At 35.3% G+C, this 144,179-nt stretch overlaps 2 protein-coding genes and 1 pseudogene across 5 annotated transcripts in view; all 3 read left to right on the forward strand.

The window, feature by feature from the left end:
• The first annotated feature begins 1,319 nt into the window (after nt 1-1,319).
• On the forward strand, nt 1,320-72,298 carry ATF2 (activating transcription factor 2). 3 transcript variants are annotated; one of them, XM_016134696.2, is made up of 14 exons: nt 1,321-1,482; nt 11,084-11,184; nt 17,992-18,066; nt 19,376-19,445; nt 30,221-30,317; nt 33,310-33,428; nt 33,860-33,988; nt 36,057-36,235; nt 36,852-36,966; nt 38,841-38,927; nt 52,150-52,299; nt 55,992-56,198; nt 65,195-65,300; nt 69,772-72,298. In XM_016134696.2, exons 3-14 carry the CDS (start codon nt 18,035-18,037, stop codon nt 69,996-69,998), a joined length of 1,518 nt encoding a protein of 505 aa, XP_015990182.1. In that variant the 5' UTR covers nt 1,321-1,482; nt 11,084-11,184; nt 17,992-18,034; the 3' UTR covers nt 69,999-72,298. The 3 variants fall into 3 exon arrangements, with proteins under 3 accessions (XP_036093185.1, XP_015990182.1, XP_036093186.1); XM_036237293.1 differs by lacking the exon at nt 69,772-72,298 and adding an exon at nt 68,036-69,765; XM_036237292.1 differs by lacking the exon at nt 30,221-30,317 and having other exon boundaries at nt 1,320-1,482.
• On the forward strand, nt 45,641-45,759 carry LOC118614791 (annotated as a pseudogene).
• A 39,829-nt stretch (nt 72,299-112,127) lies between the features above and the next one.
• The window catches only part of CHN1 (chimerin 1), a 146,942-nt gene continuing 114,890 nt past the window's right edge, over nt 112,128-144,179 (forward strand). Inside the window, exon 1 of one of the 2 annotated variants that reach the window (XM_016134705.2) lies at nt 112,128-112,620. In XM_016134705.2, coding sequence (XP_015990191.2) covers nt 112,602-112,620 — 19 coding nt within the window. In that variant the 5' untranslated portion in view covers nt 112,128-112,601. The remainder of the gene's footprint in view (nt 112,621-144,179) is intronic. The other variant, XM_016134714.2, reaches the window with a different exon arrangement.

The raw sequence follows: 144,179 nt of genomic DNA on the forward strand, positions 1-144,179 counted from the left end.
ATGTAAGTTGTACAGAGAATCATAGAGCAACATTTAAGAATATTTTCAGCACTGTATTTGTGTTTTTAGATTATCTGTGTCAAGAGCAGAGAAATATGGTCTCTTTTGTCTTTCACGTTAAATTATTCAAATGAGCTCCCCCTCTTTCCCTTTTTTTAAACAGCTACTTTCAAAGCTTTGGCACTGCAGCGACCTATTAGGCAGTGGGACAGAATTGTGGAAAGAATGCCATCTCTATGCCATATTCTAATTCGGTGTCCTTTGGTCTTCTCTAAAATACGGAGTTGTTGCTTTAAAGTTTGAAATTATCTTCACTAAAACTAATATATTTTATCTATAACTACTAAGTAAGGAAAATTGATAGACTAGGATACACCATTATAGACTTTCTCTTCTAAACAAGTTCTTGAATTATGGTGATACAGTAGAAGGTAGAGTATTTCCTCTTGGTAAGTTACTTAAAACATAATTATAATGCTAATATACATTGTACTACGTGCCTAGGAGTCGAAAGAATCCGTTCCAGTTATAGCTTAGTAAAATTCGAACCAGCGCCATTCCGAGGAAAGACTTTTTCTTTTCTTTCTAAAACTGACTTATCTGGCTTTCCGGCTTTAAGCGCGTAGGGTGCTTGGGGGTTGTTTCTGGCAAACTCCGCCTCTTCCAAACCTCAGTTTAATCAAAGCTCTCTGTCTCAGGCTTTAAGGTCAGCCGGAAGGTGGGTTTAGGGGTGCACCTCCCTACGTTTTACCTTCTTTCTATCTGGGGCCGGGAAGTGACAGCAACGGAAACACCGGGTTCTCAGGACTGGGCTCGGGGGGACTCATTCGCTCTCACTCCAGCCATCCACAGCTTTTCCAGAGTTCACCTTTTCCTCCCAGCAAACGGTCAAACCCTTCCCGCGACCTCAACACACACACACACACACACACACACACACACACACACACACACACACACACACACACACACACACCGGCTCCACGGCCCCACACCCAGCCCGCCTCCAGCTCGCTGCCAATCACAGTCTTCCGCAGGTCCAGGCCCACCCGGACACCGCTCTCTGGGCTCTCTGGTCCCGCCCCCTCCAGAACTGCTTCCCGCCCTTCGGGCTCTTTGTCCAATCAGCATCTCATGAGTGTTCTTCGGTTCCCACCCCTTCCATCCCTGCCTTCCTGAAGTCCTGCCTCCTCTTGAGGCCTGACGGAATCACCTGACCCAGAGGCGCTCGGTCTGAAAGAAGGGAAGAAGGGGCGTATGCGTCAGGGGAGGGGCACGAGAAGAAAGTGGAGGGGGGGAATGCCGGGAGTGGGGCGGGGAGAAGGGTTGTCAATCCGATCTCGCGAGAGAGGACGGAAGCCTGTGGGAACCCGTGGCCTTTAAAGTGCCGTTCAGCCCTTTCCTCCAGGGGTAGTTTGTAAACACCGCTGAGTTCAGGCCTCCCTGGCGACCGAAAGAAGCATGAATTAGTGGCCTGGAAAGGTGAGTAGTGATGGGGAGAGGACCACAGGACCAGAGACTAGGGATACGGAGAAAGAAGGCACTAACATGGCGACGTTGCTCACCATAGTCCCCACCCCCCGCTTCCCATCACCTCGGGCGCTCCTGCCTCGATTCCTAGCCCTCGAGGCGACTGTGGCTGTGCTACCCCCTCAGGGGCCGCGCAGCGTCAGCTTAATGAGCCCTACCGGCCGGGCTGGACCGTTAGGTAACTGGTGTTCGTTGTTCTGGCCCCTCCCCGCTCGCACGCTTTCCTAACGAAGAGGAAAAATGGAATAACGGCTCCTCTTAGACCCCTCCCCCCGATTTATCTTCTTCTCTGGTCAGTTCAGAGGTCTCTGGCCCCACGTCGCATCCGCTCGGGGCTCAAGGAGACGCCTTCAGTTCTTGGATTGAGCAGGAAGAGGGTTGTTTCTGGTCTCCCCACCCAGAACTCAGTGGTTGGGGTCTGTGTGATGTGATGGCGGGGAGGAGGATAGGGAGGCGCGGCTGAAAATAGGGTCAGGGTCTCTGGCTGCGGCGAAGCATGATAGAATAAATGGTATGGAGATCCTGTCCTTTCTGCCCCCGCAACCCCCTACTTTTTCCCGCTGGGGCGCGGCTGAGGTGTGGGTACAGATTGACTCTTGTATTTTCCCCTGTATTTTACCTTCCTGGATATACTGCAGAGCTTCTGTTGGGGAAATAACCTGTGCTTTTCATTGATGCCCTAGGGACCAGAGCCGAGTATGTGCGTGTGTGTTCGTTGATTCTGTGTTCTCATTGAATTGACGCTGGAGGGAGGAGAGGGTGGAGGAGCTGGGACTATTTTTGTGCCCTTAGGTAGTGTAAAATTGTCTTTGCTTAATGAAGAGTCTTAAAACTGGTGAGGCCACGAGCACAACTGCAGTTAACATGGTGTTCAAGTAAAGGGATTTCTCCTGATGAACCTTAGGCCTATTGATTAATCCCTAAATTATGATGCGAATGCTACAATTTCTTAAGAATTTTAAATTGTGGGACCAGTAACAATACATAAGTTTATATATTTGAAATCAGAACAAAAACTGTTACTCTGAGAACACTTTTTGTCCTATTTGAAGAAATTCATAACCACTAGCATTGTCAGTAATAATCTCTCATGTATCCTTGGTCTATTGTATCAAAGCTATGAAGGTAAGAAGCTTGTTAAAAAGTCAGCCCTACACAGTTAAGTGCCCTGAAAGACACAGATAGTAGCAGTTCTATTTCCTAATTGAATTTTTTACTCTGACTTGAATCCACTGTAAATACTATTTTCAAAATTACAGGAACATTAATGTAAAGTATGTTTAAAAAAATAGACACTCTTCTAAAGGTCAAGAAACAGAATTAAGGAAGTTCATGGATCTTTAAAGCCATCAATAATTGAGTAACAATTAAGAATCCTAGAGTTTGTAAAGTATAAGAATCTTCCATATTTGAGAAGATACTACTGCCTTTAAGTTTTTAATTATTTAAAATACAGTATTGTGGTAATTTAGAATTTTAGCTGGTTATATTTTAATTGTTGGTAAGGAAGTAGCTTTCAGGGACTTTTGTATGTGTGTTTTTAAGGTTCATAACGCCTTCTGTAGATCTGATTGCATTTCCTAGAAATTCTTTTTTAAATACTTATTAGAATGTTTATTTCATATTCGGGACACTGTATTATAACCTCTTATTATATTCCAGAAATTCCTGTGTTTACTTTTTTACTTAGAGTATGTACTTCATATTTTTAAACTAAGGTAACAGTAGAAATGATTATCATCACAGCTCTTTAACAAATAATTTTCAGGGATGCTTTTTATTGGTATTCAAGATTTGGAAGTTATATGAATATCAAAAAATTATATGCCGTGCATCAGACATCTGCTACCCATAGCTAGCATTACCTCTCAAAAAATTATCTACATTTTTTCTACCTAAATTTTTATATTTTGGAACTGTTGAGTTTTAATGATTTAGATGTTCTCTGCGGGTATATAAATTTGATAGTTCATGTTTGATCAAGTTTATGGATCTTATTATCTGTGTCAGTCTAGGCAAATGAAACCTCTCGTTTAAAACCCAGTGAATAACAATAATTGTATATGTATCTGATCCTTATAGAAACCAATACTAAATAGTACTTGTGATACTATTCTCTGTAATTAAAATATACTGCAAAAAAACCCCAAAAATTGCATTGTTATAATCAGTAGTTAGTTTAACTTAGTATTTCTGTTTTTATATTATACTTAAACCTATAAAAACACAGCTAAAATGCCACGTTCTCAATGTAGTTTTTAACAGCGAGATCATAATATTTACCTATTTCTACCTGAGGGAAAAATCCCATAAAATATTTTATTTTTGTTCTGTTTCTTAAGCTCAAGGTTTAAAAGTTAGAATAAGGTATAGTTTCATAGAGATTTAAGCAAGTTTGTGGATCTTTAAAGCCAACAATAACTGGAGTTATTTTACATATACCGTATAAATATTTATCACAAAATTATGTAATTATAGATACATATATATTATTGTATACTATTTTCATTCTTTTAACAACCTTGACACTGGTATATTCATTTACATTTTTAAGTACATGTAGTGTTGCCTTTTTTTCTTCGTATTTTGGCTGTGGTAGTAAAGTAATTAAAAAATTTTTTTTTGCAATAAGAAATGATGTAAATAAACAATGCTTTCGGGGGGGGGGGCTTATTCACCCAGGTGTGTATTCTGTATCTTAAAGATAGTGGCTTTCAACCATTTTTTCTGTCTTAACACCTGAGGAATAGAATATCCTAGCAGTAGTGGTAGCTTGTTACCACAGGGATTCTCAAGATTAGAAGGGGAAGACAGGGTGGGAATGATTATAATTAGCAAAAGCCATTTGGCAAAGTATCAAGTGTATTTTGGTTATTTTGGTAGTATATAATTACCTTCATCTATAATTAAATGTATAAATATGTTACCTAAATGTTCTTTAGTTTGCCTAATTGATCCTCAGCCTTCGTTATTTCAGTTTTATAGCCTCGTTTTTCTAATTCTTCTGTTGGGGCAAGTGTGTTTTATTTATTGAACACTTGTTAAAATAGTGTTAATAGAAATCAACTCCAATTTTGCCGTACTAACAAATAATTGTTTTCATTATTTCTGTTGCCTTCTAATTTATACATATACATTATAGTTTTTACAGAATTATAATGAATTATATCATAGAGTTATCTTTTATTTATTTTACCTTTATATCGTTAGCATTTTTGTAGTACCTTTCTAGTATTTAATGGCTACATGATATTTACCAAATGAGTATTAAAATTTCCTCAGTGCCCAACAGGAAAATAATTGTCTTCAGTTTCTGCCTATTTTAACACTGAATTTAGCATCTCTGTGCATATGTCTTTTTTCTTATTATGAATTGTTTTCATAGTATACTAATCTCATATGATATCACTAGGTCAAAGGATATAAATGTTTCTACAGTTGCCAAATTTTTGCTTCCCCAAACAGTTGAGCAAGTTTACACCATCATTAGAATATGAATGCATTAATTTTGTCAAAATTTCACCATCTCTAGAATTGCACTTGTTAATAATGTAGAATTGCTTAATTAGGAATTATTAATGAAAATAAATTGCCTCTTTAGCAGTTTATTTAGTTTTGTTTAGCTGAAGCATATACTGTATATTTCATATTTTCTGTCATTTTATTGACTTTGTTTCTCTTAAAGATTCTGAGTCTAATAACAATAATTCTTAAATTTTATGCAGTTTTACATAGTTTACATGTTGGATGTCTTATGCTAGCTTGTTTTAATATAAGAGCTACTACCTGAACTATAGATTTATGAGTATTAAAATTCATACTATTTCCATATAGGTAACACTTGATATAAAGAATGTGCATATTGTAGCCAAAATGACTGAGTTATCGTTTGCTTGGTGTTGTTTTCTGGCATATAGTAATTATATAATCAGTGTTTTAAAATAGGAGTCAGGTCGTTATGGGTCTACCACTTAGTGTCTGTGTCACCTTGAGCAAATAATATAACTTCTCTGTGCCTCAGTTTCCTTATCTTTAATAATAATTAAGTCCTAGTTTGTGATAATTCAAATATGTATCTGCATTGCTTAAAACAGTGTCAGGAACTTAACGAATACTGAGTATATGATGTGGTAATTATTATTGTTAAATTTCATTCAGAAGTAATGATCTCTCATAGCCCTTCCAGGTATATGTGTGGTGTGGCTTGAAGGTAGTACATCAACCATCTGCTTGGTAGCTTTGGCAATATAATAACTTATAATTTGTGGCAGAACTTACCTTAGAATTTTCATAAATCTATGTGAGAAAATATCTCGTTTTTTGTTTCATATACCCCTCTTCTCCCCGAGTCGGACTTTGTCTATATAAAGATAATGCAATATAGCATATCCATATTTCGAGATGATAGAATTGTAATATGAATTCCATTAAATCCAATTATTTTCTTCTATTCCACCAATCCCACATATAAACATTTCAGTGAGAACTTTCATTTTTTCCTCTCCATAGAGATGATGGGTAAATTAAAACACCACATTTATATTGTTTGTTCTCTTCAATTCTTTACTAATTATTCAGCTAATATAACTACAACATTGGTTCTTAGCCAGTCTCAAGAGTCACTGGTGTCTTTTATCATTTGTAAGGAAAGTTTTTAATGATTGTTGAAATATAAGTGTTGCAATGAGAGTTTTTCCCACAATAATATCTCTTTCTACTTAAATTTTGACACAGAGAGAGAGAGACAGATGAGAGAGACAGACAGACAGACGAGCTTACCAGTGTTGAATTACTATACTACTTGGAGAGCTCTGAGTCTCTATTTTCTTTTTACTTTTTCAAAAGATAAATTTTTAGTAAGAAAAAAAGCAGTGATAGATGACTATGTTTTATACATCCACCTTGAGCAAAAATAATGTTGTGGACGTTATTTCATATAACATACAATTACCAAATCTAAAATTACATTACTAGTAAAAACTTGCATTAGCATTGTTTATATTTATAAACACTAACCTGCAGTTTCTTTGTATTTATATATTTCTAATGTTCTGTTGTAATTTTAAACTATAAAGCAAGTTCCTTTATATACCTAAGGATTAGAGATCTGGGAATAATTAAGGCTCACTTAAAAAAAGAAGTTTAACTTAAAAATTAGACTGCTGATATTCTCATTAAATCATATTTTGAGATATCGGTCTGATACTACTGTTCACATACTAATAGTGTACTTTCATGAATACAATATTGAGTAAAGTCTGTGATGCTCTTAGGTGTCTCATCAACTTTGAGGAATTTCATCAAAACTTTAGTATACTTGTGGAAGTTATGATATGTGTGAAGAGCATCTGTCATGTCTGCTTCAGTAGGAAAATATTAATTGTTTTCCGCATTAAATTTGGACTTATTTTTTTCGTATATCTGAGAAGTTTGATTTCCTTACCTTGATGAACTAAACATTATGTACTAAATAACTTTATGGGATAACATCAAATTTATGGGGTAACAATTAATGTAAAAGTCTTCTAAGAGTTAACACATGTAGTTTTCAGTTTCTGGCTTTAAAATAAGAAGATGGTAAGATTAGGATTAATTAAGCACATTTAATTAAAAATACAGTAAAACTTCTAATAAACTTAATAGATACTGTATGAATACTATGCACTATAACATGTATTTTACATACATTATTTTTATTTATTCTTTTTTGACAACCCTGAAACTGGTATATTGTTTCTTACTGGAGAGGATTGTATTGAAAGCATACCATTTAAAATTTTCGTAATATAAAAACTTAGATACTTTAACCTTGAAAAGAGAATGAAGTAGAATTAACTGATAGCTATAGGTTTTCAAACTCTTAGGTTTAAATTTGTTGTTATGTCCATTTTGCTGTTCCTAGGTGAGTCCTAGGATCAATTCTTGCATTTTGTGGTGCTTGACCGGGATATAAGAAAGAAATTATTGCACAAAGAAACCTGGCTATAAAGTGCTGCTGCCCTTGAAGCTTTGGGACACAGCTTGTCTTCTGGGTACCTTAACATTGTTGCTCACTCTATTAATTATCTAACTCTGCCACAAATTACCACATACTTTACATCTTAAAACGCAGATTTGTTTCACAGTTTTTTTAGGTCAGAAGTCCAGATGGCATAGCTGCATCCTCTGCTTAGGGTCTTGCAAAGCCAACATCAGTATGTAGGCAGAGCTGCATTTCTTTTTTGGAGTCTTTGGGGAAGAATCCACTTCTAGTTCATTGGAATTGTGGCTGAATGGAGTTGTAGGACTGAGGTCCCTCTTTTCTTGCTGATTGCCAGCCAGAGCTGGCCTTTGCTCCTAGAAGCTGAAATGCTTTCCGTGCTGCCCTCCTCCAGTAATGAATGGCAGGCCACGTCTCTCCCATGCTTCTAATCTCTGTGATGCCGCTGCCGAATCTGACTTCAGAGGGAGAAAGTTCTCTGCCCCTGTAATTAGTCTGGGCCCCCTGGATAACCCAGGATAATCTTCCTATTTTAGGATCCGTAATCTTTTTACATCTGTAAAGTCCGTTTTGCCATGTAACATAACCTGTTTATAGGTTTCAGGATACAGTATGGATATCTTTTGGGGACCATTCTGCCTACCATACTCATACACCCCTGAAACGAAATTTGATAAACCATGTACCCTTACACATTTCTAAGTTGATTCATAAAATTTTCATCATAAGTTTAAATAGTTGAAGAAAAGTATAATTTCTGGAGTTTGTAGATATTGACACCACTCTTTTATAAGTACCTAATTTTGATGGTGATTTGATGCTGTCATTGGTCTTAAAAGACAAACTTGAATTAATTCATCTTTAACAGTTAGAAAGTATCATTGTCCTTTTTCTTATTTTTGTTTAATTTCTACTTTAACATAATTTTATCTGAATCCAATGTATTTTAATGTTTTTAAGTATTTTGTTGATCACCTTATCTCTGTGACAAGTATGAATTAAACTTTTCCAAGTTTCTTACTATTTTCTCTTTGTTTTGTTCTCATGGAACTCTATCTTGATAGTGCATTTTTGGACAATATTTTGAGAATGAAAGAGGCAGCCATTAAATGAAAGCTTTTATTTTTTTCTGTTATTACACTGTACAATATATTTGAATTCAGAACATTCCTAATCACAGAGCAAAAAACACATCATTCTTAAAGCCATGCTTTAACAGAAATCCGAGACAGGGGAAGACGCAAGTCTGAGGTTTGATGGTACCATCATTAATGGAGGCTTTAAAACACTCCTTTAAATAATCGTCTTGTTCCACTGAGGTTTTTACAACCTGGGGCAATGCATTGTAATAAGATTTGGTCTGAGAGAGAGATAGGTTTCTTTTGAAATGTGGAAGAATAAGGACTTAAGGAACGTAGGTAGGCAGATCTTTTTTAGGAAGGCAAAGACAGGGAAGTTGAAGATACGGAAATTGATTTTTTAAAAACTTGACCTGCTCACACATTGTTTGGAAAGTCTTAGTTACCTTCAGTAATACATACACCTGTTTGAACACAGCAGCCTTGGAACACTCTCCCTGGTGCCTTTTACCTAGCATCTGTCCTCCCACGAGGCCAGAAGCCAACTTCTTTCTACTACCCAGGATTCCCCTTGAGTATATTAGACTTCTGACTCCATGTCCAAGGGAATTAATTCCTTTCTCACACCAATGTCTAACTTTTGGGCCCCATTTCCTAGCAAAATATCTACTTCTTTCCAGAATACTTGCCATTAGCAATGTTTACTCCCTTCAACAGAGAACTTACTCTTTACCCACAAGTTAATTATATCCAAATATAAGAAATACAAAAACAGCTAGAGTAGAGGCACTTGTTCTTAGAATTTCTGCTTCATTTACCATTCCCATTTTACATATGTATGGCTGAATATTCTGTTTGGTTCCCTTTCCCTTTAAGGAACAGTCTGTATATATAACAGTTTTGTTGCCAGTTTTGAAATGGGACGCTTTCTAGCTTCTGGTATTCACATCAAAAATTTAAACATATTAAGTGCTGTTTCAGCCAATCTTATTCAAGGTAAAGTACAACCCTTCTTTCCAACAGTCCGTGTAATAGGGAAACCTCCAAATTTCATACATGACCTTAATGGGAGCTCAGTCCTCAGATAATCATAGAGGAAACTCTTCTTTCCCTTTTACATCTCACTTCTGGGTCCACTGTCTTTTCCAAATGCATTTAGTAACTAAGCTCTTTCTTCCAAGTTCTTTCCCACTTTCACCGTGGGCACTTCCATTACTTACATAATAGTTCCATGTAATTATTTCTTTGTTTTGTAGACTGCTTAGATGAAGTTATCCTCCCAAACTACAACCACTTAGGTTGTTTCTTTTCTCTTGTATTGTTACTCTGGTCTTCAGATTGGACCCTTCTTCTATCACCTACAGATTGGCCTTGAATATTTAGAGTAGACCTTATGAACATAGATCTTGCTCCTTGGCCACTTGGCAGGACTTTCTGCTTCTCAGATCTCCCTTCAGTAAGCCTGCTAAGAGCTGCTAGGGCAGCTCTACCAGGTATCTAATGTAAGATGTTACATTTTAGAATGAGGTGAATATAATGACAGAAACAACTAATTGTCCACCAATATGTATTCTTCCCTTTTTCCTTTTTGTATTTGCTCTTAATTTGTAGCAAAATAAAGAATATATTTATATATATGGCAAAATAAAGAATATATCTCCCAACTTTTTCCTGCTAGCTATAGCCATGTGATTTAAGTTCTGGTCAATGGAATGTCAGAAGTTTCCTGTGGGATTTCTGAAAAGTTTCCCTAAAGGGAGGCTGTTTAAGTCATCTTCCCATTCTCCTTCCTGCTCTCTAATCAGCAGATGTAGTAGCTAGATCTGGAGCAGTTGTTTTAAACCATGAAGGTGATGCCACATGTAAAGGATGGCAAAACAATAAAATAGAAAGCCTGGGGTCCTAATGATTGTGGTTCTGGATGGCCTGTGTTTATATGAGAGAAATAAACATCTGATTTAAGCCATTGTTATTTTGAGTTTGCCGTCACTCATAGCTAAACCTAATCCTGATTCAGATATTAAACAAAAAAAGTCTAAATAAGCATATAAACTGGGTTCCATGGATGTTATGGTGCAGTACTGACACAAGAATTATTTGAGAATTTTGATGCTCAGATTCAGCGCTGCTATTTTATCTATCATTTATGACTACCTCTTTCTTCTATCATAGTAAAAAGTTTTATTTTTCTCCTTTCATCTAGATTCCATTGCTGTACTTTCATCCTTGAAACTGTTAAATCTCTGATAGGTGGCAGTGTGCCAGAAGTTATGGGAGGCCATAGGATAAACATCTTCCTGAAGCATTGAAGACTTAGGAGGGAGCCTTAATTTTTTAACAAAAAATAATAGAATGGAAGACAAAATTCACATATTTTTTAAAATATGAAATAAACATTTTTAAAAGGCTGTGGTGGAGTTGAACTGTATGAAGCTATTTCTTTAGATCTCACAGAGTAATGAGCTCACTCTTTTCTGCCTCTCTTCTGCAACAGGGATACTTAGAAGGAAGCCTGAGAAGCACAGCTTACTTGATTAGAGCTGAGGGATTCCTGGCAGCAGAGTGAATAAAGCTCATGGCCCACCAGCTAGAAAGGTAAGAGATTTTAAGCTTTTAATGCAAAAGTGGTCTTTTTAATTTTGCGATCATCTCTCAAATATTTCTGAATTCAACAGGTATTTTCCAGACAGTAGTCCTCAAATTGCTAGTGTTCTACCATACTGATAATGTTTAGTGGAAAAAAAAAAAAAATTCTGAGGTTCAGCAAATTTGAAAATGTCCTTTTGGAGCTACTGTACAGAGCAGCATATAATAGTACACTGAGGACTTGCACTGAAGTGTTTAATTTTGTTTAAACCCATAGAATCTTGAACTTATCTGACTAGAGAGCCTTCCATATAGCAAAGGGTTTCAAGATGAAAGTCCTGGTTCTCCTAGAATTTTATAAGGATAGTAACAGGAGTTAATTTGTGAGGTATTTTCCATATTTCCACAATATTTTGGATGAAAAGTATTACCCACTGTAAGGCTGTGCAAGCTAACTAAAATCTCAAATTTATTTGGATTAAATGATACCAACTAAATTTACTACCATGATTATTTCATGCTGATCAGAAATATTAATAAGCTACATAGTGCTTCATACATACCTTTAAAATATCTGTGTGGCAGCCACCATGTGCTGATGTTAAAAGTTATAAAGTACAGTGGTTTCTGTTCTCAAGCCATTTAAAGCTTGGGGATGTAGCTTCTAAAAATGGAGGGAAAATACTGATTTAATAAATGTGGCCTGTCATACCAAATGTTTCAAAACAGGATGGTGTGGTGATAGACTGTCAGGTAGATCAAGATACACAAGCAGATTGGCCTGTGCTGTTGTACCTGAATCTGGAGGTTTAGATCAAAAGAGAAACTATGTAAATGTGCAGTTACTCTAATCTTAACAAAAATTTGGAAAATAATTTAAATGTACATATATATTTGAAAAAGTGAACATTTTTAAGCAGGTATAAAAGGAAGAAAGGAGGCAACACTTGATAATTTTTTTCTTACACATTGCTGCTTGTTTAACTTATATGTTCAAGTCTACTGATTTGGTTAGAAGTATTTTCCATAAAATGTAAATTCCATGAGGATAGGAGCTCTGTGTTGTTGTATTCTGAGAAGTCTAGCACAATTCCTACCCTCTTGAACATAATAAATATCTATTGACTGAATGACTAAATGAGAGATCTGAATTTTAGGGTAGAGGGATAGGTAATGGAAGGATATCAGAGGTGAGTAGTGTCGACTAAGAAAAGGATGGATGAGTGGGAAGTGAGGGTATTCCAGGCTGAGAGAGAGAGCTGAGTAAAACCTGCACTAGAGGCAAGAGATCAGAAGGTAGCATAAGACAGAAGGTAGCATAAGGGAGGCAAGCAAGAGTCTTTCCATTCAAGGGTCTGGAAACAAAAATATGAGGCCTTATCCTAAGAGCATTTTTTTCATAAACTGTTCCTTTCCTCTCATTTCAATTGGTACTACTTGTGTTCAGACCACTATTCTCTTTTCTAAATTCAGTAGTAGCTTGTACTGGTTTTCTTATGCAAGATGTCTCCCTCTCTCATTCATCCTCCTCACTGCCATTAGTGATCTTACCAACATGCCCCTTTGATTATTAGTTCACCTACTTAAATTCTTTCCATTTTTTATGGCAGGGTTAGGGAAACTTTTTATTTAAAGGGCCAGACAGTACATATTTTAGACTTTATGAAGGCCACACTGCCCCCAACCAATTAAAAATATGAAAAATGTTCTTAGCTCAATATTTTGGCACAGGGCCATCATTTATAACCTCAGAGTGGGAGTAAGGATGGAATCAAAACTCCTTGCCAGGGTGTAATAGGCACTTCAAGATCTCTCTGGCCTTTCTTCTCTTCCTTCAGCCTTCTATCCCACGCTTCAGCCATCAGAGGTTCTTAGAGCTCCATAATTGTACTATGCTTTCTTGTGCTTTTACATGCTGTCTCCTCTGCCTAAAACATTGTGCCTAACTGGCTGATGCCTCTTTCATTGAGAAGACTAAGTTCAGGCATTACTTCCTTCAGTAGCCCTCCCATTCTCTCTCTCTAGGGTTGACTGGGTACTTGTCTTAGTTAGAAAATAGAAAAACAGTTAAATTAAGGTTTAAAAACAAAAAACAGGAGCCTCATACCCATGATACAGAAGACTCTCACATGACCCAGTCATAGACAGCTTAGTCAGGTATCACAGAAACTACGTTCCTTCATCTTGGCTTCATGGTTTCTCATCTCTGTTTTTCTGTGCATATCCTTTGCCTACTCCACTCTGGCTTTCATTAATTTCTTATGACAGAACATGACAGAAAATACCCATCAGTCCTGGTACAATTTTTGAATATCTGGTGCCCACCTCTGTTTTTTTTTTTCCCCCCCTTTTTGCAAATTTCCTGAAGAGGAAATCTGATTGGCTTAACTTGGCCAGGTGTCTCCACTGGTTCACCTGAGCCAGGTGTGTCAGGGTCTTCGATGTATAGGGTTGCCTTTTACTGGCAGTGTGGCTCTCTAAGGGGGTGTACAGGTACTGAGGAGAGATGACCGCTCCAGTGTACTCCTTACTCCCCTGTGTTCCCATAGTGTCTGTGTATGTCTTTTTATGTATATCACTGAATTAATAGTTTTATTTTCACTTGTCTTTTTTAATAAGCTGATTTTGAGGGCAGGGACCATATCTCTTATTTTAAAGTGGTATTGGATACAAATTAGGCAGTCAAATGTTTTTCAAATAAATTTCATTAAAAATCATTTGTATTATATATATTTAGGAATGCTGTCCCTTGTATTGAGCATTTGGTATTACCCTTATTTTAGAAATCTGCTTTGAAACATGTTTTAAACGTAAGAGGTTATAACATTTATAGTTCTGTAATCAACTAACTAGATCAAATTCACTTTTTAGAACCTAGAAATTACTGAAGTTAGTCACAAGAAATTTATTCTTTCCTATTTTTTAAGATCTTTTTACCCACACTATTTTCTATGAAGTGAATTAGTTTCCTTCTTACCTGTTTTTAATAGAAATATAAGAAAAACACATATTTTTACTAACCAAATCATTCGAATGATAGAATTCAAAAGGGCCCGGGAATATTGATACCACAGTAACAGATCTAACCCACATTGCCTTAAGTCTTTATTCAGATATGGAAATTGTTCTAGTGTAGTATGATTTTGTTTGCTTTTAACCTCGCAGTACCTAGCATAGTTTTTCTACTCTTCAACATCTCTTAACATGAAAGTTATAAATCAGAAACAAACAGAGAATTGTTAGAGAATCTCTATATTTTATAATATTTTTCTCATATAACTACTATTACAAACTATATACTAATTATGTTATATAGTGAATTATTATAGTGCATATTATTTACATAGAACTTAAACTCCTATAAGATTTTTTTAATTTAAAATTTAAAAATTTTAAAAATTTTAAAAATTGTTTTTTTAGTTCAGAATCTTTTAAGTTGTCAGCAGGATGTCCCATTATCCCCAAATATTTTGTTTTCTCCAGTAAGATATTCTCCTACAAAACCACAATATAACCACAAAAATCAAGAAATTAACATTAATATATTATTACCATCTAATTTTCATATCACATTTATGTTTTGCCAGTTATTCCAATAATTTCTTTATAGCAAGAGGATTCAGTCTAGAATCTTACATTGGTGTTAATTGTTATGTCTCACTGGTCTTCAGTCTGAAACAGTTCTTCAGCCTTTCCATGATGACTTGAACATTTTGGGGAATTACAAGCCAATTAGTTTGAACAGTTTACCTCAGTTTGGGGTTGTGTAATATTTCTTGATAATTAAGTTTAGTATGTGCTCAGTATGGCTGTCATAGAAATGATGGTATGTCCTCGTTGCACCCTTTAGGGGTCATACGATATTGATTTCCCTTGCTTCTAGTGTTGTTAACTTGGATCATTGGAGTAAGGTGATGTTTGCCAGGCTTTTGTACTATAAATTACTCCTTTGCCTTTAGTAATTAAAATGTATTTTATAGGGAGATACATTGAAAGGATGTAAATATCCTATCTTATCAAAGTTTCAGTTTATTCTTTTTATATCAGTATGAATTAATGAAATCTTATTTTATTCACGATATGACCCACTACTATCATATATTTTGATTCTCAAATTGTCCTAGATTTGGCCACTTTCTGGCCAAATCTTTACTTTCTGAGACAAGATATGCAAGGCCCTTCTGTACTTTCCCTGCCCCAGCCCTGGAATTATCCAAATTTTCAAGGAGCTCAAGTTCCTTTTGGTGGAGATTGGTATTTAGACATCAAGATCTGGGTGCTAAGTGGGCTTCTAGCTATTGGCGATATCAGTGTTCCAAAGCCCTCTCAGTGGACACAGCTAGAGAAACATATATATATGTGTACACATTATCTATATTTCTGTATCTTTATATCTATACTGAAAGTCATGAGTTCACACCAGTATTTCCAAATCTCATCTAATACAAAGGTTTGTTCTGTATAATTAATTACCTTCACTCATAATGCGAATTCGCTTTCACCCACCACATCCTTTATATTTACTTGTTCATTTAATTCCTCTGTGTGTATATAATGAATTACATGTTTTTACTAGATCCTTTTCTCCTCATCAAGCAGATGTCCTTTTGCTTAGGCCCTGATATCCTTTGCTAGACTAGTGCCAACCCTATTCCTTACTTTGGGGATAACTCCTCAACCTGCTTGGACACTGACATCCCACATCAGGCTGTGTACCCCCTCCACATATTTTCGTCACCCAACTCAGACTCCCCTCCAGCACAAACCCCTTCCCCTCCCCGTAGACACCTTTATCACCCTGTCCAGGCTCTGACACTCTGCACTGGGCTGCCTTCTATGAAGATATCCTTATATTTTTTTTGTTCTGAGGGGTTGGCTTTCATATTAATTTTAAGTTGTAACTGGTCCTTGCCAGTTAATTTCTTCATTTGCTTCTATTCATCTTTTCTTAAAGTGTTCTATACTATTTTCTAATTGGCATTTTTATTATGTATGATTTTAATAGGTCAGTGGAATAACTGACCCAAAAGAGTCTGTCTATACTATTTTTTTAAGGGTGGTTTATATAAACTTTCTGGTTGGTAGGTATAGAATAGCAAGGTATAGTAGTTGGTATGCTTAGTAGAGCAAGGCATACCAGTTGGTAGGCACAATATAACAGTAGAAGGATTCTTGTCCCATTATTTACCTTGAGTAAGTCATTTCACCCTTTGGAACCTGTAGGTTGAGTAGTTAGGACCAGATCAGGAACACAGTGAGGTACATGATCAGAAATCCATATCATAAGAAAGAGCCAATGATCTATACTGAAGAGAGAGAATATTGGACTAACATTTTCTAAGAATCCGCAAAGAAAGCATTTCTGTATGAAAAAGTTCAGCCTCATTAGGGTGTCAAGATATGCAACTTTAAAATTAGATATTTTTCTCTAATCTGACAAAAATGTTAAAAAAAATCTGGTGGTGTGGGTGTTGAGAAATGAGGTCTTTCTATATACCACTTGTAAAGCGAAGTCAATACTATATATTTGAGGGCAGAACAATATAAATTAAAAGCCTTAAAAATATGTCTTCAGTTTGACTGCAGTCCTCTTCTTCTCCTAGACTGGAAGTTTCTCAAGTGCAGGGACTTTTTTCAACTTTGTATTTTGGCATTTATTTGGTGTTTTAATGTTTCTGGAATTTAAGTTTAAATATTGCTTTGGTTTTTAAAAGCAATATAAACTGCATTTTGTTATTAGTTTTAGAAGGTTTTTGTTAGGTAAGGTGAACTAAACTTATTTTACTTGTTCATGTCTAATGGCTGTCTATTCATTCCTTAATATTTAATGAGTAAATGATATGAACAAGGCACTGTTTTAGGTAGTTAACCTGAAGATAAGTTCCTTGCCCTCACTGAGCCCACATTCTACTGGTAATGACAGAAGGATAACCTATATAGGTTATTCTAGTATTCTTTTCCCTCTTCTCACAGACAGTATTGTAAAGTTGGATGTAAATGAAGAAATGGAATCCTACCAGATACAAGTTTTGCCTAAGGCCAGGGAAAACCTTTCTTCTTCCCATCTCCCATACCAGATAACTCTTGACTCCAGGATTCAGAACTGTGGCTAATTACACATTTCTCTACACGAATTATCTACTTTTTCTGACATTCTTGACACCATAATTTTATAAGCAAAATTATGAAAAATAAGATTTTTTTTCTCTGTACCATTGGCTTATTTGAATAAGTGTAGTTACTCTCATCGCCACCAGATAGGATTTCAATGATTATAAGATGAAATAGTATTAGCAGAATTTTGAAAATGGACTGCTGACCTGTATAGTTTTAGTATATTGTACTTGTCCTTAAGATAATAGCTAATAAGTAAGTTATAAAGTTATGCTTATATAGACTAACTACATTATGGAACAAATAGGTTTTTATGAATTAGACTAAGAACCTGACCGCCACCAACTACATTTTAAAAACTTTAAAAGCCTTCTGAATAGGTATTTTGAAATACTAGATCTCATCTTTTTCAGGCTTTTCACTCTTTCACTGGTTGCTCTTCAACCATAGCCATAAAGGCTGAATTAAATGTTTCTTCCTCCTTTACCCTCTTTGTGGTGGAATTGGATATATTAATATATACCTTTGTTTAAGGCATTTACATCAGTGTTCATAATTCAGAAACAGTACTCTATTATAAAAGATTCTTAATGACTGGATTTCTGGATAACAGTAATATTATTGAGTGTTTTTACTTTCTACAGTGTTTCAAGAAATGTTTCAAAACTATTATTACCAGTGGGAAACCACTTTGTTTTTCAGTATCCTTGCCATGAAAAAAAGGACGTGATAAGTTACTCAACTTATGAAATTCAAGTTACGTGTGAATTCTGCCAGGTATGTATGCAATATTTGGTATTTTTAGCCATTTTAAATATTTTAGATTATAAAAATTTTCAAAGGTTGTTTCTAAATAAATATTTTAGTGTTTTTCTTAAAAAAATACATATCTAGTTGTAGTTAGCTGATACTCCTATTGTTTTTAAATTATCAAACAGAGCATCAAAATATACTTAACTGTCACAGACATAATAATACTAGTCCCATGAGATATTCTGTGAAAAGAGGTTCAAATAGCAATGGATGTGGCAAAATGCCATATTCTCCGTGCTCCTCTAATCATTGTACTTGAACATGTTAATGATTCTGAAAAGTCCTACCAAAAAAATTACTGCAGCATTTCCCAAATTTTTTGGCCACATACCTTTTTTCTGTAATAGTTATTGTTATCCTATTGAAAATGCTTTGGGAAACTGCTGTGAAAGGTAATAAGCTAGTGTTGAAAAGGAGCAATGTTATAGAATTTTTAGTTGAGTCAAATACAGTTATTATATATGAAAGTTCTAGAAAGAAAGCAAAAACAAAATAAAAACCAAGTTTATAGAAGAAATAATTAGGAACTTAAAATCTAAATTGAAAAGTAGGAATATAATCGTGACTCAGAAAAGTCTTTTTGTAGTTGTTTTGTTCAAATCAGGATCCAAAAAGGTCACCATATTGCATTTGTTATTATGTTTATTAAGCCTCTTTTGACCTAAAACCGGTTCCTCCCTACCTCCTCTCTTCTTTTGTTCCCCATGGTATTTATTTGTTGTGAAGAGATCAGGTCTTTAGTCCTACAGAAGTTAGCTAATTGCAACTTGGTATCGTTTTACATGATTTTACGTGTTTGTCACCTGTATTAGAGTCAAGTTTGACTTTTTCCCCCAAGAATACTTCATGTTCTTTCCATTGCATCACTACAGGAGGCGCATAATGTCTTTATGTCCTAATTTAAGACTGACCTGTGAGTTCAGGTGCTGTTAGCCTGATCCAACCTAAAGCCATTATTTCATTGGAGATTAAAGTGGTGATTTTCTCACTGCAGTGTTTTATTCTTTCTGCAATTATACTGTTGAACAGAACAAATTTAGCCTGATAGACTAGAGTTCCTAACTTTTTTTCTGTAGTATAAAATCTGCATGTTACATATATTTGTATACTCAAGATGGAAGAGAGGGTTAAAATGTCAGTAAACGTGTTCTATGTCATATCCAAATAAAGAGTTAATAAACTTAATGAAAATAAAATATAACATTTTAAATTACTCTTTATTTGAAAATCTGTACTGTAAAACATTTAGCCATCTTTTAATGTTTTATTATAGGCAATACAAGGACCTGTGGAATATGAGTGATGACAAACCCTTTCTATGCACTGCCCCTGGATGTGGCCAGGTAATATATAAATTACTTTAAATCATTTTGTATATTCACTTTTATTAAAACACTGATGACAGTATACGTTATCATTAAAAGGATTCTCTTACAATGTTTTGTACAGTTGTGGAGTTAAATGAAAATAACCCAGAAAAATTTTAGAAAGAAATTTTTCTTTTTCCTCAATAGCATTATCTGAGTTTTTAAAAATTCAGTCTAATATAAGGTGAAAAAAATGAAGTCATATAATGGAAAAGTAGAAAACCTGGACAGAATCCAGGGTTTAAAAGTAGTTTCATTTGACCATTATTGGTTGAAAATCATTGTGAGCTGTCAAAATGGAAATCAGATGTACATTGTCTTATATGAAAATTATTTTACTTGTGAAACTTATGAAATTAACTAAAATGTTTACTAATGTATTAATGTTAAGTCTAACATCTTTAATACAGAGCATGTGTGGAAGCATTTTCAGAAAATAATACCTCAGTTTGTTTCAGAAAATAATATTTTAGTGTTTTTTTAACAGACTATTCTTTTATTAATCTGTTGCTATTATAATTAATCTACTCCTAAAATAACTAGACACTAGGAATGGAAGAATAAATTTAATGTGTACTGAAATTATACTTAAATATACAAACTATAAATGGTGAGCATTAAAGTGTCTTATTGGTTCTTATTTGTTTTGTTTAGTTCATACTTTTTAAATTTTTTTAGTTCATATTTTAAATTGAGAAATATTTGATATACAGTAAACCTCACATACTTATAGTGTATAATTTGATGCATTTTAACATATATATACCCATAAAATCAACATAATTAATATAGTGAACAAATTCATCATCCCAAAAGTGTCCTCATGCTCATGTTGTCCCTTCCACTCCTCCTACTCCTGTCAACCACTGATCTGCCTCTGTCACTATATTTGCATTTTCTAGAGTTTTATATAAATGCAGTCATACAGTAGGTACTTTTGTCTGGCGTCTTTCATTTTACATAAGTGATGTATAATTTCTCCATATTACATGATCAATAGTTTCTTTTCATTGAGGAGTAGTGTTTTGTGATTCTGCAGTTTTTCCAAATATTTGTAGACATTTGCCTTATTTCTAGTTTTTACGTATTACAAATAAAGCTCGTGTGAATATTCGTGTACAAGTCTTTGGACACATTCTTTTCTCTTGGGTAAATATGTAGGTATGTAATGGTGAGATCATACGATACATATATATTTACTTTTTAGGAAATTGACAAAGTGCTTTCCAGAATGGATGTAACACTGTACATTCCCACCAACAATGTTATAGATCTTATTCCACATCCTTGCCAAATTTGGTGTTGTCAGTCTAATTTTAGCCATTTTCATTGTGTGTATACTGATATATCTTGTGATTTTAATTTGTATTTCTTTGATGACTAAAAGATGGGCACTGTTTTGTGTGCATATTGGCTGCTTGTATACCACATTTTTTGTGAAATATCTTTCGAAATCTTTTGCCTGTCTTTTTTTCTTTCTGGTCATTTTAATGAGGACCCCTGGCTATTCATTCCTTGAAATACAATTGACTTGCTCTCCTCTTATTTTTATAATAGACACTTCAACCTAGACCACGTTTATTTGGCTAATAAGAAATGTCAGGAAGAACTGGAACTTTTCTGAGTGCCCCTATTAAAACTGAAAACATGACACCCTGTCTTTTACATGAGCTGTAATCATTTACATTGGTCTTATTTTGCCTGTTTTTAAAAATTGGGTTGTCTTTTAATTATTGAATTGTACGAGTTCTTTATATATCCTGAATACCAGTCCATTGTCAGATAGTTTCTTCAAGTCTAGTTAGCATCTTAGTTTTCTTAATATCTTTTGGTGAACAGATGCTTCCAATTTTAATGAAGTCTAATGTGTTAATTTTTTCTCTTCTGTGTTTGTTGCTTTTTGTGACTTGTTTAAGAAACCTTTGCCTACCCTAAGTCACAGATATTCTCCTCTGTTTTTCTCTGAAAGCTTGGTTTTTTATTTAGATTTTTTCCATCTTGAATTAATTTTTGTATTTAGTGTGAGGTAGGAGTTGAAACTTAATTTTTTCCCATATGGTTTTTCAGATATTCTAGCATCATTTGCTGAAAAGATTTTTTTTTTCATTAAATTGCTTCAGCTTCTTTATTGACAATCAAATGATAATATAAATGTGGGTCTATTTCTGAGCTTTCTATACTGCTCTTTTCATCAATCTATCAACTTTTATACCAGTACCATACTGTCTTGATTACTCTAGCTTGTCAGTAAGCTTTCCAGTAAGGTAGGGTAAGTTCTCCAAATTAGTTTTCCTTTTTCAAGGGTGTTTTGGATACTCTGAATTATAGTCATTCTGGTGAGGGTATAGTGGTATCTCATTATGATTTTAATTTAACATTTAATTTTAATCTAATGATGTTGAGCAGGGTAAAGATAGGAGTTACTGGGGTTGTTGCTCTTTTAGATAGATTGATCAGGGAATGCCTCCCTGATAAGATGACATTTAAATAATGACATGATAGTGTAAGAGCAAATCCTACACATACTTGGGGTAAGAGGTTTCCAGACAGAAGGAACAACAAATATAAAGGCCGTGAGGAGTGAATGGGTTTGTTGTGTTTAAGAACAGAAAAGATGATTGTCGTGGCTAAAACATATAGCGGTCAGCAAGGAGAAGGGTAAAAATGAGGTCAGAAAGATAGGGAGAAAAAAGAGTCACTATCCTGTTGGGCTTTGTACAGCGTGATAAGGTATTTGAGTTTTATTCATAGAGCAGTGAAAAGCCATTACTGAGCTAAGAGTGGAAGCAGGTAGAGTATAGACTGGCAGCAGTCAAATGAGAAATGACAGCAGCTTTGACTAGGTGGTAACAATGGACATAGACATATACTGATTTGACATTTTGGAGATATATTTGATGTCTATTATTTTTATAAATTCAGGAAAGCTAAAAATAACAGTTCCCAGAATCCCTTGCAAGTAGAATTCTGGATATGATTTTAGGTTCCACCCACCAGATTTTTTCATTTTGGTAAATCACATTTACTCCTTGGATTAAGACTGAGTTAAGTGGAGAGAGGGGTGGCATTACTCAAGATATCTATTTTGCTGTAGTAGATTGAGCAAACACAACATGATTCTGTAATCCCTGGATTGCAGTGAATGCAGTATGTTTCTAGAGGCAGCGTTTAGACAATGACCAGTTTTGCTATGTTGTTCTAGGAATTGTTCTTAGAACTTCAGTCTCAAACAAGCCCCTAATTCCTTCTCCTTGTCTTTTCTTAAAGTAGTAAGAATTGTTTGTTATTTTGTAATTGACTTATCACTAATGTTATTTTTCAATAAAAAGCATTACATTTAAATTTAAATTCAGCAAGACAAAAAGAAACCTATTGCTGAATATAAGAATATATGTTGTGTATTGTAAGATTATTTCTTAAAAGGCCTCTCTAATAAAAAGGAATACATTGAGAGAATTGTTTTTTAGACTCCTTATTATGAAAGGAGTTAACATTCATGCCTCTTACCTCTCCTAATGCCTGATAATTATCCTTTTTTACATTTTCAAAATTTATAATACATTTTGATAATCTATAATTCCCATATTTGCTTAGTTTTACTTCTGTATTTAAATAGTATAGAGAAGAAGGGAGAGAACTAAGTTTTAAGACACTCCAGTGTATAGAAGTCAGAAATGGGGAGGGTGGTGGATGGAACAGGAGACTAAGAAGCAAAGACAATGAAGAAAATTATGTCCTGGAAGTCAGAAAAAGTGTTTCAAAGTAGGGGAAACAATGGAGTCATAGAGTTGATAGGATATGGTGAGAATTCAGTAATTACTATCAGAGGTTATTAGATACCTTAATAAGAGTAGTTTCAGTGAAGTGGCAATAACAATGTGGTCAGAATGAAGAAAAGGGAGAACCAGAAGTGGAGACATTATAAGAAAGCTAAGAAAGCTCTTTTTTGGAGTTTAGCTTAAAGGGAAGAGTAAAATAAAGCTGGAGGAAGATTAAAGATGGAGATTTTTTGTTTGTTTTGCATTTTAAGGGGTAATATCACAGCATATTTTACATCTCAGAGAGAGGGATTGTTGCAAGGTTGGGGTCCGTAAGTAAATAAGAGAGGATGGCATCCAGTGCTCAGGTAGCGGGACTGGCCTTAAATAGCACCACAGGCAATCCATAGTCACTGAGTGAAAAGCAGGGAAGAGGTGTGGAAGGTTTGACTATGGAAAAGAAAGCATACAGATATATTTCCTTTGATATTGTCACCATAAAAAAACTATGTTTCTGTTTATTCCATTGTGCAAAAGAAATTACCTTTAGAGGCTATATCATGTGTTGTTTTAAATAATCTTAGGGGTGACACATTTTTAGCCACTTGTATTAGGATACAGGTTAAGACAGAAACTCAATCTAACAATAACTTTAACAGTTCCGGCCGGCCGGCGGCCGCCTGAAGGACCGGAAGGCCAGTCTGCAGGGCACGGAAGGGCAGGCGGGCCGGAAGGAGAAAGGGAGTGGAGGTGCGGGGGCGGGTGAGGGGAGAGCGGGAGAGGAGAGATAGAGATGAGAGGATAGGAGAGGCGAGGAGGGGAGGGGAGGGAATGTATTTCGGGGGGAGGGGCCGGACCTTTCGGGGCGGCTGTTTATGTGATGGGGAGGGGGAATGAAAGCCAGGACGGACGGACTGGGGCGGAAGAAGTAAGGACTTAAAGAGAAAGAAAGGAGGTGAAGAGGATGGAAGGGAGAGAGAGGCGAGAGAGAGAGAGAGAGAGAAAAAGATAGCGGGAGGAAGAAAGAAAGGGAGGAGGAAAGAAAGGAAGGAATGCAAAAGAGCTGAAAGCCGTTCTAGAATCAATCCTAGAACCCCTTCTTTAACCTCCCCTTCTCCCTTCTTCCACTCCCTCCCCTCCCCTTCCCCTCCTTCTCCCCCTCCCTCTCCCATTCCTCTTCCCTCCTCCTCCTACTCCGCTCCCTTCCCCTCCCCTCCACTTCCCACAACCCAGAAGTAAGAGTTCTGAGCAGGCTGGCTCTCTGCTATCTTAAACATGCGACTTCCATTTCTAGGTCCAAGATGGCTGTTCTAGCTACTCTCATCAAGCCTACATTCCACAATAGGGAGAGAAAAGGAAAAGCAGAGCACACACACATATCCACCATTTTAGGCGCATTAACTAGAAGTAATGCAAAAAATTTTAACTTATTCTTTTTGGCCACCTAATTATAAAGAAGCTAGAAAATATAGTGTTTATGTTCTGGGCCACAAAGTACTTAACTAAAATTCGGAAGTTGTGTTCTTGAAGGAGAGAAAGTAATAGATATTGAGGGACAGCTAGCAGTCCTTGTCATAGTTTTCAGAGATGATGTTGCATTGGGGGGACATAGCAAAATGTCATTTGAAGCCTGAATCTTGTTAAACTGGGTATAGTAAATCCTCCATGTTGTTGATCAGTTTTTTGACTTTAGGCCAAATGACATGTAATGAAACCAGTTGTACCGTAGGCAAATGTATAAAAACAAGAGTTGAGTTCCTATAGCATTTCATCAATATTATAATGAGACACACAAAACACAATATTCAAGGACCTGCTGTAATACATTTAAAGTTTAGAACAAAGTTACCAAAGTCTGGGAATAGTAATCAATAATGTATCAGTGTTATTTTCTTAGTTTTGATAAATGTACTCTGCAGTAAGGTAAGATGAGGACATTCGGGGGAACTGAAAATGGGGAATGAATATACAGGAACTCTAGTACTATCTTTTCAACTTTTCTGTAAATTTAAGTTTTTCAAAATATAAAGTTTATTCAAAACCATCACTAAAACTCTGCCCCAGAAACACACACACACACACACACACACACACACACACACACGCTGCCTAAGTTTGAACCCAAGCCTACTCTTGCATTACATATGTAGTGAATCATCCTTAAAAAGAATGTTCAGACTTTAAGGTATATTCGAATACAGGTTTTTGCATGTTATCTTTTCAATTAACATAAAAAAGTTTTTATTTCCCTTTAATTACAGAAGTACCGTAGAAAATATTGACAGATTTAAAAAGACAAAATACGATCCAGAAAACTTCTGTTAACATTTAATGCATTTCATAAATTCTCCCCTTTTATTTTTAAAACAAAATTAGGACCATATTGCACACATAAGTTTTGTTTTCTGTTTGTATGCAGATGACATTATATGTATCATGAGCATTTTGTGTGTTAATTAAAAACATTAGCTTAAGTTGCTTTGTAGTATTGCCAGAGCCTATCCCATAATTTATTTACCTATTCCTCTGTATGGGCTTTCATAATTTTATAATTTATAATTTTTAAATAAAATTTAATTTTATTTACAGTTATATATGTTATATAAGAATATATTATATAAAGTAACATACTATTTTATAATTATATAATTTTATAATTCTAGTGTTATAAGCAGCATTGTGATGAATATCCTTCTACATAACCCTTTATAGGCATCTCTAATTCCTTAAAATACGTTTTTAGAAGTAGAATTACTTGGTCAAAATATATACACATATAGGAGGTTTTTTCATACATTTTGTCATATTATCTTTAAAAGCTAAACCAATTTTTCATTCTAATAGTTTAAGCACTATTTTCATCATGAACACTCCAATTTGGGGTATGATTACTATTTATTTATTTTTACTTATATTTGTTCTCTAAGAGACTTAAAATAATCTCTGTGTTATAAAAATATAACTGTAAATGCTCAAAATAGTACCCTGGCTATTGTCAGCATCACATTTGTTAAATATTGCTGTAAGAGAAATGGTATAGTCTCTATTTAGATTAAAATAGTATTTCCTAGGAAATCAAAAGTTCAAATAAGAATTGATTTTAGAAGCACCAGTTCAGTGGTGATAGTGCAAATTATTTTTTGTCACAACTAAATGATGACATTATTCCAATTTGAATTTTAGCTTTAATACACTTAATAGACTTAGTCAAATTTAAATTTTTCAATATATTTTTAAAATTTAAACTATATTTTGTTGATAATATCATTTCAGAGAGAGAGAGAGACCTGCGGAAATCAATACAAAGAATTTTAACTGTTGACTCTTGATATTAAATCTTTTTTATATGCCTCCATCACTATTAGGTATTTCACAGAGTTATATTAATTTCATTTGTTTTAAAGAGGTGTTCCATTGACTTCAGTTAAAGAGACAAAGTGAGATAATTTAGTGAAAGATTCATTTAACATTGGAATTCTTCTGTTTTATTGATAATACCTTTGCTTTTGGTGATACTCATTGAAAATTGTTTTTTTTTTTTTGGTAGAATGTAAACATTATAAACTGTTTTATGAAGGAGATAAAGATTCATTTTAGTCTAAAGTTTCAGTGGAGGGGTATGTGTGTGTTTGTGTGTGTGTGTGTGAGAGAGAGAGAGAGAGAGAGAGTGAGAGTTAATAGGTAACTAACTACCTGATGTTGAATAGAATCCTTCAACTAATGTCCTGATGGCTTTATAATTTAGTCCTATCTATCTGTTAAATAGGAATAGTAATTTACATTGTATATGTAAATGCATGTATTAAATGCAAGTGACTGATTTCTTAGGAAGTTAATTCTGGTGAGTGTTCAAGCCTTGGAAACATGGATTTCTCAGATAGCAAAGCTTATATCAGTTTATTATAGAAGCATCTGGTTCACGTCCCTCCCATCTCTCAGGCTACCCTTTTTTAACCTTTTAAGAAAGATAGTTATCCTGTCCTACCTTTCTGGACTGCCTTTCCCGTTGTTTACTCAGCTGTGTGCTCAAAGTCTTGTTCATATCTGTACTCATCTACAACATTTTGCTTTTGTACTCTCAATTGCTTGGAAGAAAGAAATTACATGCATTCAATATGTTATTACTAGCAGTATCATTATAATTTTTGTACAAAACTTATTTTTAGAACAAATTTTTAAATTTGACCGGGAAAGCAATTCAGATATATTCTGCAAAAATTTTATCTTAGCATGTAGTAGTAGCTCCTTTATAAGTATTTGAAAAAAGACTGTGTTTCATTCATGTATGTGCGTGTATGTATTTATGTATGTGTCTTGGTGACTGCCTTTTGACAAGATTGCCCTTTGACACTGTCTTCAGGTTTCTTGTTAGAGGTAAATAATTTTTCTTACATGACAGCCAAGGTTAAACTCACCTGTATCAAGTGCCAATTTCAGTCTATTTTTTTCGTGTGTGTAAATAATATTGTAAGATATAAAGTCCTTTGCAAATAGCATTTAGGTAAATTTGATCTGTAGATCCTACATGAGACTTTGTAAATTCATATTTCTTGTGTTTCCTCTTTTAATATTAATATAACTGTAAATGTTTTTTTAGGATCCTTATAGTGGCTCCTTTTCATTTACAACCAGTCTTGGTTCCATTTCCTCATGTTTGATACAAAACAATGTTATATATGCTATATGTAGTTGCACTTGGATATTTGTGGTCAGACTAGTCCAAGCAGAGATACTGGTAGAATAAAATTTCTAGGAGATAACTTTACAATTTCTTATCTGTTAATTATGCTGACTTTGCCATTTTAAAATCTAGGACTTTTACCAGAATGCATTCATTTAGAATTAATGATTGTCTTCTATGAAGAATCCACATTATTAGGTTATTTGGAACATAAAGTGAATTTTGCTTTGGAATGTAAGACATATACATTTAAAACTATAATGCTAAGTAAAAAAAAACAATGAGATAATGCCAGTAAACTCTACAGATATGTTCATCCTCTAAGAGCTTTGTTTTCCAACAGTCTTTCAAAGGATGATGTATTCCTCCAAAATTGGGGAGGGAGGCGGGGATTCTTACAATGATAAAGCAATAGGAAAATAGCACCTGAATGAGGGAAGAGGTGGATTATGATCCCAGTGCCTAAAGTTGGTGCTCAGTAAATGTTTGACAAGTGAATAAGTCAAGGGGTAGAGGTCTTATTGCGTTTGAACATTCATCTTCAAGAAGGTTCTGAAGAGGGGTTATATAATAATGATTTCCTGTTGCTGTGTACAGTAACCTAAAGACTTGGTTGTAAACCATACTTATTTTGATAGCAAAATATAGCCAAATTAAATGAAAGCTGATTCACTTTACTGAACAACCTGTAATTTTCATGGGTCTGTTTTTTCTTTAGCCCGAACTTGAAGATTCAACTTTTTTATTGTAAGGAACTTATTCTTTCAATGAACATTTATTGACTATTTACTATATGCTAATTTTGGGGGAGCTCAAACAGTAGGAGCTCAGATTACTTAAAAGGACAGACATACGAAAATATCAATATAATGTTGAAAGGTGCTATAATCAAGGTATTGTGCAGAGCATAGTGGAGCATAAATGAGGCATTAATTTCTACAGATTGAGGATCTGGTGGGCTGGGCTAAGGATGATAAAGGTGACATACTTTTAGAATAAAAAGTATAATGAAAAGACATGTTTTATTCTTTTACATTGTTTTAATGTTACCCTAAAGCTACTATTATTAGATACATGAAGGATAGTGATTGGATAGGGGGAGGAGGGACCATAAGAGAAGGAATTTGTTTTGATGGTTTAGGGGAACCAAGTTCAAATATTAAAATTGTAACATCCCCATTTGTAAGGACATAATCTAGAGATTGACTTTATTTATTTATTTTCCCCACTTTAATCCGCCCTCCACTTCCACCTCCTGACCCATGGATGTTGCCATTTCCCCTTAAGAACTGGATCTCATCCCACATGGTTGTGGCGTGCACCTGGGGCCTGGCGCACCCGGGGCCTGGCACACCCAGAGGGGCTGACGCACCTGGGGTATGGTCCGTAGCTCCGATGCAAACCCAGGACCTTCTGCATGCAAAGTAGATGTGCTAACCACTACACTATGGAGCCATCCCTAGAAATTGACTTTAGATCTCTTAATTTGGCATTTTATTATAAAATGAAATAAAAAATAACTGCCACCTATTTTCAATAGTAAGAACATCTTCGTAAAGCTTGATATATATCCAGACATAGGAGATATTTAAATAGTGCATTATTATGCTGTAATCATAAACGTTACCTTTGGCATACAGGACTTATGCAAGTTAAGTGTAGCTATAAAAATAATTTGGCTTCATTTTTAATATAAGAACTGTGATGAAACAAAGTGATGAAAATATCACTTTAATTATTTTAAGTTAAAAATTTAATTGTATTTTAAAATGAACTCTTATTTTTTGCTTGCTGTTTCTTCCCTAAATTATGACAGAAGCATTCTTTTTATATGGTAACATAAAGAACCTGATTTACTTCTTAATTCATCCAGGAGTAATATTTTTATTAAAAAATTCTCATTTTAAAAGTGGTAAGTAACCTGAAGTCTATGTAAATACAGTACTTCCTTCAAAAGTCATTACACCATGGAACATATATTTCTATGGCAAAAAATTAATAGTGGTCTGTTTTTAATGTCCAAAGGGAATTTATATAAAATTTCTTTGCCTCAGGTTTTGTTTTTATGTGCTCTCAAATGAGCTATTTGACCTAGTAATATATTAGTATTGCTTATTCTTGAGTAATGGGTTTCTCTATGATTATTTGAAGTCTATTATGTTTATCTATACTAACAGTAGATTCTTTTATAGTTAACAAACTGCTATTTCATTGTTAATGGTGGTTTTACATGTTGTGGAAATGAATTTCCTTATTTTACTTATTTGATCCAATTGAAAATCTTAACTATATTTTAAAACTTTTTGCCACAGCGTTTTACCAACGAGGATCATTTGGCTGTCCATAAACATAAACATGAGATGACACTGAAATTTGGTCCAGCACGTAATGACAGTGTCATTGTGGCTGGTTAGTATATGCTTTTATTAATAGCTTATATACATATTTCACCTGGAATGTGCACAATTTTTGTGTATTCTCTGTAAATAATATAGTCTGGTGATATTCCAATGATTTCATTTACATTAAATGTTGGCAACATGTATTTTACCCATTACATCTCCATGTTTCCTTCTGACCATTCATTTCACTTTTTTGTATGGTTTTCAAGTGTAGTTTTGATGTCAATTTTGTAGAAGTTAATTAGAACTCTGGGAACATTCATATTATCTCCAAAGTTTAAATTTAACTGATAATTGAGCTAATGTGATGTTTAGTCATTGTTTCTTTTAGCTGTTTATACCTGGTCTACAATGCTGTGCGAAGATAGAAAATAATCAGGCTCCTCCTGTTGGAGGAGCACAAAACAAACTTGTTCATTAGGATTTTGTTTATACATCTTTTTTGGACTAAACATCTGTGTTAGTAAAATACACTCAGTACTCTCCTGAATTCATTGTTTTTTGGTATGATCCTATGAACATACAGTATTACCTAAGCAGATGATTATCCTTCACAATATGTGAAAAGAGAAACCCAATTCATGCATCGATTTATTGTTCTCTACGCTATATTAGTTGCCCCTTTTTTGGTATTTAAGTATATATTAACACACATCTATGTTTATGTATGCACACATATTTTGTATTTCACTGCATTTTATATATTCTAAAAATATTATAAAGTATATAAAATTAATATATTTACATTTATGTAAATTTCAGGCCTTTTTGTGTCATTACCGCAGATTCACAGATCATAAATATTAACCCTAAAATCTTTTCTCATGTAAAGCTTAGGATATTTTATTTGTAAGTCTATAATACTGCATATTCTTAATACTTTTAAATTATTACCCAGACATAGAGATCAAATTGTTGTATGCAGTCTTTGGAGAGTTAATGAGGCAAATATGAGGTGGTTGTACCTGTACTTTCAGCATCAAAATTTTTGTAATGAAAAAATTGGAGGTAACAAAAATTTATAAGTTGATAATTTGTCAAAAACCATTTATTTATGAAAATGTAAGGGAATGTTCAACATATCTTCAGTTCCATAAGTAAAAGTGAGCAGAAGAGAGTAAGGTGTGCATTTCTTTAGAATATTATATGTCAGATATTAAGAGCAAGAGCCAAAAAAAAAAAAAAAAAAAGCAACATCACAATAGCCTAGAAGGGTCACTTCATGCCTAAGACCCTTCTCTGAAACAGATTGCTTTAGAGCAGTGTCTCTCTCTATAACTTTTTAACTCAAAAATGTTTTGAGATTGCTTTCTAGAAATTACTTTCCTATTTACATTTAATACAATAGAAGAATAGAACACATTCAAACATAGCACTTGACCATTTTTTACTAAGATGTTGAGATGAGTAGTTTAGCATTACTGTAAAAAGATAATGCATGATGTGTGTGATATATATTTGATGATCAATGCCATAAGCCATCTGCATGTTTAAACGAATGTGCCTGTGTTGACGTTTTTCAAGCCTGATCATTCCGGTAATCACTGATAAAAGTTATTTATGCATATACGTTTTATTTTTTTAAGACTTTAACACAAATTAGAAACCCTCTGTTGAGCTTAGATAAATAAACCCTTTAAGTGTGAACAGAAGATTCAAGTTTATATTCACCTTACTAATTTAGTCATGATGGACCTAAGCTGATACATGCACGCTGGGCCCTTACCATAATATGATTTTGGAAGTTTTTTCAGGAATAGGGAGTATATAAGTTTCAGACTAAACCAATAGGTAAAATGATAACACAATAGAGCTCCTTCAGTAATTCTGGTAAACTAATAGGCCTCCATTATGTCTAATGGGTGTGACAATAGCGTTAACTATATATGTAGTAAATCTTTGTACCTTAATATCATATAGGTTTGGAGGCAAAGATAAAACAGTAGGTAATACCTACTTTGGGGACACAATAGTTAACAAATACATGAATTTTAAATTCTCAAAAGATTTTATGAGTATTTTATGTTAAACTAGGAGTCTTCCTTATACTTTTATTTAGCTTAGATCCATGATCTAACCTGTAAAATTGATGCTTTAAAATGTATAAAACATAAATAGAATTTGAATGTACTACCAGCTCTGATCAATATGAATGAGTAGCCTTGAAATTATTAAGACTTAACAGGCAAAATAATTCATAATTATTTTTTTCAACATGGACCTTAACTGTCACTTGTTCTATAACCAACACATGTACACACATGTATTTAGTACATGTGTTAATGCACATTACATGAGTACATATTTAAGTATAATTAAAATATTTCAAGTTTTGAGAATGTAGAGCTGACTATTCCTCTGCTTCTTAGAAATTAAGCTAGAACATTCCATAGATATGAAACTTGTACAGGCTTGAAAAATGCATTAAAATAGAAAATTAGCTTCATAGATGGTAAAAAGAAGGGTTTTGTTCTTTATTTTTGTTTTAGAGTTCTTGTTTTAACCTTCTTTTCTTCCTTATAGTATTTTGATCTACTACTAAAGATTCTGTTTTATCTTAAGCTTGCTTTCGTATAGATTATGAAAACTAGTGGAAGGGCTAAGTTAGAATGAATATATACATGCTCTTCTCCTCAAATTGCATGTATGTTTAATGTAATTTTTTATAATATAAATATTTTAAAATTTTTGTGTCAAATAATGATAATAGTTGATCTCTGCATAGAAGACTCTTATGTCACTCTACTCAGATAGATGGTGTGAACTAAGGAAAAAGAAGGACTTCTTTCATACTTTTATGGTTCATAAACTTGGAGGAAATATCTTGAACTGCAAAAGAACTTAACCAAATTTTGTTTGCTTTAAAGGAAGAGGTCTTTCCAAAGAGAGAATTAACAGCTGACTGAACCAGTCCTGCTAATTTGTTAATTTACTAGCTATATTTTAGGGTCTTATATGATATTTAAATCTATGTGATTGCTTTTCGACATTTATTTCAGATCAGACCCCAACACCAACAAGATTCTTGAAAAACTGTGAAGAAGTGGGTTTGTTCAATGAGTTGGCAAGTCCATTTGAGAATGAATTCAAGAAAGCCTCAGAAGACGACATTAAAAAAGTATGTCGTTGAGTAAAAAAGGGGAAGGGATTAAGCAGTACATATAGTAGTTACAAAATAGTCATGAGGAGGATATAAACATAACAGGGAATATAGTCAATAATATTGTAATAATTATGTATGGTTTCAGATGGGTACTAGATTTATCAGGTTGATCACTTTGTAAGGTTTATAAATGTCTAATCACTATGTTGTACACCTGAAACTAATATAATATTGTATGCCAACTATAATTGAAAAATTAAAAATTATTATAAAAAATTTTCTGATAGACTACATAGAAAAAAAGTATGTTGTTAACCATGAAATTAAAAAAGAGTACTACTGAGGACAATAATTAAAGTTTACAGTTCCTGTTTTCTTATTTTAGGTATAATGATTGGCTATTTTTTAACTCCTAACATTTTCTTTAATGTTTGCATTTATCTTAGATGCCTCTAGATTTATCTCCTCTTGCAACACCCATTGTAAGAAGCAAAATTGAGGAGCCATCTGTTGTAGAAACAACTCACCAAGATAGTCCTTTACCTCACCCAGAATCTACTACCAGTGATGAAAAGGTTAGAAATTTGTATTTATGGTAGAAACACAGACTCAGTTGAAAAAAATCACCCCGTTTTAATATTTGATCTACATAAAATGTTAAGATAATAAGTTATACATAATTCAGTGTCAGGTTGTAATAGTCTTATATGTAAAAGCCTGTGAATACTCATAGATCTTTCAGGGAAAGAATATTTAATTTTTATAGGTAATTAGCTTTTTATTACACACTGAAAAATTATAGGGGCAAACAGCAGTCATTTTAGGTAAAACTTATTTTCGAAAAGGTATATAAATTTATAAATTTTTCTGGGTTTTATTTTTCACTACTTTTATATAGTTACAGCTTATTTAAGAATCTTTACAACTAAAAATTGTTCGAACAAAAGTCATTTAGGCTTTTAAAGAGATAAGGGCATAGTTACTCATTCTTAGCAATGGATCTACTATAACTACATAACAACTACGGAGATGATACTGCCTGAGTACAGGTCTTTGTAGGTGTAGATAGTTTCTGCATCTTGAACATCCTGTTAACTTGGGACCACCTGGACTGTCATCTTAAACTTAGTATGTCTTAATCAGAACCCTTGATTCTTTCCACGTATTTCCCTATTCTCAGTAAATTTTCTCCCCATCCATCTAGTTGCTCAAGTCAAGAATTCTTAATTCCTTCTTTTCTTTCACACCGAAACCAATAAGAAATCTTATCTTACTTGCTTCCTGAATATGTTTTCAATTCATCATCTTTTGCCTTTAGTGTCACTACTTTAGTCCCAGTTATCATAATACATTATGTCACTTTCCTGCTTAAAATTCTTCACTGGTTACCATTGCATTGAAGGTAATTCACACTCCTTCCATAAGTCCTCACTGATCTGGGCTTATTTACTCGTCCATCCCCTCTGGTGTGTGCATCATACATTCCAAACTTTTTCCTGCCTCAAAGACATTATTCTTGGTGTTGTGTCCTTCTCCCTAGAATATTCTCCTTATCCTTTCATTATCAGTTTAAATGCCATTTTTTCTAAGAAGCTTATGTTACTTCACTATGCCGTCTAAAGTAGCCAACTCTAACCTTCCTTTGGTTAGTCTTTCATGATTTATTATGTTGTACTCTCACTCGAACACATTTCAATCTGAAATTTTCTTGTTTGTTTTACTTGTTTATGGTCTCTCTTTTCCCACTAGTCCTTGAGGGCATGTTATAATTCTCAAACTTGTTGAATTGATGAAGTTCTAGTAATACTAGATTATCTTTCTTCCTGTGTTGCTTAGTAAGATTTTGATACTAAGTGGCAGCATAAAGGCCAATTCAAAGTTCACATAGACCCAAGTAGTTACTACCTTTATACTAACTAGTGAAGGAGTTATGGGTATCCTTAATCTGTTTTCTGATCTGTAAAACTGGGGGAAAGGCTACCTGTAAGGGGCTAACTTGCAAACTCTGTGTTTTTTCTTTAGTTTGGAAAGATGTCACTTTAATAATTATTTACAATTATATAATTATTTTATATTCAAGATATCAATATTGGCTTTTTGATACTGAGAAATTATTGGTAATGAAGGTGTTTTGTACTGCTTTAAAATTTGTGTTGCTTTTATATAGCTTTAACATTTTTTAAAACATTTCTATTATTGAATTTGTATCAACCATAACACAGTCTTCCTGGATCTCTTTCCTTTTTTTGTAGTGATGGAGTAGGACTGCGCAATCCCTTCTGAATTTTAAGTTCTATGATTCCATGAGAATGAATTGCATTTTTAATTTATTTTTACTAAAATTCTCATGGAATCATAGCTACATTGCTCAGCTTAACTTATTTCTGGATTAATAGGAAAATAAGTTGTACTGAAAATAACACTCAGGTGTTTTAAAATTAAATTATGAACATTGTATTTCGAAACCTTACAGGTGCTTTAAATTTTTCTTTTAATTAACTTTCGATATTATTTGACTTTGTGGGATTATTATATAGTGTCCCGTGGATGCTTTTTGAAGAGTGTTATACTGCTTTTTAAGGTATGTGAATTGGCTTGCATTTTTATCTATTGACTTGCATATTTTCTCTGTCATTTAATAAGGAAGTACCATTGGCACAAACTGCACAGCCCACATCAGCTATTGTTCGTCCAGCATCATTACAGGTTCCCAATGTGCTGCTTACAAGTTCTGACTCAAGTGTGATTATTCAGCAGGCAGTACCTTCACCAACCTCAAGTACTGTAATCACCCAGGCACCATCCTCCAACAGGTCAATTGTGTAAGTGATTTAGGCCAATCATTGAACTATTTATGAATTGTTAAGTTTTTGTTGCCATGATTTTTCCTAAGATGTTTATTCATATTGTGACCTTAGTTGTGTGTGTGTGTCATATTCTGCATGCTTTGGTTTTTGGAAAAAGTACTTGAGTAGTCTTTTTTAAATATAAATATTACCTAATTAGAAAATAAATATCTACAGCTGAATTTTAAAAACAAATCAACACAGAATGTGAATTTAAGGTGGTCTCTTATTTTCATGCTATTTCACACAAAACACATAAAATTATTCCATCACCACATGACATACCTTTTAGACAGGTAGTTCTCAAGACGTTTCTGATATGAATTTTTCTCGTTTAACATAGTGAAGATTGTCCTAAGTAAATCCATAATGTTTTCCATTTTTTTTCCTGAATTTCCCCCCCACACACACTGCTGCATACATTATGCATTTAATTAGTTAAGATTTAATTTAAAATAATTAAATAATTAAATTTTGTACTTTGCTTTGGTTAGAAAATTTATTTTTAAATGGTATGGTAATAGGAGTAAAAATAGTTGTGTATTTTAAGAGATAATTGATAGAGATTTCAATTTCCCTTCATTTTTCTTAGTCCTGTACCAGGCCCATTTCCTCTTCTGTTACATCTTCCCAATGGACAAACCATGCCTGTTGCTATTCCTGCATCAATTACAAGTTCTAATGTGCATGTTCCAGCTGCAGTCCCAGTAAGTTTGACATTTAGACTATTTGAATATCTTCTTTATAGTAGAACTGATCTTTGTAATCCAAAAATACACTTCATGAAACTGAATTCAAACAGAATACTAGTGGCAAGTAGTATTTACTCATTGATCTTTATAGTGATAACATAGCATTCAAGGCAGTCATAATTGGATAGAAAACATTTTCCATCCTTCAAAATTCATAATTGTTTTTCTTGTATTTTTAATATTAGGAACTTTATTCCTATTCATCCTATTTCAATTTGACTAGATTTATAGAATTCAAATATTAACACAGATTTCTATTCTTTAGGAAGATATTTATATTCGAACATTTGTCATGTAACTCCTTGGTATTTTTAATTATTGTAGAAATTGTTTACAAAAACACTCTGTGAACTTTTATGGTCAGGTTGGGTTTAGAGAATATTTTTGCAAGCCCAAGCATATGAAAATCTAAATAGTCGAAACAATAGTTAATCCCCCACTTTCTTAATAAGATCCAAAAGAATGGCTTTTTGAGGAGTATGTTAATTATATAAATTTTGAAAGATGTACACAATAGTTAAATATATACTTACAATGTTTAGTAATTTAATGAATTAAAGAATGTTATGTTACATTCTTTGGAATGATATAAGTTAGAAATAATGCTTTTTTTCTATTCTCACATTTTATAAAAGTGTTATTCAAGCTATTCAAATGTGTCTTCAACATTAAAGTTTTTATCATTAGAACCACTTTTTAAGACATCTAGCACAACTTTCTAAAACATATTATTTTCATTTTGGCCTAACTAAATTCATTATAACACTTTTTGAATTTATTATTCTCTTCCTGGAAATCTTACCCCAACCCTTAATACTCATTTATATAATAAAAAGATAGTTTCTTCTTTTACCTCGTAGATAGTTCTGATCGGCACAATGTAATCATTTATCATATAGCTTTTGAAAATTATTTTTAAAAACATGCTTATAGTAACATCCAACACTTTTGGTGAGCTCATACCCCAGGAATATTGCTAAAATTTGTTAAATATTTACTTTTTTATTAACTAATTCTTCCAAGTGACCTACGTATCCAGCATTAGCATTGATTGAAATAATTTCAAGATTATGTGATCTTCAAACAGAACTTTGCTGTTCAAAATGCATTATTTGAGAGAATTAATAAGGACTCAAATATAAGGTGACTACTTTCTCTTTTCTGAGAATATTTTTGAGGGGGAAACATTCTTGCCCTTTGTTTGAGATTATATGGTTATCCTATTAAATGTAACTGTGTTTAAAGAAATCGAAATGAAAAAGACATACACTTTAGTTATACAATAACTAATTACTCAGTGTTGATACTAGGTTTTTTAAAAAAGCAAGAAACCAAATGGAAAAATCTGTTTCAGATTAATAGAGAAATTATTAGAAGTAATCGGGTTCTTTGTCATACAGTATATTAATATATCAAAATATTTATATGTTTTAGAAAAGCAGAATTTATTGTTGAAATTATTTTTTATGCCCAGTTAGTTGCAAGTTTTGACATTCTTTCACATTTGAAATGGAAGTGTGATGGGGGCTAAAATTTTTTAAAAATGGAATTACGATAGATCAGTGAGAAGTTTTGCATCTATTACTGATAATTGTGAGCTTCTTTAAGAAGAAACCATTAAAAAAGAAATTATGAAAATTGAATAGGGAAGCAGATGTCTCAGAGAAATTGTCAACTTTTAGAGAATAAATCAAGATATAAGATCAATAAACGTTTACAGTAGAGATAGTTTTCTAAGTCTCAAATTATTATAGTAGTTTGTGCAAAAAAATACAAACCTCATTTTGAATTTATTTGCTAGTAATTAGTTTTTGCTATCTTTCGCATAGCTCGTTCGACCAGTCACCATGGTGCCTAGTGTTCCAGGAATTCCAGGTCCTTCCTCTCCTCAGCCAGTACAGTCGGAAGCAAAAATGGTAAATTAGGTTTTATGTGTTCTGTACATTTCTTAAGTCTGTTTTGAATTAGTCCCAGTTCAGAGGCACAATTTAGATCATATTTTATAAAATTATGGACTATGTTACACTATTAGAAGAACCAGAAAATTTGGAAAAGGAAAGCTTCCATTAGCATGGTGACTAGTTAGTGGTACTTTAAAATAAATGGATGGACTGGGAGTAAATTTCTAGTTCTTGTAATTGGTTTGTCTGGCTTTTGGCTGTGGCTCTTTAAACAAACTCCTCCTGGTGGAGACCAGGAATATTACAGCTGAAACTAGATTTATATCATTTGATGGCAATGCTGCTATAAGTGTTTTTCTTTTTGCTGGTTTTTTTTTTTTTTTTTACGTTGAAATATTTTTTGTCTTTATTGAAATATAATAGACAGTTACTTGTATTTACATTATACAATTCAGTGAGGTTTTTTTTTCCCACTGAACAGTTGACATACAATAAAATACCAGTTTCAGTTGTATAGCATAGTGATCAGAGAGATCCATATAACTCGCAAAGTGATCACCCCACTATATCTAGTACCCTTCTTCCCCCTTACATATTTATTATTACTACATTATTAACCATCTTCCCCATGCTACACCCTACATATCCATGTCTATTCTGCAACTATCCATTTGTACCTCTTAATCCTTTTGTCCTTTTTCACCATCCCCCCATGCCACTCCCATCTAGTAGCCCTCAAAATATTCTCTGTATTTGTGAGTTTATTTCCACTTTCGTTGTTGTTTATTTTGCTTTTTAGATTCCACATGTACATGAAATCACGCGACATTTGTCTTTCTCTATCCGACTCATTTCATTCAGCACAATACCCTCTAGGTCCATCAAGGCAATATGTTTTAACATCCCTTCCTTTTAGTCTGTGTGTGTCTTTTAATCTCTTGTAGGCAGCATATGTAGGGGTCCTGTTTTTTTTTTTTATTCGTTCAGCTACTCAATCTTTTGATTGGAGCACTTAATTCTTTTCCATTTGAGATGTTTGTTGATAGGAATGTAGTTATTTCCATTCTTTATTCCTATTTTTGATACATGTTTTTTCTTCTTTAAAAAGTCCTTCCAACATTTCTGTAACACTAGCCTTGGCGATGATAAATTCCTTTAGCTTATTTTTGTCAGGGAAGCTCTTTATATGTCCTTTCACAGATAAACAGCTTTGCTGGATAAAGTATCCTTGATTGTAGATCCTGGGTCTTTATCACGTCGAATATTTTTTGCCAGGCCCTTCTGTCTTGCATAGTTTCTTTTGAGAAATCAGCTGCCAGTCTTATGGGTGTTGCCTTGTAGGTAACTGCTTTTCTCTTAAAATATTTTGTATTTTAATTGTGATATGTCTTGGTGTGGGCCTCTTTGGGTTCCTCGTTTTTGGGATTCTCTGAGCTTCCTGGGGTTTTATGTCTATCGCCTTCACCAAGGTTAGGGAAGTTTTCCATCATTATTTCCTCAAATATATATTCAACTTCTTGTTCTCTCTCTTCAGGAATCCCTAGGGTACGGATATTTTTACCTTTAATAGTGTCCCGTAGGCTCCTTAAATTATTATTATAGTCTTGGCTTCTTTTTTCTTGCCTTCTGATTGAGTTTATTAGTCTCCCAGTCTTATTAGTGTGGATTTGTGAAGTAGGTGTCCAGTGGCACACCTGAGAGGGGTATAGCCACAGGCCAAATTTAGCCCAGGCCTCTACCCCTCCAGGAGCACCTGTTAAGATTCAGCAAGCAATCCACAGATGCTGTGCTTATAGTTGCTTCAAAAGACCACACCAGAAACTAAAGCCAGCTGCCACTCCTGTTAGTCTAGGTGCTGCTCAGCAAGGAGCACCTGACTCACCAAGGATACACCTGGATGTGGCTTGGGCGGGGCTGTGAGTTGGAGGAGGTGAGCTTTCAGGGAATCTTCTGGGCGGAGCGACCTTCGTTATCCAGTTTGATGACTGGCAGCACTATGTCTGCACACTGGAAGCGGAGAGGGCTCAACAGAGGAACAATGGATACCATGGTACTTCTGTTTAGAGCGAGTCTCACCTCAGCCCTTACTCCAACAACTTAGTGTCTCCCTGTAAGTCCCTGATGCCCCCTGCATGCAGCCAAACCAGCACTGGTTATCAGAGCAAGCAGATCTGTCACCTTGAAAGTCCGAAGGCCACTTTAAAAGGCGTCTGCTGCTGCTGCTGCTGCTGCTGCTGCTGCTGCTGCTGCTGCTGTTGCGCAGCCTCCGTCTCACTCAGCTGCTCAGGACCTAGCAGGCTAGTGTCCTCACCCTGTCCTACCTTGTGCTGTTGCAGGGTGCTTTCTTAGATTTCTCCCAAGTTGTATGGCTTGTTCATCTAGATCCCAGGTGATTTTTCCTTGCTGTTTGCTCCTTGTTTCCATCACAACTTTGGTTGCCAGAGGGATAAACAGAGCCTCTATCATCTGCACCATTTTCTTTCTGCCACACTATAAGTGGTTTTAAACAGGAATATAAATTTGTAAAACAGTATAGACAAGAATTCTGAAGTAGTATACTAGTTAGTAAACTATGCACCTAATGTATAAAGGAAAGCCATATTTCCGAGTTGTGTTTTAGACACTGAGAAACTGGTGGTGTTTAAGTGATGAACTATAGATTTTCAGGAGACATGTATTTTAATTTTTAATCCTAACCCTGCCATTCACTACCCTTAACCAAGCCACTTTAACTTTTCTGAGATTCAGTTTCCTCATCTGTAAAAGAAAGAGATTAAACTTAGGTTTCTGGGGTTTCTCTTAGTCCCAAATTCTATAAATTTGCTAATTTTCTTGACAGAAAATCTGAAGCTGCTTTTTTCTTTTTTAATTCTCTCTACTCCTTACGTGTCTTAAATTTCATCTAGAGTCTTTAAAATGACAGTAAACTCTATATCATATATACATGAATCCCCTAAGAGGCCTTGTAATAATTAATTCCATGCTGAAGGATTACAGAGCCACAATTTTGAATCATGGCTTTGGAGAGCACTGCTTACCCTTCTTACTTGATTTTTGAACCTTTGAAGCAAAGGGTAGTAGAGCCTGAAAAAGCCTTGAATGTGTATTAATTCATGATGCTCTTTCAGATGGAGTCCCCAAGAATATTTTTTGGGATCGTTCTTCAGTAGTTTTGTGTGCTCAAGGATATCACTGAACTAACTCATATGTTATTTTATTAGCCACCCAGTTCCGTGACCCTAGGCTTCAGGACCATGGTGCACTAACTCCCTTGGAGAAGTTCTCTGTGGTTTGTGGGGTGAGGGTGAGGACAGCTGTTTATGCTGAGCTTGTTCACAGAGGGTGTGGATTTCTATCACAACTTTGGAAAGAGACCTTACAGTGTCCATATGCCAAAAGGGAATAGAATATCCAGATCAAATGCCAGCTAAGGTTCCTTGCATGATGCCATTGCCCCCATGGAATTCCAGAATGGGAATGGAGGGTCTTTTTCCTCCTTCACAATGAACTTGTTGGGCTGGTTTTCCAAAAGCTATACAATACGATGCATCGTCTTTTTTTAGTGTAATTCTCCCTTCTATAATCTAACATGCTTCAGGGCAAATTCTTCTTAACAGCGATTATAATGAATGTGTCCGTAGGAAATCCACAGATAAATAGTTATGAGTCACCTATTATTTGCTTCAATTCTATGCTGTGCACTGTGCTAACAATATAAATTTGTACATGTAAAAACCCATTATATATTGCTTTAAAATTTTTATTGCTATTCTCCATTAGTGCAAATAATCTGAAATTGGCGTGTGGTAACTTTTAACAATAACTTACACACCATCTGAATGAACAATAGTCGATTGAGGAGTTCAATAATTAGCTGTTTATTAATTGTAGTGGAAGAACCTGAAAACCTGAAAGGGAAATTTTTCACATTAACAGCATGTATAGGTAAAAGCTTTGGAAATACTAAGATAAATCTTATTCACTTGATAGCCAAAGAACTTCACTGGGAATGTTTTTTGCATTTATTTACTTTAAACATACCCTACTAATGAAAATCCAGTTAGAACTGAGTATAGTAGAAATAGGAGTTAAAAAGATCATATTGTTGAATGCTGTATCTAAAAATATTACATATTCACTGGATTTCTTTTCTTACAAATTAATTCAAAAGGAACAAATGAGATTTAAAGAAATATTCTTGGCTTTCAAGAATAGGCCATATTTGTAGAAACTATTAAATTTAGCACTTCCATAAATAACTTTTTTCAAGTCACCAGGAAATTAATAAGAATAAAGTAGTTTGTATGCTTGTATATTTAAAAATGTCAAAGCTCTAACTTCCACAACTTTATATATGGCAAATAGTCATTGGTTGAGTGTCCCAAAAATAGCATGGAGAGCCACAGATTGCCCTACTTAAATTTAATAATACAAATAAATTTCTTATTAGAATTTTGCTTATGTGAAATAGCTATATTTAGATGATTGCCTGTTTTAATTGGGATAGTAAATAAAATTGTCCTGTTTTTGATTAAATAAAAAGACTTGGAAATTAGTCTATTTTTTTTTTACTTTTTATTATGGAAAATTTCAAACATATACAAAGTAAACAATATAATGAACCCCCCATGTGCCCACCACCCAACTTCAATTATTAGCAATAAAACTGCCATTCTTATTTTATCTACACTTCAGACTACTCCCTACTCTCACTCAATTATTTTTAATAGGCCCTTTTAAATGTAAAATTTACATACCTTTGAAATGAACTGATTTTCACTGTACGGTTTTGGTAAGTGCATTCATGTAACCCATACCCCTCTTATGGTATAGAACATTAACATCTACCCAGAAAGTCTTTATTTTCCTTCTCAATCATTTCACTTCTCCAACTGTTCTGACATTTGTCACTAGCAGTTCTTCAACTTCATGTAAATGGAATCAGTATATACTCTTATGTGCAGCTACGATATGTCTGTGAGATTTATCCATGTCGTTTCATGTATTATAGTTTGCTTCTTTTTATTGCTGAGTAGATTCCATTGTGTGAATAGAATATAACATAATTTCTTTATCCATTCTGTTGATGAACACTTGAATGTTTTTTGTGTTTAGCTATTGTGAATCAAGTTACTATGCACATTTTTATATACCCTTTTTTTTTTTTTTTTGCAGACATATATTTTTATTTGGTCTATCTACAAAAGAGTAGAATTGCTGAGTCAGAGGGTTGCTGTACATTTAACTTTATAAGAAACTGACAGAGCTTTTTCCAAAGGTTTACATTCCCACAAGCAGTGCATGGAAATTCCAGTTCTTTCCACATTTTTGTCATCATTTGGTTTTATCGTTTTCCTTGTAGACATTTTAAGAGTATATAGCAGTATCTCGTTTTAATTTACATTTCTAATTTAACCAGATTATTTTTGTAATATCTTTTTTTCCATTTTTAAATTGGGTTATTCGCCTTTTATTATTGTTATGTGAGTTCTTTCTGTATATACTAGATTCAAATTTTTTGTTTTATATATATTGCAAATATTTTCTCTCAGTCTATAGCTTACCTTTGTTTTTCTTAATAGTATATTTGTACTATCATTGATTGCAACTGTTATCTTTAATATATCCTTTCTCCTACTTAATTGGGTTTGATTTGCTTTTTTTTTAGCTTCTTAAAAGTAGAAGCTTATATTGTCAATTTAAATCTTTCTGCCTTTCTAATATAGGCATTTAAAACTATATATTTCTGTGCACACATTTTGATATGCTGTATTTTTTATTCATTTTCTAATTTCTCTCTTGATTTCTTTGGGCTGTGGGTTATTTAAAAATGTGTTGTATAATTTCCAAATATTTTATCTTTTATTGATTTCTATTTTAATTACACTGGTTTGGTAGCATACCACCTTCGATATATTTGATCGTCCTGTGTTTCCATTTTCTCATATAGCTATTTTTGAAAAAAGTACATGTTGCCACCCTATTTAAGTAACATAAGCTTGTAACAATATTAATTGCCTGGAATGTTAAGGGAGTTCTGATTATTGGGGAGTTTTTGTTGTACAGAAACTATTTTATTTCACAATTCACTATTGGTTTTATATTTTTATAAAATATTATTAGTCTGTTTTCCCTTAGTAAGTTACATAGAATGAATCCTATTTAGTATCTGTTTGATTTAAGAATTTTCAGTGTTTGCATGTCATTATCATCAAAATCATACATATATTAGTAGAAGTACAAAATTAATCTACCAGCCTCAGGGCAAACCAGAAATAGTTTGGTTTTTGTAGTTTAATTCATGTTTATATATCTTGCCTCAGTCTCAGTTAACAATTATTTCTATTGTTATTTATTTAACAAACATTTCTTGGGTAAGAAGAAATTCAGCACATATGATCTTACATTTTGAGATTTTTTTTTTTTTTTTTTTTTTGCAAATGTCTCCAGTGATCATCAAAAGAATGAAAAAAGTCTTATCTTTCAGAAGGCCATTATTGAGTTTTTCTAACATATATTGACAAGATTATATCAGCAAAGTGTTTTGTTTTGTTTTTTTTTCCTATTTTTTGATGCCCTCGATATGGTGACTTGTGCACAAAACCATTATTCAGAGACTACTTTTTAAAACTAATATTAGATTTATTAAAGTTACAAACTCAAAACTTAGTTCTTCCCTAAATTCCCAAGGCCAATTTATAAATCTACTTAAATAATTATCACTTTTAGTCTACGGCCACGCCACCCTGAACAAGCCCAATCCTGTCTGCTCTCAGAAGCTAAGCAGGGTCGGGCCTGGTTAGTACTTGGATGGGAGACCACTTAGGAAGACCAGGTGCTGTAGGTGTAAAAATATAAAAAATAAGGTAATGTAAGATGATAAGGTCCTTGCATTCTGTGAGGTCAACCAAGGGTTGCCTTGCCTAAAAATAAAAGAAAAAAATTAAAAAATAAAAAAAAGATAAATTTGAATTAAAATGTCATTGTCATTGAGTTACTTTTTTAAGCTTCAAGGGGCTAAAAACAACTTACCAAATGAAGGAATAATCCTTAATTTGTATCATTCCAACTGATGAAAGTTGAGACTTGGGTTCATCCCAGTATACAGAGGTTTCTTAGTGACCAGATAAGTGAGCACAGATCTTTACTCTTTTTCATTAGTAATAGAACTCCAAATCCATCTTTCCAGGTGAGTGGTTTCCAGCCAAATCTAAATTCACTTTACATGTTAAATAATTTTACTGTTTACCAGTGTGCAGCCCCCCAATAAAATATAATTTATTTTTCACTGCTTCAGTTGGATTTTTCTTTGTTGTTGTTTTCAACTCTCCAAAAATATTGAAAACATTCTTTCTGTTTAGTTCTGCATCTCTCTTAAGGATTTTTTTTGACCTTTGTGGTCACAATCTAAATAGTGTAGTAGTGACGATTCCGCTGAAATTACCTAGGGTTAAAAAATAATGTAAGAGAAATAGCAGCATTGGAACACATAAAATGAGTATTATCACATTATAGCTCAGGATACAAAATTTATTTGTATCCTAAGATAGCCACAGATGCTTTTGTAGTCTCCTGATCTTCAGATGCCCCGTATTACAGGAAGATACATATACATTGTGTTTTGGTCTACTCGAAGTATTGAAAAATAAGGTCCTCTTTTATGCTAAAGAAATTTCTTCAGAGCAGCAGCAGCTTTTTAATTTTAAGAACTTTTAAGTCTTTGGAAAAATAATGTGGTAAAAAAAAAAAATTAGTTGGGGGTCCACAGACACACATTATCTAAGTACTTTTAATATTACACAAAAATTCTATTTTCTGCACAATTGTACTGGATCTCACCAAATAAAATAGGTTTAGCTGTTTTGTCATTAAGCACATAAATCATAGATATTTGCTGTCTACGTTAGTCTTCTAAGAAAACGATTTTCTTATGTAACATTTGTAATCAAAAAGTAAATCTAAATGTTAATTATCTGGGTGTTTTGTTTAAGAAGATTTAGTAAAGTATTTAAGTAGCATTCTCCAGAATCATTCCTTTAAGACTTGTGTGACAAACTGAGAAATATCTTTGCACACAGTGGGTAGCCGGTAGGTTTTCTGCAGGGGGTTTCTACTGAGAGCTGACAGAGGGCATCTTGGCAAATGTTCAGAAACCTACATTAACTTAGTTGGGCCCTGCATGGAACCTCATGTTCAGCAGAAATTCTTCTGACCTGCCTCTGCATGCCAAGCTAATCAGCAAACACCTAATGAGCCCACTCCAAAGAAACAGACTCTCAACCTACTTCATTTTCATATGTTCTCTGGGGGTGGGGAGACAAAACTTCATGAGGACTGATGATGCTGCAAAGACCACAATAATGATAATTAACTTGCTGAATTTAGAAGATTATGCTGTTAATTAGTTGCAAAATAAAGATAAGTAATAGAGCAGCAGATGGTAGGATAACACCCAGGAGAAGGAGGGTTATTACTCTGATGAGCTGTTGTGGCATATATGAAATATGGATCTGGCTTTTTCATAAATTGTTTCTAGAGAACATTATGTTTTTTTTCTTTAAACTATGATGGAGTACTTTGTTCTTACTAAGTTCTGACAGATGTGATAAAATTTGTTTTCAAGGGTGCAACATATAACAAAATTTGAATAGCAAATTATTTTTAGCAGATTAGCTCTTAAAATGAATGTCAAATTGATCAGCATAACAAACTATTCACCCTTTAATTAATTCAGCTTCTCTAAGAAAAAAAAGTTTTCAATATAAAAAATAGCTGAATTTTACATTGCTAAAAATTTTAAACATTAAGGCACTAGTCTTCTTAGAAATAAACATATTTTAGTTTGCTTTTAAGCAGTGTATATACTGTTAGTTCAAAACTAAAATTATGCCTACATTTTATTGTACATGCTGGAGAATATAGATGTTTTAAATCTTAATTTTGTTGAGTACTCAGAGCTTTTTTTCCTTACATTAAATTTCTCTATTGAGAAATAGATCTTAGTAATAGACTGATCAGTGTCTGATATTCTTATTAATTACTTACAATATTTAATAGACAAAAGTTCTAATTTGGCAAAACTTTTTTTTTTTTAATATGTTTAGTGAGCTAGGAGTCAGTAAACAGAATTTTTTGTCCTAGCTGTGCCTCTGACTCACTCTATGATTTTGGAAGTAACTTCACTCTTTGGGCCTCAGTTTCTTTATATGTAAGATGGTGATTGGACTAATTGATTTCCAGTATCTCTATAATATAAATACCTGTACTTCTCTCTATTTTCATTAATTGTTTGAACCAAAATATTTGTCCTCTAAAATATCTCTAGCAAATATATACAGGTAGATATTGTAGACATCCTTATATTAATTATAAAATTTAAATGAATCATTTAGTGACAACTTTTTCACTTAACCTATTCTAATTTTTTTAGCATACATGTGTATTTATTGCCTTTTTTTTTTTAATCTGCATTTCAGAGCAGTGTTAATTAACCCTTGAAAATCTTTTTCTTAAATTTTGTACCCAGTGGCACACTTTCCAAGTCAGACCCATTGTAATCAATGTAACAGCATGGAGCAAACATTAGAGCTTCCTCACTGGATGAGTACTGTATACCCTAGGGCAGTCAAGAGAGGATAATGAATGAATACTGATGCTGCTTTTAAGTGCTCCTATAAAGTAGTAACTTGCCCTATTAAAGATTATTCAAGAGAGTGATGTTTATGTACTTCAGACTCCCCTATGTGCAGTTACTGTATTTCATTAATTCTGAGAGTTAAGCTCTTCACTATAAAACTTTAAATGCTCTTCAGTTCTGTGCTGTTTTCTACCTAAGGACTTAAAAATGTTTTACCAACACATAATTTACCAAACTTTACATCTCAACCGCTACTTATATTTATGCACATTTTATATCCAGAAATGAAAGGCCTAACCTAACACTAGAAACTAGATACTGTTCATTGTATTTTGATGTCTAACAATGTTTTTAAAAGATATAATTATGCAGAGTGACCACCTCCCCAGATTCTCCTCTTTGGTTTTGTTTATATGAACCTACACTTTCAAACTCCTATCTTTCTACTTTTAATTGTTCTCTGACCATTTAGCTTAAGTATTCCTACCTAATCATAGCCAACTATTGCATTGGTCACTTATATAATTTCATTTTTAATTCATCCACTTCCACACTATCCTATCAGTTCCGAATGTCCCAATTTCCTGTGTCTTAGCCACTAATGTGATTATTTCCGCTTGTTTGAAAAAAAGAAGAAAAATAAAGAGGAAACAAGGAATCTTATTTCACCTGGATTCTGAAAGATACAATGTATGATGTGGCCTCGAGAATATATTTTACATAATAAAACGTCTTGAGACTAATTCAGTGCTTAAGATAACCCCTAAGTACTTTTTTCTAAATACATTTCTAAAATACACAACTCTCTTGATTGACTCTTTGACATCCCCACCCCCACACTTACGCTAAGAAAATAGAGGCCTCAGTAGCAATTTTTGAAGACATAAGGAAGGTGACATTTGAGAAATCTTTTTACGAGTCAGGTGGTTTTGTATGTTCTATTGAATCCTTACCTTAACCCTACAAGAAAGTTGTTATTACCAGTTTTATAGATAAGGAAACTGTGACTCAAAGATTAAATGATTTGTCCAGAATCACAGACAGTTTGAGGCTGAGTTAAATTCTGAACATAAAGTGTCTTCTCAGCTGTATACAGTATGTACACAAATATATATACAGTATATATTATGTATACTAAACAGCGAAGATACTAGGACTTTACATATTATGGTGCTGTTTGCAATTCATAAAGAAATACTCTGTCAGAAAAGAAGGAAACAACATACCGAACCTTGGGATGGTGTGCCTTTAGCAGTTGCAATATCAGACTTGGCATTCCCGATCCTTTGTGGCTGGCTTCTGAATCATTAAGCCATCTAGCTTCAGATAATATCTTTTGATCATTCCTTGTGTTTTTGAACTAGCTTGATGGCTGTTTGACCTTGGACAAATGTCTTCTGGTTTCCTAACCTGTACAATAGGAATATTGTCATATTAGAAACTCATTGCTAGCACAACAACACTAATGGATCTTAAGTACATTATGCTGAAGGAAAGAAGCTGTATTGAAATGGCTATACACTGTATAATTCTTTTTGTATGGTATTCTGGAAAAGGAAAAACTTTAGGCTTCAGGAAACAGATGAGTGGTTTCCAGGGGCTGGGTGTCTGAGGAGATAGTGACAGGAAAGGAGCATGAGGGAAATTTGGGGGATAATAGAAATGTACTTCATCCTGATTAACGGTTCCATGATTGTGCTTGTTAAAACTCAGAGAACTGTACACTAAAAAGGATTCGTTTTACTGCATGTAATTTATACATCAGTAAAACATTTTTTAAACTACTGACTTTGTTTTTAAAATCATATCCAGAATTTATAATAATTAACAGTAAGGAGAAAGTAGCCATTAACAATTGTCCAAGTGTAAATATTGCCTGAGTGGGAATCTCGGTGATCTTTTCATATATATTCAGTTTTTAAGGGATCTAGATCACTTATAGAAGGTATTAAGATATACATACGTTAAAATAAAGAAACTACGGAGTTTTGAGTAGTTGTAAAATTTTCTAAATTGTTCTTAGTGTGAATGAAAGCAATTATACTAGAATCATTTGGAAGCCTTTTTCAAAACCTCTTCTCTCTTATACCCCTTTCTGCTATATCTAGGGAAGGGAGAGAGAAAATATTGCCAAGAATCTGTTTTTAACATGAAACATCTTGACAGTTATTTACTTCTAGAAAGTTTGGGATGCACTGTATAAACTGCAACACAATTCTCATGCTAATATTTGTAGCCTCCCTCCCCACAAATCTGTGTCTGAGTGTGGATCTTAGGAAAATGTAATGGACTTATTTCTGCATCAGATTTTGTGAGAACAGTTCATTTTGGACTATACTTCAGTTATTAAGAGCAGTATCAGTAGTAATAGTTCAGTTCTCTCAGGTCCCTGTGGTCTCTTTCATTGCTAAGATTCAATGATATGATTATCTTGTGCTAATTATTTTAGATTTACAGATCATAACAATAAGACTACCCCAAAAATCACATGTGCTATTTTCACCAAAGAAACCTATTTCTGTTTATTAGAAAATATTTACCACGTAGCAAATCAGTGTACCAATTGCTAAAAGGGATGCAAAGAAATATAAGGCAATGTCTGCTCTTGAAAAGCTTAAGGAGATAATATTTTCACGTAAGACATGTTTTTGCTGATAGAATAATAAACTTTATTCAAATTGTGTCCTTAAAAAGAGGTAGCTATATACATCTAGGGCCTCATTCTAGTACTAAATTTGTCATACTCTGACAGTGGGTCAGGTACAATCCAGTTGACTGGCAAAATTGAAACAAAGTGGAAGGCATCTTGGAACTAGATCTGCCTACTGAAGAAAGAGAAGCCATAAGAGAAGCAAAACTGCTATAGGTTCTCAGAGGAGGTTGAGTTTGACTGTATAGTAGCCTAAAAATCACAAGCAGAAATCAGATAGGCCCAAACCTGAAAAAGAAGAGATTTAGGTCTAAGATTCTAAGAGCCTGAGAATATTGGGATATAGCAGCAGTCCCCAACCTTTTTGGCTCCAGGAACTTGTACTATGAGACTCTAATGCCTGATGATCTGATGTGGAGCTGAGGCAATGATGCTAGCACTGGGTAGAAGCTACAAATACAGATGAAGCTTTGCTTAGTAGCCTGCTGCTCACCACCTGCTGGTGGCCCAGTTCCTAACAGGCCACTGACGGATACCAGTCGATGGCTCAGAGGTTGGGAACCCCTAGGATATAGGATCCAGGAATGAGATGGGGAAAAAAATAGATTAAAGTCTACATAATTAACTTATGTTGCTTATTTGAGTTGAACAAACTATTTTTGGTCAATAGTGTTTTTGTCACTTTTCTCGATTAGGAACAGCAAAGTATAGAATCGTCTACTAATACTAGAAAGACTCAGGGAAGATTTCCAAAGTCCTTTTGTTTATCGTATTGATATTTATAGTCTCAAGAACTCAGTGAATTATGATAAATAAAAACTTAATTTTAAAGCTGAATGAATTTATGGATTCCTTAACAAATATCTTTTTTGGTTAGCCAAAGAATGTATTAGGAGTTGGATTTGGGTGGAAAGCAGAGAACATTTTTTTAATTGCCGTTTGCATTTTAGAGATTAAAAGCTGCTTTGACTCAGCAACATCCTCCTGTTACCAATGGCGATACTGTCAAAGGTCATAGTAGTGGATTGGTTAGGACTCAATCAGAGGAATCTCGACCACAGTCATTACAACAGCCAGCTACATCCACTACAGAAACTCCGGTATGTGTGTTGTTTTTATCATTCAACCTTCTTATCCTTAAAAAAACAAATACAGTGTAACTTAAATGACTATTTACTCTGAAAAAAATTATTTCTGGTCATATTATGAAAGTATATCAGATGACTTAGGAAAAGGTAGTTTAATCTAAAAGTATTGATGTTAAATAAAGTCAGTCCAGTCTGACAGTCCATCGAGCAATTATCACTAAATAAAATACCCTGTATGGTAATTTGGTCTGACAAGGCACAATATCCATCACTACTTTGTCAAAAGAAACATTTTTTTGTTGATTGTATTCAAGTAGTGTACATATGTATGATATTACTAACATAATCAAAATGATTCTTTAATTAAAAGGTACGAAACATCACCAAAAGAAAAAATATGCTTTATGGTAGCCGTTTGTATTAGGGGCCTTTTCACTTATCTCTAGTTTGTGACTGCTTATTAGATGATTGATATTTCTATATGTTTGCAGTATGTTTCTGTTAAATGTTTCAGAACTCTAGATCTTTTATCTTCTATATTTAAAGAATGTTAGCATTGGCATTAAAAAGCAAAACTTTCTATTTAAAGAAACACAGAAAACAACAAGTTTTAAAATGCCTCCTAAGCATAGGTATTTAGGTAATTATATTTTATATTTACAAAACTTAAAGTGGAATATAGTTCTTATCCACTAAACAACCTTAAGTGTCCAAGAGAGGACACTTAAGTGAGTGAGTGTGTTTTATGTCATAATTCAGGGGTTAGCAAACTACCTCATGGGCCAAATAAAGCCCAGGACTGTTTTGTATGGTCTGCAAGCTAAATATGATTTTTACAGTTTTAAAAGTTTATTTAAAAGAAGTAAATACAGTTATTTCCTTTTACTAACTATAGCTTCCCTGGATCTAATTTTTTATTTATATCTTTTTATTTTATTGTATTAAATGAAGTAGAATGAATGAATCAATAAAAGGAGGGAGAGAAGGAGATCATGTTTCTAATTAGCCTCACATCCTTGTTAGATGTAAAAATATACAAATGTAACTCTGTAACAAAACACTTTCTGCTTATAATACTCGTGATTAGATTTTGCTATAATAACCAAAGTTAAAAAAAAAAGAAAACAATTTAAAAAAGTCAATCCCAGTGTTAGCATTGGCATTAAAAAGTAAAACTTTCTTTTAGGGGTGTCTCCATAGTGTAGTGGTTAGTACATCTGCTTTACACATAGAAGGTCCTGGATTTGCACCCCAGGTGGAGCCATGGACCATACCCTGGGTGCTCCAGGTCCCAGGTGTACACTGCAAGTGTGTTGGAGGAGATGCCCTGCCTTTAGAGATCCAGTTCTTAACGGGAAACAGCAACATCCATAGGTCAGGGGTGGAAGTAGGGGATGGGGGGAGAATCAAAGAGGGATGAAAAAAAAAAAAACTTTCTTTTAAAGAAACACAGGTAAGTTTTTTTATAAAAACTTTTTAGAAAAACAACTATTCTCTCCTATTCAGCCAAATGAGTAAATGAAAAAAGAAAAACTGCTATTATCAATAAGTTAAGATGAAGAAAAGAATACTTCAAGGTTGCCATTCTTGAAGCCAGCCATAGAAATATTTTTCTAAAAGATTGAATTGCAATTATGTACATAAAATAGACAGTCTAACACTTTATCCTTATTACAATTAAAATAGAGTATAAATAGCAATACTCATAATTTTCAGTGTTACTTATTTAGAAAAGGTATTAAATCATAACTTTGTATTTTTTTGGGGGTTCGTAGAATGAGAACTAGTTTGGTGATTTTCCTGCAGAACTTATCTGGAGCTTATATGTAAGATTTTTGCTTATTATATAGATTAGGAGAACATAGAAATTTTATTTGTTCACATCATTTTAAAATGTAATTTTATAGATAAAATATTGTTTCCAGGCTTCTTCTTTGGATCATGCGCCTGTGGCCACAAAGTGCTGTTTCCTTTGCACATTTCTTGTCTCTCATATTCACATGTTCTATGGAACGATTTTGGGATTTGTGAGAGGCTTGGAGATATTGTTCTGTAGTCCTAGATGCTAGATAATATATGAAGATTGCTGTCTCTGGCCGATTTGAGATAACCAGGCTGATCAGTTGAGGGGTGGGGGACGAATTAAAATGAAATCTGAACTCATGGGATTCTACCCACTAGTAAAATGAGGATTAATAATTAGATGGACCTGACCCCTAGAAAAAGATAACCTTAAATTTTAAAAACTCAAGCAAAGCCGAATAGTAATGCACCACGTAACAATGTTTTGGTCATCAATGGACTGCATATACAACGATGGTTTTGTAAGATTGTACTGTCTAGTTACAAGCAAATCTGTGATGAAAAACAGTAACAAACTAAGATTTCTGACAAGAGTGACACCTCCTGAAGAGCCTCAGGCAGGTTGTTTGGGAAGTATTCTAGAAGAAGACATTGTTATCATAGGAGATGACAGCTTCATGTCTGTAATTGCCCTTGAAGACCTTCCAGTGGGATGAGATGGCAGCGATAGTGATAATCTTGACCCTATGCTAATGTATGTGTTTGTGTCTTAGTTTTTAACAAAGTTTTTAAAATAAAAATTTTAATTTTTAAATAGAAAAATGTTTATAAAATAAGGATATAAAGAAAAAATATTCTCGTACAGCTTTACAATGTGTTTTCAGTTTTAAGCTAAGTGTTTTTACAAGAGTCAAAAAGTTTTAAAAGTTTAAAGTTTATAAAGTAAAAAACTTACACTTATAAAGTTTACAGTAATAAACAGTAATGTCCTAGGCCTTCACATTTACTTACCAGTCACTCACTGACTCACCCAGATCAACTTCCAGTCCTGCAAGCTCCACTCATAGGTAAGTGCCCTATACAGGTGTACAATTTTTTATCTTTTATCCTGTATTTTTAGTGTACCTTTTCTGTGCTTAGCAATGTTTAGATACACACATACTTACCATTGTGTTATAGTTGCCTACAGTATTTAGTACAATAACAAACTATATAGGCGTATAGCTTAGGAATAATAGGCTATACCATACAACCTTGGTGTATAGTAGGCTCTACTGTCTAGATTTGTGTAAGTACATACTATGATGTTGCCACAGTGATGAAATCACCTAACAATGCATTTCTCAGAATGTATCCCCATCATTAAGTGGCAGCTGAATATATATCAAGATATGTACTTATTTCACTTGTGAATTTTACAGAAATTAATTTTTAAAGAAAATTTACAGATTGATTTAATGCTATTTTTTATTTCAAAAATAACATAGAAAACAGTTTCCCGTAGTGAATTTAAAGAAGTTACTAAATTTTGTACTTTAGTACCTTATCATATAGTACAATTTAATTTTCAGAGGCTTGAATGATACCATAATATATTGAACAATACCATAATGTACTTTTGTTTAAGGATACATTTGGAAAAATATAAGATCTATACATGATCATTTGTGTAGTATTTCAGTTTCTTCATATTATTTCTATATTAATGAAAATATTATAGAAACTTTTAAAAATATTTAATAGCGACAGTGAGAATCTTGTTTTAGCAATGCCCCAAAATACTGATCTATATAATGAAACTTAAGAAATAAAGTTAGCTCTCCCCTTCTGTTCCTCTTTACTACCTGTTAATTCACTCACTAGATACAAATAGAAAACACTTCCATTTATGTTTATTATAGGCTTCTCCAGCTCACACGACTCCACAGACCCAAAATACAAGTGGGCGTCGAAGAAGAGCAGCTAATGAAGATCCTGATGAAAAAAGGAGGAAGTTTCTAGAGAGAAATAGAGCAGCAGCTTCAAGATGCCGACAAAAAAGGAAAGTCTGGGTTCAGTCTTTAGAGAAGAAAGCAGAAGACTTGAGCTCATTAAATGGGCAACTGCAGGTATGGTTCATATATGTACATTTTATTTATTTTTAATAATCGTGAAAATATCTCTTCCTTGTTTTTTGCTAGTTAGTCATCTAGACATTTTAGGACACAATATTGGATGGGTTTAGAACCTGTAGTAAAGCATAGTTTTATAAACCTATTTGAATCCTGAGATGAAGTAATATAAAACTTTCAGTACTCATACAACGAAGAATTTTAAATTTAAGTGTTTAATCGTGAAGTACAAAAGTACTTAAACTATCTGGCATAAACTTTATCAAGTTGTTATATAAAGTCAGACACTCTTAAAATTAAAAATAACACTGGTATATCATTGGTTTATGTCATAGCTATAAAATTGCTTCAGTATCAGTCTTGTTTTTAAGTTCTTTTGTTCTTTGAATTATAAATTTTGTTTATTTAAAGTGAATAGTGCCAGATTGATAGCTTTGGAAATTGAGAGACTAATTATTCACAGAGCAGGTACAATATGACCAGTGGCAGTAGAAATCATTTCATACTGCCTACCAATAGGCCTCAGAAAAGTTTCTTAGGAACCTCATAGGGTATAAAGATGTTAAGGCTCCTTCCCATTCAGTCTTTGATAAGATTACCAATGATAGTATGAGGGCAGCACCAAGTCTGTTTCCTTCCTTCTATTTTTCTTTCTTTCTTTTGTTTTAAAAAAAGTTTTAATGTTTCTAGTAAAATCTTCTAAACTACCAATTGATAACCGTCAATGAGAAAATTGATATTAATGAATTGTAGTTGTTATTGGTCAGTCTTCTGAGTTAATTCATTCCCAGTTAAAAACAGATTTTTCTATATCACCATAATTTTTGATGAGACCTACTCTCTTCTCAAATCTGTCTTTAAAGAAGTCACCAATATAAATATCTGTTTAAATGCTTGGGAAAAGGTTTTTACCATCAAGAATAGCATTTAACCTAATATAAATTTTGTAACAAATTTTTCATACATGAGACAAACATCTTTTAAAATTACGTTGTGCTTTGAATATTGATATGTTAGCTTTCAAATAAATTGTCTTGCAAAACATTTTAACCATTCAGAAAAAATTTAAACATGATTTACCATATCACAAAGACTTCAAATATATACTTATATATTAGGGTAGGGTAAGAAATTATGATATCATCTGGTAAATGAGGTCTTAATTCAAGAACTATTTTCATAGTTTTTTAGAAATAAACTTGTAAATTTTTTGCTCAAATTGAAACAGACTGTAGGTACCATTTTATTTATACACTATAAAAATGACTTTTCTATCAAGTTTCTTTGTTAAAATATTAACTTCTTAAAAACTATTTTGACAATTTCTTATAACTATTTTTTAATCATTACATGTTCAAATAGTATTTATATCATATTAACGGAGTGATTTAGATGAACCTATTATTTTCTTTCTGTTCTTAACAAAAGCATTCTACTAAATGACTTGGCTATTTTATAGTTTTATGACATTAAACATACCATGCTTTGTTAGTCTCAGTTTCCTTACACATTGAATACATGCTAGTCTACTTCTCTGGGTTGTTGCATAAATCAGTTGAATTAGAATGAATGCAAGTATTTTTAAGTGCATAAATTTTTAATTGTAATAAGGTAAGTTTATCAGTGTTTCTTTTTAATTTGACTTATTATGCTTTTTTAAGAAGTAAAAAATGTCTGCAAACTAAACTGGTATGTAAATATATAGTCTCATTTACAGGATCTCATGTCTTCTCTACCATAAAAACTATGATAAAAATGTCATCATAAAATGTGTTACATTTTTATATTTCCTAAGTGAAGTAGAAATTTCTTGTGTGGGGGAATAAAGGCAAGATTTACCATCAAGGTGAAAGTTAGCTACCACATCATTTTCAAAGCATGAAACTTTAAAATAAAAGTCAAATTCAGAAAATTACTAAATTAACTAAAGTCATATTCAGCTGTAGAGCTTAATACCTCAAGTTACAAACAGAACAAGTAAATCAGTATTTTTAATCATTAAAAACTAAGTGATAATGGCATAATAGATAGATAAGAAAGGGTTCTCACTTTTAAAGGGGATACCAAAATATGAAGATAGGTGAAATGATGTGTTCTCAGGGTTTTCTTTAAAATACTTCTGCAAAAAAGGATAAGTCCATCTGTAATTATTAGCCTGGCAAATGTCTATAATAGATTGTTGTAGGCAAAAAGAAAAGTTACTGGAAACAGCCCAAATGTTCATCAGTGGATGAACAAATAAGTAGTAATATATATACAGTGGAATATTAGCCATAAAAAAGGATTTAAACTACATGCTACAATGTGGATGAACCTCCAAACATGCTTAAGTGGAAGAAGGTAGACACAAAGTCATATTATTATATGATTCCATTTATACAAAATATTTAGAACAGATAAATCCGTAGAGACAAAATGCAAATTGGTCATCGCTAGGCCCTGGGGGGAGAAGGAATGAGAGCGCAACTGATTAATGGATGAGGGATTTCATTTTGGAGTGACAGAAGTGTACTAAAACTGATTTGTTCACTTTTAAATGGTTAATTCTGTATTATGGGACTTTCACTTCAAGAACTGTATTACTCAATAAAAAGTTGTTAGTTGCATACCAAAATGTATACCATGAATGTTTTTCATTAATAAAAGGTTTATAGTTGAGTTAGATGGATAAACATGTATAGATATGGAAATCGATACAGAAACGAAACCCTAAATATAAGTAAAATTTTAGGAACGACACATACTAAGATGTAACAATGGTAAAAGAGAGGGTGTTGAGAAGCATGGATGGTTTGGAAAGAAAAAGTAACTTTAGTTATGACTTTCTCTATTATTTCAAGTGGTGGATATGTGATTTTTATTTTTAATTTTTATTTTAACTTTTGTTCTTTGTTAGATAAAAAGGTTTTAAATAGTTAAGTGACAGGTTATAGTTTTCAGAGTGTGAAGAGTTAACATGCTTTTAGTAGATTCAGGGGAAAATTTTTTTCAGTCTGCCAATAGCAAAACTACTAGCTGTGAAGAACAGAATGACTTGTATAGAAAATTGAATGTAAAAGAAATAATTAAACTCTAATGTGAAAACATTCATCAGTTCTACATTTTTAAAATAATCCTTCACGTGACATATAGGCTTAACTGATCAGTATAGTGGGCAGTAATGACCCATGATTACTTATATATAATAAAACATTTAATGAATGTGGAGGTATAACTTATCTATATTAGATTTAAAGGAAATATTGCTTATTTAACCTTATTGCCCTACTCCCTGAATTTAATTATATTTTAGCTTTCCGAAATCATTGCTATAAAAGCAATTTCATTAAATCGTATTAGAGACATTTATGGTAATCTAGATCAAGAATTGGATACTATTGGTTATAAAGTATTAAATTTTTAAGGTGATACACATGACTTTGTTGTCTTTTACTTGAAATGGTTTTTAACAGCTCTTTATGGCTTCAGCTTTCAATTATATTCATTTTGATGGGTTTCAGCCTTCTCTTTACTAACTTCTCTTTACTAGCTCCTTAACAATTACTCTGTGTATAAAACTTGGAGATTTTTTTTGTAGATTTTGTCTTTAATACTTAGGTATTGCAAAGTGTATGTGGAGTAGAAACTCAGTAGAAGCATTCTTTGATAGCTGGATGTGTTTGGAACTTGCACTTATCAATTAATGATATGGAAAAGGTTTTATTTGTTGGTTCATTGACTTAAAGGGAATAGGATCAAATCTTTAGCATTTATCACTTCAAATAAAAAGGAATAACAACAGTTTAAGATGTTGTACAGTGCCTGTTGTAACCCATTTCCCCTTTGCCCTGTCAACACTCGCTGATGGTGCGATGGTGCTTGCAGCAGCAACATTTACCCAGAGATAACTTGTGGACTGCAGTCCTGACCTTACTCCCAAAATTTCCCACGAAATATCTTGCATCACTCTAGTATATGGGTAGTCTTTGGAAACAAGCGAAATCATTCTATTTATAGCATTCTGTTTTTAGTAGTGATATTTCCATTTACAAAATATAGTAATTCTCAGTCGCCGAAAATGTCAAATCCTAGAAAAGGTGGCATTCCTACATATGATGTTAACATTGTTTTAGAACAGCCAGAGATTCATTTGATAAATCCAATTTCTGTTACAGTAGGATTAGAGACAAATTCTGTTCAGAAGTAACTCCAAGAACAGTTATATTTACATTGAAAACCAGTCAGATTTGCTTCAGGTTCAAAGAGCATTTTTCTGTAAAATTAAATTAACTGTGACAGCAAGCTACACTTTTTTTTTTTTCTAAACATGAAATGTGTTAATTCCTGGAAAATTATCTTGTGATATAACCATCTTTCTTTTTTTATCCCTGAGTTTTTAACTCTGTTGTAGAGGGGGCAAAAGGGTAAGAGTGATGCCACCTCAATCTCTTGCATTTTATTAAGAGTTTGAGACCTAGCACTCCTTTTTACTAGCCTTTACTAAAAATCTTTCTGCGGCTTTAATTTCCTATCTGTTGAAGTCATAGAATACTATTATGAAGATCAAATGAGAGAGGATATTAAAAAGTGTATTATAACTATACTACACAAATACCATTTATTTATTATTCTGTCATTAACTATTTGTTATGTGCAGAGCATTTTATTAGACACAGGGGATATAATAGTGTAAAAGACATTGTCCTTGCACTTACAGAATTTGTGGCCTAGCAGAGGAGACAGACATGAAAGAAGTAAAGTATGAGAAAAGGAGAAGAGTCATTACCATTCCTAAATTTATGGCCAGATATCAATGAAAAGTTTTGATTGATTAATCAGTTGGCTGCCTTGTCATGATTTTATCAGTCTGATCTGCTACAGGTAAACTGTAAAAATATTATTTGTTCATTAGTATGTAATTAATTTTTGAGTAGCTACAAATACAGTGGAGCAATAGTAAAACAATGCCAAGATAATTTACATTTTATTTTAGGCTGGAATATTTTTTCAGCATCTGCTTTATCTTACCAAATATGTTTTACTTTGATATTTAAAAATCAATAATTGCTCATATTTGAATGGGACTTTGATGTTTTCAAAATGTTTTCATGTCCCTTATTTCACTTTGTCTTCAAAATGATCCAGCATATACTTAACATATTCTGTAAATATACTAACAAATAGATATAATACTACAAAATGGGCTCTGCAGACTGAATCCAATTAAAATTCAGTCTAAAATAATCCACAGAGTAGTTAGTATAGGTGTAAATATTCCTTATTTTCATTTAATATCAGTGTCTCTTTATGGCCTAATTTTTATCCCCTTACGAGTCCTTTGGCTTAGGCAAACTGATTTTATATTTTTATATAAATACAAATAAGTACAAATTTATCCGTTACTGCTTTCAGATAAGGTTTCTGTAGAATCTTCAATTTTCTCATTATGTGTATGTAGGCTTTTCTCTGATTCTGCCTGTCTTCTGATTTTTCTTCATAGAAAAATTGTAGAATTAAAGTCATGATTAATATACCCATTTTATCTAAATGTTGTTAATATTGTCATGCCTTTCCTCTATACTAATGGAAGTGAGCCTACAATTCATGAATGTTTGGGTTAATTTGTCAAATTTTACTACATTTGTCATACATGACTTAAAAACTTCTAGGTTTAAGCCTCTTCTGCATAATTCAGTTATAAGACCTTTACCGGCGTAATCCTCCTGTTTTCAACCTCTGCTCGAACTTGATCTTGACCACTAGCCTGTGTTTACACTTAGGGCTTTGTAGCTCAACTAAATCTACTTCCTTCAAAAATTGGCCCACTCTTATTCCTAGTCAGCACTCCAACTTTGCAGTATTTCTCTCAGTCCCAATTCCTTGCTAATAATATGTTCCATATGCTGCTTTCAGTCTAGGGCTGATAGCAGCTTTCAAAGGTATCAGATATTAGGATATAATAATAATGTAGACTGTTAATTTAACCTTTTAGTCAAAAGCCAGTTGAGATTCAAGATCATTAGGAAAACCTTTTATCATTGTAAAATATTTTAGATCAGGATGTTGTAAAAGATTGGACAGAATTTGTATTGAGCATACCTTGAATTTGTTTTTTTTTTTCTTACCAATTCTGTAATTTAAAAGGTATAGGGGAAAAATTCAATTATTTGAATTTTGGGTAAAGATCAGCGGCATAGTTGTGTATTGCAGGGGTACCCAACCTCCCCACCCTCATGGCCTCACAGCAGGAGATGAGCTCAGGAAAGCAAGCAAAGCTTCATTTGGCAAAGCTTCATCTGTATTTGCAGCCGCTGGCTCCCCAGTGTTAGCATCACAGCCTCAGCTCCACTTCAGATCATCAGGCATTAGATTCTCCTAGGAGCACCAGTCACTAGTGCCAAAAAGGTTGGGGACCACTGGTATATTGTATCTTTTAGGTAGATATAAATTATATTAAAATGTTCAAAAAATGTTAGTTTCTTCCTCCTTTACCTGGTCTTTTCAATTGTTTGCTCCAATCATGTACCTTCATCTCTTCAGTCCTTATGTTCATTACCTATTGTTAACTAGTGACATCATCACATTTTTTTCATTTGTTAATGGACCAGGTAGTAGTCTAATTAGATGTACAGCCATAATACCACCAACTGTTAAGTTTGAAATATAGAACTTGATGGTCCATTTATCAGTTTCAAACCTGCCTATTTACAGAGAGATTTTTAATCTATATTATCAATTCTTGTGTATCAATTTAATCAATTCGTGACTGCTCTCTGAAATTTTATCTAATACAGCATTTTGTTTCATAATATGGTTTATTATGAATGTCTATATAGAGTATTTAGGAGAAAAGACATTTTTTATTTTTAAGATGTTGGTGCTGTAAAATGTGCCGATTTTCATTTCATGACTGAGAAAATTAACAGTATAGCTGTGTTGGTGAGGTTATTGGCATAAATAATGAAATTAGGACCTCTGGATGTTTTTACATTAAGCTATTTCACTTCACTGTCTTTGATATTTTTAGCCCCTGGACATAGAATTACCATGGTCCTCTCTAAATATAACTGTGTACTCAGTCTGTGCCAGGCTGTGTGCTATATAAGCTCTGGGGAAACTAAGAGCAAGATAATCCCTTCCCTTGAGAAAATCCCCATCTACCAGAGGTGGCAAACAAGTAAACCTTCAAATTGCAATCCATTGTGCTAAGTACTGGGTAAATACACACATGTACATGAATAAGTGAGTGTGGGAGCACAGAAATTAGATGCCTAACTTCTTTTCCTATGCAAATTTTACTGTACTGAGTTGATTCTTAAATATGAGTGAAATAATTAGAAAGGCAAAAAGAAAGATTTTCTAGGTAGAGATAACAGTTACATATTTAGCCATATGAAATTTCTGTTTTTATAGGTAAAAATGTTTAAATATTATTTCATAGGTTCAAACTAATGTGAAGGGTGGTCACAGGTACCAGATTATAAAACAATGTGTACACTCGACTACTATAAGTACATATCTAGGCCTAATTTTATATTACGGAATTGAGATAAACTTAAAGATGTGACTCTCAAAGTCAAGAATATGCAGCAGACATTGTTTTGGATGTTATATGTTGGATTGTTCTTTACATGGTTTCTCATCAGGACTGCTGTTAATAAAGAACTGTAATTGGTGGCATTGACATTAATCGCTACAATATTTTGTAGAGATGAGTTTTCTAAATAAGTTTATTTTTAAAGCAAAACTTTAAAGTATTTCCTTTTGTACTTCGATCACTGTAAAACCATTGTCTCAAATACAATATTCTAAACATAACTTAACCTTTCTATTAATGGTTCAGAGTTATTATGAGCATCAATTTTTGTTCTGTGCTCTAATACAGTGTTGCCGTTCATTATATTGGGGTGTAAGGAACTATTTGACCCAACAGACTTGCCTTGAGATTGCCTTACTTTTATTCTTTTGATTTTTATGTTTATCATTAATCAAGCCTAATGAGTCTATTCTGCTAAATTATTTTACATTCAGCTTTCTGGTTAAGAAAGTAGGAATGGAAAATGAAGTTCCTGAGCTTTTACATACACCTATTTGCTCTATTTCTTCATTTAATTTTGGGTTCATGGATCACATCTGAATGGTTAAAATTTAATGTAAGTCCAAATAAGTGGTTTGTAAATTAAGATTTTTCTGTTACCAATTAATTAAATTGATATTATTTCTAACTCTTGAGTACTGGTAATTATCACGAATTTGTGTTTTTAATATTTGGTGTGACCCAAAGAAATCACCTGGCCTCTCTTCATTTGAAATGTTTACAGGTATTCTTCCTGGTTAATGCATACAAAACAGAATCTGAAGTGCTCTTTCTGTAATAAGAAATAGGACAAATCACCATTGATTTTTCATTTAGATGTGTACAAATTGCCTAGGTCAAAGACAACTAAGTCATTTACACATTACATCTACTAAATTGGTTTTATGTCCAGCACAGTGCCTTAAAAGCATTTTAGGTATCCATGATTCTTTGGTTATTTTGTTTCCCACATGGAGCTTTTCTTAGTTTCTAGAAAACTAGAAACTTGCTTAATTGAATTTTCAGGATAAGTTTTTCATTTTTAAGTGAATAGAGTGAGTGAAAAGTTATTCTGACTCCCTCGATGTTTCTAATTTTTTCACATAATCAAAAGAGCATATAATACATACAAAATAAAAATACCTTGAACAGGTAACCTGTAGTATGTAAGCAGTCACAAGGCAGATGGAAAGGTAAAAACTTTGACATATGCTATCTCGTCGCGGTGTTATCCTCTGTAAATTTTTATAAAAGTTGCATTTTTGTACAAATGCTAAAATATAAAAATTGATATGTATTGATGAAAAATATTTAAGCAGTTATTCCTTGATATTCTGTTAAAGATGTTCTGTTTTCATATCTTGATTTTCACTTGTTTTAAGCAGTAAGAAATGTTTAATCTGATGCTGGTAAGGTACATAAGTTGTTTCTTCTTCAGAGTGAAGTCACCCTGCTGAGAAATGAAGTGGCACAGCTGAAACAGCTTCTTCTGGCTCATAAAGATTGCCCTGTAACCGCCATGCAGAAGAAATCTGGCTATCACAGTGAGTAATGTTCCATTACCTATAGCCTTAGGCTACATCAGTGAAATACTGCCAGAGTGAACCAAGCTACCATTAAAAAAATGGAGACTGCATTGCTAATATTTAATATTAATTATCAGAACTTCTACAAGGTTATTATGGAATTGGAATATACCTCTTAGAATCTAGAATTTTTGAATTTTCCTGTTTCTAGCTTTTTTTAGGGATTTCTATAGATCAAAATGAGTTAGTTAATAATTTAAAATGTACTGTATTGCTGATTATTTTGTTTTATTTTCCCAGTGTAACACTGTCTTAGATTGACTGAAACACTACTTTTCCAGCCTCTATTCAGTTAATGATGTATATTTTTTAAATCCACTCTGTTCACTTAATAATATATGTTTATAGTATCAGACGCTATCATTCTTTCTTAGTTATCAACATTGTGCCGTGTTTTCGTTAGGAATCTTTATATTGAGTCTTCTAGTTAATCATAAAAAGGCTAAAATAGAACACTATTGTCTGTTTGTAAGTTTCCTCTTAAATGTTTTCCCCCAAAACAAGAGTCTTCTATTTTCAGCATTTTAAAGGTTAATTGTGCTTTTTCCTTCTTGTAATGTCCTTCTTTTTGATAAGATGCACTATGTTGGAACCAGCTGTTACTCTTGAATAAATGGCCAATTTTGTCCATTGTACACAAATTTGTAACAAATAACAGAGCTAGGAATGCATTAAGCAACATTCATAATATATAACCCATAGCTTTCATTTTTATGATTTAGTGGTATTTCAGGATATTTGTAAATGTGAAGATTGTTTCAACCATATGTATCCACTTTATTTTAATTTGCCAGTGTCAGTAATTCAAAAGAAAGAAACATTTTGTATTGGATGCAAACAGTTCCTCAGGTGCTCACGATAAAACTTAATGGCCACCATCTTTACTTGTAGTCATTGTAAGCAGTTTCATCAGAATGGGCAATATTTTTTAATTTAAAAGATTCAGTAGATTTAGCAGCTCTCTATTGCCATATATATTTAGAACATTGATTTTTGTCAGTTTTGAGCAAATAAATCTGTCCTTTGATATCTAGTCATTCCGACAGGATGGTGAAACACATTGTGGAGTAAATTGGAACCATATAGAAATATGTTTGGGGTTTGTATTAACAATGATTGCTGCAGGGATGAGGCCATTATGTCTCCCATCTGACTTAACAACATAATTTCCTATAGAAGCTACTGAGTTTAGCATTATGCATACATGATTTTAACAAGAGAGCTGTCTTGAATTTGGATAGCTCAAATTGGATATCTCTGATTCTATAAAATTAGAAAATTAACTCTTAAATTGCATTCAATTCAAAATTATCTGCAATTTTTAAATCTTAAATAATTTATTGTATAATCCTAAAAGTTTTATCTATTATTATCTAGGCAGTATATGTTCAGCCAATGCAGGCTAATTTTTAATTTTAAGCATGATTTATAAAGGTATTTTTAAGTATATAGATGTATGGGTTTATGTATTATAATCTAAAATAAACTGACGGAAAATCTTGACTAATAAGTTTTTGGTGAACATATATCATACTTGATTGTGAGAATGCAAGACATTTTGAATAAGACATTTTTGGTATTCAAAACTACTCTTGCCTTTGTTCCTGTCTAGTCATCTAGATAATTGAATTAACTGAAGTATAGTTCTAGCCTAAAATTCTCTTCAGCTCTTGGGAGATAATTGGATTCTGTAGAAATTTTAAAGTAATTTCTATCTTCAAATTTGAAGTCTTTGGAAAAAAAATCTGACTTCCGTTGTTTAATAGTCAAGATAAATGTAGAAATTGACTAAGGGAATATTTAAATCTTATAGAAAATAGGGGGAAATTACAAATACCTAACCCTTTTCATCATGTTGCATACAATTGCCAGTGGTAGTGAGCTATAGTACTAGTTAACTCTTTCCTCTTTCAAAACATTTGTGAAAGAAAACTAAGGTTTAGTAGAAATTAAGGACTATTACAAAGTCTTACAATAAAGGTGACAGTATAAAAACACACTGTGTCATAGAGTCTCAGTTTTAACATTCAAAGTCCTGCATCCTAGGAAACCCCTTCGTCATAGGAAAACCATGACAATTGGCACTTTAACAGTTATATATTATAAAACATGAATGAAAATATGAATACATTCTAAATCTTTGGGTTCCATGAAGAATAAAGCACAAGAGTGATCTTATTGCCATTGATTCATATTCTGTAGATCTCTGGACATAAGTAAAATTGTGTTATAGTTATTTAGTTTCTATAATCATAAGTGAGAAGGAAAGCTTCTTGGGTCCTAAATGTAGTTGAGAGCTTATATTTTCAGTACTGAACATATTCAGTGTGAATATATTCAGAGAGAGTGCATTGCCAAGCAGCTGGTTTCTGTTAATTTACATAGGGCTGAAAATGGACCTTGGAGTGCCTTAAGGTCTCTTGTATTTTCTAGTGCTTGTGATTATACTAGAATCTTACTCACCTCACCCTCTAAAGTGGACATAGGTGCAGATATCACATTATAAAGGTATTTTATGTATAAAATTTGTATTTATAGAATTTATGAGTACCTGATTTTTGGTACAACCTAAAGGTTCGCTTTACCTAATTTTAAAAGACTGGAGATAATCACTTGTCCCTTAGAATTTACTATTTAATTTTGAATCATTGCCTCCACTATGTATTTACATTTCCTTATTCCGCTCATCACAGATCAGCCTCTTTATTTTTGAAAGCTGGTATATTCATGGAACTTAACATTGAGAGAAAGGTCAGTTTGTGTTCCCCTTAAGAAGAGTGGTAAACAGAGAAGGCTTTTTAGTATTCTCTTCAGTTCAACTGTCATTGCTAGTGTTTTCTTTGAACATGTAACTATTGTGTTGTCTATTTAACTGAATTTAAATATTTATAACACTGCTTTATATAATTTTAGAAGAATTACTGATTTTTTTTTTTTTTTTCATATCTGGAGGTCAAAATTTTATCCAGGAGTGTGGTTTTGCATTCATAGCAGATTATAGAGAAGATGGGATTCTATCTCACTATCGTAAAACCTTTTTAAAAATGGATGAATTTGGGGCAACTGTGTTAAAATTCTATAAGAATGACTGTATTTCAGAAAACCCTCAAAATAAGGAATATTATTTGAATAAAAGTTGTCGTTGCTAGGTTCCTCCTCCTCCATCTTCTGCATTATAAATCATAGGATGAGTCCTGCTTCATAGGGTCCATAGTCTTTTAACAATCGTCTTTCAAAATGGGGGCTTAGCCATTGGTAAGAGGCGGCATGCATTCTCAGATTTGATAGAATGCTTGCTTCTTGTCACTTCTAAACACTAAATAAAAATTATTTTAATGCCAAGTGAAAAAAAGCAAAGTGCAAACGAATGTATCCAGTATGATACTGTTTTCAGAATCTTCAATAATAAAACTAAACTATTGTTTAGAGATACATACCTATTTGGCAAAATGTCAAAGAAAAACCAAGGGGGAGTAGTTAACAAAATATGATGGCGATTACTTGTGGTAAGGAGACAAGCTTCCAGGACGCATCAGGGTTATTGGCAGTGTTCTCTTTCTTAAGTTGGGAGTTGGGTTCACAGGTGTTCATGTTATCACATCTCATAACTTACATGCACTGTAATTGTGTGTATGTGTTCTGCATATCAAATTTTTCACTAAATTAAATTATTGGATTTTATTCCATTAAAATGAGAAAGATATAGGAGATTCATTCAAGCCTAAAAATTGGTAGATTTATTTTCATAAATATTTAGAATGCCCTTTTCTAAATATCTTTTCAATTGCAGTATTAGAGTTTTATGTAGATTTTTATTTGAGTCTCAATTCATGCAACTATAACAGCTGGTATTGCTTATTCTCATGTGTATGCATCATTACAGTCAGGTTTTGTAATCATCCATTGCTGCAATAAATGGAAAGTCAGCCAGAATAAATACAGTTTTGGAGACTGTAGAAGGAATAATTTAAAGATATAATTTATATGTAAGAATTCATTTTGCTTATGCATGTGGTTATACATTTTTTTGATCTTTTAATAAGAATGGGATGTTAGGCAAACAGAATGGATTTGTTAAATGTGTTGTTTGATAAGTGTTTGATTATAGCTACAGGAGGCTATCTCCCAAATTCATACCCTGTTTTTTTTCTTACTGCTATTTAGCAAATACTTTTTAGCTCTTTTCTCCGAGGCGCTGGGCACCCAGATGTTTCCATGTGCATGGTTGTGCCTTTGACCTATTGCAAGTAAAATTGCCTACTTCATGACTTATGGCCACCTTTCAGTTACTCAGTGTCCCTCACACCAATGTATCTAAATAACTGATTTTGTAAAATACTTTCTAACATTTCATTCTGTATATTGACTCAACCTATTGAAACATTCTTACAGAAATTTTAAGAAACTAATTTTTCTTTTTTCCACTCAGCTGCTGATAAAGATGATAGTTCAGAAGATCTGTCAGTGCCGAGTAGTCCACATACTGAAGCTATACAGCATAGTTCTGTCAGCACATCCAATGGAGTCAGTTCAACCTCCAAGGCAGAAGCTGTAGCCACTTCAGTCCTCACCCAGATGGCAGACCAGAGTACAGAGCCTGCACTTTCACAGATTGTTATGGCTCCTTCCTCGCAATCACAGCCCTCAGGAAGTTGATTAGAAACCTGCAGTGCAGCCGTTTTAGATACTCATTAGTGACTTCAAAGGGAAATCAAGGAAAGACCAGTTTTCATTTATGCGAAATCTGTGGTTGTACATTTTTTTTTTACTTGAAATTAAATTTGGCTCTAAAGTTGGTGTAGCACCAGTTGATGATCAGACTGAACAGCAGTTTTTAGTCTCTGGAAAAAGACATTTTGCTTTTTTATAAATATTAGATTTATTAATTTTTCTGTGCTCAATGTGTAAATTGTATTATAATTCATCATGGTTTATTTCACCTTTAATTTGGTGGTGTTTTAATAAATGGGGGTGTTACTGAACCTCTCTTCCCACTTCCATTTCTTTTGACCACCTCTTAACCCTCAACTGTGATGGTAATATTGTTCATATCATTTATACCAAAGTTCGGCTTAAGTCCCTATTGACTTTGTAATGTTAAAGTCATAAAGCACTAGCAAGAGAAAGATAGAAATTTGCTTTTACTCTTTTTGCCTTTTATTTTGCACATTACACAAAAGAAAGAACATTAGCGAATACTGTTTAAGTGAGTGAAAAAATGGTAAAAGACATACAGCGCGTTTATGCACACTCTTAATCTGAAACTAAATCAAGATCGTTAATAGTGCATTTTCCTTTTTAAAGATTTTAAGTAAACATGAATTTTGGAATCCTTTTTTTCAAAAATGACTATTTTTCAAGTCTTAAATTCAGTATTTTAAATCTTATGTTTTGAGGCTAATATGAAATTATATAATGTATACAGGGTTATCAGGTATCTAATAATTTTTTGAAATTAAGTTTTTTTTTCTTTTTGCAGATTTCAGGTTATAAACTGAGAAGTTTATGCATAATCAAGTATGGTATGGTTGCCAGAAAAGCCTAAAAATTACTACTTAGAAAATTTAAGACTGTCTACCCCCATTGTCTTGTACTTGCAAGCTAACTTGTACTTATTCTTGTGAAAGCACTGTCATCTTTTAGTAGCAAATTTTGATAACGTTTCTCGTGGGAAAAAAATCAGTATCTATCTTTAGAACAATGTAATTATAATGTGAGAAGCAAGAGTGAGTGTATGTTTGTGTGTGTGTATGTGTGTGTGTGTGTCTTTCAATAGTTTATGCCAGCAATCTTTGCTTGAATGTTTAACGATGCCTTTCAGTGTGATGCTGGCCAATAGATGATTGCAATTTAAAACGTCATTACTGTGCAAGCTTGGATAACTAACATTCCATGATGTAGTTTGTTTCTGATGAGATGATTGTAGGTACACTTTTCTCATTATCCAATCATCTGTGGGATACTGAGTTTTCTAATGTGCCATTATCTATTTTTATTCTGCAGTTATGTTCAAAATACAGTACACTATTTTAAAATAGACTAAATTGTTAAAAATTAAAAAGTAGTAGATGTGTGTAAGAAAACTTTGTAAAATAGTTATGAGTCCTACCCAGTAGCAACTTCTGGCATTCAAGCAGGATTCCATTATGTAAATATCTGTAATGCATTTATAATAAGTTGTGTAGTTTGTTCTGCATCCATACTACACTATTTGCTAAAGTCTCAGTGCCATCTTCTAATGAGACTGACATTTAAAAACCTGTATGGAATATCCTTCATAATTCAAGGAAATATCCCACCTGCCTAAGTTCCAAACTGGGAAACATTCAAATTATACAAATGACATTTCAGGACTTAAGTTATGAAGATAATAGGAATTTTATTGTTTGGCTTATTAAAAATGAGAGCACTTTTAGTTGGTAATACTTCTAAAAAATTTTTTAACTGATTTTATAATTTTAAAGTAATCAATTTATAATCATGATTTTCTCATAATTATGCTAAGGAGTTGATCTCAAAGGCACAAAATATGAATTCTGCAAGAAAGCTATTTTTTATTGTAGTTTGGATGGGCCAGGAAAAGCCTCAATTTTTCTCTGAAGTCCTTCAGTGCATTTTCCTTTCATTTTATTATTTATGCAAGTTAAAGTTCTTTGATAACAGGAATTCTTGCAACTGTAAAATAAAACTACATAGATGTAAGAAGTCATGTAAACGGTTAATCAGCTTACCAACGTTAGCAAAACTTTCATTGTAAATCAGTCTGTACTCAGCAAATAAAAGTCATTATTAGTTGTATAAACACAAATTTCATTTTAACTTTCAAAATGTCACACTACTTCTGTACCTAGCATTTTGAGTCCTTCTATTTGCAATGTTACACAAACTGTACTATTTTCTTTTATGTGCAGTTTGCATGAGTAAACCATCAGAGAATAAATTCTATCTTTAAATTATGTTCATAATTTGCTTATTCTTATCATCACTCGATAATGATATTTTTTTTCCTTCAGGGCACTAATTATCTGAGAAGAACCTGATATTCTTTCTATTTCTGTGATAAAATTTATTCCTTCTCAAAGACTTTTTAACTCCAAGTTGCTCAGGCCTTATTCCTTTTCTCTGCATTCACTTTAAGCCCCATTTATGTACAGTGAATCTTTAATTTATGTCCCTAGCCTGAAACATTCCTTCAGCTTCAGCCACACACAGATCCACTAGCCTTTGGTGTCCCTTAGTACCTGCCTAACAAGACATCTTAAATGTAACATGTCCAACACTGAACTCTTAATCTTCCTCTGCCACCCTACCCTCAAAGGTAACTTCTCACAATCGTTCATGAGTCAACTGATGACAACTTCATTCTTCCAGTTGTTTAAGCCAGAACAACCTTATTGTCATTCTTGATTTCTTCTCTTTTCTCACAGCCCACAACCAACCCATCAGGAAATGCCCTTTGTTTTACCTTCAGAATAAGCCAGACTTCACCATATTTCAGCATTTACACTGCTATCGCCCTGATCTTTGCCCACTTCATTTCTCACCCAGATTACTGTGCCTCATAACTGTCCCCTGGCTTCCACCCCATTTACTACAGCCATCCTTAATACAGCAGATAGAGTAATGGTTTTTAAACATAAGTCAGGTTCAGCCTTCCTCTGCTCCAAATCCTGGAGTGGCTGCCCATTACACTCAGAGCTGGAGTCCTTATAATGGCCTACAAGGCCTAGATGATGTTTTCCCCACCTCTATCCCCTTAACACCTCCGACCTCATCTCCTACCATGATTTTATGCAGTGAATGTCTTGAGTGCTATTAGGTGTCAGTCACTGTTCTAGGCACTTGGAATACACCACTTACCAGAACATAAAAATTCCTGCATTTGTGGAGCTTACATTCTACAGGGCAGGGGATGGGGTGTGTGTTGGGAAACACACTTAACAATAAAGTACATTGCGTATTATGTTAGAAGTGGTTAAGTGCTACAGGAAGAAAAAGATAACAGTTTTGCTGGAGAGCATGTAGAGCAACCTTTCAATCTTATCTCAGGATGAATCAATCTGAAGAGATACAAAGAAACACGTGGCTGTCTTTTAAGGTACACATTCTAACAAATGTGCTTAACCTAGATTATGTGATATTAGATAAAAGATTTCATGAAGGCAAGCTGATGTATTTCTGTAACAGAGTTTGACAATTGATAGATTAAAAGATCAAACACATGTTTCCTTTGATTTATTTGAGAGGACAGGGAAGATAATCTCTTGTCTCTGGTGTGTACTTACTGTTTTATGCAGTTTTGCTAATTCCGCATCTCTGAGACTATATTGATGCTTGACACTAAGAATTTATTGGTGAGAATGTAATTATACAAGAAACCTATCTACTCGTAGGCCTTCATCTTATGTAAATATACACATGCACAGACACACAAACACCTGGAGAGTACTATTAATCAAAGCAATTAGTTCTAAAAGAAATGTAGAAGATTTTTAACAACATTTGATTATCATCTTGACCACAGGATAATAGTTATTTTTGAAGCAATCTAAGTTACATTTTATTTTGTCTGAAGTAGTTGTGAAAAATAATTTCTTTAAACTTTTAATAAATACGAATAATTTTTTTCTGTAATTCTCCCACATCGTTAAAAAGTACAGGTCTTTCCAGACTATAACTATAGATTGAGACTTGGGTGTTCCTGGAGGCAAATATTAAGATCCTATAGTGCTAACATCCAATGTGAAAAAAAACTCTCAATTACATAGAATAAAGACTTTTTTGAATAAATTGCCTTACCATTTAAGTAAATGGTAAGTTGCCAGTTATTATATTTCCATCGAAAATTTCCAGAATTAAAGGATTTATTCTAAAAATAAAAGCCATATGACATTGGAACTTAAAACAAAAGAGGAAATGTGTATAATTGTATTCTATTACAGTAGTTCAAAGCACCAAATCAAATATTGTAAAGTTATCAAATATGTCACAACACTCAAACTAGAAGGGTTCTATTATTACTCAGGAGTGGGCCAATGAGTTGCTTCTTTTTTCCTCAAACATACATGCAAATTTTTCCAATGGCTTTCCAAGAAGAGGATGTACACCCTTATCATGGTCACAATGCCTTCCTTCCCCTGCCTCTTTTATTTTGCATTAGATTTTTATATTTAAAGCCTCATTCTTTGAGCTAGAATTTTTTTTTAACATAACAGTTGCCATGGTTTTATTATGCGGTACTTCAATTATTTGGGAAAGTATTTCTGATTCAGAATCTTATTTTTAACTCAGTTATGTCAAATAAGGATTCTGAATCAGAAATACTATAAATAAAAACTGTGAATTTTCAGATTCAAGAAACAGTTTACATAAAACTAAGCCTCTACCTAGATACATCACATTAATGCTTTTAGAACACCAAATACAAAGAATGTTAAGAGCAGAGAAAAGATACTGTCCCACAAAGAAATGACAAAAAAATGACAACTGACTTTTAACTATCTCCAAAGTGCTGAGGAAATGTAATGTCGATAATTGTTAATGCTGGATTCTTTTCTCAGTGTTTTTGAAAATTTCCATAATAAAGTTTTCCAAAAAAATTTTAAACTCTGATGGAAAAATGATAGCCAACCCAAAATGCTATTTAAGAATGATAAGAGTGAGGATGAACACAAGAGACTTAAAAACTGACATGTCAGAATGTGTGGGTTGCTGCTAAATCAGTACATAGGTTTTCATAAATAAGGTAGAAAATGAGCTAACCGTATAACTCAAGTTATGAAAACAACAACCAAGAAAGTGCAACAATAAATAGAACAAAGGATAAAATAAAGGAAAATAAAAGTGGAAATTAATATTTTTGAAAAACAACACTCAAAGTTGATTTTGAGGAAGAGAGAATGGATAGAGGTGCATGAAAGAGGGAAGGAGGGATTTAAAAAAAAAAAAAACCCGCGGGAGAAATTATTTAAAGATTAAAAGGAAAGTATATAGTCAGTGTGCTTTTCTATGTATAATGTTATACTTCAATAAAGTTAAAATTATAACAAACACAAATAAACAGGAAAAGGATTAAATTCAGCAGAGCCATAAAACAACAATAGCAATAACTTCAGAACTTTATAAAGAATTTTTTAAGAAGATAACATCTAAAATTCACAAATATGTGGAGAAAACAACCTGGCTTTATACCTCAAGGAACTAGAAAAAGAACAAATGAAGCCTAAAGGTAGTAGAAGGAAGGAAATAAAGATCAGAGTGTAAGTAAATGAAATAGAGACCAAAAAGACAATAGAAAAGATCAGTGAAACTCATAGCTGATTCTTTGAAAACATAAAATTGACAAAATTTTGTCTAGACTCACCAAGTTAAAAAGAGAGGTTGCAAAACCAGAAATGAAAGAGGAGACATTACCACAGAAATGCAGAGTCATAGAGGCTGCTATGAACAATTGCACAGCAACAAATTTGGTAACCTAGAAGGAATTGATAAATACCAAGAATATACAACTTGCTAAGACTGAATCATGAAGAAATAAAAAATACGAAGAGACCAATTACTAATAAGGAGATTGAACCAGTAATCAAAACAGTCGCAACAAACAAAAATGTAGGACCAGGTGCTTCACTAGTGAATTCTACCAAATATTTAAAATACCAATCCTTCTTAAACTTTTTTTAAAAATAGAAGAAGATGGAACATTTTCAAACTAATTTTATGAGGATAGCATTTCTCTGATACCAAAACAAGACAAGGACAGTACTGGAGAAGATTACAGTCCAATATTCCTAATGAGCACAGATGCAGACTTCTTCAAATTAACATACCAAATTCAACAATACATTAAAAGAATCAAATCACAAGTGGAATTTATTCGAAGGATGCAAGGATCATTCAACATCTACACATCAATGTAATACACTACATTAACAAAATGAAGGATGAAATTCATATGATCATCTCAGTAGATACAGAAAAAGCATTTAACAAAATTCAACATCCACTTATAAAATCTCTCAACAGAGTATAGAGGGAACGTACCTCATTAAGGGCCACAGCTAAATCAAGAACAAGACAAGGATACCCACTTTTGCCACTGTTATTGAACATAGGGATATTAGACAAGAAAAAGAAAATTTATCCAAATCAGAATGGAAGAAGTAAAACTCACTATTTGAAGATGACATGGTACTGTATATGGAAAACCCTCAAGATTCCACCCCCACTCCCACCCTCCAAAAAAACTGTTAGAGCTAATAAATAAATTCTGTAAAGTTGCAGGACACAAAATCAGTATACGATTATCCCTTAGTATCTGTAGGGGATTGGTTCCAGGATTCCCCACAGATAACAAAATTCACTTATGCTGAAGTCCCTTATATAACATGGCACAGAGCAATACATGCAGTCAGCCCTCTGCATCTGTGGATTCCCAATAACAGGTCAAAAATACTGTGTGTAATCTACATTTGGTTGGATCTGCAGGTGCTTAACCTGCAGATATGGAGGGCCAACTATATTGAAAAAAATTCACGTATAAGTGAAACTGCAGTTCAAACTTGTGTTGTTCAAGGGACAACTGTACAAAAATCTGTTGCATTTCTATATGATAACAAATTATCATAAAAATAAATTAAGAAGACAATCTCATTTACAGTTTCATCAAAAAGATTAAAATACCTAGAGATAAATTTAACCAAGGAGACAAAAGACCTATACTATGAAAACTATAAGATACTGAAGAAAGAAATTGAAGACAAAAATAAGTGGAAAAATGTTTTGTGCTCATGGATTTGAAAGAATATTGTTAAAATATCCATATGTCCCAAAGCAATCTATAGATTCAACACAATCCCTATCAAAACTTCAATGGCATTTTTCACAGTATAGAACAATCCTAAAATTTGTATGAAACCACGAAAGACCTTAAATAACAAAAGCTATTTTTGAAAGAGAGCAAAGCTGGAGACATGCTCTTTAATTTCGAGCTACATTACAAAGGTAGAATGATCAAAACACTATGGTACTGGCATAAAAATAAATACATAGATCATGAACAGAATTGAGAGCCCAGAAATTAGTCCACACATACATGGTCAATTAATTTATAACAAAAGAGCCAAGAATATACGATGGGAAAGGACAATCTTTTCAATAAATGGTGTTGGAAAAACGACAGCCACATGGAAAAGAATGAAACTGAACCACTGTTTTACACCATATAAAAATATTGTTGAGCCATAAAAAAGGAAAGAAATTTTGCCATATGCAACAACATGGATGGACCTTGGGGGCAGTGATCTAAGTGAAATAAGAGGAAGATGAATACCATATGATTTCACTTATATGTGAAATCTTAAAAGGGCAAAGAAGTTAAAAACAAAAAAAAAACTTGAGCTCATAGAGAACAAATTGGTTGTTAGGGAAGGTGGTAGTGGTGGGGGAGGAGGGTGAGCAAAATGAGTGAAGGGGGTCAGAATAAGTCATGGAGATATAATGTACAGCATTGTAATTATACTCAGTGATGTATTGCATATTTGAAAGTTGCTAAGAACAAGTGAAGAGTTCACATCACAAGAAAACATTTTTCTAACTCTATGTTAACTAATGGTCATTAGAAACATATCTAATCATGTTTTACATCTGAAATTAATGTTATATGTCAATTATATCTTAATTTTAAAAATCACTGGATAAAAAACAGTTCTATTTGTATAGCAAGTTACCACAAACATCGGCTTATGACAATTACCTGTTTATTATCTCACAGTTTCTTAAGAACAGAAGTCTGGGCATAGCATAGTTGGCGCCTCTACTTAGAGTCTTGCAAGGCGGAAATCAAGGTGTTGGCTAAGCCTGGAATCTCATTTGAGGCTCCAGATCCTGTTCAAAGTTCATTGGCTGTTGACAGAATTCAGTCTCTTACTGTTGTAGGACTCGTGACACTGCTTATTTGCTGGTGATCAGCTCCTAGAGGCCACCCACCAATCCCTGCCACATGGGCCCCTCCATAATATGGCAGTTTGCTCCTGCAAGGCCAGTATGAGATCTCACTTATTTTGAATCTGTGTGACCTTATTTAAGGGCTCATCTGATTGGGCCAGGCTTCCTCAAAATGACTCGAAATTGAGATCATTCAGTCAACTGAGTAGGGACCGTAATTTCATGTGCAAAATCTCTCCTGCCAGATAGGCAAGATAACCTCGAGAGTGATATCCCATCCTATTCACGGGCTTCACAGGCACTCAAAGGGGAAGGCATTGTACAGAGTGTGGACACAAAGTGAAAAAAGAGTGAGAAAAAAGAATAGGACAGAGCATCCAAGAGCTGTAGGGACAATAACACATGGAGAACTTGACAGGGGTATTTGAAGAGGAAATAACCAAGAATTTTCCACAAATAATGAAAAATACCAAGCTATACACCCAAGCAGTTTAGAAAAACCTAAGCAGATAAAACACACGCACGCACGCACACACCTGGATACATCTACAAACTTGAAAATATAAGTCTTAAGGCAACAAGAAAAAATTATATATGGAGGAAAATGATAAGAATTACAGCAAATTTCTTGTCCAAAATTAAGCAAGCCTCTTTAATGATTCCTTTAAGGTGCTGGGTGAAAGTGATGAACCCAAATTTCTATAGCCAGTGAAAATATCTTTCATAGCTGAAGGAAAAATAATGAATTTATTACAAGCCAAGTTGCACTGCAAGAAAGGTCAAAGTAAGTCTCTCAGTAAGAAGAAATATAACAGAAACTTGGAGTGACAAAAAGAAGCAAAAATTTCCAGAAATGGTTAAAGTTAAATATTAGACATTTTTTCCTTTCGTCTAATCACTCTAAATGATCAGTGACTGTCTAAAGCAAAACTAATAGCAATGTGTTACAGGTTTATAGCGTATGCAAAAATAATACATGTGAAAACAGTAGCACAAAAAACATGGAAGGAGAAATTGGGGTAATACCATTGTAAGGCTCTTATACTATATGTAAAATAATATATCAAAAGATAGATTGTAATTAGGTAAAGATAAATATTGTAAATCCTAGGGCAACTACTAAAAGGAGGTAATGATAGTATTTCTTTAAAGAACTACTATAAACTAAATTAATATGAAAACACAAATAAAAAATAGACAAGGACAAAAAAAAGGAAACCCAAACAACCAACAAATACAATATGTTTAAAAACAACCCCAGTAATAACTAGAATAATGTAAATAACAACAATATGAGATAGAAAATTTTTCAACTTGGAAAAATAAATCAGATGTGACCAAGTATTGGGAGAGGATGTGAGGAAAACAGATCCCCCGTACATTGCTGGTAAGTTGGTGCAATGATTTTGAAGAGCAGCTTTGCAGTATTTTATGAAGCTGAAGACTCGCGTCTTGTCACTCATCAATTTTACTTTTCATGTCTAATTTTTCTCCATATATAATTGTTTCATAATTTAAAGTAAAATTTAAAAATGAAAATATTCAACAATACTAGATAAAAAATAATTTTACTAAAATTATACCGATTTTTTTTGAGTAGCTCATTGCCAGTTGTTCTCATAACAACCTGTTTTTAAAACCCCATGCCCAAATCCCAGCCCCTGTACAGCCTTAACATATATTAGAACATATATCTTAGGATATATATCCTCCTAAATGAAAAGCCTATTAGAAAAATTAGATTTAGAAGGAAAGCCACAGTCAAGAATATTTTTAAAAATTAAGATCTTAAGATCAGATCTAGCTATAAATGAGTAATCATATGTATGTTCTACTTGATAAATAACAAGCAAAAACCAGTAAGAAATCCACTACAAATATATTGCATGAGAACCCAATGAATATTATGCAGGCATTAAAATCATGACTTGTGTTCTAGTTACGACTGTGTTAAAAACATGCATAGGATAAGTAGTGATAAGTATATTTGCAAAAAAAATATGAAACTAACGCTTCTGCTTTCCCAATGATTTAATTCAACTTTTTTTTTCTTTTGAATTTTGGGAATCTCTTTGAAAGTTTGCTGTTGTTTGGGAGAACTTTAGAATGGCATATAGAATGCAACCCTACCTCCTCCAAATAAATAAAAATGCTACATGTAGTATTTGAGGTAGTCTAATACATTGCTGAGCTATAAAGCAAGAAGAGTGCCATAAATATAAAGGAAGCCTACAGCAGAAATTTCAAGTTAGATGTCCTCTGTGGTTCACCTGTCCTTATAGAGCAGGCTTTTATTATACTTTACAGTCAGAAGGGGAGAGGAATCAAGGCTGCAAGTGAGAGGCTGCTGTTGGGCTTCCATTACGAACCCAGAGCCAGTAAATGCCACTTACTGGCGGCATAACTGTGCATCTTTGCAGCAATATCTCTACACTATGGAAATGGAGCACGATTTTATGGAAGGTGATCATCTCTGCGACCGTTCACCCTTTGGCCACCAAATCTTTTTTTTTAATTCAATTTATTTATTTTTTTATGCTGACTTTGTGTAATGGAATCCAATAAGTTTCAGCTGTACATTTTAACTGTAAGGCATATATATATATATTTACACCGTGTTCACCTCCCATAGTTAGATTTCTTTCTGTCACCACATATTTGACCCCTTTTACCCCGTCTACTTCCCCCCCTCCCCCTCCCCTCTGCCCTCTGGTAACCACTAATCTATAGTCTGTGTTCATAAGTCTGTTTGTTTGTGCTGTTCACTTGTTGCTTTTAGGTTTATATCCTATATAAAAGTGATATCATGTGATTTTCAACTTTTTCCATCTTGGCCACCAACTCTTGAGTTTGCTCTTCTTCCAAAGTGAACATACTCTCGTCACCCAAACAAAAAGAAACCGAAGTGCCACCGAGTTATTGCATCCAGCTCACAGTCCAAGGCCGATGGGGGAGATTGAAGCACAGACCCCTCTCTTTCGGACCTGGATGTGGTTCTGTGTGACCTAACAACACATGAACTACTAGACATGTTATCTTCCCTTGGACCCCCAGTGCTCTCAAAATAGCATTGCAAGCCAAGGACAGGATAACAACAATAGAACCCTCCAGAGAAAGGACTGGTGGGTGTGTACCGAATCATGAAATCTGATGGCACAGACATTGCAAGAGCCTCCGTCTGGCAGTTTGGGGATTTTCCTTGATTAGACCCAATTCTGCTTGTTGGTGGATGGAGTTCCTCTATCCTTTGTGGCCCCTGGATTGCCTTTTTGAAGGTTCTTTTGTGTCCATTACATTCCTTGGGCTCATCTCTGGTGGGTGTTGGAGATTATGCGCTCCTTGGGAGCCTCGAGATTTCACAGCTCACTTCTGCCTATGCAGGTTTGGAGCCAGGGATTGTTTCAATCTGCTGAAGGCTTTTTAGGCTAGGCCTATGGATTCTTCTGCAATATAACTTCCTCAGAATCTCAGTTGGCTTATGATCTACTTGCTTCATGTCAGTTTCAAGAGCCAGTAAGTATATCCAACATTCGTTCCTAGACATATCTTTCGAACATCTCAAGTCCGGTTTATTACATTAAAGTCTCACTCTCAGACTTCTTTTTCTCTCTAATCAATAGCAGCTTAAAGCCTTTGGACCTAAGTGGGAAGACTCAGTTCTTTGCTGCTGGGTTCAGTGTTGATTGGCCTTTGACATTCAAACCTTTTCTTAAGGTCTCTTATTCTTTAGAGTATAGGAGCAAATGGCTTCTCTAACTCTGTCATTCTAGTCTCCTCTCACCTGGACAAAGACTGCTTCCCTGAGCCCCATACTTTAGAGAGTCCCTCTATCACTCAAGATCTAATGCTCAGCCCTGGCAGAGCACACCTCCTAACCTTAAACGGCTGCTCTCATAACTTATACCATTCAGGCCCCAGGAAAACACTTCTCTACATCTCTGTCACATGTCATCAAAATAAAAGGAATGACATCAAATTGTCATGAAGTTTTGGTGGCTATTTAACTGATGTCAGAGATTAACACTAGTTTAATCTAGTAGTGGAGTGAAGATGCAAGTCGTGGAAGTGCTTAGGTAAGAAATAAGACTAACTTGTCAAAATTTTTCTCTTGAAATAAATACATTACATTCCTTTTTTAATTAAGTTTATTCGGTAATATTGGTTAATACAATTATATAGTTTGACATCTATATATTCTATTGTATGATTACCACCCAAAGTCCAGTTTCCTTCAGCTACCGTATATTTGATCCCCTTTACCCACTTCACCTTCCCCCTACCCCCCTACATTTGACCCCCTCTATTTTGTCTACCTCCCTCCTCCTCCCCCACCCCACTAGTAACCACTACTCTATAGTCCTCTGGTAACCACTAGTCTATAGTCCATGTCCATGAGTCTCTGTTTGTTTGTTCTGTTCCTTTGTTGCTTTTAGGTTTATGTCCCACATATAAGTGATAGCATGTGATTTTCAACTTTTCCTATCTGACTCATTTCACGTAGCATGATTAGCTCAAGGTCCATCCATGTTGTCACAAATGGCAGTATTTCATCTCTTCTTATGGCTGAGTAATATTCCATTGTATATATGTGCCACAGCTTCTTTAGCCAGTCATCTATCATAGGACATTTAGGTTGCTTCCATGTCCCCACTGTGAATAATGCTGCTATAAACATCATTGTGCAAATATCTTTTTGGATATGGGTTTTCAAGTCAGTCTTTGGGGTAAATACCCAGCAGTGGGATAAATGTAATACATTCTTGCACAACACAGTATTATTTGCCAGTAATGTCAAACACCCATCTTCTTTTCTTGTTCCAATTTGTAGTATTGTCAAAAAGTGCACATAGTATCTGAGAAATATTTGGCAATACTATTAATTTTCATCTTAAATTTGTAAATATCAGATCTAGATGCATGCATGAAGTGATATCAGTTCCCTTTATATTGACAACTAGATGGACATTGAGTTAAAATTGAAATAAAATTTGCAATAAGTTTGATTTTTATTAATTGAAATTTTCCTACAGATAATTCTACTATTATGAGAAAAAATAATGTTTTTTGAGAACAAAATTACTTTTTGATTTTTGCATTTATGTAGTTTTCCATTTAGATGAAATTTTAATTTTGTGGAGTTTGAATCATTTACTGTGCTTTTTACTGTTTATATCACTACTGTCAAGAGAACAGAAATTATGTAAATATATTATTCTATCAACATAATTAGTGATTTTTTGACATGAAGGCAAGAATAAATAGATGCGCTGTCACAGGTTTTGTCTTAATTTTCTTACTCATGTAAATATTGTTGACTATCAAAGAACACTCAGAAGATGTGCAGAAATTATCGAATTCAGTCATATTTCTTATTTTGCTGACTCTCAATCATAAAAAAAAACTACATGATTTTTTATTTTTTTATTATGGAAATAGCATTTGTCAAGGCAGGAGGGTAGTACATGTTTGATTTAATAGTTTGTCATCTTAGTTTATAACTAAAATATCTAGACAACTGGTATACAGAGCTGGTTTTGTACTGTGCCCCAGACCTCAGAAATGTTAGGGGCAGGCCTATCTAGAGGGCCTTAATTTAAAGATGCTCTTTATTCTCTTTTATTTTTGTGCACTAATTAGCCAGTTCTTACCTTAAATGTTGCTTGTCAAAGTGCCAAAATGGGAGGAAAAGGAGAGAACTCTTGGGGACCTCAAACCAGCAATTCCAGAGACACAAATGTCATTTCTGTTCACAACCAGGAGCTAGTCACATAGCTTGAACCAGGCACAAGGGGACCAAAAGTGAAGAACTAGGAAGATTAGGTCACCACAGTAGGTGTATTATCTTCCCGTTTTACAGCCGAAGCAATGAAAATTTAAGTAACAAAGGTCACAGTAACTCAAGCAACAGAGTCAGAATTTAAACACAGGCAGTCTGGCTCTTGAGCCTGTGCTCTTAACCTTTCCACCACAAATCCTTCAGGAATTTGAAGAAATCTTGGGGAGTGCTCTGGACATGTGCAAGATGTGAAATCAGGGTTCAAGTCGATCTCATCTAGTTCTCAAGTACACAAGAAACCCCAGCTAATATCTAAGAGTAATTTTTAGTGTTCTGACCCTAGAACTCCATTCTCAGCCAAATTATCTCTTTTTGTGTTAGTGCAAACAGTACTGTGGGGACAAACACCCAAACGGCTCTGGAGGTTCATTTTCTCACTTCTTTCAGCAGCTTCGCAAGAAGCCTGTTCAGCAGGTCTGAGTTAGCTCAGCAGAAAATCAGGTTAATACCAGAGGCTATGCTTCAAGGCTCCATCTCTTTATCAGGAAATCCCACTGTTATATCCACTAAGTGTTCTTCATTCTCTTCCATCCTCCCCGTAAATAGATAAAGCTCTGTGGGGTCTCGCCTCCCGGAAACAGGTCCATGTGTATGCAGTCCAGCTATGCCACCCCAAGATCACCCTGCTGGGGGATAATGAAAGCTCAGGGCACTGCTGTACTTCCCCGTAAGTTTTTCTCAATTAAATCATTTTATTTCATATCACACCCACATGTGTACCCATGGGCGACTTGTATTCCCATTCCCTATAGGGCACATGTTTGAACACCCAGGAACCCAGAATGTATGCCCCGCCCCCACTACATATACACACATCCTTTCTTTTAAACAGTACCCAGGGAAGGAAAAAGAATCAGAATGAAGAACGTATAAAACTGGAAGATCTGATATACCAGAAAGAGTTGTGAAAAACAAAACCAGTAAAATATATAGTTAAGTCCAAATAATTATTGATACTATATTTGTGAGTTTAAGTAGAACTGTTTAAGGAAGCCTTAAAATGCTTTGATCATAAAGTACAGAAAATAATGAACTGAAACAAAACTCAAGATGATTTCAACAAATCCCGAAAGGTATGGTGGAGTATAAGTGAAAATAAAATTATAGTTGTCTTCGGTATCCATTCTCCCCTTCCTAAACAGCAGTAGAATTTTTAGTGGCACTTGATTATCCAGCTACAGATTAATAATATATCAGTCAGGCAGGGTCCATTCAGGAAAACCAAAACTCTACTTGGCATTTAAACAGAGTCTTTAATATAGAGAATGAGTTTAATAGATGTTGAAAGACTAAAAAGTCAAAGTAGGAACACTGAGGTAAAGCAGAGGTGATACCTTCAGGAAGTGGTGATAACTCCTAGAGTCAGGGGAAGCAAGAGAAGAGAAAGAAGTTATAGAACCTAAAGACTCAGGTGCCTCGGACCTCTGGAGAGAGGACAATGTGTTGGTTCTGGAAGAACAAAAAAAAGCTAGGCGGGGACTAACTGGTGCCGCTGGGCTGAAGGACCATTCTTGGGGTGACATGAGAGGTACAACCAGCAAATAAGGAAGAAGCAATTCCCTCCTCCCTTCCAGTGTGTCCCTCCACTGCCTCTTCTTGATGGGACTTTTCACAAAACAGCTGACAAAGGAGAAATGTGGTTTGCAGAGTGACAATCTGTGCATTGAAAACCAGAGTTTAGAAGAGTGGAAGTACATCTGAGGGGCAGCGGCTCAGCCGCCGCACGACTGCTTTCACCGCGTCCCTTAGCGCCGGGGCGGGCAGGTGCTGAAGGCCAGGCGCTCGGAATGAGTGGGAGTCACTCGTTCAGTTGCTGGGTCACCCCTCCCCTCTTCCCTCTCTTTGAGCTGCAATGTCCACGTGGAGGTGAGCCACAGCGGCCACGCCGACAAGGCTAACACTTGACACATGGCGGAGCGATACGATCAAAACGGCCCGGGTCCCTGAAATCACAGTCACCAGACACTGATAAAGAAATATGGACTTAAATAGGCTTGTTGGATTTAAGGAAATTCAAGGAGGAGGAGAAAAGAAGGAAAAAACTTAGTACAGTGGAATGAAAGGAAACAACAGAACATAAACACATCATTGGGTAAAAAAAGCAATCAACCTTGAACTATATTCTCTGTATAAGAGATATATATCAAACAAAAACACAGAGAGGCTGAAAATAAAAAGATGAAAAAAGATATGCCGAGAAATGCAAACTCGTAAAATTAGAAGTCAGGTAATATTAATCTTGGGCAAATGAGCATTCAAAGTCGACAGTATTAAATGAGATGAAAATATTTGTATTAAAATTGTAAAAATCTATCAAAAATATAAATAAATTATTTCATTCTGAACAACGCATTACCAAAATATGTTGGAACAAAGCAAAACTTACATAAGTTATGTCACAAGAATTTTTAATTCTTAAAGAGAAATTGAACTTAGCTTGTTATACAACCCAATTTCAATTCAATTTGATGTTCCAACTACTCTTATATTAGACAGAATAGCCCAGAATTTGAGAAATGTATTCATAATCATTGAGTCATTATCCATTGAGTCTATGAAGCCTTTGTGAGAAGAATGGGCTTTCCTATGAAGGGATAAAAATTCCCACCATCATTCATTCAGCTCAGCCTGCAGAGACAAGTTTTGGGCTGGAGTGAGAAGTGTCCCAGGAAATGGGAGACTAGGATCCTGGGCATGGGATCCCTGGGATGAGCTACTCTTAGCTCAGGTGGGCTGTGAGGAGGGGGCCCCAGGTTAGGGGCCCGTGGGAGGTCTGGGCTTGTGTACAAGTAAGGTTGATATTGACATTGTGTTGCTTTGTGCTTCCCCCCCCCCTCCACCCCCCGTATGGTACTTTTTCCACAATCCCTGGACCATCAGAAGAGTCTAAGTCTTTTTAAATGTTCCTACCTGGTCTCAGCTTTCCCTGTGGGTGACGGGCAAAGCTGGTGCAGGTAGAATGCAGCAGCATAGCACAGTCCAGCACCAGGAGGCTGAGGTGGCCAGTGACCATCAGCAAGTCATTGTGGCCTCTTAGCTACCATACCTCCTTAGTCCTCTGTGGACTCCTTAACCAGATGCGGTTGCCACTGGCCATTGGCTGGGCCTGCGTGCCCTGGGTCTGCAGTCACCGATGGTCACCCTGACCTCACCACCATCCTACAAGAGGAAGGACCCAGGCAAAGTGGCCACCACCTCTGGGCTGCAGCTCATATTTTGAACAAAAATTTTGTTCTTTGCTCATCTGGGAAGAGGGAGGGTATTTAATTACCAATTTAGATGAGTTCTTTACACTGTGTGAAAGTGGCTGTTGGGTACACAGGAGGGAAAGCCCCAAGTCCCCCAAGCATGTGGACTCATTAAGTAGAGTCCCGGGATACATGCTTGGTTCCCAAAATTTAGTTTGTTTCTTACCAACTGCTCTCAAACTATGCACTCTCCAGCATCTGCTGTGGGATCTTAGGGGTATAATTGTCAGTGAGGTTAGGTAAGGAGTTAGCACAAATGTACAGTGCATTGGGTGATTTCAAGACTTTACTGAGCCTGTTGGTTTTCCCCCAACGGTAACAAGAGGAGATGATTTTGTTCTGTGGCATTCAGAAGAAGGGACCAGAGAAAGCAGACTGAGCTGTCATGTGTCCTCCAATCAGAAATAGTGGGAGTGAGGGAGTCGGATGACATGAGATGACAGATAATGGGGGCTCGTTTGGGAGGGAAACAGGTTTGGGGAGGCAGTAAAGATGGCTGAAGTCTGGGTGGAATGCTATCGGGTCCCTGCCATGTCACCCCTACTCTTTCTTCATCAAAGTCACGGAGCATCACAAATTTGTGACTGTGTTCAGAGGTCTTAGGACAGTGGAGAGGGGATGGAGCTTCATGTCTGGGTTTGGTCCTCGGCTCAACCAAGAGGAACATCTAGACACAAGAGCACAGAAAGCTGCAGAACAGAGTGAGTAGGAGTGGTGGGGAGGCTTTTAAATTCATATAGATCCCCGAATTTGGGTTCAGATCAAGTATCATCAAGATTTCTGGAGAAGTACAGAGTCCCCAAGTAATGAGTCCCCAAGGATATTTCTTATGGTGGCCCCTAAATTAGCTTAACTCCTAGATCAAAGGCACCCAGCAGAAAATTGATGGTGCACTTAAATTATGAGAATTTAATAAAGGGACTGTCATGAAGGGGTGAGCAGAGCATAAGCATTCCGCAAGTCCAGTAACCGGGGCCAGTTCTAGTGGGGCAAGGGGAGTGAGCAGTTACTGAAACCCAGAGGGAGAGAGAGCCGTGTAGAGAGTCTGCCCTGCAGATCCTGCAACATCCGGTTGAGAGCTGCAGCCAGCCCACAAGGACCCCACAGAAAGGGACCTGGATGAACCATTTCCAACCTCTTTCCCCACCCTCCCTCCAATCTTCTGTCCACTGGCCAAACTCAACCAGAAGCCAGAGGACAAAGGAACCTGTTCAAGCACTCTATCCAAGTTACCCCCATCCAGGACAGGAAATAAGATGGAAATGGGTGGATGTTCAACCTGGAGATGAGGAAGGAGAGCGGAGGGAAGATATCCCGCACAACTCCTGTATGTTACTTAGTTTTTTTTTTAAACAGAAATATTAATGAATCTGGGGGAAAAAGAATGCCCTTGTACTTCGTAGCTGCAACTTTTCAAACATTCTGTACCAAAAATTTGACATTAAAAATGATCTGTTTATAATGCTGAGAGGCACATGTTTGTATTACAGGTGAGGAAGCCTCGGTTTAGAGAGGTAAAGGGGCTTTGCCCAAGGTCGGAGGTCTAGGAAGCACAATTAGGGTGGAAGCCTAGGTTGAATGTAGAGAGAATGAGAGGCTTTGGGTTAATACATAAAAGCCTATTTTACCGTTTCTAATGTGAGAAAAAATGTATTTATTTTACTTAAATAGTTCTAGCTGGGAGTACTTTCATAAGGGATTCATAATTTCTTAACAAAATGTTTTTAGTAATGAATTTGCAGAAGACCTAGTATGTCTAGGATAGGAGTGGTATGCACTATTGAATAAGAAAGTTAAAAGTCTATCTTTAGTTTGCAAAAAATTGATTTTTAATATGAAATTTTCATTTTAAAAGAAAGGTACAAGAATTATAAATGCAAAGTGATTTCTCAATCAGGCAAACATTAGGGCTCGCCTCCCGCCTCATTCTGTTCCCTAAGTCCTTATTTTAAGGGGAGAAAAGAAAGACGTGCCTATTTCCATTGATTTTAGACAAATAGAATACTTGAGGAAAGCAAAATCTTCGTTTTTAGCATTGCTGGTTTAGAAAATTGCAATTGGTTGGAAAGTAAATATTAAGACTGAAATGCAGCTGGCAACATGTTTTCTTTTCAGTCCATTTCCTTCTGAAACAGGAGTCAAAAAGAAAATTTTACTTTTGAACAAAACACCACCTAGTGGTAGTTGAAAATATTTTTAAAGTGAAGGGAAAAGTTTCTTGTAGAAAATTTGGAATTGATTCACAATCAGTTTATTTTACCAGTTAACTTTAGTTTAACATTAAAATATTCAAGGGCTTACATAGTTGGAAGTTTTTTTCTTTTGTCTTGTTTTGTTGGCTATAACTGTAAAAACCTGGGTAGATAAAATCCTATTGCACCAAATATCCATGAATACTCCTTTTTTAATGGAGACTCGGGATATAACCGTGTGTCTACAAAAGCAAGAGCTCTGTGCTACATATTACACTGAAGACTTTAAATAAATTATCTCATTTAATCTTTGCAACAAACTCATGAATCAGGTTCTATTTATTTCTTATTCGTGAGTTAAAACACTGAGGTACTGAGCAGATAATTTCCCAACAGCGCACAGCTAGGAAGTGAAAGAGCTAGGATTCCATAATGGGGTAATGTTCTAATATTAAATTATATAATTTTCGTTTCTTTGCCCTACCCTCTTACCCTAACCATCAAGTAACAAGAGTTCCTTAGGCGTATGACCTACAGGGGAACAATGGAGACGGTCTAGAACAAAGGAGTCACAGCTCAACGCTGGCTTTCAAGAGAGACGTTTTAAACCCTGTGGTAAAAAAAAAAAAAAAAAAAAATAGTAATGAAAGGCTGTAAGAACTCGTTTCTTGAATGAGACAAGGATTCTTGGTATGCCTCCTAAGAATTAAGCTTGGAAAACTAATCACAGAGTGTAACAAGAACCATGGAGAAGAGAAATTGCAGAATGTGACATACAGGTCATGCTTCCTGGGCTGGGGAGGAGCTTGGAGAGATTTGAGGGGGTAGGGATATAACATATTACACTGAACACTTTTTAGATTTGAAGGCCTATTCCTTGACCCCCCACTTTGGGGTGAACATTCTGATGTAAGGGAGTGATGATGACCAGCAGATAGGTTCCGAGAAACTCAAGGCAAAGGGGTTTGTTTCCTGCTTTCTAGTACATGGCAAAGAAAGTAGCAAGCTACAGAGATGCCCTGTGTTTGGAATGATGCCAGGACAACATGTGCCCCAGGAGGTGGATTAGCGTGGAGGAGAGAGCTCCACTGAATGGATGTGCCCCAGGGCAGCTTCACAGAGACCCAGACCCTCCAGAATGGGACAAGAAGTGCAGCTAAGAGGTCCTGGACCCCAAAGGAGGGGCACCGAAGTGCTGGGAGACTTGAGAGCCTAGAAGAGACGTAGGGTCAGGACAATGGGGTCAGAGGACCTGAGGTAAGACTCACCAACATCAGTTGCAGAAGCCCATGTACAGGTGGCTCTAGCCTTCGAGAGGAACAAGACCTCAGGGGATACAGCAAAGACAGAATAACAGCTTGGGGACTGGGCCACCCTTCCTCATTGCTGTTAGGTAATTTGAGGTTTCCTCTGAAGCAAATGTCACTTGGGAAGAAGAGGATAGAGGTGGGCAAATCTCCTAAAAGATGGAAAAGATGCCCAAAACACCTTGTAAACAGCAGAAACTGGTGCTTAGGAGAGAGAAAATTGAGGAAGGAGAGAGAGAAGAGTCTAGGCATGGAACTGTCAGGTCGCAGAAAAGTCCCTCATGTCCCATGGCCTCTGGAGCTGTCTTTGTTTTTCCTGCATTGTTCCTTGGTGTGACCAGTCACATCAAGTTGCTATTTTTATTTATTTATTTATTTATTTATTTATTTATTTATTTATTTAGTTTGTAACCAAGAAATCAGATAGCTAACAAAAAATAAGCTGAGTGCTGGCTCTCGGCAGACAAGCAGAAGGTGTGCAGGAATCACCAGGAAAGCCAGTTCCTGCACAACCCAGACCAGCAACCCACGCAGGGTCGCAGGGATGATTGGCGTCCCTGGGATCTGAAGAAAAGCGCTCAAGTCTCTCAGAAGGGGAGAGCAAACTGGCAAGCACTAAACTGGTCAGAGGAAACCAAGAACAGAAACTGGCCTTGGGCACTTAGCCGACAAGGTCACACTTTAGGACAATGGGAAGCCGCCGTTAATTAGGACACTTACTCAGACTACACTGTTGTCCCAGTGAATGATTTCTCAGTGGTCTTTTCATCTTTGCATTATTGCTCAAGAGTTAAAGTCGCAGGTGGCTGCATCTGATGGGCTGGGCTCAGGTCCCCAGCTGCCCAGACTAACTCCCAGGAGACAGAGGAAGGGGTTACCTGCCTGACTCAGGTTCTGTAGTGGGAGGCCTTTCTCCATCAAGACTTGTGCAATGGAAAACCTATCCAACGTGGAAATAATGTGTGGATGCTGGATAGCCAAAGGATCTAAGAAGCGTCCACCATGGTGAGACCTGTGCAATCAAAGCCTCAGAAGCCAAACTGGGTAGGAGGTGGAACCCAAACGTTGAGGCCTGCTCCCCAGCCTGAAATGGTCTGGGAAATGAAGGGAAAATTCATTGATTTAGATAAGAATGATTTTAAATTTGCTTCCATTTCAACTGGGCAAGGGTAGACTGAAAAATAACTTGTAGGGAGGACAAGTATTTTCTGTTTTTCGAAGTTTGCATTACCTCATTTGCTTTTAGGAAAAACCTACATTAGTACCTGTTTTCGCTAATGGAGAGGATTTTCACTTCTATGAAAGAGGCCAAAGGCAAAAACAGCATTCAGCTTAGCGTTTGTTTTTCAGCGAGGCCTGATAGAGGCAGCGTGTACCCTGAGCAGCAGGAGCGGCACTGTTCTGTGTTTACTATATGTCAGTGTTATTTTAGGTTTTGTGTGTTATTTGGTTTGATTTGGTAGGGGTCTGGGAACACTCAAAATGTTTAAATGTAAATTAATGGTAATTGCTTCTTTACTTTTCATCATTTCTCCTTACCGAAGGTTTCATAGGAATGTTCTACTTTTGGATAGCAGGGAAAACTGGTACTTGAAGGGGGGGGGGGGGAGTCGCCTTTGACAGAACAAGGGGCCCAGAGGTACATAAGTAGCACAGGGGACTTGAGGGTGGCTGGGAGCGCTGCAGGCCCTGTACCCACCAGCTTGGCAGAGTGTGGACTCTGGGTCCACCTGCTGGCGCAGTTTTTCTTCTACCTCTCCCTCCCTGAGCCTTTGCTGTGCAAGGCTCACATTTCCCAGCAGTGTGGGGATTAGCAAAAGGGGCCCAGGTGCAGTATCTAGTGTGGGTTCTCCAAAGAAGAGTGAAGAAGGGGCGGCTAATTAAGAAGGCAGTTCTCGATGTGTTGGGATGGGAAACTGGAAGCTGGGTGTGTTTTCTTTTCAATCCATTCAAGACACCTTGGGGCTGAGGCAGAGGAATTCTGTGGTTCTGAGATTGGGTGCAGAGTTGACACCGTGGCTCTCGGGTCTGCACCTCACCCTGATGGCCAGGCCAGAGGACAGACGCCACTATAGGCTGTGAGCCCACGGGGTCTTCTGTGGTCCCTACATCCTTCCTACTTTGTCACACTCCTCTGAGGGGCCTGTCAGCAGAAGGGAGGTTGGCTCAGCAGGTCTGTTCTTGTCGCTTGTGTGACTTGTGGCTTTTTAGCCACAACTCCTGTCTTGCCCAAGACTTGTATGTACAGCCCAGATTGACTGAGTTTTATCACTGTTTCCTAGATTTCTGCTGCTTCCTTCTTCCAATTTGAAGGACCAGTACTTCCTCCCATCTGCTGCCAGGTGTCTCAGAGGCTCACTGTGCCTTCATGTCTTGGAGACATGCCCAGGATGACATTGAACAAGTTGAGGTTGTTGCTTGGGGACTGAGTCACTGCTAAATGACATCCATGAGTCCCTTTGCGGTTGCTGTAGACGAGCCTCCCTGTCTATTGGTGCTGTGCGATGGCCCGCAGGTCAGGTTCGAGATCACTGGTTAGAGAACACTGCTACTGAGGCCAAGCCCCCTGGCTCTGACCACCATAGAGGCGAGCCCAGCCCCAACCACTTTTCTTAGAAATACAATCTAGCTGTATTTTTTTTTAAATCTAGGTTTAATTAAATTTAGTAAAACACACAAATCTTAAGCGTTAAGGTGGGGAAGGGGCAGGCATCCAAGGCAGTGATTCTCCGACCTTACTGAGCATCAGAACCACCTGGAGGGCTTGTTAAAACACAGGTTGCTGAGCCCCGCCCCAGAGTTTCTGACTCAGTAGTTCTCAGGTGGGCTAAGAATGTGCATTTCTAACAGGTTCCCAGGTGATGGTTATGCTGCTCTTCAGGGCCACATTTAGAGAACCCCCAGACTCGGGGATTCCCAGTGTTACGTAAGCTGCCTAGTATTTATAACCATACAAAGAATGAAAGCCCAATAGCAGAAAAATTTTAATTACTCTGAAATAGTCAGCTATTTGACTGATGGTCTTTAAATTCTGGTCTTCTATTGTCTGACCCAGAACCCTTTGATTAGTCTCTGTTTCCATCAAAGAGTCAACAAAGTTAAAACATAGTTTGGATCAGTATATTGCCTCTTTGAGACTACTTTCCAGTGAATTAATCAGTGCTGCCTACTCAAAGAGCTGAAAGAATCAGTATGCTTTTAAAGACTAGAAGACTCCTATTTTATACTTAGAGAAGGAGTATTGGTAAATTGCTTTGAGATCCTCAAAAGGAGATTAACCGGTGTTGAAAAAAATCACCTGAGTAAATTTAAAGATCAGTTTGGCCTTATTCAACGATGCATGAATCGAGCAGCATCTCATCTAGCGAATAGAAATGAGTTTTCAGGAGCTACAGAAAAAGGAAGTTTTTTAAAGGCAGAGAGGGGGTGGAAAAAGGAAATTTCTTAGTAAAGAGTAGATTGTTTCAGGCTTAGGTAAGCTACCTATGGGGGACAGGAGGGGTCTTATTGGAGATTACCTCACCAGTGCTGACCAGATAATTTTAGCTTGACTGGTTATGGGTTACATTCCTGGGAGACAATGAAACTGTAATTAGGTTACGTATTAGGTCTTGGTTTACTAACATAGGACTTAGCACAAGTGACTCCATTTTAGGTCTGTTGATTCTTTTTAACACCAGTTAGTTACCTACTGATAAGGCATTTTAAACACTCTTTAAAGGAGCATTGTGGCATAATAAGAAATATATATTTGGTCTTTGTCTCCAGTTTCTGACACACAGCTCCTAAGACCCTTGGAATCTCTGGAGAATGATGGTGTCTTTTGTATGCTCGGGAGATGACTGGTACCTGGGGGCCCCTGGACTGCTTCAGGATGGCAGCCATAGCTCTCTTCACTCCTGCTGGATCTTTCGAGCAAAAGGCAGCCAACATGTGAAGCTGCTTATACTTACCAAAAGTTGCAATTCATTGGTCTAGTGTTTGGTTAACCCCCTTTAAATCTAAAAAACAAAATCTTAAAAAAACACACATATTTTTAGAATGTAATATGAAACAGAGTAGTCGTGTATGTATGATCCACCCTCTCACATTTAGCATTCTTTGTTAATGTGTCCTTAAAACTCACTTGTTTCTCTAGGGATCAGGGGCTTGCAGCTGTGCAAGGCAGCCTTTTCCATCACCAGACAGCTCTCATGGGTAAAGAGCAAGTCCTTACACTGAACCCCCAAAATGCAGTCTAATCTTTGAATGTTTCATGATAGCCTTGCCATTTTACTAGCTCAAAATAAACTCATGGTCAGCTTCTGTTAAACCATCTTATGTTCAATTATTTGAGCCACAGCATGGAACTTTATATGTGCCTGATTAAATAGTAAAAAATTGATAACCAGGGAGGGTACGCATTTCATCTAAGATCCTACAACTAGTACTTGAGCTTTTAGCATATTATTTCTTGATAGCACATCAAAGTCTGTTTCAAACTTGACTCTAGCATCCAAAAAATTGTCAGCATCAGAACGAAACAAAACTAAAAAAATACTTCCATGTATCAGGCATTATATGCTATTTATAAACTAATTAGTCCTCATGACAACTTTATGAAGTAGGTCCTATTATCATCCACATTGAAGAAGCTGAGAGATAGAGAAATTAATAACTTCCTAAGGTCACAGAATTGATAAATGATAGATCTAGGATTCACACCCAGGTAGTCAGGCTTCAGAAGAGGTGTGCTTAACCGCTGTGCCTCTCAAAGCAACCTTTCCAGTTTTCTATCATTTACAGATTTATTAAAATGTCTTTGATTTTAAGAATGTAGCAGTTTGTTTATTTACTCAGCATTTGCTGATTCCCAGGCCTTAACACTTGGCACTGGGTACGTGCATACAGAACCAACAAGGGAAAGGTCCGGTGCAGGGCAATTTCAGTCATAAGTAACAAAAACCTGGCTCAAACTAGATTAAGTGAAAAGGGGTGTTTATTGGCTCGAATATCCAAAATATAAGTGGACTAGATCTTGGTTTAGAAGCAATAGACTCTAGAGGCAAAGATTCTGTGGTTAGGGGATGGGTGGGATTTGTTACCAGCACATGAGGGAAAGCCTGCCAGGCAGAGGTAAACAAGAGCCACCTACAGTGGATGGAGGTCTCTGGTTACAAGCAACAGAGACTATTCTGGCTACTTCATAGACAAGGGAAATGTACTAGAAGACATAGGGTGGCTTGTAGAATCATAAAATCAGCTGAAAACCAGGCTCAGCAGTTCGAGGGATCCAAGGAGCATGACATTAATTAGGAGGCATCTTCCCTAGAATGGATCAGCACCAACCTTTTTTTCCTCATAATGTCTCTTTACTTGAAATTTTGAGGTATCTCCACACTCCTATTAGAATGTCTAACATTAAAAAGACTGCCCATACCAAGAGCTGATGAGCATGTGAAGGAATAGTTCTCCCACACTGTTGGTGGAAATATAAAATTGCACAACGACTTTGCAAAAGTTTGGCTATTTCTTAAAAAGTTAAAAATGCATTTATCTTCTGACCCCACCATTCTACTCCTAAATATTTACTCAAGAGAAATTAAAGTATGTGCGTATTTTAAGTCTTATACACAAATGTTTCATAGTACTTTGTAAGTAATAGCCAAAAACCAGAAACAACCCAAATGGCCATCAAAAAGTAAATGGATAAACAAACTGGAAGATCCATGTAATGAAATACTACTCAACAATAAAAAGGAATGAACTACTGATGCACACAATGACACGGATGAATCTAAAATAATTATGTTAAATAATCTAAAAATAAAGAAGCTAGTCAGAAAAGGTTACACCGTATATGATTCAATTTATATAAAGTTCTTTAAACCGCCAACTAATCTACAGTGACAGAAAGGAAGTTGGTGGTTTTCCGGGGGACCAGCCAGAGGAAGTAATTGCAAAGAATGAGAAAACCTTTTGGGGTGATAGATATGTTTGTTATCCTGAATATAGTGATGATTTCACGGGTGTATACATGTCTAATTGTATCAAAGTGTATATTTTAAATATTATAGTTTGTTATATGTCAATTTTACCTCGAAAAAATTGTTTAAAGTGTCCTCTACAAAGTCTTCACTAAAGACTTGGAAAAGGGATGATAATCTTCCTCCACAATCACCCCTATTAGAGAAATTATTATATATGCACTAATGTCTTGATGTGTTTTGGTAAGTTAGTCTTTGGGGGTGTTGGCCCTAGTGGATGCCTTGGGGGAATTGCAGCATTTAGTTAATGGTTTCATGTAGCCCGATACATTTCTAAACAGGAAACTAGTATATCAGTACATCAGAATTTTTGTTTGTAACAACAGTAGAAATTCTTTCGTTCAACAATGACATTTAGTAAGTGAAAAAATTGAGAATCAAAGAAATAATTTGCCTACATTTAATTGGCTGGTTTTTAAAAAATCATGATACAAGTAGTTATTTTAAAAATTATCTTGTGGGGCAAATGACAAACCCCCTAAAAATAAATACTAACATCAATCTTGCCAGATTTTGTATTTGTTTGGCTAATTTTTGCTTCTTCAGTCATCTCTGTGATTTCTTCAATCTGGAGACACAACTTTCCCACAGGAAAAAGGGCTGGGAAAGATGTGGCTGTCACTTGACTGATAATGCCTTTCTGAGTTCAGCTGTTTCTCCACCTGAGGTCTGGACAAGGATTCTTGGAACATGGTGTCCTGGTGGCTTCCTTTCCCCTCGTGTCAGGGAACCACTAGGCAGAATGATCATGTTTGTCTGATTCGAGCCTTGTCCTGTTTTTTTTTTTTCTTTTAATTAATAAGGAACAACAATAACAATGAAACATGTAACCAAGAGGTTATATGTTCCAAAGATCAGATAAACATTATTTAAATAGCCATAGTCATCAAAGTACTTCAAGCAATCTAAGATAGAAGACATCTGGCTCATTTCAATAGCAATTTTGGTACAAGTTCAACTTTTTTTCTTTCAAATTTGGAGACAATTTTTGCAAAAAAAATAAAGTGATAGTTCTATAGCACACTTACCTCAAATTAATTTCAGGTGTATGGGAAATTTAAACCACAGAAGTACTTAAATAAAAATAGATAAATGTGGATTACACTTCTTTTATGGTGTATGCTCAATGCATGTTCCCTATTCCCTTTGAGAACTGCTCTTTCTTCACATGACCCCCCAAGATGAGTTCCTCATGGCTTGTGACTCCAACACTCTTGGACACAGTTTATTTGTTATGGAGGGAAGGGTGGGTGGGAATAGGCCAATCTACTAGACGGACTGTGTGAGTTAGTTTCTCTTTCCCATGGGTCGAAATTGGGGCACAGAGACTCCAGTCCCTTGTCTGGTGCTAGAACTGGGGTGGCCACAGTATGGATAAACAGTTTATCAGGGAAGAGAGAAGAATGAAGCAGATGCTCAGGGAGTAGCAGAGAGGGGAGAGCAGATAAGCTCAGAGAAACGGGAAAGATGATTTGGTTCCAGGTAAGGGTCCAGTCCCCAGTTCCAGAATCTCATGTGGCCTGGTTAAATCTCCTACCTCCAGATTCCAATTTAAATCCCAAGTATTATGATAAATTTCCCTTTGAGCCAGCTTCTATTCCTTGCAAATAAAAAAAAAACCTAAATGGAAGAAATAATTTTGCCAAAATACTTTCTAAGTATTATATCACAAACAGAATCCCTAAAGGAAAAGTTATTTTAAATCTGTTCTCCTAAAAATTGAAAATTTCTCTATCTAAAAAAGAAATTACAAACAGGACTAAATTAAAAGTACAATTGAGGACATATATAACAAAGAGCTATATTCTTAATATCATTGAAACTCTATAACGAAAGGTAAATATGCTAATAGAAACAGCAAAGATCTTAAAATAGCCTGTTTCCAATAGAAGAAATACAAACAACAAATTTATATATAAAATGTTCAAGTGGAAAAGAAACAACAATGAAATAAAGGTTTCCATGTTCCAGAAGGGCAGTCTCCTGTTTCCCATTTTTTATTTTGCCTTCGCTGTCTTTTCTTAATAGAGCACCAGAGGGCGCCTTTTGAGCATATCAGAACATATTCCTCTGTTTCAATTCCTCCAGGGGCTCTCCAGCCGGTCAAGTGAAAGCCACAATCATCAGGACAATATAACAGTACCCCATTACCTCACTACCTGCACTTCCTCCCACTCTCTCCCTTACACCCTCCACTCCAGTCTTTGGCCTGGTTGTTGTATGAACTTGCTGTTTCCTCTGCCAGAAATTCACTTCCCCCAGATATTCTCATGACTTGTTCCTTTATCTCCTTCAAGTCTTTGCTGAAAAGTCACCATCTCAGTGAGGGCTTCCCTGACCACTGTATTTAAATGGGTTGTCTCCCCCACCATCCCCAACCTCTCCTCCCTGCCCCCCAGTTTTATGTTTCTGAAACTCGTTCCTCTCCCCGCCCTCCCCCACCCCCCCAGTTTTATGTTTCTGAAGCACGTACCACCTTCTGGTACAAAATACAACTTATTTTTTAAATTGTCTGTCTCTTCACACTTAGAATTCAAGCTCCATTCAAGCTGGGAGTTATCCACAGCCCTTAGTATATAGCCAGGTACATAGCTGGCACTCAATAATCATTAGTTGAATGAATGAATTTAAAAAGGATAATATCAGTGTTGCGCAGGGTCTGGGAGATGGTAACTTTATTACACTGTTGACAAGAGCGTAAATCAGTGCAATGTTTTTGAAGGATGATATGGCAATAGGGATCAAAAGTCTTTAAATGTATATCTCGTGTAACATTTATTTTACTTCTAGAAATTTATCATAAGAAAATGATATATGTTAGAACTCTTGGTTGCAAAAAACAAGAAGCCACTTATGCTATCTTAAGAAATAATGGTGATTTATTACAAGGATACGTTAAAAGCCATATTAACAAAGGAAGAAAGAGAGAATGCATTATGTGGGCTGTTTAGATGTCTCTGCCGCACCCACTGCCTAAGTCAGGCTCCCCAGGAAACAGAGAAAGGGATTTGCATGCAGAAAGCTCTTTGAGTCAATACCTGTAAGGGAATGAGAAAAGGAGGACTGAGTTGAACTATGATGTAGTTGTAATCAATGCCAAAGTCAACGCCATGGAGTTGTCCCATATTGAGGCAAGGAGTTCAGGCCTTTATACTTATATAGCAACCAATCATTGAATGTAGGCTGCCTGTGGAGAGGGTATGTGACCTTGGTCCAAGTAACTGCTTTACTACAAGGATAAATCCTGGGAAGTGACTCAGCTATGAGCCATCAGCAACGGACTTTCTGGCATCTGGGGGGAGGGGTTCCTCAGTCCTGATGGGAGCATCCGGGCAGCATATCAAGCATCAATTCTACCTACAGAACTTAAAATGTACCTCTTTCCAAGTCTTAGAATAATTAGAACCAGACACTTAGATGCTGTCAGGGCTCGGTCTTACTTGCTGCCTCCCTCTCTCTGTCTCTGTCTGTCTCTGTCTGTCTCTCTCTCCTTTCTCTATTTTTTTTTCCCCCTATATATCTCTCAGTCTGGACTGTTTTCAGTTCCTTACTCCAAAGGCTATTTCCAGCAGCCTCTAACTTAAACATTACAGTTTCATCCTCAGAGACAGAGCAGCTCTGAATGGCTCAGCTTGGTCAGGGTCCATCTATGTACCTACTCAACAACTATGGCAGAGGGTAAAGTCACATGACTCGAACATGTAGCTGTTTGGATTTGAGGAGGCAGGGAAAGGGGAAAAGCCATGTTTGCATGGGCCACATCTATAGAGTCAGAGAAAAAAAAGGGATATAAACCAAAATATTAGAGTGAAAAGGAGTGGGGTATTTTTGGTAATCTAATTAACAGTTGTTACTCTTTCCTCTTTTTCTTTTTGCATATATATTTTTGTAATCATTATATGTAGAAAAATAATATTTTTCTAATTGAAAATAATTTTTAAAAGGAAAACAATTGTCCCTGGTCCTCTGCATATAAAAGGCCATTTGTTATAGGATATAGAAAGACCATTTTAACATAAAGTAAGGTTTTCCGGGAAATGGTGTGGAAAAAAAAATCTGGCTTGACTTTGTAAAGCTTATTCTACTGAACTGCAAACAAATTAAACATGGAAAAGCCAAATACTCAGCAGTTATAATTAACCTTCCTACATCTTGGTGCTCCTTAGTTCTCTATCGTGCCACCATGCTGTGAGGACAAACGTTAAACAAAACCTTCCATTTGCTTTCTCCAAAATATAGGCAAAAATGGAGCAGGACAGAATGTTATCAGTATCCTAGCATAGTCCCCACTGGAAGGTCCAGCATATCGGCAGCCTAGTTGAAATCACCATATTAGCTATTATTTTACATTGATATATTCAATTAACATTTGCTGGGTATGTATGGGCTGGGAAATATAAAGAAAAACATAACAGAATCCTACTTTTAGTGAGCTAAGAATCCAGTAGGTAGGTAGATAGAATGTGTGTGTATTAGTCCCAAACATGTATATTCACAATATATTTTATGTATTTCCAGATATGTATTCAAATAGTTGTAATAAAATGTAAAATGTATTTAGACCCATATTTGAAGCACAGAGTTCTCTGGGAGTTAAGGGAACTATGAGTTACTTATAAATGGGATAGCTTCTTGTAGAATTTGTTTAAGTGAATGTTTGCAACCTCTGCTGAACAAAATCATTATATATTTTTAAATATATATGTTATATATCATTATATATTTCTTTGTTTTGTTTTAATCAAGCATCTGAACTGTATTAGCATATCCCTACACTACCACAGAAAACTAAAAGGACGCCCTAAAGAAGAAGTGGCATTAAATATTTTCAGCTACATGAAACTCTAACCCCCAACTTTGCGGGAAGGAAAGAAGTGTGGAGTTTTAAGGTCTTGAGTGTCTGGGAGAGAGAGGAGGACTGTGGAAAGTGGATGTTGTCAAGCCTGACTCCTTTGCCAAGAGATGCCTGGTCTGACCCTGATTATAAGCAAAATCAGCTCTTCCCTGGGAAGAGACTGTACTGTTAAAAAAAAAAAAAAAGGAATTAGCTGTTTTGTTCCATTAAGTAATGGGATAAAAATGTATATTGAATGTTTGAAAGCCTGTTTCCCATCACAGCTAGGGTGGGGAAGGCCTTTTGGACTAAAGAGAGAAAGCTTTGGTTTAGAGGGACTAACTTAACTTAATGCACTAAGGATTGAAAGGGAGTGGAGAACAGAGGATGGACATGCTGAGTGAAGACCGGATATGACAGCTTTTTCTCATTCTGGGTGTTTTCTTATTGTTAGGATTAGCACTTGATTTCACTGTCTCTAGAGGTTATCTTTCTCCAATTTGCATTGTTCCTCGGAGGAAACACAGGAAACACAGGAAAGACATACCCTAAGACAGCCAATTTCCCTTCAGGCTCAAGAGGTAGTAGGCACAACATTTTTAAAGCCTAGGAATTGGGCTAAGCTAAGCTCAGAAAATAAGGAGTATTAATGAAGTTGCTCATGGATACAATGGACACTCAACAGGCAGCTGTTTAATCTACCTCAGATGGGAATTTCAAATTCTCACTTGCCAGTAAAATAAATTTCATGCTGACACTCATCTGCTGAAGAACCCATTACCTTTTGACCCCTTGTAATCCCTGGGCAAGCCATGTATGGGCATTCTGGAGGCAGCACTGGTCCAATGACAGGCAGCTCTAAGGACCTTTTCCCCTTCTTCCTCTTCTCTCTGCTGCTTAGCCAGCTGTCTCCCACCATTATCCAGAGATATTTGAGGGCAAAAGCTGCAGGTTAACCTTCCCCCAGAATTTTAAAAATTTAACCCCACCCCAATTATATAATCTTTCATTTGGTCTGCCTAAAACATATATAGAAAATTTCTATCAAAGCACTTGGTAAAATATTGAGTTCATAATAGATGTTTTGGATATATATGATATTTGTTTTATTAATTGGATTTTATATCTTTGTATATCTGAGCTCCTGATACATTATCATCATCAAAAATTTTTTGTCAAGTAAATAAATGTTTGATTTCTAAACTGGACTCAAATTATAGCATCAACTCTAAGTTTAATTTTTTAATAGCAAAATGTTTGTATATGGTATTAAGCTAACTTTTATGATAAGGGTCCTCAGTGAGCAAACTACATCAATATATATGAATATGACAGTGATAAAAATATGTGCTTGACCTTTTTATAGAGAAAGGTCATGTGTTCTAGTTAACCAGGCACTGGAGTTCTGAGTCGGAAGTTTTGGATTCCAGGGTCGACCCACAAAGTTGCCATGAGGTTCAAATGAGAAAATGTATACAAAGGATTTCACACAGTTCCTAGCACTCCTTTTAAGCTGGGGACAAAATTTATTAGAATTTTGTCTCAGCCATCTTTCTTACCATCTCGCCCTCTAATGAAAAGGCCAGATTTCTCAGCTTTTTGGGGATGCAGAATCAAGGTAATGGGCAAACAAAGACTAGAACTGAAAGGCAAGAGAAGATTCTCGCTTGCTGGGCTAGTTCCTGGATCCCTTGTAGAGTGAAGAATTTAAGTACCAGTTGAAGGTTAAGGAAAGTAAACAGAAACCAGAGACCAATCTGTATAACAGGAAATAGGGATGGAGAGAGCACAGAAAAGGCCAGAGAGACTGAAGAGTGGGAGGCAGTTTGGGAGGTTTGAGAGTGCTCTTCTCCAGAGCAATTGTGGGACATAACAGAAAAAGGTAAAATTTTAAAAAGGCCTCCCTGTGTGGTATAAGGTATATTTTATAATATTCTTTGTGAAATGCAAATAAAGACTACAATTTCTTTTTAATAACTTTTGCCAGATGGACTATTTCTCAGAATGCAATTCTATACAGAGACTAGGTAATTTGGGGCCCTAGGATAAATTCATCTGATAAAGCTCTATGACTATTAGCATTATTAACATCATTAACACTTACCCACCCATGAATATTGTTTATGTGAGCATGCACCTGTAAAGCCTACTGGTTCATCACACACAACCAGACTTAGAATCTCAGTTGAGATTCAACACGAAATCCTGAAACATAGAGTAAATAATTTTCCTGATGTTAATAATATATTTTCAAAGAGATTTCAGTTATCCTCAAACTGAAATATATGACATCAAAATAAATAACCAATTTAATGGGGGGACAAATCCAACTGTTTAGTTGGCATTGTATAGCAGAAAAACACACTTTACAAAATAATTGATTACAATTTTTGTTTCCTACAGGTCATGTCAGTGATGCCGCCATGGCTGTAGATAGTCTTGGAAACAATTACCTATGAGGTTAAAAGAGTTGGGTATTGCTCTTACATTTGAGAGCAGATTGTTTAGTTAAAGCAAAGGACTTGTTGGCACAAAACTTGGGTCCCTACCTTCAGAGAAAGTTTGGCTTTTACAGAATACTGCAGAAGATAATCCTCATGGAGTGAGAAAGAAAAACCCTATTTATTAAATGTCCACTCTGTGCTTTATTTCATCCTCAAAATGACCCTAAAAGGCAGACATGTATGAGTCACCTGCCAAGCTCTTTCTCTCTCCTCCACATTGTATGTCAGTTTTTGTTAGGGGAATTTGTCTCAGCCATGAGGTTTGGAGGGTTAATCCACTCAGGTTCAGGGTGACCTGTGACTGGCCTACACTCACCCCCTCTCCCTGGCCACAGTAATGCTTCATGGACGAGAACATATCCCAATTCAGGCCAGTGACAGTGAGATATTCAAGGACTTGTGCAAGACTCTTTCCTTGGGTGGAGAGGTAGGGCTATGTGATGTCTAGAACCTCTGAAGCCATTTTACTACCACTAGAGGAGAGTCTGGAGATGCTGTGAGTGAGGGGACCCTGTGTTAATTGAAGATAGGGGCCATAGAAATAGAGAAACTTGGGGACATGTTTTGTACTGCTAGATCAGCCTTCACTGAAACTCGCCCTGATGCTGGGTTTTTCTATTAAAGAGCCAGTAAATTCCCTTTGTTTAAGCCAATTTGAGTTAAGTTTTCTGTCAATTTCAACCAAAAGGGTGCAAACCGAGTGATATAGAGAATACCTCTATCTTACAGAGAAGGAAACTAAAGTCCCAAAAGATTTAAACCTCCCCCAATCACATAGGTCGTGAGAGATGCCAAGATTTGAAGACATTTCTTTCTGACTAGTGTTTTCAAAGATGCCCTGTCGTATTGGAGAAGTTCTAGAGAGGTTGCCGATGACAGCTCCCCAACCTCAACCTTGGATTCAGTCAAGTCCAATGTTCGATAAGCTATGTATTCTATAGACGATGCTTCCACTCAATATTTAGAGAAAACGAAATGTTTAAAATACTCTTTCTTTAACTGTGCTTGGTTTCTAAGTTGTGAAGGGGTCTACTCTAGTGCTAACCCTTTTTCATCTCTTTATGTTCTTTATACAGTATTTTTCTATTCCTAACTCTCTAAAGTTTAGCCTCATTTTCCCAAGGTAGCCGATGTTTTGAGTGACATTTCCTGGATTTGCTTGAAAGCGAGGCTCATCCAAACTTCAGACAAGAATTCTTAGAACTTAGTCACAATTTCAATAATAAGTAGGTAGGGCTTGAATGAAGGACTACTGTAATTAAGTTTCTCTCCCTTCAACCTATTCTACATAGAGACATCAGATTCCTGACTATACCAGTACACAGATATTTGCCCTGGTTTTCCACTGTCTATACCAGCAATCTCCAAAGTAGGCTGTGCGTATTTTATTGTTTTGTAAAAAGAAAAAGTAGAACTCCTATGTACAGTTATTAGTTATTTTTCTAAGTGAGGAGAAAATTAAGCATTATTAGTAATTTTGATACAGATTGACACCAGTTTCTTTACTCAGTTTATATGTTAGAAAATCCTACATCACATGCATTATGTGTAAATTATCCTGAGGAAGGAAGGGAATTCTGTGTGGTGTGGTGTGGTTGACAATGCAGTTGACTCATCTTTCCTCATTTGGCTCATTGCACCCTACTGCTATTTACATGGCTAAGTTACAAGTTAATTGGATTTATGGATTATATTATATGTTTTTGAACTAAACTAATCCTTACCAAAAAATTAGAAATTATCAAGAAGACTTTAAAATATGAATGTATATCATTAATGATAAACTGTACCTTGAGGATATATTTGCTTTAAGTTATTAGTTTACAATAGCACACGTATGTCTACACACATACACGTTTGTGCACCATATTGGTGGGTACTTAAAATTTTGTTACTGGAAAATAAGACAATAAAAAAAATTCGACACCAGAGTTTTACATAATGAATCTAATTCCTAGTTGCTTCAAGTATTTGTAGGTTTCAGATAACATAATAAGCATCAATGTAACAGGTTGGCCCTCTACATATGTCCCCAACCTATGTCTTTGGAGACACGGAAAGTGTCTAGTCTCTCCTCCCACAAGCCTTTGCTACAGCCAAATTTGTCCTGCCTGCAATTCTTCTCATAATTTCCCACCTCTTTCTTCCAGATTTTCATGCTTTTCCCTCTTACCTAACCACCCCCCTCTCTTTCTTTTTTTCTGATTGCCTAATTCCTGTCCATACCCCAAAGCACAGCTTCATCTTTCATGAAGTTTTTATACATTTTATCAACTAGAAATAATCTTTCTCTACTCTGAACTCCCACAGTATTTAATCTGTCCCCCTCTTATGGTCCTTGTCATTGTCCCATTTATAAGTCTTATCCCCAGGGCCTGCAATATTTTTAAGATCTGGATACATGTTTGATTCATTTTTGAGTACTTTACCAGAATCTAGCACAATGTCTGTTACATCATAGGTACTAGTAAATATTTGAAAGAAAGATGATGGATGAATTCTAATTGACGCATTGTCTCAAATCTCTGATACAAGAACTATCTTACAACAGTTTACAAAGCTTTATGAAAAACCCATCATAAGAATAGACAAAGTTTGAGCCTAGATTGTGATTTTAAGCATAGAAATACATTTCTCTTTTCAGCTCTGTTATTTAATTAGAGATTGTTTAATTCTCACCCGGAGTTCATAGTTATTTTGCTGATTTATGACTCACAATGGAATTAACTTGAATAAGTTGTCTTATTGTGGACACCACATTAACCAGAAAAACCATGGCCATGTTAGGGAGATTTGATTTGTAGCCAAATCTTCTTATACCCCCTTGAAAACAAAATCTGGCAGAAATCCAACTGCTCAAGTCAAATAGACATTTAGCTACACTGTGTATTAGTTATGCCTGGTGACCTCAGGAAAATACACACGAATGGAAATGCTGACTTAAAGTACTATAATAGGATTGTAGTTTGGAACAAAAACTTATTTGAGAGCAGCCATAACTGCTCTACTTTTATCTAATGTGCATATGACAATGTATTTGACTTTAAGCCTATAAAACATTCCCAAAAGATTTGCTATACTATTTACCAGGAAAGAAGTATTCTTTTATGCATGTATTTAAAACAAATTAAAACGGACCTTTCTTTTTTCTTGGCCACTCGTTACCAGTGGTCATTTTGACATGTCAAACTAAATTCTATCACGAAATTTAAAAAATGGGAATTGTGACCTTAGAAAATTCTAACCTAGGGTTCATAGTAACACCTGTGGTCTCATCACCTACTGAACTAAAATTTCCTCTTCAAGCTGAGCAATTAACAAGAAATCCATTATTCTGGGTCAAGGACAGAAAATCTTTTCATTCTGCTTTTGAATTCCAATTTTCCCTCTCTCTCTCTACACACATACACACACACACACACACACACACACACACACACCCTCCTACCAACACAATTTTTTTTTCACTTTGGAAGTGATATAATAGGGACTGAGCAAACACTGCTCAGTAATATGCAATTCCAAATCTGTGCCTGATTAGTCAATAGCCACCTCCCCTTTTAGCATAATTTTCATGGGATTATCTTCCGTTACTATAGAAAACATTGTGTAGGGGAACTGAAGTTTTCAATTCTCAAGATTTCCTTTTTTGTTTTTTTTCTTCAAATTTTATTTAATTTCTAAGATCCAAAATTACTCCTATGGATATAATTTAAGCACCCTCTGGTGGTCAAAAGAACACAATTAACGATCCTAAACATTACTTGAATCATTTAAGTTTAAAGGTCAATTTTATAGCTTACCACAAATTTGTTTTTGTTTTCTTAGTTTTATGGTCTAAATTTGTACAAGCCTCCAATACTATCTATATGGCTTTGTCCTATGATCTGAAAGTGCTATTTATAAATCATGGAATGCCATGAAAATATTAGATAAAGCATTAATTAAAAAAACTTCAGATAAAAGAGAGGGAGGAAAACTCCTCTGGATTAAGTATGTGAGGATAACGTATTAAAAATGGATCAAATCCATTCTAAACAAATTCACACTATGGACTTGTATACTTCAACTGGTAATATAGAGTAAAAAGAATGTTATATACTGTGAATATCTTAAATAAATAATTTAAATCTTAATTAGTATAATTGAGGAATAGAAAATGTTTATCACATTAGCAGAAATATACTCTGTAATTTCTTTCTTTAACAGCAAACTTCTGCACTATTTTGGGAACTGTGCTAATAGCACTGGTATTCCTGGTGTTTAAAGCTGTGTTGACATGATAAAGTGCTATAATTTTAACTTGTTATTGTGAGGCAGAAATTGCCTCATTAATTTCTACTTCATTCAAAACTGAGGAACAAATCAATATTTACCAAGGGGAATGAAGCTAAATGAGCAACACAAAGAAAACCCAAAACACTTGTGATAAGCTGTTAGTAAAGATGTAGAAAAAATTTTTAAAGATTATTTAAGTTCTATTTAGTCAACAAAACAAATAAAAATGAGAAAGTTTTAGTAAATTTGAAATGGATTATTCAGCACATATTTTAAATTTTAATCCTGTTAAACCTGAAAAAAAAGTTGTTTTCTATATAATAAAGTTGTTTGTATAACATAATGCAGATGAAATTGCAGTATCTATTTTAATAAAAAATGACTTCCTTATTACACTAGGTATTTATGAAACTGTACTATACGACTCTTAGACTTATGAGATATATCAGCAATTTAAATATATTGAAAACGCAAATAAAAATGTCTTGCTTTAAATAAAGTATCACACGATGACAGCTAAACCTAAAAGGACATGAGAGATAACTTAGTCTTATTTTTTCATTTTACAAATGAGAATAAGAATAGGAAAGAATAAAACATTCGTTTAAAAATTTAGCTAGTTAGTAACAAAGCAAACCTGGCTCTTCTAGGTGCTTGCATATCAAGCACAGAATTAAATCTTTGAATGAAAATATGAATGTTTTAAAAAATCAGTTCATTCTTCCCCTTTTAATAAACTATCTAAGGCACCACCCATAATAATCACCCCCAAGTGGTTAACACCCTTCCTTACATTGAATCTGTAGCTGAAAGGCTATTGCCTTATTTCCAGCTAAGTGAGAAAAGAAACACTCTCTTCCTCATCACATAATACAATGTTACTAAAACTAATACTATTTTTCAACATATAGCATTTTAATCGAATCTAGAAAGCATTTTATTAGAGCATCAAACCACTGGGAAATCAATCGAAAGGAATCACTTGTGGATATCTAGATGCTTAAAAAGGGAAATATAGCAAGATTCAGCAATATTGTTTCAAATAGTATCCTAAAAACATCTCTTGGGATGTGTGTGTATGTGTTGGGTGTAGGAGTGCCCAGATTTGTATAGAGAAAAGGGGAAGGGAAGAAGGTCCCCACCTGAGCCAGAGTCTATCACTAGGATTCAGCCGTCATCGGCCATAACTAGGGAGTGCAAAGCTGCTCCAATAACCAAAGCTTGGCTTTATGATGGGAGGATGAGTCTGAGCACAGGACTATTAATTTCCCTCTGATTACCATCCCCTCTCCAACCCCAGGATAACCCCAAGGGACAGAGAATCAATTATCAGCAAGCTGAGGTGTAGCATCAAAACCTTGAGGCTCTGGTGCCTCTCCAAGAGAGCTTAACAAAGAGAGAAAAAGCATCTTTCCTCTCTTAGCCTGATTGGACACACACAGTTTCTGAGTAGAGGATCCTGTGAATAAAGACTTTTGGGGACAAAATTCAACTTCCCAAACCAGAAGACCCAAACATATAAAATGTCTGAAAACAAAATACCTGCCTTGCTACTATGCTTCTTATACTGAACAGATTTTTCTTTTTAAATTTAAATCATGTATGCTTTAAAATGGTGGGGGAGAAAGAGCAGGGGAAATGGTCAGGGAGAACAGAAGCTGAAATTTTCCGATTAGTTCTGCCACTAAATAGGTAGACACATTTGCAAAAATCTTTTGATCACTAGGCCCTATTCCCTTATCTGTAAATTGGAGTGAATTGGTCCCTTCTTGAAAATTCCATGCTTTTATGTGAAAGGGAAATTAAATTTTAATTATAGAGGCAAAAACTTTCTGAGATCACAAAGGGTATCTGGGGGCTAACCTTCAATCTGGAATAGTCAAGAATCCCCCTGAAATCGCGTGAAACATTTTTGGTGAGTGTATATATGCACATAAGCATTTTTCCAGGAAGGACAGTGTTTTCATTAGAGTCTCAAAGGGAAATTAGGTAGCTTTGAACTTCTTTGGTTGAAGACCACTGATTGAGACAGTAAAGGGTGTCTTCGGTTTCTTATTTATCTGGTGGCAGACAGATCAGCAACAATTTTTACATGGTTATAAAATCTGTCCACAAGGCCTTCTGGAGTTTCTCATATTCTTCATGAAATGTGCGTTTGTAATTTTTCATGAGCAGAAAGGCTGTTCAAAATCAAGAGTCCTTTTCATTAAAGAGTTAAAATTCTGGAAATTTCAAGATTTATTTTGATATTAGTAGCTAAAGGAGAACCATTTTACCATATCAGCAAAATTTCAAGCTGATAGCATCCTAAACATTTGCCCATTCATGTTGAATTATTTTACTAATTCTCTTTTCTTGAGTTAACTGACATGAAACAAAAGGCTTGGCTCCTCCTTCCAACTTGCTTTTCTTTTTCTTCTGTTTGAATCAGCTGTGAAATGATGAATTAGCTGTGGCTCTATTTGTAGTAATTATCATTTTAATAATGACTTTGACTCTCAAGATAAATTAAAAACATGCTATTTATATAATATTCTTAAAAGAATTAGCCGAAAATTAGAGAGAAGAAAAAAATGACATTTAGGGAATCTGAGGAACTGAAAGAGGAAAGATGCAGGTAGGAAGAAATGAGAACCAAAGAGAAAATCTACATGGTTAGATGCGGAAACGGTATCAAATCCCAAAGCAGAGAGACAAGAAAAAAAGAGGAATTTTTAAAACAGGGAACAAATATAGCAACGAGAGAATACTGAATTTCTGAATATATTAAATGCAAACGACAAAAAAAAAAAATCTTAACCAAGCTTTTCAAGAACATCTTTTGGTTGATAATCTCAAGGCGTTATATGGCTTCTCGTTAATTAAGGCAGAGAAAGAGGCAAGCAGAGAACATCACAGAAAGAAGGATGTTGCTAGTGATTCTCAGATAAATGCAAAAAGCTCAGGGGAACAATCTTTTGTGGTAAAAGAGAAGTACAAATCAGGGAAGAATGCTGATTTTTCCTGAGACAATATCAAAGCGTTGTAAAGTAAAAGGAAGAAAATTAGGTTTAAACATTGACCTTGTAACAATTTAAATAATCCCAGATGCTTTTTAACCGACTCCTGTTTCCTCACGTACGACAATTTGATCAGAACTACTCCTAGTGGCTCCTAAGCCCAAATGGAAAGGAAAGCGACATTCAGTGCCTCTCTCCGTTCGACTTCAGGCTCCTTTCCCGAGTCACGCAGCTTCAGGTCACAGGCTCCAGACTCTCCTTTAACCCCAAGGGCGCCAAGAGAGAGAGGCATCGTCAAACGAACCAGATCCCCAGAAGTCCCTGGCTGGGTTCTCGTATTCATGGAGCATCCTCCTGTAACTCTTCCTCTTGCCAGTAACAGCTCAGTTTTCCTCCCCTCTGCGCCTCCTCACACCCCATTCAAGAAAAAGACCTGGGATTTCAAATAAAACGCACACCGCGCCCGCCCCAGCGGGGCCGAGGAGGCCGCCTCCGGGGCGGTGTGGGGTAGGAGGGGCGCGCGCCCCCGGCCCTCGCGCGCGCCCGTTGCCATGGGAACGCACTCCACTCAGCCGCCCGAGGGGGAAGCGGGAGGAGACGCGGCGGCCGAGCCAGTGGGAGACGCTATCGCAAGATGGCGTCTGCGAGGCCGCGGGATGCGGAGTGAGCGCGCCCCGCCGGGGGCTCTGCGAGGCCGCTCCTCTCCCCGCCGCCGCCGCCGCCGCCGCCGCCGCGGCGCCGCCCCTCCGCCCGCCACCGCGCCGCGGCCGAGCCCCCCCGCCCGGCAGGTACCGCCGCTCGCGCGCGCTCCGCGCAGTGCACGGATGGCAGCGACAAGTGCCGGCTCGCCGAGGGCTAGCGGGTCTCCCCGGGTCCTGGCGCGCCTGACAATAACGCGTACATAACTTTTCTTGCAGCGGCCCCCTGGGGCCCGGCCTGCAGCCTCCCAGCGCGCCGGCGTGCCCACCACGCCCCTCCGCCTCCCAGCTCCCCGAGGTGTGAGCGCGGCGGGCCGATGCGGTGATCGCTGGTTGGCCTGGGAGGAGCGTGTGGACTGGCGGGCGGCGGCGAGCAGTTGGCGAGCGCCTTTACAATGGCCCTGACCCTGTTTGGTAAGTGCAGCCTTTCGCCCGCGCCGCCGCAGGTGGGCCGCGCCCCAGAGCTCGGGGAGGGGGCCGAGGGCGCCCGGGCAGCGGACGGGGCGCGCGGTACCGGCGCGGGCCGGGGCGGTGGAGTCGGGCGCCTGGGGCGCTGGGTTCGGTCCCTCGCGCCTCTCCCATTGTTTCCTCTCCCGGCAGGGCCGATGGGCGTGTGCTCCCCTGGCCAATTCTGGGATGGGAGGCTCTGAGGTCCTGGGTGTTTTGTAAACGGAGGATTCTGTAAGATGCCAACTTGGGAGCAAAGTTAGGTGGTTTTTCCAAACCTACGTTTCTCAAGTCTGTAAATAAAGAACCTGGAAAGTTTATCTATTTTGAACAAGATGTCTGTGCATCCCAACCTCCTTGAAATTGCCAAATGCGTGTGTTGATTCCTGTTGGATTTGGGGGAAATTTTTTAGACTGTATGTTCCGTTGGAAACTAGAATAAGCGGTCCACTTACTATATGTTAAAATTGAAAATGTTTGCTCTAACGAATATAAGAGCAGACAGAAGAAAGTTGGTTACTGGAAGTAAGTAATCTCAGGAGACTATCTTTGAGTATTTCAGGAAAGAAATGTTATTTTTGTGATGTAATTACTGCAACACTATTGTTTCTGTGGTTAAGACTTCAAGGTGTTTTTTTTTTTTTTTTTTTCCTAGAGTCAGCAGTGACAATGGGTTGGAAATGACTGAAAAGATACATTCTTTCTTTTTACAGAAACAGATTATGGTACATATGTACTGTGCTTTAAGAAAACTCAGTGCATACAGTATGTGAAAATTTAGATATTCAAAGAATTCAGTTTTTCAAAGAAGCAAAGTGCAGTGATATGTAACTGATAGTTACAAGGACAGACTTAGTAAGTTACAGTATTAAGTTTCCAGTTATGTTCTAATAATGTCATTCGATCAAGCACGTTATAGGCATCACATACCACAGATGCTTTTTGATGTAAATGCTTGACTGAATTAATCTGCTGGAATCAAAGTTACTTTTATTTAACAATCTTATTTTATAAATTAAATTTAGACCCAGAAAGGTTATTTACCAAGGTTACATGGCCCTTTGGTGGCAAAACTGAGCCTACAACACAGTTTACCAGTCTTCAAAATGGAGCCATATTTACTTTGCAATACCCGCAGTACTAGAAATGACATTTCTTATTTGGTGTTAGTTCACCATAGATGCTGTTTTCCAATACACTGTCTCATCTGCATTACTTAGTAGAAACATCTTCCTTAAGTATGGACTTTTTTGTACAAGAGTTAAAATGATGGAAGATTTTTCTTACATAGTTGTTATTTTCTTTTGAAGAAGCTTTTATCTTACACTATTGTAGCTAATACATAGCAGTAAGATTTCCAGAAGTAAATTTCTCTTTAAAGCTATTTCTGACTAAATTCATTGACTTTCCTAAAAAGATAGTCTGCATTTTCAAGGTAAGGTTTACAAATTCACCACTTTTAGAATACTGACATTCTTGTTGAACAAAACAGATAAATTGGGGAGAAGTGGAGTATGTGCTAAGTCCTTTAAAAGGATTCCTAAATTGTTAAATCTTTAAATCCTGAAGTAAAGATGAGGAAAGGAAGAACATGAAATTTGGTCTTTAGAAGAAGGTATAAGAAACCACACCCACCCCCCACAGTGAATAGAGTGTCTTTAAAATTTTAAAGTTACCTTCTGGGAAAGTAAAACTTAATTTACAAAATCTGATTTATAATTTTTAAGAACATTTCTCTGTTATAAAAAAAAGTACACCTGTGTGGAGAGGCTCTTTTTTTTTCTTTCAATAATGACAGAGCAGCAGCTGCTCTCAAAAGTATGGTTGTATTCCACTCATCAGTCATCTGAGATGTCTGTTAAAAATGTGGATTCCTTTGTCGAGAGACCAAGAGCATCTGTCTTTCTCAGGGAAGGGAATTTTAAAGGAACTCTCCTGTGATTCTTATGTACACTGGAGTTTGAGAACCATTGTATAAAAGATGAATGCTAGAGTTTCTCAAACTTGTCCAATTCAAAATAGTTTTTGTATATGTTAGCAGTTCTCAAGGGTTCGAAGAAATGGATTTTATTTTAGATATTACTACTATTTAACTAGTTGGTCTTAGTCAGAAGTACCTCCTATCTTTTAAATTTTGCTCTTAATAGCCAATTTAGAACAGAAGCAATGAGATATTAAAGTTCTGTGAGATGGTGATGAAGAGAAGGTAGGAACAAGAAACTAGACAAATGTGACTTATCAAGTCAGATCTCAATAAATTTCTACCTAAGCCCTCCCCAAAATAACCAATGCCAGGACCCTGTTGTGTGTATGAGTTGATTAGGACGGTATCTTAAGTATGCTTGGGTGCTGTAGTAAAATACCACAAACCTGGTCTGCTTATCCAGCAGGCATTTATTTCTCACAGGTTTGGAGGCTTGGAATTTAAGACCAAGGTATCAGCTGATTCAGTTCCTGGTGAGAGCCTTCTTCCTGGCTTGCAGACATCTATCTTCTTGCTGTATCCACACATGGTAGAGAAAAAGGGAAAGCAAGCTCTCTTGTCTCCTATTAGGGCACTAATCCCGTCATAAGGAACCCACCCTCATGACCTCATCTAAACCTAAGTACCTCCCAAAGACCCCCCTCTCCAAATACCATCACATTGGGGATTAGGGCCTCAACGTATGAATTTGGGAGGGGTACACAATTCAGTGCATAGCAGCCAGCAATAGAGTCTAGTTTTGTGTGTGTGTGTGTGTGTGTTTTATGTTTCCCTCCAGGTTTGTTTTTAAAATTGTGAAGAGTGTTTTTTTTTATAGGAAATTAGTGAAAGTTGGCTTCATTTAAAAAAATGAGAGCCTCTAAAAGTATCTACTACAATTTTACCTTTATATACATTTAATTTTTTTCACTTAAGAATGTTGTAGGAACTCAATAAAATGTCAAATTAAGTTGAAGAGTAAAGAATGTCTTTTGTATTTGTTATTAATCACCTTTAATTCTTGAAAGGATATTTTAATGCAAATTTCTGCTTTATTCTGTGATAGAAGAACCAGACTCAGACCCCAATCCTTCCTGATTTTACAGTCTCATTTGGGAGTTGAAAAATGTACATTTTTGAAGGTTCAGGAATTTGCAAGAATTTTTCTTCACTTTTCAGATGAACCCACCTCTCAATCATCAGCATGGATACAAATTTTTAAGTCCTCATATCAAAAAAGTTATGCAAATGTAGTTTATACTCTGCTCACTCACCTTGCTTAATTGTTCAGCAAATATCTATAGCAGTGTGCAAGAGACAAGGTCCCTGCCTTCTTATAGCTTACATTCCAGAACTTATAGCATCTGTACCTACCTACCTGATTCCATATAGGCTTTGTTAGACCTTCTCTGGCAGGGAAGCGCATGTAGTGGATCGAAGGAAAGTCCCAGATTGTCTAATTTAGGACTCTTCAGCTGGTGTACCAGACAGAATGTCCTGATTGGCCACACCAATAGAGCCTTAGTTGACAGCTGGGTGAAAAAGCATCCTGCCAGGGCATCCCTTGGCAGGAATTTCTGTCATTGATAGCTAAATGGGGCTGCGGTTTACAGCCCAGACTAACTGATGAGATTGGTAACTCACAGTCCAGCTAGGCTGGCTGAACCCTCAGTAACTATCTTCTCTGTGTGGGTAGAATTAGCTCTGGCATTGCCCCCTCTCCCCTTTTTCCTTTTTCCTATCATTACTGTGTAGTCACCATCATCACTGCCATAGATCACTTCTGACACTTCACTGAAATTTCTTACCTTATTTCCCCAGACTCTTCTACTGCTACAGAAACCTTTCATTATGCTGCTTCATTTGGCATCTCTTACAGCCCTGACACACTAGCCTGTGGGCATCTTTGTAAAGATCCTTTGGAGCAGTCACATGGCAATGGTGTATTCTTTGTGATGCAGTTAAGGAAGTTTTCTGATTTCACGTGACTGTCCTGGCATTGAAATTTATTTTTTAAAAGACAAGTCAGCTGCACATTTTCAGTATAACCTATTTGACCAATAGCTAATTTTATAGGAAATTCCCACTTGAATATACTGTCTCCCGACATTTTAATTTTTCCGTTCATCAAAGAATATAAGAGGGAGTTACCTAAGAAGCAAGATGGTCCAATAGTGAGAGCCCAGCGGCTTTCGTAGACTGTTCCATCTTTTCAGCTGTCATTAAAATCAACATTCTTATTTTAGTTCTTGTCTATATTCATTCTCTTCCTGGTGTCAGAAACTTAATAGTCCAGCTTAAAAGTTTCCTTTTAATGTTTGGAGATTTGGTCCTATGTAAGGAAGATAAAAGAATTATAGTTGCTGTAACTCTGATAGTCAACATCTGTGTACAAGGAGTATTGGTAATGCAGTCTTTTGAGTCTGTCCCTGCAAATATCCGTTCTTTAAGCAGCTTAATCTTTGAAGATAGAAGATAGTGGTGTGTGTAGTTATAAAAATTCAACGTATTTGTCAAGGAAAATTTCAGTTTCTTTTAGACAGTATTTCTCAGCCTTTTTTCTTTTAAAGCCGCTCTGGAAGAAGCCTGTTAGACATTTTTTTAAATTGTTCTATGAAACTTTAATACCAGAGATAGACTATATTATTTATTTATGGATTATATGTATATCTGCTTTGTGCATAAAGAGTTTTTCTGACTCCCAAAAGCCAGCTTTTGCTCCCTTGAGGGCAGTATTACTCCCTCTTGAGAACACGTTTTAGATTAATCTAAAGCGATTGTAAGAGAATTAGGTAGAAAAATGCTGTTGTACTTTGTATGTCATATAATAATAGTTCTGAAGGAATAACAGTATAATGTTATACATTTTTCATCAGATTGGTTTAACTTCAGAATTAACAGGTTACTGTCATCTTGAGAGCAGCAGCCTTAACAAAGCATTCCTTGTTGGGGTTGAGTGTACACGTAGCTTTTCTCCAAGTTCCTCTAGTAAATATATCTTTCAATATGGGTAATTGGTGTTTTCTCAATCGTATGTGAAGTATCAGTAATAGCACCTTTAAAAAAACTTTATTGTTTATCTTCAATATATAGAAACTAAATGAAGTTCCTGAACTTTTTTACAAATTCAATTCAAGTCCCAGAACCTGATATTACAACCAAATTACCAGATATACGTCGTTCATTTTCTATAAAATAATTCTCATAAACTTTGAGTTTTATTTATTAACATATAATTCTACAGTAGCCTTAAAAAAAGAATAGGAAGAAACTAAGAAAACAGGATGGCATGACCCAATTTTACATTGAAAAGTCATGTTGAAAAAAGTATGTCTGACAAAGTAAAGTTACAGCTGATTATACATTTCTGGCTCCTTATTTTTAAAAAACTGAGTATTTTGTGAATATACAGAAAATCACTTTGTTGTATACTTTAAAAGGTGAATTTTATGGTATGCGAATTATATCTCAACATAAGTAGTTGTTAATAAAAAATCAGTGGGAGGGGCAGAATAAAAGGAAAATTTACTTCACTTAAGCTGTAAAAAGCAAAACACTATTTGTAAAAGCGTAGTTTTATACCCAGGAATCTTTAGAACCTTTCATTCTTTTAGAACTTTTTTTTCCCTTTTATTCCCCTAGGAACAAAGAATAAAAAGTAATAATTGATAGGTTAAAAATGCCTCTGCCTATTTTGAATGGTAGTTTTAAATTAGAAAAGTAAGCACTTCTTGTAAAGAGTTAATGCCGACAATTGAGTAATTTGCGATAGAAGGGAAGATGAGTCAGGCCAGGCCTGTTGCCAGCTGCTCAGCGGCGTGGCAAGGGGCCACCTCATTGTGTTTTATCCAGCTGTGCTGGAAGTGGGTCCTTTCTCTTTCCACTTTGACTTTTTACCTTCGGATTTCATTGGACTATATATTTCGAGATATAAAGCAAAAAGAAAAAGGATGTAGTTCAAGAACTGTATTTTTGCTTTGGTAGATTTTTGTAACCACAAATGACATTTCAAAAACCAAATGGGTCCTCTTCTTTAAACTGCTAATCTTTAGTGATTTTCCCATTTCCACCATTAGCACATATCTTCTTCAGCCCTTACAGTATGTATGTTCTTTCTGTGTTGTCCCTTTATATAGAACTTTGTTTCTGTTTTTCATTCCTTAATGGCTGTGAGATTCCTTTGTCAGAGATGATTTTAGGATTTAAAGTTGCTTGCACTAGGTAGGACAGGTGATAAGTAGGTGGCATAGATGTCCATTTAAGGGGTATGGAAACATTTGCCTCATGGAACTATTTCCCATCAAGGCCTTCCCTGGTGGATAAATTTTACACCATTAATGTTAAAGCATGATTTGTAGCATGTTACCTGTGAGGAATAACATGCTAAATATAGATATCTTCATATTGAATGAAAGAATGTTTTTAATTTGTGGACTGAAGATCTAAAGTAGTGAGACAGGGCATTTTGACTCAGAGCTACAGTGTAAGAAAAAAGAAACTGGCAAGTATTTATTTAGATGTTGGGGCATTACTAAGAGGGACTTGTAGGGAGTGGTGCAATAAGCAAAACAGTAAAAAAGCATAGCGTATTTGGGATTGCGGGAAGGAACGGATGGTACCATGGAGTGAGAAAAGGAAGAAATGTACTATTTCATGTTTTTCTCTGAGGAGTAACGTTGAGGTTTGGTATGTGTTTTCCTATTTTGTGATTTGTTTACTCTTCTGTTCAATGAATTTGGTGTGCCTAATATATGCTAGGTACATAGTAATTTCTGTTCACAAGGAACTTATTTTTGCATTGGAGGGAGACAGGTGATTTAAAAAAGTGCAATGTATCAGGTGGCTAGTGCTATAAAGTAAAATAAAGCAGGATGAGGGGATGTGGCCAGCTAGCTCTGTGACAGAGTGGTCAGTGATGAACGCACAACTAAGGTGGATTTTGAGTAGAAACTTGATGAAAGTGAGAGAATGAGTCTTTGGAAATAGAGTCACTTCATAGAACAGGCTTTGAGGCAGGGATGTACTGGGCAATTGTGAGGACTAGAAAGAAGGGCAATGTGGCTGGAGCTGAGTAAGCCAGGGCAAAGTGGTAGGAGACGAGGACAGAGAGCTAACTAGGGGATGGAGGAGTGTTGTGGTTACAGTTTACATAGGGCCCTGTAAACCACGGTAAGGACTTCAGGTTTAACTCGGAGATGGGAAGCTCGTGGAGGATACTTCCATAGCATGCAGCATAGAGGAAAGGGCTTGGATTTTGGAGTAAGAGTGCTACATTTATTCCTTTCTCTGCCAAGTGTAAGCTGTGCGTTCCAGTCTTGTTTTACTAATACATAAATAGGACCTATTAATTCCGTTCTCCAAATCGTGAAGAAATGAATGCGATAATGTTTGTAAGGTTCTCAACACAGTGGTTGAACATACATAGTAGCTAATGTTGTCACTAATATTATTGTTATTATAAATATTTGCAAAGGTCCAAGATGCCAGCAGTTTTTCCATTTGTTTATTTCACAAATATGTTGACTTGAAGAAGTAGTTCTGCAATATCTCTGTTTATGTGTGTGGCTAAATACATGCCATGTACCATTGTAGACTTTGAGAATGCTCTGGTGGAGACTTGGTTCAGGGATATGACAATAAAGACCAGATAAACTTCTGATAGTACTGGACACTTGATACTTTCTATTGCATTCTGAAAATGTGAAAAATACACTGGCCAATAGGCAATGCTTACTTCTCCTTTGGGAGGTAATCTGAAATATAATCAGATCTAGCCCCTGCCCTTGGCACTTAAAATATGACAAGGACTGTAATCTCAGTGTCTGACACATAGTGGGTGCTAAACCCAAGTTTATTGAGTGAGTGAATGAATGAATGAATGAGTGGATGAACATACAGCAGAGGACTGTCACTGTTTGTGCTTCGTCTGTGAACAACCTTGACGCAGTTTAAACATTTGCTTTCTTTAACCTTTTTTCCTCTATTATTTTGGGCTTTTTTGTTTATTATGTTAGAGTCCATAATTGGAAACTTAAACCTGCCTCTTAGAAATTGGTTAGTCTAACAGTTCACTTCCCTGCTTAAAATCCTGCAGTGAGTCTCCATCACCATTAAGTCCAAAGTCCATAGCTTGTGTTTAAGGCTGTCAAGATAGGACCCTGCTCAGGACCTCATCTCTTACTGCCTCCTCCTCAGAGGCTCTGCTTCAGCCATACTGAACCACCTTGAGGTTTTGAGAAGGGATCGCACTCAGTGTGCCTTTGTCACCTTCTTTCCCAAACCGCCCTTTAGAAGCTCTCACTCACCTCTACACATCTCGCAAAACTCAGCTTGAATAGTCATCTCTTCTAAGTAGTCTTTGTGAGATAGTTACTCCTCTTCTGTGTCTGTAGTGCCCTTTAAACATCTCTGCCCTACCACTTGTCATGTGGTAATATAATGGTTAGTTTATATTCTGTCTTCCCCATTAGGTGAAATTTCCTAATGGGAAAGCTCTGGACTTCTTTATATCCTTAACAACGGCCAGTGTCTGATATGTACCAGCTACTCAATAAAACGTTTGAATAAATGATGGATATTACAGTAACCTATATTTCTTAAATTTGGGTGTTAATTTTAAGGCCCAAATCCATATACATACACCTTTTATTTTTCATTATTTTTTGATCATTTTTTAAAAAATTCAGTAAATGCTATTATTATTATCCCTTGGTTTCATGTTCTGATATGGATTCTCCAACTGGAAGCTCACAAAGGCTTGAATAAAATGGAAATCTTTGTGGGAACAGGTTCTTTGAGGTTTAACTATAGTATTACTAACCAGCAGCAGATGTTTCTAAATTATTTGGCATAATTAGATAACAAATTCCACTTCATTAAACTGTTGTTCCTTTTCATTTCAGTGGTACAAAGGAAGAGTACATAAATTAGATTGGTTTGTTCATGTTTTACCCTCACAGTGTCGGGAGCATAATCAAATTGGGTAGGAATTCAATATGAAAACGGCTAACTTAACCTTTTAGAGGTCTGAAAACAAAAACAATATATTTCTCTCATAGGAATAAATTTGTGTGCTACATGAATGTTCCTATTTTCATGTTTATTAGGAGAGCAGATATAAACAACAGTTTAAACAGTGATATTTTTAAATGAATAAAAGAAAACTTAAGTTTTTGCATTTGTTTTTCTGTCTTGTATCATTAGTTTCTTCCTTTCCTTTGGATCATTTCCCTTAGGTTATGGTTCTGTTTTTCAGTCATGTGAGAAGGCCTTTCCTCAACTTTAGAGCCGTCTCAGGCACCATCATGAGTTATTAGTGGCCCCTCTCTTTCCAGAGGATTTTGAGAGAGCATTGGACGGCCTCCACCTCCTCTTCCTGCGGTCCTGCCCTTTAACACCCCCATCCACGCCATCTCTTCCAAGCCACTGCGAGTTATCATAATTATTTAAGAGACATTTGGGAATATCATTCGACTTAAGTGGGAAGAAAAGTGAGCGGGTCCGGGAGTAGGGGCAGGTGGATAGAAAATTATTGAGAGGAGACATCAGGGCGGGGGAAATTCTTGCTAAACTGACCTAACAGGATTCTTGCTGAGGGCAGGCCAAGGAGATCAGATTTCAAGGGGATGAGGAATTTGATTAGATATAAAAAGGGATCAGATATCAAGGGCAGGGGATCCTTTCTAAACTTACTTAGCAGAATTTTTGCTAACTCTGGACTTTGCAGGCGTGGCAGGGCCTGGGACCAAGGTTGAGGCCTAGTCAAGAAGAGGGCTTAGAGGAGCCTGACCTACGAAGAAGCGCCTCCTGTTGCTGCCTCCTTACATTCTGCTTCCGTTCCACTGGAAGTGCTTTATCAATTAACAGCCAAACATGCCTTTTCCTCAGTCCTCATATTTTATCTTTGTGCACTATTTGATATTTTTGATTGCCTCTTCTGTTTAAACTTTTTCTTCTATCTTTCAAGACACTGTCTTTTCTGCTACTCCTTTTCTTCCCTTTCACTGTTCCTCAGTTTTCTCTCCTGAAATGTCAGTGCTTTTTCAAGAACTGAACTCCCTTTCTCAGTTCTGGGAGTATATGGGCTTCCAACAGTGAAAACTATGTGGATGATTCCCAAGTCTCCATCTCTGGCCTTTCCCTTCCTTATACACCTTGTAAACCACTATCAGGATTTCCCACAGACACTAAAGACCCCATGTGTTCCCAGCCCCGAATCCTTGGCTGGTAGGTATTCTTCTATCCTCTCTTCCCTTGACTCTGATACCCAGTCAGCTGCTAACTCTTGCAGTTTGGGCTTTGAAATAGCTTCCATATCTATTTCTTTCTCTATATTTCTAATTCTTGCTCTGCCCTTCCTTTCAATACTGTAATTCCCCCCACCCCGTCGCCAATTCAAAAGGAATCCCTTTATCTTCTGCATTCTTTATCATCTTATCTGCAACTCTCCTGTGACATTGGTCAATGTGTTCCTTTCCTAGTAGTTATATATCTTTATCATATCTTTTCTAGGCTGATGGTATCTCTAAGGTGAAATTCATTCTTTCTCCTTTCTGTACTCCTCACCATGCTTAGTGCTTTGCACATAGCAGGTGTTAAACCACAGTATTTCTGTAGGTTAACAATTCCCAGGTCAGAAATATAAAGCATTCTATATTTATTCTTTAACTTTATAATACTTTAATCAAGATTACAATCTAAATATATCTCAAAATCTCATATATTGTTTTTGTTGCCTAATAATCTTTTTTTAGTCTTTAAAGGTAGAAATACATATGTCTCTGCAATATTAATGCATGTCAAGGGCAGAGATATCATTTACTTTGGGGATTGCTTGCTTTTGTCAGCTTGACTTTTTTTTCAAAAGCTTCTGGTGAAATTCTGGTTGGATTTATCCTGCTTATATTCTATAAAAAACCTCTTCATCCATCTTTCAACTTTCAAAGCAGAGAAGGGATATCAGACAGGGTCTACAAACACAGCTTGTTAATCCAGGTTGATTTGCTGGTCCCTTTAATGATGCTGTGTGTCCACTACCTGGACAAAAACTTCTTGAGAGACTGCGCCAAAGATAAGGGTATAATGGGTACTTCATTTGATATCTGTTTTCTATTCTTTTAGACTTTTTCAAGCCATTGGCAGGGCAACAGTAAAGGGAAGCCTTTCCTTGTTCAAGCTCCCTTTCAGACCTTTGTGGGTTAGCCAAGTCCATAGGATGTTTGCATATTATTTCCCCATTTAAAAACTGCCTTATTAAGTGTTTTTAAAGTTGCCGAATAGAAGTCACTAAGTAGTGGGACCAAAAAGTTCATGCTAATGATTGTTTTCTAGAATGCGCTGAAACCCCCAAAGAAATCTGAAGTCAGTGGTTTATGGGACATTTCATGCATTGCTAATAGTACTTCATTTAATTGAGAAAAAATTGTTTTTGATGGAATTGACTTTGCTACTCTTATTGTTTTTGGTGATGCTACCTATTTAAGTCTTTGATGGCATTTGTTAATATTCTCAGATTTGGATATTATAAAGGTGCTCATTACATATGTGTGCGAAATATGTAATTAAAGACAAACATAAAAACACAATTTATAGTGGGTTTTTTTTCACTAGTGACTTTAGGTTATATTCCTTGAATAAGACTCTCAACTTGTCAGTTCACTCTTTTAGTTGAAGTTAAAAGGGATAAATTATTTCAAAAGAACAAGAAAAAGCACCATGTATTAATAATACAGTATAAAAGGAAGGATGAAACAGGCGTTGCTATACAGTAAGGAGACTTGCAGAATACGTAGAAGCTTGTCATCCTGAATTTTCCACACAGATGGCTCTGTAGTTCTCTGGAGAGGTACAACAAGCCTCTTCTTTTGCACTGCCCTCTCCCCTCCATCTGCTGTTCTTAGGTCTCTCCAGACAGAGGAGCTCTTGTTCTCTTTTAGTGTTTCTCAACCACCTCCCCCTCCCCGCTCGCCCCACCCCTGCCAGTCCTCACTCCTCTCCCTTCCTCCTCCTACTCCTACTCCCCCCTCCCCCCTTCTATCTCTCTCTCTCTCTCTCTCTCTCTCTCTCTCTCTCTCTCTCTCTCTCGCGCGCGCGCGCGCGCGCGCGCGCGCGCGCGCGCCTTCTGGAAGGATGGGAGGGAAGGAGCAGTGATTTGTACACACAAGTCCCAGGACTTGTTCCTTTGGGGTGAGACCTCAGATCAAGATGCCTTTTGACTTCACTCCTCTAATCAAAACTTTTTCCTTTTGTCATGTTTTTCAAGTATAATAATTGGCCTTAGGGAAAATTTAAAAACAATTTTTTGAAGTTTTTAACAATCATTTGAAAATTTAAAAACAATTTTTTGAAGTTTTTAACAATCAAATGTTGATAAGACATCTGAAAATTTAAAAACAATTTTTTGAAGTTTTTAACAATCAAATGTTGATAAGACATCTCAACAAAAAATATCCAGCATTTTCAGGTCTTATAATAAGCTATTTTTTGTTGACAGGGGAGAAGGACAATTTATGTATGTTAAGTGTATCAAAATTAGATAGTTTACAAAAAAAATGGGTTCTAAAGTAGTTTTTTTTATTAATAAGGTTACATTTAAAATAAATATGCAGTTTTAATATGTATTTTTAGCTGCCATAGTTAGATGGCAAAGTATAATTTGAAAAGTTGACATATTTACCTTTATTTTAAAATATAAGCAGTAAGCTTATAGAAATATAATTAAAATGCATTTCACTAATAATCTCTAGATTTAGAGACTAAGAATTTATAGTAGATGAATTTCATATAAATTTTTTCATTGAGAAAATGCAGCAGCTTCTAATAATGAATATCATCAAACAGCACTTTTGAAAACTTCTGATTTTAAGGCAGATTTAAAAATGGTAATATAAACTGAAATGAATGAATTCTACTTTAAACTTTCATGCTCTATATTTTCTTAGATTATATCCATCTGAAACTTTTTCTTATTACAAAAATGCATTATTAATGCTGAAAACTTGGGTAAACTGGTATATTTAACACTGTATTTATTATCACTTTGCATACTCTTTTCTAAAGAACTCAAACCGAAAATGAAGGTCAATATGCTTCACATGTTATTTTTCCAGTACTGTATTATTAAAAGATTCACAGCCCCTGAGAAAGCTGCTATAGAAATATTGTCTATCATATTGTTACAAGACAACTAAATACGATAGTTGTGTTGTAAGTAATGACTTATAACACTCTAATAAGAAAAAAGTCATTAGCAAAAGCAAAATGGTATGCTCTGGTCTAATTTTATTAAAACAAGATATGGGAGGTTATAGAAATTAAAAACGCTATTAAATCTTAAACCACCTTACACTTGGCCAAAGTAATGTTCTATCCCCAAGTATTTAGTCTTTTTTTTTCCCCTCCAATGAAGTAAATGTCAAACCATAACACAAATCTTCCTAGTCTTTCAAACCAGTAGTAGGATTGGGTTTGCCTTTGCAAAGCAGAAAGCTCTCAAAATTTTGCTTCTCAGAGCATAGTTTAAAAAAAGATGAATATTCCGTAAACCTCCAGGCATCGCTGCCTCATCATCCAGTAGCAGAATTGGGATTAAGCACCGTTTAAGTAGAAAATTGGGGAAGAATCTTCAAGCAGTTAGCATTGTTCCCTAATATTATGAGACCTTAATTACCTTTATGCACTCCCTATCACCCCCTTCATACTCTTCCCCTGCTCCCTTCCCCCACCGCCAAAAAAAAAAAAAAAAGAGTGTAAGGGAAAGAACCATGAAGAAAAAAATTAGGGAAGTTAGAAAAATGCAAACCAAGTGTTACAACTCGGATGCCTACACCAAAAGGATAGGTAATATAGATAATAGGGAATGTTGAGGAATTATCCAATTTTAAATGTTGGTAATTATTTGGGGCCTTTAAAAAGCACTCTGTGGGCCAAAGAAAACTGGCAGGCGAGGCAACTCCAGGCCACTGTCAGTTTACAGTATTACTATTTTTTCTTTAATATATGAAAAGATGCAAACATGCTATTTCTAAAGTCTAAGGAGAATCATATGAACATGACTCTGGGGCATTTTCTTTCCTCTTAGTCTTTAATTGTTGTTTTTTAATTTCTTCATATACTATGTACCTTAACTACTAATTCAATTTGTAAACTTTTGCTTATAACACACACACACACACACACACACGGCTTTATTGATGTATTTGTTCCACTAAAGTTTAGAGTTCTTGTTGAATTTTTCGATTGGTTTTCATAAACAGACTTCTGTTTTGCAAGGCAATATTCTATGACTTTGCTACACTACAAAATTAGGAGAATCATTCTAACTTCTCCACTGAGTAGATGCTTTTTAAAATTCCTTTGATATATAAGATTCTCAGGCTTTATCGATGTATAGTTTCTCTCTCTAGCCTAACTCTTAAGGATGTTATAAATATTTCAAGTGTTGTAGGAGAAGGATCTTACCTCAAATCCTCAAATGCACTTCTTCAGTTATTGGTATTTGGTCCCTGGAAAGTTAACCTTTAGTAAATAGTTTCATTTAAATTAAAGTAACATTTTGAATATTGAGAATATTTTATTGAATATTTATAATCTTTTATTTGCTTTCTGGAACTTTACTGATGAATAGAATAATAACGTTTTCTAGGGAATCCACAAGGTGGCGTTTGCTAACCTGTTTCCTCTGTTTAAGGAAACAGCTTAAGGAAATTTGGTGACAATTTAGGAACGTCTAAATATTTATGTATTTTCAGTGTTAGAGTTTAGATTTCCAGGAAGCTCAACTCCTTAAAATTGTTGTGCTTTAACATTTTGAAAAGTGCTCATTTCTAGTATAGGTCCTAAGAGCCTTTATTGGAGATTTTAAGGTTATTTTGAAAACACTGGAATCTGTATAATAGTAAGGCTGCCTCATTTATTTCATTCACCTTTAACCACTTATTTTTAAAGAATATGTATGATTTATGGACATGTGGACTATATGCATAATTTCTAGACACTTAAAATACTGACACTTATAAGGACCTAGCCATTAGCAATTGTTCTAAAATAATTATTGTTTTCTATTTAAAACAATTTCTAATTATGAATGAGATTTAATAAGTGGAACAGTAATGAAAGGCAACAAGAATTTACCCACTATAATATGAACTCTACATTAGGCTTCCTTTTTATCCCTGTGTATTTAGTATTTAATTAATACCGTTTTACATGTTTACTGTTTACAGTAACATTATTGTTTGTAAAGGGAATTATATGGAAATTATGTTGAGGTTGATAAAGAAAGTTTCATATTTGTTTATTGTTTGGTGAAATCCTGTTCATAGTTTTAATGGAAAGAGCTACATCCATAGAAGACCGAGACAGGAAAGTATATCCATTAAAATTCAGAGTAAATTAGGTTTAGGTCTATAGAATAACAGAGGTCCAATTTTTCTCAGCCTCATCATTAACATGGTCAAGTAGCAAAATCAAAGGTGTATAATCCAATAAGGAGTAAAAGAAACTGTCAAAAACTAAGCCAGACTAGAAAAATCTAAATTGAAGTTTATAACCAGATATTTTAGATGGTTGTGAAAGTAATCATTTTTTCACCATTCATATGAAGGTTTGTGAAGAAAGGATCTATTATATTGAAGACAGAATCACGAAAGGTTTCTTTTTTAAAAAACAATTAATGTGTGCACTGGCAGCTAAGCTTGCATAGTAAATGCATACTGTGTGGGTAGGCTGCACATTGAAACCATCCTTTGTTAGCTTGCCCTTTTCTATATCAAGGGTTTAGTGTATTTGGTTTCAGGTTGCCATCATTTTCATCATACTCTTTTGCACAGGATCTCCTTTAAAAAGGCTTATAAAACAATCTCTTTAAAAGTTCAGTAATTTTCATCGAATTTATGTAATTGAGTTTAAGCTAAATTAGTTCCTGAGCTAAGAAACTTGGGGAGAAACATCAGTCAGAGAAATGTATCATGGGAGCAGAGGTAGGGGATGTACATGTAGCACACAGGGCTGATTCATCCACTGGCATCTTTGAATACTGAGATCTTAAGATTTTATCTTTAAAGTCCTTAGATTGTTTTTCCATTGGTAAATGCAGATTATGGCTTTAAATGTGCCCATTTTCATGAAAATGAAGTGTTTTTTGTGGGTCTTTTCCTTCATACCTTTAGGTAATGTAGACGTGTGTAATTGTCAAGAAAAAGGTTTGTCTTTTCAGTTCATCCACTGATTTTTTTTTTCCTGAAGTGTATGATTTCTGAGCTTGATTTTGGACTGAGATACATTTTACTCATTTCTTTTTCTAATCTCTAACTGTGCCATGTTAAATGTGTGTGTGTGGTGGGGACCTCCTTGAGATACTGCGGTTCATAACAAGCGCTGTTTGGGATAATTCCTTCACCTTACACTTGATCAGTAGAACTGTTGACATTCTACTAAGAACAGTAGACATGTGAAGAGCCATATTTATTCTTCAAGGATTTTTTAAAAAAGATAACAAAGAAAAATACATGATGTATAAGCCCATTTGATTAAATACAAAGATAAGTAAATAAGTAAAATATAGAAGGCATAAAATTGATGAATTATTACAAAAGGAACACACCTGTGTAACTACTTATTACTCAAGTCAAGGAACAGAACATTACCAGCATCTTAGGCAATCATTCCCCTTTGGAGCCTTCCCAGTCTCTAACCTCTTTCCTGCCCAGAGTTTATCATTATCCTGACATCTAACACTGTAGATTAATTTTGCCTGTTTTTTTTTTTTTTATAGATTTCTTTTCCTTTTTAGTGATGGTGATGAAATGCTCTTTTTTTCTCATTTTATTTTACTCTTTAGTAAAATCCAATTCAACAGAGTAAAATGCTTCTGAATCTCATGAAGGAAGGGGAATGTATGTATATGTGAAAAAACTGTATTTTTTAAAATATATTTTTAATTATAAATTTAGAAAAGAAATACAATATTCCTGGTATGTAACTGTCTATTTTCAACTGCTGAAAGCTATCAATAACAGGTAAAGCCTACAGGAAAAGTGACCTACATCAACTAACTTTACATTTGTTTTCACACTTGCTGCCAAAAGCAGAGGAGTATAAATGGGTAAGGTTAGGGATTGTTGGGGACATTTCTGGGTCTTAAAATGATAAAACCACAAGCCTGACATTTCTTTGAACTAAATGTTGCATCTTAAAAATTAGTGTGAATTTTAATATTCTACTTCATAATTTGTCTATTTTTAATATAATGTTATTCCATATCATCAGAAAAAAATTTACTATTGCTTTTCTTAGTTAATGGATAAAATGCTGATGAATTGAGCTGTCACTTTTGGAAAACTGCATTGAATTAGAGTGTTCAAACTCGTATAAATCTCTTAACACAGAGAGGAAGATTTTTTTTTTTTTTTTTTTTTTTAATTGCTTTGTGAGATATATTCAGGCCGTTATCAGGAGCACGTTGCTGAATAGCTTGGGCAATGAATATTTCCTTGCTTCACTTGGTGGGAGTTTCAGTAGTTGCATCATCTGCTGAGAAGTTACGTTGCTTTGTCATGTGAAAAACTGAAAGTCTCTTATTCACAAATCAACATCTTTTATTGTCTCAAAAAATATTCGTTAAAGGAATGTTTCCAGTAACAAAAGATAATGGTTCTGCCAATAACACAGTGCTTGATGGCCTTGATTCTGAGAACCTTTACATAATTTTATCTGTCATCTTTTAACTAAGTCTGGACATATGCCCATGAATTTGTTAGTTGATCTAAAAACTCTTGCTTTATCATCAAACATTTGCAAAAAAGAAATGTCTGCATAGATGTTTTATTATAAATGTACAAAGACCAGATTATTAGAATTCTTGTCTAGTTTGAAGCATAGTTTCCAATCAGTTGCTTAACTGGGTCTTTGAGCACATTGAAAGATGTCATTCGATAATGGTAACTTTCTCTGATTTTCCTTTATAGATTTCTTCCTTTTGTCAGATGTGGATTAGACTATATACAAATCACAAAATTTGGCCAATTTTTACATTCCAAGGTGATTCTGAAACTGAGTTTTGTGGAAGCTTAAGCAGTTTTTCAATTTGTAAATTAGCTTGAGCTCTTTATTGTTTCTAGCTAGGACACATTTTCTGTTTAGTGGTTTTTCTTTCAAAATTTACATGATTACAAATCACCAAAAGAGAAATAGGTATTTTTTATATAAGAAATATAAAGGTTTAGTTAGGTTCATTTGCTAGTTCACAACAGTTAATCCATTTTAAAAACCATTATTTTAGAACATCATGCTTTTTAGATGACAGCTGCTAATTATTACTGAGTCATTAGTTGTAGTTAAGGAAAAACATAGCATCCTAATCACCATTAGAAAACCAGGCATACCTCATTTCTTTTTTTAAAATCATTTGTATTTCCAAATGTACTTTAAGCTTAATTTCTCTTTTTAACCAATGATGTATGATCTCATTTGAAAACCATTTTAAAATCATAATAAATAAAAGCTGTGAAATTTCATATGTAAAAACAGAACTCTAGGTATTTGGCAGGAAATTGTATTGATATGTGGGAGTTTATGGGTCTTGATTTTCTTTTGTTTGTTTGTTTTGAGTTTTAAGTAAATAAATGGTTTGTTCTAACTCTTGTTGGCAGCTCCTTCTCCTTTCTTGGTGAACTAAAGATAGCAGAGGTGTTAGTCATTGTTACTAGCCTGTCTTTTTCTCAGAACATTAGCTTTTATTGTTCACTTAGACTTGACAACAACAATAATTTTCACAGACCTGGATAGTAAGTGGTGTTGACTTTTTGGGGGGGCTCAAAAGGGTTAATTTCTTGGGTGTGATAATGGTATGTGGTTGGGTAGGAGAATGTTTTTATTTTTAGGAATACATGCTGAATTGTTTATGAGTGAAGTTTTTTGATGCCTGCAACTTACTCTGAAATTGTTTTGGGGAGTGAATTTAGATGAAAAATACACTGACTGGTATTCCTGTACTATTCTTTCAACTTTTTCATAATTTTGGATATTTTCAAAATAAAAGATTTCAAAATCACAGAAATGAAAATTTGACTCTCAAATAGATTTTTTTTTTTTAAAAAAAGGAGAAGAACAATTCCCCTCATCCCCATATAGTTTCCTTTTAAAGGAAGTACTTGGATTTATAGCTTAAATATATATTTTTTATTGGTTTAGTTTGCTTCTGATTGTATCAGCATTTTACTGCTGAGCAATATAGGAGTAAAATAGTGAAATTAAAGTTATGCACGTGTTTGCCGTCAGAGGAATAAAATAGTGAAGTTAAAATTATGCATGTTTGCCATCAGAGGTTTTCTTAGAATTTTTTGTGCTTTCAGAAAGTATTCCATTTATCAATAAAATGCCTATGAATAAAATGACACTGGCCTATTAGGCAAGTGTCAGAGCAGTTAACCCCAGTGGGAGATCTAGCTTGTGTCAGTATGTTCCATGTTATTTTTATCATTTTTTATGGTCTGAAATCTGAAATGCAGGAGCATTTTCTTCAAAGTGACAGAAACATGTTTTATACTGAGAAGTCAAGTTTTCTGAAATTATTTCACATATATGTTATATGCATGAAAGAAACCAGGCTCATATATGTGTATGTATTGATAATATGAATGAAATTATATTACTTTATTTTTGAGAATTTCATTGTGGCTGGGAAAACATTTACTACTAGCATATTTGCACTGACTTTCAAGAGTATACTAAATATTTAAAAGTTTATGAGAAAATAGTATTTGATCTGATTGTCACTTGTGAACTGTAAAAATCTATTTTTATTATGGTACATTAAACAAGGACATTTTGGAAAACTCTTTAAAGTGTGGCACTACTAGTAGTCCTCACTTATCCACAGTTTCAGTTACTCATGGTCAACTGTGGTCCAGAAATAGTGATAGGAAAATATTAGTAATAAGCAATTCTTAAATTTCAAATTGTGCGCTGGTCTGAGTGGCATGGTGAAATCCCGAGTCGCCCTGCTCCCTCCTGCCCAGGACGTGGACCCTTCCTTTGTCCAATGCCTCCTCGCTCTATATGCTGCCCACCTGGGAGTCACTTAGTGGCCATCTCTGTTGTCAGATTGACTGTCGCAGAATCATGGTGCCTGAGTTCAAGTACCTCTTATTTTACTTAATAAAGCCACATTAAAATAACTTTTATTATAGTATATTATTATAATTGTTATATTTTATAATTAGTTATTGTTGTTAATCTCTTACTGTGTCTCCTTTATAAATTAAACTTTATCATAGGGTTTGATACTGTCCTCGATTTCAGGCATCTACTGTGAGTCTTGAAATAAATCCTCCATAGATAAAGAGAGACTACTGTATCTTGAGAAACTTCTAGGTATTCTGTTCATTGCCCATTAGAGCTGGTAGGAAGTTACTGAGTTCTAGCTATGTTTGTATAAGAGTTCCCTTTTACTGCTGTAATTTATACATTTCTTCATAAGAATCAAGCATGGGGCACAGTAGAAAAAGTTATATGTGTGTGTATGTATTACACATGATGTGTATATGAAATTATCACATATACACATATTGTCATATACATCATATGTTTTCATATATATAATTGTCATGTGCATGGGGGTTGAAATCATAACATAAATGTTGGCTGGAATCAAGTTGGACAATTTTGGCTTCACATCAAGTAACACTTTTTTGTTCAACCGTTTGCCATTCATGCTACGGAAAATGTGCAGTAGCTTAGGAAATGCTCATTGCAGAGTGACAAAAAGGAATGCTATTCTGTTAATGGCTTAGGTTATGACATCTTACATGTTCTGAATACTGTCTATGAAAATCTTGCTAGTGACATCTACATTTCTTTCTGTAGAAATTTCTTTTTAGTACCTCAAGAATCAAGTTAAAAAAACCTTTTTTTTTTACTACTAATAACAGTTAATATTAATTTGTCCAATTGACTTGCTCAGGGCCAGACTCACAGTAAGTTCTAGTAGAGTCAGGTTTCCAGCCCCCAGAGCCCACACTTGTACCACTACCCCTCACACCAAAGCTAGTTGCACAAAGTGAGGTGCATCTTCCTAGTCTGTAACGGACCTCCACTAGGCTGGCAGACAATGTATACTTCCTCTTATTCCTAAGCACGAGCGGTGAAGTGCCCAGGTATCTCTGTTCTTTTGCATGTTTGATATGTTCATAGACAAATATCCTGGAACATGGTTTCAGTCATTAATTTTCCTCACCCTGATAGATATATTGTCAGCTTCTGTAGGTTTCTGCCCTACCTAAAAAAATTTTATTTTGCCTTGAGCGGCCTAAGTTGGTTCATTGCTGCCATGCAAGAAGACCACAGTGCTCTGTGGAATCTAAAACACTAATCACTGTGTTTCATATGCTTGTTTTCTGTTTTATGATCTAGCAAAATGTTGAGTCACTATAGTTCTGTACACCATATGTTGAAGCATGGGCTGTGTAGGAAGGAAGCATAGTGATTGGACAGCAGCCCACTCAACTCTAGAAAATGCCAGTGAGCATAGTCCTTATCCTGCATTTCCTTTCTAATCTTAGACTCCTACTTAGATGACCCCTTGTAGAAGAATTTGTGGTTGAGGAACAAAGGGATTCAGGGCAAAAATATTGTTAAGGGTAATCCTGGGTCACTAGTGAAGCCATAAAAGCTCTCATAATTTTCTTTTTATGTTCACTGACATTAAGTGAAGATAGAAGACTAGAGAAGATCAGTTATCATCCCTTGTATGCCAGGAACTTTTCAGGATCTCCCTCACCCAGAATTTCAAGAATATGTTTGTAAATTCATTTTTCCCCATTGCCGTGGATATGATGAACACTTAGAGGTTGTATTTTTTCTATTTCTGGTCTTCATATGCATATCAGAATCAGAATTTTTCAAATCCTCTCTCTGATAGGATTATATAGCTTAATTCCTCACAGTCTCAACACTGAAAACATTACATATACGTGAACACTAACTTGCTTTTATGGCCTGCCTCACTCCTAATAGAGTAAAAACAGTTCCAAAATTCCACTTTACTTTCTTCGCCTTCACTTCCATGGTTTGAATGCTGCATTGCTAAAACTAAGGCGACCGCTCTGCCACTCACTTCACCTACTTTTTGTTTTTCCAATCTAGGTCATTCATTTTGTAATCATTCCTAACAAATGATTCATGGTTTAAATATTAGAGGGGGTAGAAAATTCAAGAGTGTAGGAAGTATGTCTGCATATTTAAGCAGGAATTGTTAGCTTAGAAAATTGGAAGTCAGGAAGAGATTACTGTGCTTATGGGACTCTTTCATAAAATGTACACAATAAGTGTCCTCTTGTCACTAATTTCATTGGCATGATGCTGCTTCAGAATATTACCCTATTGCAGGCCTGTAAGGAGGCACTTCTTGGAGTTGATAGATTTAATGCAGTGGAAACTCTCTTTGGAAGTGGGAACTAGAGAATATCCTAAACATCTTGTGGGGAGGGTTATACTCAAGCTTGAGCTACAGGGAAACCAACAGTAGCAGGAGGACTTAAATAGCATCATGAGTGAACCCGATCATAAGGATTCCAGCTCATCTCTACGGTCCTTGGGTCTTGGTGCCCTCGCATTGTTTTGTGTTGAGCACCAGCAGTTTTACCTGTCACAGCTTTCGCATCACTAGTGCAGATGTCAATCCAGTGAACAAGACAAATACTTTCTTAGAATAATTATGAAAATTGTTTTGACCTTGTGTATCCACTGAAAGTCTCAATGATTCACAAACCACATTGAGAATTACTGTTTTCGGCATTAAGGATACAGTAGTGTGAAAAACAGACAGAAACATCTCCACCCTCATGAAGTTTACAGTCTAGTGGGATGAGACAAAAAAAAAACAACATAATTTGGTAAAATGTTAGTATTTTAGATAAAATGACAGCTAATGGGAACACAGGGAATACGAATTGTGAGGGAAGGTGACTTTTGAGTAAATAACTGGAGCAGTTAAGGGAATCAGTCACAGAGGTACCTGGGGGGAAGAACATTCCAGTCCAAGGGAACAGTTAGGTGGAAGGTTTCTCATATGTTTGATGAATGGCAAGAAAACCAAAGAGACTGAAAAAGAGTGGGCAAAGGGGAGAGAAGTAGGAAATGAACTCTGCAAGATGAGGACAGATCATCTAAGGTCTTGTATGTCAGTGCTTCAGAAAAGTCAGGTGCTTTCACATCACCCGGGGATCTTGTGAAAATGCAGATTCTGATTCATGGATGGGAGTTGGGTCCTGCAATTCTGCATTTCTAACAAATTACTAGGTGATGTCAACGTTGTGGTCCTTTTTGAATAGTGATCTTGTAGGCAATGTTAAAGAGTTTGGCTTTTATTCTTATTGACGCAGGAAGCCATTGGAGAGAGTCTAGCAGAAGAGTATCATGTTCAGCCATAAATATTAACAATGCTATCAGGTCTATAATCCCTCATCCAAAAGCCTTGCTAAAAGATGTGGAATTCAGAATTTTTTAGATTTTAGAAAGGTAATATATTTCTCATATGTAGTATATTTTATAAAACCTCAGCAGTCTATCACTCTAATCACATGTTATTATTTCTGCAGTGAAACAAATAGTCACATTCTATGGAATAAATAAAGACTAAATATTCTCACATTCATTCAGGTGATGTTTTTACCATCAAATGAATTACAGAGCATTTAAAAAATATTTTCAGGTTTAGGTCAGACCAGAGTTTGCTGCCAAACGAATTACAAAAGTACTTTTACTTTTAAAGCATTTGGATGTAGGAATTAAGAAAAGATGGGCCTTTGTTACTGTTATACTTTCAGTTAGTTGCTCCTCATGTCCCCAGACTGCAGCAACTTCTTTAGGACAAATAAGTCTGTTACATGTTCATTATACGCTTTGTTGGGTGCAACTGTCGGCAAGAGAAGACCACAACCTCAGATCTTTCATTCCCTGGATGCTGCTCTTAAAAGAAGAAAAATAGGTACCTATCAATTTGAAGCACAAGTTCTCATTTCCAAAGAATTTTTGCATCTTGGCAGCCTATACTGTCATGTGTGCAGTCCAAGCACAGTTAATTAAAACATGCTGAGCATTTTATTATACCTTGGGACAGTTAGCATGTGCTTAGAATTATCCAACTGTGCTCATTTGTGGTTGACACAATTTTACTTCTCTGTCTGACTCTGATTTCTTTCCTACATCTATGAGCTGCCTTAGTCTACATTCAGTTCCACATCTTGTAATCTAAAGCAAACTTCTTTGTGTTTTTCAGAATCCATTTTGTGGTGCGTGTATGTGTGTGTGTGAGAGAGGGGGAGAGAGAGAGAGAGAGGGAGAGAGGGAGAGAGGGAGAGAGGGAGAGAGAGAGACTGATTGGTTTTCCCAGAAAAATCCAGTTTAAAAGAAGTGCATTAGGAAGTTATGAAAAGAAGAGGAATGTTGTGATCTTTATCAGTACAGTCATGCCTCGGTATCTGCAGGGGGTTGGTTCTAGAACACTCTCCACCTCCCTGCGGACACCCAAATCTATGGATGCTCAAGTCTGTTATATAAAATGGCATAATATTTTCATATAAACTATGTATATCCTCCCATATACTTTAAATTATCTCTAGATTATGTATAATACCTAGTACAATGTAAATGCGCTATGGAAATAGTTATTATACTGTTTTGTTTAGGGAATAATGACAAGAAAAAAGTCCGTACATGTTTAGTACAGAGGCAGCCATCGTAAGCCCAACTACATAGTACACATCAACCACAATGTAACATTTAAAAAAGTATTTTAGATCTGCATTTGGTTGAATCTGCAGATACAGAACCCATGGATTCTGAGGGCCAACTATAATACTAAAAGAACCTTTATCTCTCTTTACCCAACACAGTTTTTCATTTAAGAGTTAGTATATCTTATTATCTGAATACCTGTCCTCCTGATAAAGCTGGAAAACACTGACTTTGAAGGATTGCTGTTTTAATGCTTGCTGGCAAAATAATAGGCCAACTCTCATCGTTGGGGAGTCTTTAACTATTCTGTGAATCTGTGTCAAAAAATAATGCATATTCTAATAAACACATTCTATCGTATACTTCTAAGCCTGAGAATATGGTGATAGATTACTTTTCCAAGGGCAAGGATCCAAGTGAGTCATTGCTACAAAATAAGATGGTGTATGGGAAATGCACGGGTTAGGAATAATTTGTCCCAAAGGATAAATAACGACATGGAGAAAAACATTGTTTGCAACTTTTCCTTTAAGAACAAGGAGGCTATATACTGTCTACTGAATGAGATGAGGGGGTTTGCAACAATTGAGTTATAGTTCTTAGGTAACTGACTAGGAAGATCTCCACTAAAAGTATAATTTTAGTTATTTTTCACAACTTTTATTTATAAAGAGTAAAAATTCTGCAAAGAGTTTTCATGTTACATTTTTGATATCTATAACTACAAGTGCTCTGGTTGGTTAAAAGTCTACATTGCTAGGTTTGGAAAAAGTGTTCATCAGGTATATTCTTTTGTTTGTGTGTGGTGAAATATATATACTATATGGTATATTCTTTTAAGGATGAATTTAAGGACTTCATAAAAATTAATTCATTGCAGTTTAATTGTAGACATGGGAGATGGAGAGAAACCAAGCAGAAGGGTATACTTTATTGCTATTGTGTTGTGTGTATTCTATTTTTTGTGGTAGAGGGTTTTAGGAAATTCATCATGCTATTAAAGGTGAATTCTTTCACTTAGCTAACAGAATCCTAATGGGAGCCATTTGGGAATGTTGAGATGTTATTGAGAGGCTTGACTAGCAGAAGCTAAATCTCTTCTTAGTGTTCTCTGTTGGAAAACTTGTGGTTAAATGGGCTTGTCTGAGAACTTTTCTGTTAATATGACAGACAACATGTTAGGATAAACAGCAAAAATTACCAGATCCTTTAGAGAGAAAACCTCAGAGAGATAGGATTTGTCTAGAAGAAAAAAATAGTGAGTTGGAAATAATGATAACCCATACCTTTGAACTGAGTTGAATGACTCAGTTTCTTGCATAGCTTTTTGTTACCAAGAGTCCAGTGAAAAGATCTGGGTAAGCAGAAGGAGTTTGTGTAGTCTGCTTGCTATGTCTGCCAAGCTGGTTGGAGGAAACATTGCTTAGGTCTTTAATAAAAGGTGAAGTGAAGCTTGAGTTTGAAAAAGCAGAGGTTTCTAAGTTTAGTTCACATTTCATTTAGGAGGCTTTGTTAGCCCAAGTCTGTATGAAGAGTTGAGCGCCACATTTACAAAATGCTTGTTTTTGGAGATCTCTGTTGAAATTTAATGTGAGCCCTGTAGTTGCACAGTCTGGGAAGTTTTTTTCCATGTACTAACAGTTCTGGGTCATTATTCTCTGAAGACTTAAAAACGATTATCTTTGATTTTAAAAATAGTTTATTTCAGTCAGAATTGTATCATGACACATCAGTTCTCAACTCAGAACAGTTTTAAATGACTTCGTTTCTTCTAGGGGTGAATTTAACTGACCTGATTTGGCCATGACTTTGCAGAGTGAATTTTAATTATCTTAGTTGAAATGCTTACCTTCCACGTTTTGAAGCATTTTCTACAAAAGAGGTTTAGTCAGGATAGGAGGTATCTAGAAACTTAGCAAAACTCTTTTTTTTTTTTTTTATTTCCTTATTAGCTTAGAACTGTGTATGTTGTTATGAGCCTTGTAATTTTTACTGTGAATTTTTGTATTCCAAGAAATATATTTCTTTTAGAGTAAAAAGTTTGGTTGTTTGCTTTGTGACTCTTTCAGATATTAACTATGGTAATTATTTGGTATTTATTGTGAATTTTATGTCCTTTTAAAAGATTATAGTAAAATAGAGTTTTTTGGTCACAAGTATCTCATTATTTTGGCATGCCAAATTTGATATGGAAACAAAAAAGCAGCAGGTAGGAATTAATCATTAATGCCTTTCATTTCTGATTAAAGCAGGACAGGGAATCTCTTGCCTGTTGGTTGAAAGGTGAGTCTTCATTTGAAGGGAGGAAATGTTCTTTTTCGTGTCAGTAAATGCCATTTTTTTTACAGAAATCAGAATCGTTAATTTTCAAATCAAAGACAATCTGAAACAAACATGCTGTGAAACATTAATCATATAGTTTTTAAGTGCTCATGCATTATTAGTCTAAACCTCATTTAAAATGCAACTGTAGTCCTTTTTGAGAAAACCCATCATATTGTAAAAAAGTTGTAAAAACCTTTTTGGTTTGAGCCTAAAACAATAAACAGCTTAAATTTAACATTCTAGTCTGTTCTAGAATGGACTATCTTTTTTAAATAAAAAGTTAAGCAGGTTTAAATTTCAACAGAAACATATTGTTCTAAACCAAAGAATTCATAAGGCGTAACTACATAATACGTAAAACTATATAATAAAAATAAAACTTTTTGTTTTCAATAGATCTACTGGTTGTAAAAAGGATTTAATTGGAGAGAGCATAAAGATTTACTCAATCATACAATGTTTTAGGTTAATCTGAAAATTCAGAACTTTAGGGTATTTATGAATAGATTTAATCTTGTCAACCAATAAATGAACACTTTGAGTACTTCCCAAATAGCCCTAATAGTATAAATTATAATATAATGTCAGAGAAAGCCTAGTTAGTTATATTAAACTAAGGTTCTTTTAATCATAGCCTTAAAACACAGATAAGTATCTTGAGATTTTTAATATCTAAGGGAAAAATAAATGTCCTGGAAAATATTATTATTTAGAGAGCAAAGCAGCACAAAAAGAAATTATAGGCAAAAAAAGTTTAACACTAATCTTGCTTCAACTCTGTATCTCCGAGTTTATAAAAGCAAGGAAAAATTGGAATCATTCTTCATAAAAGTAAAATATGTGAAAGATTTCCTTGACTCAAAATTTCTAGCAATTAACCAAAAGTGAAAAAATTTAATTAAGAAACTGTTCGTTTTTCCATAGTGAATGCTTGCCATACAGCAGATTCAATTAGAACAGGAGAAGAAATAAATGAAGACCTCCACAAAGATTTTGAGGGAGAATCAAAGACTTTAGCAGAAGGTGGTGCTTTGTTATATATAAATTTGTCTCAAGGCTTGCAGTTGATTTTTAAGCCTCTCAGACTGGAAATATGATTTCTCTGGTAGTATATTTCAAGAATCCACTCAGACTAATTAGGACTTCCTGTGGGATTTGTTAAATGAGATTTTTTTCCTATCTGAATCAGTTTCCATTTTCCTCCCCTTACAAATAGTTAACTCTTAACTTTTTGTTTTTATAATTTTTTTCTCCTTGGTGCAAATGTAATGTATTTATTGTATAATTTTTTTTTTAAATGACATAGCTATATAACAAAAATAAAAATCACCCTCTGGAGAAGCCTTTCTCCTCCTGGTTCTGGGAGAGAATAATACCCCAATGACCTTGGGCATGTAATAAGTTAACTTCTCTCCTTACAATGTGCATACGCATCGACTTGGTCTTTGCTTTTCATATGGTTTGCTGGTCTCATTTTTTTCTTTTGTTTTCCTGAATTTATTTGTTTAGATTTTGCTTAGAATCACAGAAGAGAAGGTCTCATACCGAACCTGTCTTCTTACTCTCCCACTTGCGTAGACGTAGAGCTGTCTCTCCACCTTCCCGGTCTACCGCCCGGTTTTTTTTGAGCCTATTGCTTTCTTCTTCCTCTGAGTCATGCTCCATCACTTCTGCTTGCCGTTTCTTCCACCTTTGGCTTTTCTGCTGCCTGGCTTGTTTTCTCTCACTCTTGAGAACTGAGCTGGGTCTGACTACGGTATTCTCAGACATCTGAATACAAAATAAGTACAAAGCAGAGAAAACGCGTGGTGTATTACTTATGAATGATCCTTGGACAGCTCAAGCTTTCCTCAACGTGTCTTTTATTTCGGCCACTCTGCATTATTTGCTGCTCTTCAAATACTTCCAGAACTTTCTTGTTTCTGTGCACTTATTCAGTGTGTTTCCCCTGTTTATAATGTTCTTTCTCTCTTATTTCCAATCTCCTTCCCTTAAACTTTTTCTTCAGAGCCCTTGTCAGATAATACCACCTCTGGTTTGTCTTTCTTGACACTGGCCAAAAGTGGTTCCTTCTTTTTTCCCATTCCTTCATCAACTCAGCAAATACTTACTGGGGAGCTATTCTTGCCAGGCATTTTGACAACAGGATGGTTTGTAAAACTCTCATTGTGTATAAGAGTATTATGTATTACTTCTATTATATTACCTTATTTGTAAATAATAATATCCATCTTATTTTCCTTACTGCCTTTGAAGGCATAAACTATGTCTGGACCCATCTTGTAATGGATACTCTTACCCAGAGAAGGTGTTTAATATGTATTTATAGAATGAATGGAACTTTCTGATTGTCTTAATATCTCTGTATGCCAGCAAAACTTTGGTATTTTCATTTTTATTTACGTTTATTTTTATTTTTGTTGAAGTTTAATCCACATGCAGAAAAGTGTATGTGTAACTATAGAGCCTAATGAGTCTAGGGATGCAACCAGCACCCCGACTGAGAAACAGCAGAGCAGCAGGAGCCTAGAAACCCCTGGCGTGTTGCCTTCCAGTTGCTGTGCCCCTTCCTCACAAGGGCAACCACTGCCGACTTTTTGCCTGTTTTTATACTTCATATAAATTCAATCATACGGTATATATTTATTTATGTATTCTTTCTTGGGATTGACATTATAGGTTGATCCATATTGTTGAGTGAAGTTCTGGTTATAGATCATTTAGTCTCTTTGCTGCATGTAGTACATGGTGAGAATATATCACAATTTATTCATTCTATTGCTAATGAGCATTTGAGGGAGTGTCCAGGTTTTGGCCACTATAGATAGTGCTGCTAATAATATTGTAGTACATGTCATTTGGTGAATGTATGTATTTCTTTAGGGTATGAAATTGCCCAGGAATGAAATTGCTGGACCATAGGTATGCATAAGTTTAGCATAAGTAGATACTGCTAGTTTTCCAAAGTGTGTGTTTTCATTTAAAGTGCCATTAGTTAAAGGATGATTGTTTTACATCCTCTAACTTTGGTATTTTTATAAAATTATCTTTTATGTACATATGAAAAGTATTACTAATACTTAAAGGCAATGGAGAAAATCTTTTAATGGATTTTGTGGATGTATACTTAAACACTCATTCATACCATACTAAGACTATTTTAAGCAATTATCCTTGAGTTTTTTAAGATGAGCTGTCCCCGAGTTATAGGTTATGTGGCTGTCATTCTCTATTATGCTTTAGTGGAAGTCTGTCACACTTATATGGTAGGTCTGGGTGGATTTTCTGACAGAATCAAAAAGGGGCGATGAGAGCCCTTGAGACCTCCGCTGAAGACAAATCATAGACATTTGGTGCTCATTGGCCCTTCCTTTGAACAAGCTGAAAGAATTTTGAACTGCTGAATTCATGATTCCCTTTTTTCTTTGTGAACTTTTGCATTTCTTCTGTAGATGAGATGTATGTTTCCCCACCTTATACCCCATATCCTAGCATGGCTTAAAGCAGTTGTTCTCCTAGGGGTCCCCAGATTTTTTCAGTTTTCACAAAGTTAAACTATTTTAATAATAATAAGACATTATATGCCTTTTCACACTCATTCTTTCACAAGTGTCTACTTTAACTTTCCAGAAGGTACATTGCATGTGATATCACAACAGATTAAATGCAGAAGCAGGTATGAGAATCTGGCTGTCTTCACTTACACCAGACATTAAAGAGGTTTTCAAAATGTAAAGCAAATTTTTTGTTTTGAAAAGTGAAATTATTTTTCATAAATGTATTATATATTAATTTTATATATAATTAATTTTAAAATAAATAACTTGTTCTCAGTTTTAATTTCTAATATGGTTAATATTAATAGATATTAAAAGCTCTTTATAATCCAGACTTTTGAAATATTGTCAGTGTGCTGTCTGGTGATCTAAGTGCAAGAAGGCTGTGATGTATCTTACAGAGAAAATACATGTGTTAGATAAGCATCATTGAGGCATGAGTTACAGTGCTATTGGCTGTGTGTTCAGTGTTAATAAATCACCAATATATACTAAGTAAGGTATCTTTAAACAGAAACACACATAAAACAAGTTTATGTATTGATTGATTGGTTGATGAAAATGTTGTGACCAGAGGCTCATAGGAACCTAACCTTATGTTTCCCCTGAGAGCAGTGTTTCAGGATTCAGTAATTGTGTTCGAAGTGACTTTATAGAATATAACTACCATGAATAAGAAGAGTCAACTTTATTTACTGCATTACTTCATTCAGTATTTGTTTATTCATGTAATCTTTTATTCATTCTTTAAGAAAACATATTTGAACACTTCTACTAGGTGCCAAGCAACTTCCACATGACTGCACTTTCCCTTTCGTGTTATTATGCTCACTAGTAGAAGTCTCGCTATAGCCCTCTGACTCAAAGTATTTGTGCGATTTATGATAACACATCATAAATGAAGTGTGAAATTGCATTTAAAGGTTGGGAAGTTGGGGACTGAATGT

Source organism: Rousettus aegyptiacus, unplaced genomic scaffold, assembly GCF_014176215.1.
Source record: "Rousettus aegyptiacus isolate mRouAeg1 unplaced genomic scaffold, mRouAeg1.p scaffold_m13_p_2, whole genome shotgun sequence".
Taxonomy (NCBI): domain Eukaryota; kingdom Metazoa; phylum Chordata; class Mammalia; order Chiroptera; family Pteropodidae; genus Rousettus; species Rousettus aegyptiacus.

Coding starts and splice junctions, on each gene's coding strand:
- ATF2 (XM_016134696.2), top strand. CDS start 18,035: ATGAAATTCAAGTTACGTGTGAATTCTGCCAG. Junction 18,067..19,375: donor TTACGTGTGAATTCTGCCAG/GTATGTATGCAA, acceptor GTTTTATTATAG/GCAATACAAGGACCTGTGGA. Junction 30,318..33,309: donor TGACAGTGTCATTGTGGCTG/GTTAGTATATGC, acceptor CATTTATTTCAG/ATCAGACCCCAACACCAACA.